The sequence below is a fragment of the Melitaea cinxia genome, chromosome Z (genome assembly GCF_905220565.1).
Source record: "Melitaea cinxia chromosome Z, ilMelCinx1.1, whole genome shotgun sequence".
In the NCBI taxonomy this organism is placed as follows: domain Eukaryota; kingdom Metazoa; phylum Arthropoda; class Insecta; order Lepidoptera; family Nymphalidae; genus Melitaea; species Melitaea cinxia.
This window is the reverse complement of record NC_059424.1, coordinates 11,449,236-11,561,632: the sequence shown is the minus strand read 5'-3', so window position 1 is coordinate 11,561,632 and position 112,397 is coordinate 11,449,236. Positions and strand designations below refer to the sequence as shown.

Below are 112,397 nucleotides of genomic sequence, written 5' to 3'. Positions count from 1 at the left end.
AATTATTTATTTTAAGATACTCGTATTTTTAAATGATGCTTGTAGGATGTGATTCTACCGATATAGCCGTAACCTTTTGTATAATCATATTAAATTGACTTGTTAACTAGTATTTAGGTGTATCAGCTTTTATACAAATAAATCTTTAATATTCTTTTTCATTCCACATTCATCCTACAAATATATTCCTAAAAATAAACATCAATGAGATTTATTTAGTACCGCGACGTCTTAGAAATGTATGATTTTTATTTATAGATAAAGATTTTATTCAATAAATATTTTTATAGAAATTCAATGTCGTCAGCTTATGATTTTTACGAAATTTTGCTATATAGGGATTTACGGGGACGAAAAATCGATGTAGTTAGGTCTCAATGACTATAAAAATTTATTTTCCCTATTTTCATCCGAGCAGAGCTCTGGTCGTACAGATAATTAAAAAAATATGATCAAAATTGTTATACAAGATAAAAAAACTATGCTAAAAAAATTCAATCTACTTACTTCATACAGTTGACCGTCTTCTTTTTAAGTAGTAAATTTATCAGCAAAACAAGGTTTTATAAGTATTATACTCCTGTTTGTTAAAATTTACTCTACTTCGTATTTCAATTTAAGTGAATTCCAGAAAGCTTAAATCTCATCAAAATTGTGCACAACTGCACTCAGCGAGAGTTACAGAAAGATAGGGGCTGTTTCCTCGAGCCTCTAACGGGCCCGCGCATGCGTGGTTCTCACTACCCAACTCCAGTTTGTAAAGCTCTTTGATGAATATTTATTATATTTTAGTTAAAATATAGATTTAATAGAGAAAATTCATCATTGGTTAATTAATATACTAAGAAATCGCAAAATAGGAATTCGTTTGAAAATAAATTTTTGAAATAAAGTAGCGTTTTTTTCTTTACGCAATAAAGCGTCGCCGGGTCTTAGTCAGTGTTGTCAATTTTATTATTGACTAGCTGTGGAATTTAACAAAATAAGTTATTGTTCAGGTCGCAGAGTTATAAAATAAAAATAAAAATTAAAAATAAAAGTAGTCAGTGAAAGTCCTGTCAAAATCGGTACAGCCCTTTCAGCGATTACCCGGAATAAATAGACAGACAGACAGACAGACAAAAATTATAAAAAATGTTATTTTAGTATATGTACCGTGTATACCATATGAATTTAATCACTTCACCATCACTTCAGCCTATCGTAGTCCACTGCTGAACATAGGCCTCCACAAGATCGCACCAAAAATAGCATGAACTCATGTGTTACCCATAGTCACCACGCTGGGGAGGTGAGTTGGTGACCGCAGGGCTGGTTTTATCGCACCGAAGACGCTGATTCTTGTCTTTGGCCTGTGTATTTCAAAGTCAGCGGTTGGATGGTTATCCCGCCATCGGTCGGTTTTTTAAGTTCCAAGGAATTAATGTAGTAAAAAGCGGTTATTTTAATATTACAAACAGACACTTGTTTGACAATTTGTTGAAGTACTGGAAGAGCATAAAGATGGTGACACCATCTTCCGAATAATTAATACTAATTTTCTGAATGGTCAGCCGCCATTTTGTAATCTATTGGCGGGATTGTTGGCCTATAAATATAATAATTTGTCAGTATAGAGTATACTCGATAAGTGTATATAAGTGATTAGTGTGATATTGTGATCATTCACATGAATAATCTATAGATTTGAAGTGAGAAATAAGTGTTGCATGAGTGTTGTCAGTTTTGTTCTACAATACTGACAATCAAAACACAATTTAAACCTCGCTAGCACACAGAAGCGTAAAATTTAAGTTTCTATTTATAGCTACAAATATTCTAGTCTTTAAAAACGGAAATAGAAATTTAGAAAAGGTCTAATTGACAGTCATTGGAGTTAGTGTACTAAGCCTTTTTGGTTTGGTTTTTTCCTAAATCTATTCGTCTAAATGTTTATAAAAGAAATCTTCTTACAAATATTAGAACAAAACTACTTTGGTAAAGATATACAATGATTACATTTGTAAACTTGTAACCATAACAATTACTTTGAGTCTGAAGCCTTTATTATTTATTTATTTATTTACTTTAGTTTTAATGGCAGTAAAGCTATTTAGAAAATATTAAATCATAAAAAATTGATTTTTACATTTTTATATAAACTACAGCAGAAGAAAATCTCATCAGTGACTTATACATTTTTTATGATATTGTGCTCTTTATGTGACAATACCTTCATGTAACTACGCTGGACATGCATTTTTTACATGTTTCCCGAGGTCGCTACGAAGTTACGAACGTGCTACGAGTATGGCCGCTATTACTATACGAAGCTAACAGCATGGTCCTTGATTTCTTTGATTTTAGTAACCACGGTATAGCATATTTGATTCAATCAATAGATTTTTAAATATGTTTCACCTTAATAAAATTTTAATTTCAAAGTATATTAATCTGTCTATCTATAATATACATAAAAATCTCCGAAACTATAACACCTACAAACTTGAAATTTGGCAGGTAGGGTCCTTATAAGACGTAGACATCCGCTAAGAATGGATTTTACGAAACTCGACCCCTAAGGGGGTAAAACGGGGGTTGCAAGTTTGTATGAAAGTCCTATGTTTTTGAAGTAAGAGACTTGAAATTTCAAATGTATGCTCTATAGATGATAAAAAGGTGTTAAAATAATGTATCTTTAGAAATCAACTCCCTTTTGGGGTTAAAACGGGGGATGGTAGGTTGACTCACTCATCACGAAATCTCCGAAACTATAACACCTAGAAACTTGAAATTTGGCAGGTAGGTTTCTTATAGAGCGTAGACATCCGCTAAGAACGGATTTTACGAAACTCGACCCCTAAGGGGGTAAAACGGGGGTTGAAAGTTTGTATGAAAGTTCTATGTTTTTGAAGTAAGATGCTTGATATTTAAAATGTATGCTCTATAAATGATGAGAAGGTGTTCAAATAATGTATCGTAATCTATATATATAAAAGAGAAAGGTCACTTACTCAGTGTGATAAGCATTTCAAGTGACTGAAATAAAAAAAGTTTACGTTAAACATCTTAATAGTAATGCATATCTTCATAACCACGCGAACGTAGTCGTGGGCAACAGTTAGTCTTAATATATATAAATCTCGTGTCACAATGTTTGTCCTCAATGGACTCCTAAACTACTTAACCGATTTTAGTCAAATTTGCACACCGTGTGCAGTTTGATCCAACTTAAAAGATAGGCTATATTTTATTTTGATATATTATGTTATTATTATATTTCAGAAAAAAATAAGGTGATACGAAGTTCGCCAGGTCAGCTAGTGTATTATAAAACAAAGTCCCCAAAAGTGTATGTGATCGAGTCCCTCAAAATCTACTAAACGGATTTTCATGCGGGTTCACCAATGGAGAGAGGGCTTCAAGAGGAAGGTTTACGGAACGACTAAGCCGATTTTGATGAGAGTTTCACTGGAAGTTGTCGGGAAAATTTTGTGACACACTGATTTCAACGCGGGCGAAGTCGCGGGCACAGCTAGTTTAACTATAAATTTATAAAACACTTTTAGTCAAAATCAGAAACAACTTTATTCAAATAGGCCCCAAGAACACTTTCGAATCGTTATTTTACAAATTAAAACTTTTAAAATGATTATTATTTTTGTAAAATTAAGCTACAACCGATTCGGAATGTAGATTCTGCGGAGAAGAATCGGCAAGAAACTCCGCAGTTACATTCTTGAAAAATAATAATTTAATTTAATAATACGATATTAATTTAATAAATTAACTCTAAACCAGAGCAAAAGTTTCTCACTCACGCACATGAGAAATTTTAATATATCAAGTTGAACACAATTGATATCTCTTAGATTAAAAAAAAATCTGCTAACAGTTTTAGGAATATATTTTTTAGTTGATTGAAATACGTTTTAAAGTTTCTAGTTGAAAGTAAATTATCTTTTATTTATGTGGTAGTAAAATAAAAGCTTGTTTACTTAAAAAAAGAACACATATAGGTCAAGGAAGTTTGTGAAAGAGGTAACGTTTAATCTTTCATAAGCACTTTAACCAGTTTCAAAGTATGGAGAGGAAAGTACAATCTTTTTTTATAAAATCTAAAGACAACTATATGAAGGTATCTAAGAATAGCCTGGTATTCAATACGTAACGAGAAATTATTGCCTCCCAGAAATCGATACCCTGTCATTGCGTTAGGTGTAGCGCACTTGCGTCATTGTGTTTACTACTCATTTTTATTTGATATTTATAGCGTAACCTTAGTGAGATAAATGTTATCTCATTAAACTTCTCGAATAATTTAATAAATAATAAACGCTTCACACTCAACGGTTTTTCTCCTGTGCTGGAGGTCCGGAAACACATACAATACACAAACAGAACCCCCACGACTAACATCTATATATATGGTCGATATAAATGACTCTCGTGAGCGGGAATCGAACCCGCGACCGCTGGCGCAACAGCCAGTGCGTTAACCGTTGCGCCAACGGGTCGTTAATCTACTTTCGTCACTGAAAGATACTAATTTCTTTGATTTAAATACAAATACAAACAAGTGTCGTAAAAAGCACGTTAAGGAAGAGAATGCGTCATTGTATTCGTAATGAAGGAATCCCACATTGAAAATGAATTGAAATAACATCATGTAAGTCTTCTTCTTCGTCGTTTCCTCACTGCTGAGGATCGTGACCACATATGATCTTCCACTGAACACGGTCATGTAAATAAAGATAGTTAAAAAATTATAATCTTGATTTTTTATTTATTATTCTTATCTTGAAATTTATTTCATTTTGAGATTTTAGTTTTCAGTTTGATTATGGTTATTGTAGCTCGTGTCATAGCTTCGGAAGTGTAGATATTTTTAAAGTAATACGCAGATACACGTTCATAGATTTTTTTTCAGTACGTCATAAGTTTATAAAACACATTAATTATTTTCCTCTTTTTATCTTTGGTGAGTCAAGGGTTAAAAATTCAATAAGTTATCGTTATGTTTGTTGTTATTTATTATTATTTAGAATATTGTTTATCACTCTATGACAATTTTACGATTATTCGTCAATCAATTTCTTTTTAATGCCCTTTAAAGTGATAGATTCGGGGATTTTTTACCAATAATAAAATTAAAAAAAAAATCTAAAATCGGTGAACATGGATTTTTCAACATATTTTTCTGTGATTGCCCATACCCCTCCTGACATCTCCATAAAGGGATCGTGATATATTACAAGTAACCCTGTATTTATATATATACATGTATGTTCGGGCATAACTCCGTCATTTGTGAACTGATTTTGATAATTTTTTTTTTTGTTGGAAAGGAGATATCCCTAGTTTGGTACCATGATAAGAAAACCAGGATCTGATGATGGGGTCCCAAAGAAATCTAGGGAAACTCTCGAAAATCCGCATAGCTTTTTACTGGGTGTACCGATTTTGATGATTTTTAATTTAATCGAAAGCCAATGTTTATCATGTGGTTACGTTTTAATTTCATCGAGATCTGATTACAACTTCTGGAGTAATCTTTGATAATGCGTATTTACTTGACTATTTTTTCGTCTACCTACGTTGTATTACTTGTCGATAATAATTAAGTTTGCCTGCAAACACAATTATTCATATTTATAATCAATCTACAAAACTTGTTCCAGAAACAATTTTTATTATAGTTTTTAAATATATTATCATAATTAAATTATTAAATGATTTTATTTTATTTTTTAAAATAAATGTTATTATAATTTTTATTATTTTTAAACATATTATTTTCATTTTTTTAAATATATACCTTTACTCATCAAGCTATCATTCTTTTGAAATATACAATCTCAACAAAAAACTATTTGTTTTTTTTTTTTTTTTATAGAAACATAAATGAAATTAAAAATAAGTAATCAACTTTCAAAACCTTTTGGTCTACAATTCTAAATTATAGTATCGAAATTAAATTATATATTACAGTTATTATCACGATCAAGATGGATTCATTGTTAATTATTAATGTAATCAGTCTCATAAACTTTGCTTCAGGAACATTATTTAATACTACTAAAAATACAGTAATGGTGTTGTACTGCGTTTGGCTTTAGTTAGTAGTTGTTACAAAAAAGTGATATGTTAAATGGATAAACAGTAAACGTAGCAAAGTACTGCATATTCTTAGTTAAAAATATGTAGTCAACTTCCAAAATCTATTGGTCTACAATTCTAAATTATAGTATCGATTACTGCAAATAAAATTAGTAAGGCAGAATTGTATATACAATATTAATTATTAACCATGTACATTATATTATGTGTTTATAAACTAATACCTACTTACGTACATATTTAATTTTGCGCTAATTAATTTTCGACTATTATCACTGGCCTACTGGCTAAATCACTTGTTAGTTCCCTTGCCATTATTACTATATTTAATATCGTGTTGAAGATTTAAAAACTATACGAAAACAAACGTATTTATTTGTTTAGTAATTAATATTTTTAAAATTTTTAATATGTCATATATGTCATTTCAACATATTTTTTTATAAAGCTATATTTTATAAATAGGGATGTGGTGATTATATTTTTAGAGGTGAATGAAATAAGTGAATGAACAAAATGAACGATAAAATAGGCCGTGTCCTTTACCTATATTTTAAATTTTCACGAACTACAATTTGTTAAGTTATAAAACAATGTTACCGTAAAGCGATTTGTTATTAAATTTATTTATTTTTTATTTTACAGGAAAACTTGCAGCTAACTAATATGGATTTAATTATACAAATAGGTACATAAAGGCCAGTTAAAAGTTTCTACATATGGGTATACAATTGAACTTAAATATAGGACAGACACGTGCATTAATGCGCTAACACAAGACTAGAGAACTATAGTTAATACACAAGAAAAAAAAATTATTCCCTAAACCAACAGCCTACCTATGGTTGAAAAACTGATCGGCCATAAGATTAAGTTGTTAAATTTTGTTTGTTTTTTTATGTTAAGCGAAAAAAAATGCTTACAAAATATTATAAATAACAATTTTTTATTGTAAAGGTTTATATTTTATATTATGAATATTTCTGAATATCAATTTCACCCTGAACATTTTTAACGCTATCCCTTTTAATATAAAATAACTTTGCTTTTTATAAAGATGCTCGATTATTTATATAATTTTTCCATAATTCTGTATCTCTGCTAATTATTAACAAAAACATTAAATATATTTTCATGTATTGAAATAATTTTAACAATATTTGAATATAAAATGAATTTTACTCTCATGCTATGGCTTATTAGTAACAATACTAATTTTCATTCATTTGCTCTTTGTGTCACCTTACCTATCCACCTACACTATCTAATTATTTGTGGTTGGACTTCCGTACTTACGCCATAATTGTTTACCATTTAGAAGACTTCCAAAAAAAATGGACGTAACAAATAGACACCACACACCAACGATAGCTATGTTAAATCATTAGTTTAACAAAAAAAGTCAAACATTTATAAACTTCGGTCCAAAAAATAGTTATCTGTAAAGTTAGTTTACGGACGATAATTTAACGTGACGTCATAACAAAACATGTCCTCGGCCGTATATGCCAATTGAGTGATAGTATATGGAATATACATAGATTGACTGCGCGTAACGCGACAATGAGCATCGCAATGAATCATCCTTTCGCAAAGAAGACCAAATGCGTTGTGTTTGCGTTGCCTAATGTTAAACATCCAAATTATACCCAATTTAAAAGTAAGTAAAGACAGTGTTATTGTTAGTGACTTTACAGTTTCATTCATTTAGTTTAATGGCTTTAAATTCTGCAAAATCCATGCATGATTTCACCAATGCCACTTTGAATGGAAAAGACACGAAATAGACACTAAAGTTTTCTTGGGTATAAATTTGGATTCGAAACTTCAGTGGAATTTCCATTTGCCATCCTTGACTGGAATACTCAGCTTCGCACAATTCGCTACTGCGCGATTAATATATTTTAGCTATAACCATAATTAATCTACATTGTCTATACTTAATATTATAAGGAGGATAGATTTGATCGTTTGTTTGTTTGCATTTAATAGGCTCCGAAACTTCTGAACCGATTTGAAAAATTCTTCCACTGTTGGGAAGTTATACTATCCGCGGGTGACATACGTTATATTATATTTTAAAAAAAATTAGGGGAAAAAATAATTTTGAATTTTTGTTTAGTATCCGTGAGAATCCGGGGCAGGTCGCTAGTAATACATATATTGAAACTATTTATTTGTAAAAGAGGGCTATTCACGGCATTTATGATTTTGGAGCTCGAGTCTCCTTGTGGAATGTTTTTAATAACATAGAAATACTCATATATGCCTCACAGTACATTTATAATATCATGTATCATTACATGTGTAAAACAAAGTCGATTCCCGCTGTCTGTATTTGATGGATTTTGATGCGGTTTACTTAAATAAATAGAGTGATTCCAGAGAAAGGTTTATATGTGTAATACATGCACAATATAGTAGTGCAACACTTGCAGTTTTGCAACCGGAAGTCGGAGCAAGTCGCTAGTATTAAAATATAACATTATCATTTATAATTTTAAAGTATCGATTATTTTGAAATAAATATCGCATTCGCGATACAAACACGCGAAGGAATAACAAAATTGTAACTCCCAAGTATCCGCTGTGCAAAGTAAAGGTTTCTTTTTCTATGGCTTTCGAATGTATATAAATACCACAAACAATTTTACAATTAAAGTTTATATAATAATAATAATAATTATAATAATAACATTTATTTCAGGACTAGCCCATATAGTGTTAGTAACAATGTTTCTTATAGCCTAGTGTTAGTACAGATAATTTAAAATAATAACATTTTTATATTTACATTCTATTATATTATTATACAATTCATATTACATGGAGCTTTATCCAATGTCACAGCATAGGACTCTCCCATCGATCTACAAACACTTTCAGAATACTATTGTGGCTGCCGCGGAAACGCTTAAGTAATGACGCGCACCTCTTGCGCATGATGGCTTTAAAGTTATCGACGCACCTTTCCGCGAACATCAGTGAGGCGCTACAGCGCCACGGCAGCCCCAACAGTATCCTGAACGCATTATTGTATTGTACGCGGAGGTCACTGTAAGCACGCAAGCTATAGCTGGTCCACAGACTGCACGTATAAAATGATTGGCAGACGGCTTTAAAAAGAGTTATTTTGACATCTTCTGTACAACGTGTAAATCTGCGAGCCAGCATGTTGCAGCGAACTGACAGTAACCTTCGCTCCCTGTTTATATCCTTATTATCGCCTAAGTTTTCGGTTACCCAATGACCCAAGTACTTAAAGCTGGTCACCCTAAGTAGCGGTGATCCGCAGAGCGTTACCTCAGGTATGGTTTTATAGCCTTTTGCACTCGCCTTAAAAACCATGATTTCGCTTTTCTTGGCATTGTACTTGAGTCCCTGAGCCTCAGCATATACTTCACATATAGACAGTAATCGTCTTAATGCACTGACCGGTGGGCTCAGCAAAACCATATCATCTGCATAACTAATGTTATTGATTTTCTCTCCGTCTACATGACACCCTATGCTACTGTTACTGAGCTCATCGATCAGATGATTCATGTATAGGTTGAAAAGACGAGGCGAGCTCAGGCCCCCCTGCCTCACTCCGCATTCCAACCGGCAAACATTTGAAAACGATTCCCCCCACTTTACACTGTTAAGTTGGTTATTGTACCAATAACCAAAGATATTGATTATTTCACGTGGTAGTGTGCTTTCACGATGAAAGCTTCTGCCACAAAACTCCGTAATCAACTAAGTCGAACGCCCTAGACAGGTCTAAAAAACAGGCAATCACGGGTGTGCATCTGCTAGTGTAATACTGGACAGTCTGCTTAAGACATAAAATTGCACTTTCTGTGGATAGACCCGGTCTAAAGCCGAACTGATTATCCTTAAGTAATTGTTTGTCAAGCAAACTGTCCAGTATCTTGGCCATGATTGTCGCCAGAGTTATTGGCCGATAGTTATTAATATCAGATGCATCCCCAATTTTATTTTTAACAATTGGTACTACCACAGTATACATAAGGTCTTCAGGTAAATAGCTTATAATATTAAAAATAATTTAATAAGTAAAACCTACTATTCAGTACAAAACAATATCTGTTTGTAATTGGAAGTAAGTGTTGGAGTTGTCTGTTTGTAATATTAAAATAACCATTTTTTACTAAATGCATATGGATGTATACACGATACATATACCAAAATAACATTTTTTTACAATTTTTGTCTGTCTGTCTTTCTGACTGTTTGTTCCGGCTAGTTATAAATAAAATTAATTCTAGTAAAAACAAAATTAAAATGACTTGGAATATTATAAATGCTGAAACTGGAAGAGCTAAGGAACGTAATGGTGTGAACTGGTCATTGACAATCACTCTATTAAAGCGGTTAATCAAGTGGCAACAGCTTTGGAAAAACACTTGCCGATATTCCACTTTCGACAACTAAGGCGCTTATATCATCGCCGAAGTCGCTGAATCGTTGCTTAAATAAAATGTAAATACGTGTAAAGGTGATTTCATTTCAGACCCAAAGATGTATAGTAAATTATACCTTTGTTTAAGTCCGGTTGTCGTACAGATCCAACAAATTACACGCCTATTTCTACTTTATCTGCCTGTAGTAAACTATTTAAAAAATTGATCCTCGGTCAGCTTTTAAATCATTTCACAAGATATAAAGTTTTACATACTAAGCAATTCGGTTTCACTAGAGGACGCTCCAAAACTGATGCTGGTGTTGAGCTTTTTTATTTTAATAGTCAATGCTTGGGATCACGTAATGATCTAGGTGTATTCTGTGATTTATCCAAGGCCTTTGACTGTGTTCATCAAGACACATTAATCAGGAAACTCAGTTCTATGGCATTAAAACTGCCGCACTAAAGCTTCCGACTTCTTATCTATATATTATACTAGCGACCCGCCCCGGCTTCGCACGGGTGCAATGCTGATACTAAATATACTACAGAATGTCTTTATTTATAGTGTGAAGCTAGCTAGTCAAACTTTGCCCTTGGTTATAAGTGTTTGTATATATAAAACTATTTAAACTTAAAATTAAGAACGAAATAATAAAACATGTTGCCGATTTGGAGGCTGTTATATTTCTGATTCTCACACAGTATATTATTACATTCATGTTTCTTAAAAACAAGTCTAGGAATTAATTAATATCTATGTTTAGTCTTCGTTCTTAATACTATGAACTGCCCGGTGGCAATGCTAAGTCAGCGGAACAGTTTCGTAGTAATCTAAGACGGCCGGCGTGCATGCATAACTCCTCCTTCCCCAAGAGTGAAATTATCGGATTGTTCCTTTTTAATAACTTTCCGATTAATTCGCTTGCATGTAAAAATTCTATCTCTTACTACATATAATAGGAATAAAGTAATACAAGTTAAAACTAGAAATAATGCAATACAAACTAAAACTACACTGATGTTAGAGTCCTTTTCATTAATACTTTCACTCATTAATTAACTTTGCCTTGAAACACTAGCCATATATTTCACTTCGTCTAAGTTAATTCCTTGGATATTAAGTACACGTGCACCGGATAATGTACGTATGGGCAACTGCAGTAGGTTTATGATAGGAATTGATTCCATAGATTAATTCTCCATTAAGATAGAGTGATGATAAATTTTAATACCTTGAACCTCGACATTACAAGGCAGTGATGATGAATTTTAATCCCTTGAATCTCGACATTACAATGCTCATTGATGCTCATGACGTAAGTTCCGAAGACAGGATGCTTACTTATTTCATCGTTGCAGGTCGTTATAAGGGTAGTTTTCAGCCTTGAGAATAATATCCAGCTTGTGGGTGCTATTCGTTGTACTCTCGCATCTTCTATGTTAATTTGGTGCTGTTTGCAATATGTGACAGTGTTTTGGAATGTTATCCGTTGTTCAAGACATGTCGGTTCGGGGTATGGTGCCAGATTATGGTCAGCGCACAGGAATTGGCCTGCTTCAGCAAGCGGTTGACACGGTTTCACGATCGGTAAGTGTTTCGTTCCCTTTGCCAATAGGTGGGGATATTTGGGGAAAAATCGAAATAGTTATATTTTGTGGTGCTTGGAAAATTGGTAATGAGAAGATCCTATAGTAGGTGTAAGTAATGTTATCGGTAAGCGCTATCTCCGGTATGAACGTGATCTGGTTGTGCTTAAGGTAAGACATATAATAAATTCTCAGTTATAGATATCATTTTTAAATGGTGAAACAATTCGGTAGAGTTGACAATACTTTGGTGTAATTTTACTAAATGCAAGAGCGGTCTCGATTTCACCTACTTTAATAAAAATAGTACGGAAGTTGCTGGCAAATATACTAAACATAGTTATAATATAGGTATTTATTATACATCCAATCATTGTCTTGGGAAGCTAGTTGTTTTAATGCGGACTCAACAATTTCCCATCGGTTTTCTAAAATAGCGGAGTTTACATTCAAAACTTCAGTGGTATTAATAAAACTTTTGATTACTTGAGAAACCAGAGTCAATTGATTTTTAATGATAATCTGATTGTGAGCAAGTTCTGATGTGATTTTATCGTACCTTAATGCATCAATATAGTCAAGATTTCCGGTAAATTATAGAGTAATACATTTAACACAGTATGATTAATAAATGATATAAATTAATAATTGATAGTAAATATGGATCCACATCACATTCCCCTGAACATTGTTTTGGAATTCAAAGTCATTAAGATCTGTAATGATAATCTGATTGTGAGCAAGTTCTGATGTGATTTTATCGTACCTTAATGCATCAATATAGTCAAGATTTCCGGTAAATTATAGAGTAATACATTTAACACAGTATGATTAATAAATGATATAAATTAATAATTGATAGTAAATATGGATCCACATCACATTCCCCTGAACATTGTTTTGGAATTCAAAGTCATTAAGATCTAACAATAAATTACGGCATAATTTTTATAAGGCTAATTATGTTGAAATTGAATTAGAACTAAGTAAAATTGATTGGAGGAGTAAATTTTCACAATGCAAAAACGTAGATAATATGGTATCGACATTTTATTTTATTTATATACTTTATTGTACTAAATATAATGTACAGAAAAATTATACACAAAGTTGATGGCAAAGGTAGACTTATCTCTAGCAGAGACTCTTCCAGTCAACCAATGGTCATGAGAGAGAGAGTGTCATATAGCGGGGAACACAGTGCAAGAATTAAGAGCCATTTCACAATTTTACGCTCTGCAAGTTTAGGTAAATTTGGTCGCATCGCGCGAGTCGTACGAGCCGCGCGATCTTTGTGCTAGTACGTATAGTGTGACAACCAAAAGACCATCGTGATCATTTTCTGATGCATAATAAAAATTATAACTATGGTATAAAATGTTTTTTACATAATTAATTTGTTAAAAATTTCAAGTATGTTATATAACAACAGTCAATAAATTTAAAATAAAATTAAAAAAATCAATTTTATGAAACAATTTTTTTAAATTGATTTAGTTTTTTCAGTTTACGAATGAATCTAATATTTACGATATGAATAAAAAAGCATTTAATGACATCGACACCGACAAACATATTAATTAACAAATAACAAGACAAACAGATTGAAATGCCTATTTGTATTGATAGTGTGAGAAAAGAAAATTAAATTATACATTTGTTTACAGAAATTATCATTATATTATTTTACAGTCATTTTCGTAATATGTTTATTTTATTTATATTTTATTATGAAAGTATCAAATGCGTTTTATCCGCTATAACAACAGGCGCTTGGCGCGTGTGAGCGAAAGAGACGGCTGCGCAGAATTTGGCGTGGACCTTACCTCTAAGAGCGCTGGCGCTCGACTGATTTACCGGGCTTGATGCGTGGCAATATATACTATCTTTTTATTATTTAATATAAAATGTATTAAAAATAATTACATCTTTTAATTATTTTTTTTGTATTCCTTAATGATGTAAGTTTACTTTGATGAAGATAGTTCGTTAAAATTTCTTAGTTTTCTAAGAGAAATATCGCTTTTAAAATTGTACTTATTTGGAAAATATTCGTAACTTTAAATTTTTTTTATCGTTTAATAGAGATACAAATGGAATAAAAATCTATGATAGTGGACAACAAAATTATATTCCACATATTATGATATTTTTTTAAAATGGTTTCAACGTAGAGGTTATTGAAAAGTAGGACTTCAAAGTATACATTGCGACCGTTTACCCAGGGAGGAGGCTGATGAAAAGGTTAATAATTTTATACACATAATATAAATCAAAATTCTGATCTGACTATGGACTACAACAAAGGTTGCTCTATTATTTTTCAAGAATATAAATTACATTATTGCATCCAACACTGAGATTAACGACGTCAAAATATTACAATTTCGCGGATTGTTACCGATTTTTGTGAAATGGCTCTTAATAACGTAATAGCTAAAGAACTGTAATATATGACATACTTACAGGTATAAATACATACACTTACATAGATTCATATAGATATCATACATATACATATACACACACACTACTTACATACATACATATATACACATACATACGTTCACACATAAATACAAATATATGATATAATATTATAGGTAATTATATACTTACATATTCATTAAGTAGATGATTGTAAATTGAGTTGAGAAATAAAATTTTACGTAGTTTTAAGGGATATAATAGATAAATATGTACCTCAAGGTAAGACTAGTATAAGCAAAAATCCACCCTGGTTCGATAAAAAATTAATTAAAAAATAGTAAAGGAAAAGAACAAGTAGCTCCACAAATACAGGGTTTTTAAAAATCTTTTAAATGAAATATCGTTACGAATTTTAAACAACAGATGTAAAAAGATGGCTACACCTTGCTATAATAATTACGTTAGTAGAGTTGAGGATAGAGTTGAGGATTGTTGCGACCAACAAATCAGTTGAGTCCGATATTTACTTCGTGAATTTATATGATTTAAGTGACTTACGGTAATTTAAGTGGTGAAACTAAGACGTAGTTGAGTGTTGTATGAGACTTATCATGGTAATATGTTATATAATCGGCTGTAAAAGCCGTATTGACCAGAAATTACGAGACATAACCTTTCATACGTAAGTACTATTTTTTTGATAAAAATATACCTTCTTAGGCAAAAATATTGATAGAATGAGAGTCATAGCATATTAAAAAGTTATTATAAATAGAAATAATGTATGAAAACGGCATTTATCGTCATAATAATAAATATATTAACCAACCAAATTAAGTGGTAAGGTTAATTTATCATCCTCGATGTAATCTCAGGCTAGTCTCCCATTTTTAACTACCTTATAATTTGATCAGGTTATAGATTATTTAGGGATACTAGCTATGTTACTGATAAATTACCCTAAAATTGGGGTATTTTTGTATTTAATTTTAAATTTCATATACTAATGAAACTGTTTAAATGAACTGGTTAAATTATGAATTCGTGCCACTGGGCGACAAAACTGGTAACAAACCAAACATACTCGGATATGCTGTAGGGATTTTAAACAAAGTTGTTAAATCAATAAGTTAAAAATATTTTAATGTTCGTATTCATTATGCAACAAAATCTTTTACAAACAAAATTGACAACATAAGAAATATGTACCCAAATTAATTATATTCAAACGACAATAAAAACTTAAATTTGGAGTTACTTGTTTTATTTATTTTTTTCATGTAATCATACTAAAGAGGTTTCGTTCAACTCCCAAGTTCGACTAAGAGTTGAACAGAAGTTTTCAGGCCACATCGTACAAAATATTACTGTCGTATTTCATGCGAACATCAAAACTCAAAAGCAGAATAAAATAAAATAATTAAAAAATTGAAAAACCCACCTGCGTTAAAACTGAAGAGAAAAACAAGGGCGATTTTAATAGTCGGGACCGATTATTGCTATTAGAAAGAATATAGATTGATTTTAAATATGGGTCCTGACCTGTCCGGAGTGTTAAAATCAAACTTTTTTTTTCAGTATTTACGCAGGCGGGTTTTTATATTTTTTCAATTAATTTATTTTATTTAAAACTTTTGAGGGTGCGCTAAGAGCGTTTGCACAATGTAAGTGAATAATCGCATTGTCGTATCTGTTATTATTACTTACTTATTATAATAATATTATTGTTATTATTACTACCGTATCGAAATTTCATAAAAACTGCAGGGTAATTTTGGTAAAGGCTGGCAACCCTTCTATCTTATGTACTTTATGTCTGTCCCTTACGGGTGTACGCGCATAGCAAATCCAGAGTATACTTGATCGATGCATAAAATGGTTGGAGAGAAAGAGATGAAAACGTTTGACGCATGAGTCGTTCTGACTCATGTTATGTATCTAGGGTTCAAAACAAGTCCAGGAATTAATTAATCTCTATGTTTAGTCTTCGTTCTTAATACTGTGAACTGACCGGTGTCAATGATAAGTCAGCGGAACGGTTTCGTAGTAATCTAAGACGGCCGGCGTGCATGCATAACTAGCTTATAGCATGTTTATTAATATAATAACAACAACATTCAAATATGCGTCGTTAGATTACATGTTGTTACAGAATGCGTTGAAGAAATAAACATTCACTGCTCGTTCCTTGTAGGTTCCTCGTAATAATATGTAGCCTATATGTTGACCCGACTTCTTTATAATATTCGTACCAAATTTGAAGTAAATCCATGCGGTACTTTTTGAGTTTATCCCGGACATACATACAGACAAACAGAGAAAAATTCTAAAAACTAAATTTTTGGCTTCGGTATCGATTGTAGATCACACCCGAAGTATTCTTTTAAAAAAATATTCAATGTACAGACTTTCCTACCATTTTATTATACAGGGTGTGGCGTAAATAGTGGTCCACCGTTAAGGATTCGATAAACCAGGTAATTTCCTATAATATATTACAATTTTATCCATTTTTACCCAAAGGTTCCGGAAATATTTTTATTTTTTATTTTTTTACGATATTTGTACCCCTTGTTACAAATTTGGTTGTAGTTTTAACAAATACCATAATTTTTTCATTTTGATTACTGACAATTACTGCTGAACACTAGAGCTATCGTTTAATAACATGTTTTTAATGTAAATTTAAGGCTTTTGAAGAAAAAAATTGGTTTTACTCTACTTTAAACCCAAATTTTTAATATATCATGCTAATTCAAGAGCGATTTTTGTAAAAAAAATGTACTAAGCTGTCAGTGCCCATTCATTTAAAAATATGCCTACTAAATAACAATTTCAAAATGGTATCACAATAGCAGATCCTATTGTTTAACAGAAAGATATACAATTTTAGTTGAAGAAAGGAAGATTTTCATTAAAATACATTTTAAAATTTAGTTGCGTTAATACTTATGATTTTTGTAAAAAAAAGTAACTACACTGTCAGTGTCTGTTCATTTTAAAATATTCCTACTAAGCACAGATTTTAAAACGATTTGCCATCCCATTAATAAAAAAAATTATTGCAACTTTAATTGAAAAAGACTTAAAATTAAAATAAAAAATTACTACTGTTACAGAGTGATCTTGGCCTAACTAGTAAATTAGAACAAGGCATTAAAAAATAATTGTGTTTGCTCACAAACGAAAAAAAAACCGACTTCAATTACATCGACGAGTAATACAACGTAGATCGACGAAAAAATAGTCAAGTAACTATGCGTTATCAAAGATTACTCAAAAAGTAGTTATTAGATCTCAATAAAATTTATATGTGACCACATGATAAACATTAGCTTTCGATTAAATTAAAAATTATCAAAATCGGTACATCCAGTAAAAAGTTATTGCAGATTTTCGAGAGTTTCTCTGGGATCCCATCATCAGATCTTAGTTTTCTTATCATGGTACCAAACTAGGGATATCCCCTTTCCAACAAAAAAATAATTATCAAAATCGGTACATCCAGTAGAAAGTTATGCGGTATAATACACCGTAGGTCGACGAAAAAAGCGTCAAGTAAAAACGCATTATTAGATATAGCTCAAAAAGTAGTTGTTAGGTCTCAAATAAATTTAAATGGGCCCAATTGACACACACCACCTTTCGATTAAAAAAAAAATTCTCGAAATCGGTCCACACGGTCAAAAGTTCGTCGAATTGAGAACCTTCTCCTTTTTGGAAGTCGGTTAAAAACAAGTCATACTGTCATCGTTTATTATTATTCTTTGACATGATTACAAACACTGTATATTCGACGTTGCAGAGCATGTATAGCTGCGAATGGGGGCCATTTCGAGCATTTGGTGTAATTTTTAGAGTGTTTGTAATCATGTCAAAGAATAATAATAAACGATGACAGTATGACTTGTTTTTTTTTTAATACCTTGTTCTAATTTACAAGTTAGGCCAAGATCACTCTGTAACAGTAGTAATTTTTTATTTTAATTTTAAGTCTTTTTCAATTAAAGTTGCAATAATTTTTTTTATTAATGGGATGGCAAATCGTTTTAAAATCTGTGCTTAGTAGGAATATTTTAAAATGAACAGACACTGACAGTGTAGTTACTTTTTTTACAAAAATCATAAGTATTAACGCAACTAAATTTTAAAATGTATTTTAATGAAAATCTTCCTTTCTTCAACTAAAATTGTATATCTTTCTGTTAAACAATAGGATCTGCTATTGTGATACCATTTTGAAATTGTTATTTAGTAGGCATATTTTTAAATGAATGGGCACTGACAGCTTAGTACATTTTTTTTACAAAAATCGCTCTTGAATTAGCATGATATATTAAAAATTTGGGTTTAAAGTAGAGTAAAACCAATTTTTTTCTTCAAAAGCCTTAAATTTACATTAAAAACATGTTATTAAACGATAGCTCTAGTGTTCAGCAGTAATTGTCAGTAATCAAAATGAAAAAATTATGGTATTTGTTAAAACTACAACCAAATTTGTAACAAGGGGTACAAATATCGTAAAAAAATAAAAAATAAAAATATTTCCGGAACCTTTGGGTAAAAATGGATAAAATTGTAATATGTTATAGGAAATTACCTGGTTTATCGAATCCTTAACGGTGGACCACTATTTACGCCACACCCTGTATGTATATATATATATATAATTGTAGGATAATATACATATACATTGTAGGATCCACTTTATCTTTAATTTTTGTTTGGCCTTTATGATGACCCTACTCTGTTTTGTTTTAAAATCTCCTCTACCCCAAGGTTGTCTGGAAGTAATCGCTTACTTAGCGATAAAACCGCATTTGTGCATAATATTATTTTGTAACTTTTATTTTTAAAGATACCTATATATGTTCGGTAGTGTGAGGAATGGGGTGTTGGTTTCCTCGTCCGCCATTGCAAAGGGAGGATCCTCCGACCAGATGGGTGTTGGGTTTTGTGGGCTACCGCGGGTACCTACGATTACTGTCGGGTTCTTGTATATATACTCAATCACTCTGATAACTTTGATAGCGCGATGTAGGATACGTCAGTTTTCTCTAGTTTAATTTTATTTTATATGTCCTTGTACCTAAATATTTTGACTAAGTTAAGGTTGCTTATAATATTGGGTAAATTATCTAAGTTTGTAAAGTACCTCTGGGTAAATTATCTAAGTTTGTAAATACCACACGGTAAGATGTAAATTTTTATTTTAATCCTTGATATTTTTACTACCTTAACTTTCTTTTATTATTGTTTAGTTTTTTTTTTTTTTTTTTTGTAAGTGATATGATTGTTACTTTCGTTAAGTGTGTGTATCGCCTTATAGCGAAATAGTTGCTTTCATTTCATTTCATTTCATTTTAAAAGGGAACATATCCGGCAACCCGCAGTGAAGCAGCGTGGTGGATTAAGCTCCAATCTTTCTTCTACATGGGGAAAGAGGCCTACGCCCAGTGGTGGGATGTTACAGGCTGAATGAGATTTACATCGTGATGAAACCAAAATTGGTTCTTTATTAATTAAAATAAAACGAAATAGTTTATTAAACATGCCGATTAGTATTCCTAGAAACCGCCCAAATTTATTTTCTGACTCAAATAAAATTATTGAAAATAAAGCAATGGATGAAGATCTAAAGTTATCTAGTGATACCCTCGCACTGTTTGATAATAAAACGCTAGAAGCCTTAAGCGAAAAGCATTCCTTACCTTACCTTACTAAATATTTTTTACATGTTAAAGATGAAGACACCTATGCAGTAATTATGTCGTTCACAAGCGATTTTGCTAGCAGCATAGACGGCATCACACGAAAATATGATCTCTTGAGTATATCAGCTGGGGACGCTGGTGGGGCCTCTTGAATGACTTAACCAAACTTTGAAATTTCATGTTATCTGGAACTTCATCATTTTTATTCATCATTTTCATATTTAACAAAATAAACAGTAACATCTGTCTAATTGCTATTGGGACTACATTTCGCCACCTGGGATCAAGTTTGACAAGTAGACACATAATTTTCTAAAAACGAAATTCCAATAAATACAAGATACTGCGATAGGCTGATGTGATGATGATGTGATGATCGTGGTGAAAAATAATGGGTACCCAGCATATTACGGAGCTACGAGCGGTATCCCAACAGATGGATCGGCCGCTTGGGACCTATTTTATGGCCACCGCGATCGCCTGATCTAAACCCAATAAACTTCTTTTATTGGGGCTTTTTTAAAGAAAAATATACAAAAAACCAATTGCAACAATACAGGAACTTCGTCGACGTGTTTTGGATGTGGCTCGAGAAATTGGAGAGCGCAGGTATTCGCGCCTATTAAAAAGTCGTTCATAAGAAGATGTAGAGCCTGTATTAGAGTAGGTGGCAAACAATTTGATCGTTTATTATAAAATTACATATTTGAAATTGTTGTTTAAATTATTAACAACACCCCAACCACCCTAAAATACACATTTACTGATTTTCGAAATAAAATTCTTATTTTATTATTTGTTTTGTTATAAGAAAAATAACGCTAGAGAAACACAGGTAGCAATAACTAGGTAATTTGACAATAAAAAAAATTAAGTAAAATACTATTTAACATACTACATTAAGTAGGCATGGTTTTTAAATTATGTGCCACCTAAGTCCCCCTACGTTTTTTTTATACCACAGGTGCTCAAACTTTTTCATAAAAAATCGAATACACTATTTTTCATTTTTAAGTATTTAAGAAAAAGAAACAATTGTAGCTAGAAATATTTTGTAATGCGCGTTAGCAAGGCCGATTATCTACGGCAATTCCAGAGAAAATCAATTCGTTATTATTGAATTTGCAGCCGTAGTGCCTAAAAGTTTGAACAATGGTATCGAATTTCGTAGTTATTTTTTTAAATCAATCCTAGACCGTTGCAGATAGATTTATTTTTTATTTTTTTCTGGGTTGTCCCTGTGCTCCTCCACAAGCACCTGCGGGGTTATCCATTAATTATCGGTCACCCTGTATATATACGGTCAAATTGAGTAACCTCCTTCTTTCAGTTAAAAAAGCTGTCATATACGTTTTGTATATTAGTAAATTTTCGTCAAAGGTTGGATTATTTTATTGAAATGCAATTTAACTGTAAGTGGGACACGTAAGGTAAACGATATTTGAGTAAATAAATTATCTAATTGTACCTGAGTGAGGGAGCTTAGCTCGGTATTTTTGGTAAATCGTATTTAAATACGAATTACATACTAATAAAATATGAATAATATTTTTCGATTTTACCGACATAATAATAAAAAATATTAACTGGTTATATATATAAAAAATCATGAGTGCAATTGGAAAAAAAATGAAAAAACAATCGATCTGGAGACATGGGGATTTGAACCGCAGTCTTCTCGATCGATCCCGATCGGTCGATTTCCCACCTGAGATTATCGTACCTTCGTATTCTAACGATATTTTTTCACTCCATAAAAACAGGGATAAAACGACATTTTCTAAAAATGAAACCTCCTATATACTAAATTTTGTTAAGATCGTTGGAGCCGTTTCCGAGATTCAGATTATATATATATATCTATACATATAATAAAATGGTAGGAAAGTCAAAACTGTACATTAAATATTTTTTTAAAAGAATATTTGGGGTGTGATTTACAATCGATACCGAAGCCAAAAATATAGTTTTTAGAATTTTTGTCTGTTTGTCTGTATGTATGTCCGGGATAAACTCAAAAAGTACTGCAGGGATTTACTTCAAATTTGGCACGAATATTATTATGAAGTCGGGTCAACATATAGGCTACAAATTATCACGTTATCACCTACGGGGAACTAGCAGTGAACCTTTATTTCTTCAACGCATTCTGTAACAACGTGTAATCTAACGACGCATATTTGAATGTTGTTATTATTATGTTAATAAACATGCTATAAGCTAGCTTCACACTAAATAAAGACATTCTGTAGTATATTTAGTATCAGCATTGCACCCGTGCGAAGCCGGGGCGGGTCGCTAGTATACATATATACACACAAGAATTGCTCATTTAATAGTATAAGATTAGATATATCTGACTTAACTGTAGCTTCACTATTTCTACAACTATGTTGACAAAGTTGCGGAACTTTCTATTATATTATTTTTATAATTTTAAATAATTTTAAGACTAAAATCTAGGTTTATTAGTATAAACGACGAAATAATTTATTATTGCTTTATTTTTTAAATTTCAAATATTTATGAATGAGTTACGTATGATGGTATAAACAATATTTTAGCCTTCGGTCATTTTCTTCTAAGTTTAAATAAAATGTATTGTAGACAGCCATAATAATAAATAATACACTATACAGATATGACTCTTACTGTTTTTATTTTGGAACTGAATTCTGTCACCATTAATTTTTTATTAAATACTACCCGTACCCGCGACTTTGTCCACGTGGAATTTGTTGTTATTGCTCAGTTCGCAGTGTTATGAAATAAATAAATTTCTAAAACAAAAGCAGCCTAAGTTACTTGTTACTACATCAGCTATCTGTCAGTAAAAGTCTCATCAAAATCTGTCCAGCGGTTTCATAGATTAGCCGTAACAAACAAACACATAGACAAATATTGTTAAAAATATTATTTTTGTTGATGTAGTTTGTAGACATCCATATGCATTTAGTAAAAAGCGGTTATTTTAATATTACAAACAGCCACTCCAATTTTATTTATTTGTATAAATTATAGATATGGACTTTTGATTTGAAGTGAACTTCACACTTGTCTTTTATTTAAAAAAAAAAAAAAATTAAATTGCTTAGTAGGTGGATATTAGGCAAAAAATGCGATACCGGTTATTGAAAAAGAAATAAAATATTAATCAATGATAACAGTTCATAGTAATTTAATTTTTGTTAGTACTAGTAGTTGACTCTGTAAACGTCTGAAATAGAAAAAGCATTCGCAAAGCCTTTTAAAATTGAATTTACTTTAATAGGTGAAGGTCGTCTTTATTGATTTTCCTTTTCTATTTTTTTCTTCTAAGGAATAGTAAAAATATTAAAGAATAATAGTACATTCGCTTGTAATTTTAAGGTATTCGCAAGTATGTAACGGTAAAAAAGGCAAAAGCACACGCAAAGCATGTTTTGTCGATACTTTGAAATATTGAAAATATATTAAGATGCTAAATTTTTAATCCGCCATAAATATTTAAATTAACATCATGTACAAGTATCACTATCCTGGGTATAATAATTTGAATAATTGAGAATATATTTCTTCTTCATTGCTTTTGTCATCTTTCCTTAACAAATCTTCAAAATGCATGTGATCGCAAATACAATTTATTAACAACTTTTTTTTATATTGATGGACATCTTCCATCTCTTTCTGTTGATCTTCTTCTCTCTTTCTACTGGCACTGACTTTTGCGATATCGACGGCCGCACTTACATAAACGAATCTATGTCACAGAAGCGGGCGAAATACTGCAATACCTAACACATGTCTGGGATTGACCATTGTAAATGAGTAATATTTTCGTACTAATGGAATGAAATAACTGCTCTGAACTTTCGAAACAACTCGATACCATCATATACCTACCTGGCAGTGGTGACTATGATGATTGATCGTACAGCAGCGAACGAGAGCAAGCAGATCGCAAAGTCGCCCCTCCTCATCCACCTGGATCTCAAGATTAGCTGGAGCTCATCGCAAGCCCGTGGCCACCGTCACCGATCGATTTTTTTAACGCGATCTGGTCACACATCGAGGAACGACCCAGACCCGGCAGCGGCGGCGGAGGGGCGTATACGTAGGTCTGTCGAGGCCGCCGAGCGCGACCGCGGCACTCGCGCGTTTAATCCTACTCTAATTTCGGTCGATGCGATGGCAGAGGAGACTCGCGCATGACTACAGTAGCAGTGTGGACGCCCTGGCAGGCTGCGAGCGTAGCGTCGTGCGCACTGAGACGCGCACGATCGATATCCCCAGGCGTGCGCTGCGGCTCGCCTGAAAGCAAACTCACACAAATGCAAAAGCCGCCCTTTTTTCCTACGATGACGTTGGGTATCGACGTCATAATGAAAGAGTAATCTCTTGAAGGCGTACGCGACTCGGTGCGAGCGCAGCGATTTCCGTTCGTAACATATTAAAGCCCCGCAATTTAATGTATAAAAACATATTCGTCAAAAATTTCGACTTGTTTAAAATATTTCACGTTAAAAGAACAACATAATTAAAAGCAAAATATAATTTGTTTAGTTCATTGTTGGCTGTTATGAATAAACAATTAAGTTACACATACCTATGAAGTTACATCCGGTTAGCAATGTAGATTCAGACGATACCTGCCGTCAAGAAACTGTAATCATTTAAGTTCTATTAAATTAAAAATGGTACATTATTTTGGAGATAAACTCATATTAGAAACTTATATTAATTTGGAACTTTTTGCCTCATGATATTGAACAGAATAACATAGTACTTCAGAAGACTCTTTACAGATTTTTTAAAAAAGATTAAATATAAATAAATTACAACTTAACTCAAATTAAAATAAATAAGACGCTACGTACGTACAATACGTACAATACTATTTGATTGATCGCCCTTGGCGAGTCTTGCCGAGGAAAAGCAAAAATGAGGGATATGTTAGATTTAGATTATTTCAGATTAGAAGGGGTTGTCTAATGTTAGGTTAAAAAAAACAATTTTTTTGTTTCATAAATCACATCTAAAACATTCGTAGAAAGCATGGGTAAAAGGATTTTTCGAAATTAAGCTGAAGGGGGTCGTCTAGTTTGTCATTTAAAAAAATCGATTTATTTTTCATAAATCACGGGTAAAAAGATTTTTTGAAATTCAAAGCCGTACAGGTACAGCCGTAACTCAAAGCAAGAGTACCTACGGAGTGCACGAAGCCGACTCGACGCAGTTTTTCGCGCTCGATACACTTTCGAAAAATAATTAAATATGGATAATAAGGAAGTCACCCTGAACCAGTTCATATAGATCGGAAAACAAAACGGAAATTCGTTGAAACCGCCACATTTCTGTCTCTGTTTTAATCTTTAACGAAGGACTCGAATTTATTCTAAAGCTCATGGAAATCATAGGAGGTAAACATTGGCCTAAATGCCTAAACGTTCGTCCATAAGTGTAACGATTCTCGCATCGAACGCTCAGAGAGACGCTTGAGCAATTTCGCCAGACAAGGCCGGATTTCAAACAGAGAAGAAAAAACGGCAATTTTTTTAAATTAATTTATTATGAATTATATACAATAACTTTCAAACGTGTTTTTCTCGAAACACTATTTTTTTAAAGTCAAAAATCAGTTTATTATCAAGTACCTAATCAATAATAATCAAGTTAGCAAAATCACTCAACTAGTTGACTGATTTTCTAAAATTTATATAGCATATTTAGTACATATATAACTATAAGTTGACATAAAATAATTAAGATTGCTTCATTAGGTTTCTTTTTACCAGCTAAATAAAAAAGTGCGAGAATTAATTTGTTTTCTTCAAAAGAGTACAAAAATTATTTTTGAAAATCATTAAAGTCTCACAATTAAAATGGCGCTTTGTTTTTTAATTTCAGTTAAGCAGAACGGCCGAAATCATGGCAGCAGTGGAACACCTTTTTTTCATATACGTGTTCCTGTTGCACGTTGTGTTTCCGATTGTGTAAAATATAATAAGTTCCAAAATTACACAAAGTTTCTTCAAATGTTAATAAAAATTACATACAATTTAGATTTTTTTATTTTAATGGTTTTATCCAAAAAAAAAACAAAAAAAAAAAACATTAAAATAATAGTCTTCACACTAGAGGCTCCCCTTAAGAAATCACCGTTCTCCTGGTTTAGAGTATTTCTATGACTTCATGCAAATCGCATGTCCATGAATTTTTTGGCCAATCTGAACATCCTAGGAGCCCACAAATATTTTTTATATATAAACGGGCTGTTTAACTATTTCTGCCACGTGGAATTAAAATAATCATGACGGGTTACTGACTGAAAATAATATTTTAGTTGCTTAAATTTCATTACCTTCAGTGTCTTTTTTGCGACGAGTTAGAAAACAAATTATTTTTAAATATACGTAGAGATTTATGCTGCGTATTGTTAGTTGAGGAACTTCAAGTACAGAATAAGGAATTTAATTATGGTCTTACTAGTTATAATATTGTTATTATTTAAATACACTGTGATAAAAACAATTTGTCCGAAAACATATTTCATTGCCTTCAGCCTGGCTTGAAATATCAAAAATCAGACTGTATATGCATCGTAAACGGATCGCGCGCCCGTTCCCGCCTACTCACTTACCAGTCAGTTTGCCAGCAACAACAAACGGGAATGACGCTCGTCAGTTTTTTCGAGACGGTTAAAAAAGATCGTCACCTATGTGCTTCAACCAATTTCGATTTCATTACCTGCAGCGGATTGTTCATGTTAAGTAGTTATAGTTTTGTTCTCGAGGTATTTGTAATTCGTATATTCATATTTATAATTATTATTATTTACGTTAATCGATTGATTGCCGAGTAAAATCAAAAACAGCTTTGAAAATTCACTACCCTCACTTTCATTACCGACGATGACCTTTCATGTTCAGGACCAGAGAACAGGACCTATTTCCCTCCGGCGTAGAGTAAGACAGGGAGATGTTAATATCACCGAAACTGTTTACCACTGCGCTGGAGGATGTCTTTAAGACCTAAGATTGGGAAGAACGAGGCATTAACGTCAACGGTGAATTCATCTCTCACCTTCGTTTTAGCCGACGATATTGTCATCTTTGCGGATACGTTGATGAGTTAGGCTACATGCTGGCCGCTCTAAACGAGTCCTCCAGCGTGTCGGTCTCTGTATGAACTTGGACAAAACGAAAACTATGTTTAACAACCAAGTCATACCGAGACCGGTATCGGTCGATGGTACCCTTCTCGAAGTTGTTCAGGATTATATTTACCTAGGCCGACAGGAGGATTCGGTTGGGAAGATTCTGCCATGCTTGAAGACAAAAGTGTTCGAGCAATACGGAGCCGAGACGTGGACACTGACGAAGGGTCTGGTCAACAAATTTGAAGTCGCTCAACGTGCAATGGAACGGGCTATGCTTGGGGTTTCTCTCAAAGATTGAGTGAGTGACTTTCATTACCATCGATTACCTTCGGCTATGAAGGTGACTGTAATGCAATAAAAATGAAGGTAATGAGTTTTTAATTTATTTCTATCTGATATTATATTTACCCTTCATATGTTTTAAGGTTCTATACGATAAAAAGAGGTACTTAAAACCTTGCGCGATCTAGACGTGAATAAAACCTAATTCGCCACTCCCCCTTCCATCATCCACATCCACAGTTTTCATTACCATCAGCAGTATAGATTTTCATTAGTCGATATCTATTTATCTAATGCGTATAATTTTGTATAAATCACATAAATAGTTTATATTCTTGGTTAAGATTCTTGTGAGTGTTGAAAAAAAGCTTTTGAAAATTTTCTCACAAATCTGTCCGAATTGCACCAAATCGTAGAAATACCCTTTAACGAAAGTATTTGACATATAATATCTAATTAATTTCCAGATATCTCATTGTCTTCATAAAGAAAATATTTATGCGTTAAGAAAGCATTATTTAGTCAACGGTGAAAAAAAATGTAAAAAGTGTCGAGGTAATAGTCTTATTGCAACAACAACACACACACACTTTTTAGGGTATTGTTGCTACGAGGAAATATTACTTGCAGACAGGTACATATCCCACCAAAAACATTTTCATGTAAAATGTTGCCAAGACGAGATCATATGGCTCGCACTGTCAAAAAGTTATCAGATCTCATGTAGAGCCAAGCTTCTAACTCTACACGCCCTAACTCTACAATAGTGTTGCCCAAATGCAAGAACAAGACGAGACTTAGCCAGTCTTGGTCTTGGTCTTGCGCCAATACACCTGGTCTTGGTCTTGGTCTTGGTCTTGCGCTCCCAGTCTTGGTCTTGGTCTTGGTCTTGCAGCAAGAGTCTTGCAAGTCTTGCAATTACCTATTAGTCTATTACTATTTATTAAAGTTTACTTTAAATCTTAGAAAAACGTATTAGAATTGGAACATTGTGAGCTTGAATTAACATAGCCATAGTAAAGATCAAGCAGATTAATAAATAACTGAAGATTTGATAAGAAATTCGAAAAATCAACTGACCTATATGTCGTTTTCCATGGAAGTAACTGTTTCTTAATAAACATTTATGATTTATAAGCTTACATTTGCTAAAACATGTAAAAAAACAAATTAATTACAATAACTTGACTGTATTTTAAAGAACAATACTTATCTGTCTAGAAAGAGATTGAACCCTCAACTTATAAGAAATTTAATAAAAGAGTTTTACGATTTATCATTTATTTGAATAAAAAATAAAATACAACACAAATCAACAGCTTTATCATTAGGTTATGATACTTTATATCAATTTTTTTGATCAAGAATTAATACAAAGTAACCATCTGGCTGACTCATCACTTAACCTATTTCTATGTTTTCTAATTACTAATGATGCTTTAGAAAATAACCTCTCAGCAGGTACTGAAGTTGCAGGTATTGAGAGAAAATCACGGGCCATTTTCGATAAAATCGGATACTCTGTCTCATGCGTCCTCCACCAATCTAAAATGTCTTCCGAGCTGGCAGTTCTTGGTTTTCTCAGGTACTCCTCCAACTCGTCTATCACTAAGCCTTGAAGACAAGATCCAGATGACGTCGAGGGACATTCATAGAGTTTATCAAAGTCTATTACGTCTTCATCTTCATCACATACTTTATTTTCTTTTTCTGGTAATTCCAGAGATTTGTTCAGTGAGTGTAGACTTTTATATTCTTCATAAAGTTCATTGAACTTGCGCAGACTTTCTGTTTTAAGTTGCTTCCCCCACATTGTCAGGTCAAAAGTCTGAGCCTTATGCCTTGGGTCTAAAATTAAAGAAGTACAATAAATCCAGTTGCTCTTCTTGTAATGTTTAAGCATTTTGTCTCGGGCTGCTTGGAAAGCTAGAATGAGCCTTTCATCCACTTCAGATCGATTAGGTTTCTCATCTAACTGTTTTACCATGGATTCAATTTTATCTAGCAAGAGATTGAATGATACAATGACAATGTAACATATGATAATGTAACATATTTGTCTCCACCAAGTTTTGTACTTAAAAGTTTAAAGTTTATTAGAAATTTATGTAATTTTTCCAGTACCTGCCATTCATTAGCTGTGATTTGAAAATCATTTAATTCGGTGACAGAACTGCACAATATGTCAATGCCCGCTCTCACTTTTAAACCAAATCCAATCATATCATGTGTGGAATTCCATCTCGTTGGACAGTCAAGAATGGCATTTAGATTTGATGGCACGCCAGCTGCTTCACAAGCAGACTGAAACTTCTTCTTCACTATCTCACTTCTTTTTATTTTACTGGAAATACTGCGTAACTTTGTTACAGATGTACGCGAGTCAGCAATATTTGGTGCAGATTCTTCATCTTCCTCATCCTCAGTTTCGTCTGCATAGTCTTCGTACTGCTGATCTTGCGCGTTAGTGTCAGACTCACAGTGTAATGCTAAGGTCTTTAATAAATCTTGTACACCAAGGTTTAAAATGTGAGCAAAGCACCGGAAATGTTGATTGTCTGAATCAAAGTGTGGCGGAAGCTGTTTGCCCAGTTCATACAGAAATTTGGTATTTGCAGTTGCGTTGTCGACCGTGATACCTTGTATTTTATCAATTATGCCATATTCCAATAAACATTCATGGAAAATCGTTGCAATATCTTCCCCAGTATGTCGACCGAGTGATGGTATAAAATCAAGAATTTTAATTCATTTTCATTCTAAGCACTCTGAAACTTATTTATTCTTTGGAACACCTGTAGGTACTCTTAAAATTCGAAATTATTTTGCATGAGTATACCTACGCCCTATGGCGGCAATCAAATAGTGTCAAATGTTATGATTTCGGCGTGGAGGCAACGATTGTTTTAGATTTCAAAAGAAGCCGCCGGCGCGTGTATCATAACCATGTACTTCCGAAAAGCGGCAAATTTCTTTGAGAAGTAAGTACAAAACCTTTGATGCCGCATTATCAAAGTGCCGATGGTTAAAACATAACTATGCATGCACTCAGTTTGATTTTAATAGATATTTTTTTATTCGCTATGTTTATGGTATTAGTCGTAATGCGCATAGGTCCAGTTTTTCATATTCTTTGATACAGTTTTTTGCGTCTCATAGAATTCCTAAGCGTACCTACCTACCTATACACCGAAATGTTACACCTAACTACTCAGTGAAATAGCGCTAAGTCCTAGCTGCAAGACGCAAGAGTCTTGCAGGCTATGTCTTGTTCTTGCTCAAGTCTTGCACGGTCAGTCTTAGTCTTGGTCTTGCTAAAAATACGCGGTCTTGTTCTTGGTCTTGGTCTTGCAAAAACGCAAGAACAAGACCAAGACTGCAAGACCAAGACTGAATTTGGGCAACACTACTCTACAAGCCCTAACTTCACAAACTCTACACCTTAGTCAAAATATGTGGCTTGGCCGTTTCGTTACTACCGGCTGCCGATGTTGTAGATGACGACTTTCTTGTCTCATTTATATAAATATATTTTCTCTTTTTATTTTTATTTGTATTATATGTATATCAATTATTCTTCTTCTTTTTATTTTTTCTTTAATAGAACTATTGTATGACAGAAAAGTAAAAAACAGTGAAAAAATTTTTCACCTTACGCCCACGTGACGGTAGCGAAACGGCCAAGCCACATATTTTGACTAAGTTGTAGAGTTTGTGAAGTTAGGGCTTGTAGAGTTAGGGCGTGTAGAGTTAGAAGCTTGGCTCTACATGAGATCTGATAACTTTTTGACAGTGCGAGCCATATGATCTCGTCTTGGCAACATTTTACATGAAAATGTTTTTGGTGGGATTTCACTTCTTTTTGTAAGCTGCTTATGACAATATTATCGTTGCATTTTACCTCCGAGACATTTTATACCATAAATATTATCCAATCTTCACCATATTCGGTTTAAGCACGCTGTTTTTGATTTTATGTTGAACTGATATGCAAACGGTGATCTCCGCCAAAACTTAAATACCAAAATTACAAAATGTAAATTTTCGACATAAACTAATAACCGATTTTAATTTTTTATGTATTTTATTATTATTAATAATAACAAGGAGTCCCTATATCAATTTTCAGACCTCTAGCATCAAAATTTGCGGAAGTCTCATACAAACTTCCATCCCCTAGTTTAAGGGGTTGGGGGGTAAAAGTTCCAAGTCTTAGAATTTTTTTGTTGTTTGTGTACTAATACTAGCTTACATACCAAATTTCAGCTTTCGGGGACTTCAGGAAGACTCTAGGAATTTTGATGATCATCAGTGAGTGACGAAATCGGGGTTTTTTAGATATCAATAAAATCTAAAGTATAAGAGCTATGCAATTGAAACTTTATATGTTTAATAAGTCCACTATCGACACCATATCCCCAGAATTTTGTTTATCTGGTATAATCCAAACCCAAGTTATGAGGGTTCAAAAAAACGACGAAGCACTTCGAGAAAAGATAGGTAGTGCTTTTCGTTTTTTTTTTTTTTTTGGTTCGTCTTGGCGGGGGCACTACCGTGCCCCCAGATTAATATGAATTTTGTATTACGATTACCAGCAGTAGGAATATTGAGAACTTTTTAGTATCTCGCAACATTTAGAAGTTTTCTTTTTTTTTATGTCACTAGGTCGGCAAACAAGCGTACGGATCACCTGATGGTAAGCGATTGCCGTAGCTTATAGACGCCTGCAACACCAGAAGCATCGCAAGCGTGTTACCGACCCAATCCCCAATCCCCCCAGGAGCTCTGGTCACCTTACTCACCAACAGGAACACAATACTGCTTGAAAACAGTATTATTTTGCTGTGATCTTCTGTAAGATCGAGGTACTACCCCAGTCGGGCTGCTCCATATTTTGAGCTGGAAATTCCTGCTGTGCCCTACCTCAGTTAGTTTTATCATATAGTTCAGTTCACTATCAAATCATTACTTCTTTTTTATTTAGACGTTATTTATGAGGAATTTCGAGATTACGAAAAAAACCCATTGGCGCAGTTTGCTTTCATCCTATTTTCTGCTCCGAGTTTCAAGAGTTCGATTCCTGCCCCTAGTCTAAGTGTAATATAAGGTCATATCTAAGTAGGTATTATTTGTAAGTATAGTTATAATAAAGTAAAGTACCTATATCAGCAGGCTGAAAAGTGATAGACAATTTTTTTATTTTTTTATCAAATAAACAATAGTGTAACTCATCATTACATAGTATAAAAAATTGGCTTCCTGCTGTCTGTATGCTTAGATCTTTAAAACCATGCAACGGATTTAGATGCGATTTTTTAGTAAATAGAGTGATTCCAGAGGAAGGTTTAGTTATTATATATATATATATATATATATATATATATATATGGAAATTAAGCGGACTTTAGTACATAATATATAGAAAAAAATTAAAAGCATTATATTTTAAGTATCGTTGTCAACACAAATCACATTAAATGCGAATCAGACTTGACTTTAGTGCGTTGCTTTTTCATTTTTTATTATTTTTTTACTGGATCATAAAAATATCACTAATTCCTCCGCGTGGAATGGTAAATATTAAGCTAAGCTTGCCACAATATAATAGTAAAAACCACAACTAAATCGGATAAGCTGTTTCTGATATAGCGTGCCCAAACGCACAGACAAACAGACAAAAATTCTAACAATCATTGTTTTGAGTGCAATTTAGGTTATAAAGGTTCCAATAATATTTTTTCTCATATATTTTAAATGAAGAGACAGCGACCCGTTACATTTTTATTATTTGTATTGATTGCTTATTTATAAACTTATTTATTAAGCAATTGTTTTACTTTGCAATTAAGTTACATTAAAATTCTTTGTGTTACTTGACGTGCATTTTGTGACAACCTGTAATAACAAGACCATTGACATCCTATTGTAAGCTCATGTGTAAGAAACTATTTTTAATGTACTTTTTATTGGCTATCCTTTAATAAATAAATAAATAAGAGTTAGAAAATATTTTTACCTCAAACGTATTACAGCCTAAAATATACGATATATCCTATCTATCGCTAAATTTAAATTTGTTTAGAAAAGTCGTTTAACAGGTTGAAACATAAAATTCCATTAAGGCCTTTAGATCCAGATCCCTTGCCGCTTATATGAAATTTAATACCGGTAAATGGCTCTTCCTTAGATGTTTCTTCAGTTTGGATTTGGGAAGGTGGCTCTTCGTAAGGACATTCGCAGTTTGTGATATTTTTCGATTTTGATTCTAAATTACTTGAACAGTCGCAAACGTCTTTATTATATTTGTTGTTCTCCTCCTCAAGGTTATTTGCAATATATTTCAATATATCTTCGAAATTCATATCTAGGTCACTTTTTTCTAAATCATACTTTCTTCGAGGTTTATTAATTTTAAACCCTGATCTTGTCTGTGTTAACTCAGATTTAAGTTTTCGCATTTGTTTTTCATCAATCCATTCACTTAAATCTATTTCAGGCTCAGGTTCTTCGGGACATTCACATATTATGTTCTTTTTCAAAAGTTTCTTTTCTTTACATTTACATTTTTTGTTTTTATTTTGTTGGTGTTCAGTATGATTATCTTCAGAAAATATTTGATGATGTTCGCAAGGGCATAGTAAATTTACCTTTTTTTGTAATGATTTATTAGCAGCCCCGCAATTATTACACAGTGCTCTTGAGGAATTGGGTGTTTCACTGCGAATTTGATTTTGTGTCCCTGTTTAAAAAATCGTTATCTACATAAAAGATACTTGTAATTTTAGTAGAAGGGTCTAAACTGACACGATGTATTTTTACACCTTTAACACTTTCACGCGAACAAGTCAATATTGTAGCTCTATGCGATATTGCACATCATTTTTTCATATAAATTCGAGCGGCGTCTAATGACGTTGTGCAAATAGCTGATGATATTAGTATTTAATGGCGATAAACTTCTTAGGCGAAACGACGTATAGTGACGTTGTGCGCTAAAAAAGCAGGTACTGAGTATCAGGACGGAATGCCATCAAAGAAGGCAAAATTAAATCGGTGCGGCGTAGCACTACAATTTTTAGAATTCGATATGTTGTGGCACAGCAACCAAACTTTTAAACATTACTATGGCCAGGCACCGAACCATTACGTTGTGCTCAATAAATCGGGGTTTTGCTGAACGTTATAGTACGTTGTGCCATATCATATCTACCAATATGTGACGTACATATACGTTGTTCGCATGAAAGTGTTAATATAAAAAAAAAAAATTACATAATCTAGACATTTACCATTTTTTTCCAACAATTTGTCGTAAGAAATGTTACAAGCTTTCGAGAAAATTTCTTTTGTTTTTTTATCAAAAATTTCTACCAGTTTTTGCGGATCGCATTCACAAGTTTTTAAAGTATTATTAGTGGTATTTTCATTTAATACTATATCTCCAGAATCGCACATCTGTGTCGAATGACGGTGAGAAGGGGGGACCTTGCAACAATAATCTGTTGAAATCCCTAGATTTGAGTGACTCGCTGATACCCTTTTCTGGCATATTATTTTTTTTCTTGACGAATTTATATATGTTTCATGACACAAACCTTAAAATAAAAAATATATTAGGGATAAAAATTAAATAAAAAAAAAATATGATAAAAAGACTATTTATACCTAGGGCATCAGCTTCTTTCAGTATGATTGGTGTCAATATTTCTGTTACAATATTATCCATTCTATCTTGACATACATCAGATGGCACGTCTAATTTACCGCTTACTTCACAGCAACATGGTCTATCTTGTGTAGTATCCGTACTAATAATACGACAGTTTTCTTTTATTTTTAACGTTCTATGTTTTCGTGTCTTGTAGTCTTTATTTTTATATTGAATATTTGTATTTTCGCCAATTTTATCATTTATTGTAGGTCTAGAATTATTATGTAATATTCTTCCTGCTGTAGTGATTTTAAAACCACGTTGATTTTGGTGTAAATCTACAAGATACAAAAATTTTAGAAAATGAAAAAATTCAAATACCTGTTTATTTAAATGTAAACAAGACCACACGTGCTACAAACTTACGTAGTAAACTATGAGCTTTATAATTCCAACTACAGTTTTTTTCTAAAACATCAAGACCAATGGTTGAACTTGAAATACTCCGAACGTATTGTGGATTGTACTCATCAGATGAAGAAGGCATAACAATAATTAAAGAAGATGTGTCGTTTAATTGTTCCCTTGGTAGTATTTGACGAAGTAATTCTTGAATATCTAAATAAGTTCTTACTTTATTAACAGTAATATTTGATTTTTTATAACTGGAATGTGTTACGTCAAATGAATTTTGAACATTTGCTTTATTAATTTCAAACATACAAATGTAACCACTTCCAAAAATTAGGGATTTTCTATTAGCAGAGCATACCAAAGATTCTACAGCATTATTCCTAAAACAAAAGAATTGGAAACGGCACATGAAAAACTAACAAAAAAATTAAACATCTTTTGAGAAAGAAAAAAACCTACCACACACACTCAGCGTTACAAATACTAATTTTATTGTTCTCTTGTGTAAACAAACTATGATTTTTTAAGATTCCATAGTCACCATAGTAACGTAAATTTTGTTTTAGTTCATAGAAACTTGAAGATGACGATGAGTCGGTTGCAGAAAAGGAAATTACACTGATACTGTCAGGTAAAGTTACTAAGCTTACCGATGAATTTTTATTTAATAAACAAATCGATTCAAAACTTGTGTCCTGCGAAGTATCTGTGACAGAAAATTCTTGAAACGATATCTTTTTACAACGATTTTCTTTAAATGTTTGCAAATTAATGTGCTTATCATTGCTTTCAATATCCATACGGTCGAAGGAATAGTTGTTATAGTATTTTTGATAAATCTCGTTCATATAACAACTTTCTTTGTTGATTTTTATTTCGGATTTAGTTTCATTCCTAGGAGATCGATTAGCAACGTTATAATGATAGCCGAACAAACTAAAAGCACTTTCACTAGTTAAAAGTTCTGTTGTTGATAACACGGCATAAGATGGTTTGAAAAAAGTTTTGTATAATTTTAAATTCACATCACTTAAAAAAGACTTTCTTGATGAAAACGAAGGTATCCCTATAGCTCTTCCAACCGTTACTTTGATGCCTTCATTGTCAGTAAAAACTCCACCTTTAACACCTGGAAGACATTCTTCGGGGCAAGGACATAAAGAAGATATATCAGGTGAAGTAACTCTAATTTTAACGTAACTATGCTTAAATCTTATTTTCTTTTTGTCACATCCACAACCTTTGTCACAAGTAGTAGTTTTAATAATGTCTTCAAATTCTTCTGTAATAGCGCCTTTTGTTTTGGTTAACCTTTTACCACTTAGCCGTTCAGCAGCAACTTCAATTTTTTTAGATTTTGTTTTTATTTTACCTTTCTTTTCTGACAGAGCCCCAATTCGAGTCTTTGAAGGTTTTTCATAATCAGTTTTGACTTTTTGAATTAAGGACTTCTCTGAAGGCGTTCTTCCTTCTGGTAGAGGCAGGCCCATCTGAGCTTGCCCTTTTAAAATTTTTTCTTTCTGCCCAATAGACTTACCTTGTAAGGGAGTAATTAAACCAGCAGCGATGGCTTTATTATACTTTTGTTTTAAAGAAGATGTTTTCGGTTCTGGTGGTAAGCCTACGTCAGCACGAATCTTATTTATAAGTTTCTTCTCGGATGTAGTTTTTGCTTCCGGCAGAGGGATTCCTTGCATTGCTAGTCCCTTAAGTATTTTTTCTTTCTCTGCTATGGATTTTCCTTGAAGAGGTGTTAATAACCCTGTTTCTTTCGCTTTACGAAATCTTTCCGACGGAACTCTTAAGGCTTCTGCGGATTTTTCTTTCCTAACTTCGGGTGATAAGATATGACAAATACATTCATCACTTGGGCCTTTTCCTTCTTTCATAGTTTTTGCTGTTTTTTTGTCCAATTTTTGTACTTTTTCCGGCGGCATAATGAGCCCCATTTCAGCTTTAATTTTATTTATTAACGCTAACTCGGAACGTGTTTTCCCTTCCGGTAAAGGTTGACCAGATTTAATTAATTCTCTAATAACTTTTTCCTTTTGAGTAGGGGTTTTACCTTCAAGTGGCGTTAATAAGTCTTTGGATTTAGGTTTTTCTATCTTAGATGGTTCTTTGCGTGCTTTCAATTTAACATCAGCCTTAATTTTTTCAATTAGAGATTTTTCTGACGGCGTTCTCCCCTTTGGTAGTGGTATACCATTTACATGCATCTTTTTTAATATTTTTTCTTTTTCCGTCGACGTTTTCCCTTCTAAAGGTGTTATAATACCAGCTAAATGAGCTTGCTTCATTTTGTTATGCATCGACGATGTTTTGGGTTTCGGTGGTAAACCCACTTCTTCTCGGACTTTTTCTATTAGTTTTTTTTCTGAAGGCGATTTACCATCAGGTAAGGGTAATCCAGCTTTAACCAACCCCTTTAAAACTTTTTCTTTCTGTTCTGGTGATTTACCTTCTAACGGAGTCAACAAACCTGCAGCTTTCGCTAACCTTATTTTTTCAGAAAGTGGTTTAATCTCTTTTGAAACTTTTTCTTTCGCTCTTATTTTGTCGATAAGAGCTTTTTCTGATGTGGTTTTTGGTTCTGATAGAGCTAAGCCTTGTTTTGCGAAGCTTCTCAATTTTTTTTCCTTTTGTGAAGCAGTTTTACCTTGTGATGTCTTTGCTTGAATTTTTTTAATTAGTTCCTTTTCTGATTGCGTTTTTCCTTCTAGTAGTGGTAAACCAGCAGTAATTTGTTGTTTGAGTATTTTTTCTTTTTGAGAAGGAGTTTTTCCTTCTAAGCTTTTTAGCAAATCAGTCGTTCTAGTTTTCTTAACCTTTGCTTCATCAGATATTTTTGGAGATCTATAGCCAGGGGACGTTTTAATTTTTTTTATCAACTGTTTGTCAGAAGGTGTAATACCATCTGGAAGAGGCAAGCCCATAGCGACTCTATCTCTCAAAATTTTTTCTTTTTGTTCTTGTGTTTTATCTCCCAATGGCGTAATAAGACCAGCTGCCTTAGCTTTACGAAACAGTTCAGAAGGTATTCCTTTCGATGGCAAACCCATATCATCTTTTACTTTTTGAATTATTTGTTTTTCGGAAGAAGTTTTCCCTTCCGGTAAAGGTAACCCTGCCTTGGCTATATTTCTCAAAATTCTTATTTGTTCATCTGGAGATTTACCCGTAAGAGGCGTTAAAATACCGGCTTCTTTCGCTTTCCATAATTTTTTGGAAGCTATACTTTCTGGTTTTACTGCAGTGCGAATTTTGTTCACCAAAGCTGTTTCTGAAGGCGTTCGTCCTTCCGGTAATGTTATACCCATTTTAGCTTGTTTTTTCAAAATAATTTCCTTCTGTGATGGCGTTTTACCTTCTAGTGGAACTATAATACCTTCTTTTTGGGCTTTAACATATTTTTCTTTTAATGATGGTGTTGATGGTACAGGAGGTAATCCTAAATCAGCCTGTATTTTATCAAGAATTTTTTTTTCTGAATGTGTCTTAGGTACTGGTAACGGTGCTCCCTGCTTTGCAAGTTCTCGTATTATTTTCTCTTTTTGAGATGGAGTTTTAATGTCTTTAGTCTTCGTTGCCTTAGATTTTGATTCTATTACTTTATCTGATTCTGGTGAAATTAGTCTACAAATACATTCATCACTTGGTCCTTTACCTTCTTTTAAAACTTTTCGAGTTTTATCATCTAGTTTTTGTCTTTTATCAGGAGGTAATATACCTTCAACTACCTTACCACGGTGTTTCTTTTTTTTAGCTTTGACTTTTTTTATAAGAGCTTTTTCAGAAGGACTTCTACCCTCCGGTAGTTGAAGGCCTAGGTCAGCTTGACCCTGCAGAATTTTTTCCTTCTCAGCTTGTGTTTTGCCTTCTAATGGAGTAATGAGTCCAGCTGCAACAGCTTGATTGTATTTACTTACTTCCTTTTTTGATTTTGGTTCTGGTGGTAAACCAAGATCATTACGAACTTTATCAGCAGCTAACTTTTCTGACGGTGTTTTAGGTTCCGGTAATGGAATGTTATGCATTGCTAAATCTTTTAATATATTTTCTTTTTGTTCCAGTGTTTTCCCATGTAATGGTGTTAATAAACCTACACCTTTTTTAGTACTTTTAATTTTATCTGATGCAATTGTGACTACTGCGGGCGTTTGTGCTTTTACTTTAGCTATCAAAGCTTTCTCTGACGGGGTTCGGCCTTCAGGGAGTGATAAACCTAACTTAGCTTGTTCTTTTAAAAGTTTTTCCTTTTGAGATTCAGTTTTGCCTTCAAGTGGCACTATTAGACCAGCCCCCTGTGCTTTTGCATAATTTTCTTTAGACGAAGAAGTTTTAGGTTGAGGTGGAAGACCGATCTCAGCGCGGACCTTATCAATTAGTTTCTTGTCTGATGCGCTTTTACCATCGGGCAGTGGAATACCTTTCATTGCTAAATCTTTTATTATTTTTTCCTTTTCTTCTGGTGTCTTACCTTGTAATGTTGTTCGAATGCCTTCAGCTTTAGACTTGCGCAATTTGGATGACGGTACTTTTAATTCCGATGGTTCTATCTTGGCCGCTTTAATTTTAGCAATTAATTTTTGTTCTGATTCGGTATGACCTTCAGGTAGTTTTAAGCCTAAGTCTGCCTGGCCTTGTAGAACTTTTTCTTTTTCAGATGCAGACTTCCCTAACAATGGAGTAATTAAGCCCATTTCCAATGCTTTATCATATTTCTTTTTGTCTGAAGCAGTTTTAGGTTCAGGTGGTAGTCCAACATCTTTTCGAACTTTATCAATTATTTTTTGATCAGATTCTGATTTACCTTTTGGCAATGGAATTCCATTCATTGCTAAGCCTGTTAGAATTTTTTCTTTTTGTTCAAGATTTTTACCTTCTAATGGTGTCAAAATACCAGCTTCCTTAAGTTTTTTCAGTTTTTCTGACGGAATTTTTCTATTATCTAACGGTTTAACCACTTCAGATACTTCATATGGACGCCTAAGTTCAGTTTGAACTCTTTTAATTATTTCTTTATCTGATTTGGTTTTTGGTTGAGGCAATGGTGCCCCTGATTTAATAAGATCTCTTAAAATCTTTTCTTTTTCTGCAACATTTTTACCTTTCAGCGAAGAAATTTTTTGTTTAATTATTTCTTTGGATTTTTTCCTTTTTTCACCTTCTACTTTTGTTACACTCACACTAGATTTCCTCAGTTCTCCTAAACGTCTTTCTTCCCTAGGCAAATGTCCACACAGTATACAATTACAATTATCACAATTTTTCTTTTTATAACAATCATACAGACTTTTCATTACTTCAAACATAGCATCCGAATTGCATGAGCAGCAACAGCTTTCCTCATTGGTATTAAGTTGACAGCGATATATTTTCAATACAGGATTGTTCAGAAAATGGTATTCTTTATTTTGGTATATGAGCTTAGGTATAATGTAAACTAAGAAATCAGACTTAAAGTGAGTTGTATTCCTAAAAAAAAGATCGTCTAAGCTTTTTGAATTGTAAGTTGTTTTATATTGCTTTTTTGAAGCAATTAACTCTGGTACACTAAATATTTTGTTTTGACTTAGACACGATCCTTGGTTCTTATCATCAAAATATTTTATTCGGTCGTTTTTGTATTTAAATATTTGTAAATTGCTGCGCTTAAGTAATTTAACTTTTCTCTTGTCGTATATGATATGCGTGTAACTTAATTTTTTCATAATTTTTGGCACTTTTTTTCTTACATATATTATTGACAGCTCCGCCTTTGCTGTTGGATATTTCTGTTTATCTGTTTTATCGTCGGTCATTTTAATTTTTGTTTGTTTTTACAAAGATATCAGTTGAGTTAATAATATTAACCACCTGTTTTCATAGTATTTAGTATTCATTCATTTTCAGATAAAACCACGGGAAATGAGACGTCGATGAAATGTATCATATACATTATAGTTATATCTTATATATTTTTAACCTTGTCTAAACATCTATACAATAAGCAGGAAGGAAAGGTAGGAAAGTACTATATATTCATATTTATCACAACAACAAAATTTTGAAGATTAGACTTTTTGATGTAATCTAATTTGACATAATACACAATTCCGGTACATTAATGATTTAAAATTTAAAAAATACGTATTATTTAAGACCAGTTATATTATACCAAAAAAAAAAATAATAATAATAATATAGCTACGTAACCATTGTTATTATAGATTATGAATCCAAAAAAATCCCAAACTAACTATTGCATGAAGACAAGTAATAATCATCCGCTGGTTTTAAAATACACAGGCCGAAGACGGGCAGCAGCGTCTTCGGTGCGACAAAGCCAGCCCTACGGTCACCAACCCGGCTGCCCAGCGCGATGACTATGGGCAATACACATGAGTTTACGTCATTTTTGGCGCAAACTTGTGGAGGCCTATGTCCAACAGTGGACTGTAGTTATAATATATACGCAAAAAATATATATTTTACGGTATTGTATTATATTTATATACATCTATTTATTACAATACGTGAAGCAAAATCTTTGTACCCCTTTTTACCACGCTTTTATTAGATGGCGTTGTATGTATGTAATGGAATCTTTGAGCATAATTTTCACAAATTTCCAGAAGTTTGATTAATTTGAAACTTTGCACACGTAATAAAGATCGATGACAATGCAGTAATTGAATAACAGTTTCCCAATATCCTTATTAGGACCGCCAGGATTAATAAATTCCTTCGTGGATCCTTTGTAAGGAAGTAAGATTGATAAAGCTAGCGCGCGGTCTGTGCATTCCTGCAGTTTCGGACTTACTCTTTCGCTCGGGCACTTGGCACAGCACAACGGAGGCAGATACTTTTTCAGGCTAGTTGTATTTTTACCTTGTTTATTCCTTACTAGCTGTTTCCCGCCCGCTTCGCGTGGCGTAAGTTCGTGGCTTTACTCCACGCGGAATAGTTATTCTTTTAGTTACTCCTTATTACATCAGCTATCTGCCATTGAAAAATTAAACTAAAAAATAAAAAATAAATTATAGTTTAAAAAAAAACTAAAAAACCACGCTTTTATAGCGATTCGAACTAAAAAGTAGAAAATAATTTTTAATTACAAAGAGTTTATATTACAGTATTAATTAGTAATTAATTGCTTCAAAATAAAATTATAATAAAATTTAAGGTTTTAAGAGAATAATTCAATTTAGAGTAAAAAGCGTGAGGTGCAAAGAGGATGTTACAATTAATTATTCTACTTGCAACTATCTATGTGCGAAGAGTTTTATATATATATATATATATATATATATACTAGCGACCCGCCCCGGCTTCACACGGGTGCAATGCTGATACTAAATATACTACAGAATGTCTTTATTTATAGTATGAAGCTAGCTTATAGCATGGTTATTAACATAATAATAACATTCAAATATGCGTCGTTAGATTACACGTTGTTACAGAATACGTTGAAGAAATAAAGGTTCACTGCTAGTTCCCCGTAGTGATAGCGTGATAATTTGTAGCCTATATGTTGACCCGACTTCATAATAATATTCGTGCCAAATTTGAAGTAAATCCATGCAGTACTTTTTGAGTTTATCCCGGAGATACATACAGACAAACAGACAAACAAACAAAAATTTTAAAAACTATATTTTTGGCTTCGGTTTCTACTGTAGATCACACCCCAAGTATTCTTTAAAAAAAATTCAATGTACAGTTTTGAATTTCCTACCATTTTATTATATGTCAAAATATCAACATCAAACCTCTTTAGCTTAAATCAAGAATTCTTCTGCAGCGTAGTTTTGGTGGAATGGATGTGGAACAACTGTGGAGAGATGCAGCTGAAATTGATTGAACTGCGGTTTACGGTGCAGATACAATTGACAGCCAGGTGACTATTTTTAACTTTCTGCTAACCCAATTTTATAAGTTTTACGCACCTAGTTAACCGGTTAGAATAATCCGCCATCTGTCTACCCCATGCATTACACCCGAAATTCAACGATTGCAGGAAGAAGAAGATTCTAGCAGTTTGGAATTTTTTTTAATCTTTTGGAGTTGGCAAAGCGCGTCAGAATAATAGTTCTCAAAATTTTATTCTTCGATCTAGTTGAATCGTCACTTGTCTTCATCTGTTGCGATGGATAGTGCAACTAATGCAAGACAATAGATCAAGAAAACAAGTTTCAGCTTTGTCAATTCCCGCTAGTCCTATTTCCTTTCTTAATCAGCTTCCTGAATGTGATGTTATGAAGAATATATTAGCAATAACTTCAAATTCCGTTAGTTCGCATTAGTCGGAAAATGATAATTCCTCTTCATGATATACTAACACCTGAATATATATATATATATATATATATATATATATATATATATATATATATATATATATCTGTCATTTTTTTGTTAAATAAAAGCATGAAATTAATGTTTGCACTATTGATTAAAAATAAATAAATATGCAGTGAACTGCATATTTATTTATTGTATAGTGAGTGCAGTGTATTAGTTGATAATCTACCCTTTGGAGGAGTGAAATTCATCATACTTATTTAAAGATTAAAACGTGAAATTTTTGTTGTGGAATACAAATTGAAAATGTGTGAACACGTGTTTCAGTTTTTATAAATATGCTAACCTCAAATAAGTGAGATATGCAGGGGATAAAATTTGTATAGAAATCAGTCGTTTCTTGAGTTAGAAACCTGAGGCTTTTCCATAGACGTTTTACCAGCATTTTTTACATTGGGGGAAAATCACAAAATAAAATCATTGACGTTTCGCATAAATATATTGCAATGGCCTTTTTAGGACCCAGTGACGTATTCGTTAAAAATAAATCACATCAGCCTATCGCAGTCCACTGTTGGACACGGCCTTCCAACAGTGAACTACGATATGCTGGCTTTGTCGCACCGAAGACGCTGATAAAAAGACGAAAAATAAATAATCAAATGAAAGTTAAGTTAGTTGTTTTAGTCTTGAAGTGATTTTTACGCCTCAATATATCTTAAACATTTTCCTATCATAACAGCAGTATAAATGTTGGAAGCTTGAAATTTTATTTTTATGGTCTTGATTGCATATATACAGTATCCCAGCATAGTATGTAGTATCCCTCTTACTGGACTGACTGACTGAGATCTTACAAGTAGCTACCTACTTTTGAGTTATTTCCAATAATGCATTTACTTGACTGTTTTGCAGACTACTTACGTCGTATTTCTTGTATTGTTAAGAGCCATTTCACAAAAATCGGTAACAATCCGCGAAATTGTAATATTTTGACGTCGCTAATCTCAGTGTTGGATGCAATAATGTAATTTATATTCTTGAAATATAATAGAGCAACCTTTGTTGTAGTCCATAGTCAGATCAGAATTTTGATTTATATTATGTGTATAAAATTATTAACCTTTTCATCAGCCTCCTCCCTGGGTAAACGGTCGCAATGTATACTTTGAAGTCCTACTTTTCAATAACCTCTACGTTGAAACCATTTTAAAAAAATATCATAATATGTGGAATATAATTTTGTTGTCCACTATCATAGATTTTTATTCCATTTGTATCTCTATTAAACGATAAAAAAAATTTAAAGTTACGAATATTTTCCAAATAAGTACAATTTTAAAAGCGATATTTCTCTTAGAAAACTAAGAAATTTTAACGAACTATCTCCATCAAAGTAAACTTACATCATTAAGGAATACAAAAAAAATAATTAAAAGATGTAATTATTTTTAATACATTTTATATTAAATAATAAAAAGATAGTATATATTGCCACGCATCAAGCCCGGTAAATCAGTCGAGCGCTAGCGCTCTTAGAGGTAAGGTCCACGCCAAATTCTGCGCAGCCGTCTCTTTCGCTCACACGCGCCAAGCGCCTGTTGTTATAGCGGATAAAACGCATTTGATACTTTCATAATAAAATATAAATAAAATAAACATATTACGAAAATGACTGTAAAATAATATAATGATAATTTCTGTAAACAAATGTATAATTTAATTTTCTTTTCTCACACTATCAATACAAATAGGCATTTCAATCTGTTTGTCTTGTTATTTGTTAATTAATATGTTTGGCGGTGTCGATGTCATTAAATGCTTTTTTATTCATATCGTAAATATTAGATTCATTCGTAAACTGAAAAAACTAAATCAATTTAAAAAAATTGTTTCATAAAATTGATTTTTTTTAATTTTATTTTAAATTTATTGACTGTTGTTATATAACATACTTGAAATTTTTAACAAATTAATTATGTAAAAAACATTTTATACCATAGTTATAATTTTTATTATACATCAGAAAATGATCACGATGGTCTTTTGGTTGTCACACTATACGTACTAGCACAAAGATCGCGCGGCTCGTACGACTCGCGCGATGCGACCAAATTTACCTAAACTTGCAGAGCGTAAAATTGTGAAATGGCTCTTAACAATATTGAAATCAGAATCTTGATGGATAAGATGTCATATAGTTTAGAGTAGATCATATTTTCACAGAAAAAAGAATTGTAAAACAATAATACTCGGTTAATATTCTATGCAACTTTATTTATTTTCATATGAAGTCATAGAGTATAAGCAGAATAAATACCTTACATAAATAAATCATAGAACAAAAAAAAAACTATATAACTTATTTTATGAACAATGTAATTCTTAATCTAACTAAATATAAAACAAATCATGTTACAATTATAATTACTAAAAACTAATTTACTACTACTACTTAATAAAAATAAATAATTTATCAACAAAATATACTATGACTAGGAATGTTCGTTTTTATTTGGTGAAACCAGAAGATTACCATAAAACGAGGGTGAAGAATTCTGCACTATTATATGATTCCCATATCATACGTCGGGAAATAGAACTACAGTAGAGATACTAGTTTGATTATTACGATTGATTGCAAACATACTGAATATAATAATGAAAGCATGTGCAAATCGATTATTAATTTATTTATTCATCTTGTGCCACATATGGCCAGAGAGTAGCCTCAACTTCTAGATCTGCAGTATCAGCAGGGCTCTCTTCAGGGCTCTCGGTCAGGCTCTCTGGTTCTACATCGTTGTTTCTTGGTGGAGATTCCGTAGTGGTTGTAGTAGTGGTCGGTATCTCCTCAACTTCGTCAACATCATGGGACTCCTCCGATTCTTCTGGATCTTCATTTCCTGTGACGATAAAAACTAAAACATTCATTAGCATAACTCGAAAACAAGGTTGAGAACAAATAGATTTAAAATTATTAAATTTTTAAGATTATATGAGTAACTTGCGGTGTGATTTTTGAGTTGATTTCAAGTAAGTAAATAAGATATGTACCATCATCATCTATTACAACTTCTTCCATCGGCTCTGCACTCGGCTTCTCAATAGGAGTATGCTTCATGTATTTTTTGGCCACGGAATTCAGCTGTAAATTATGAAATATAATTAACAATTTTAAAATATAATTGATATTAAAGTACAATGTGTTTTTTTACTGTTTCCCACATTATATTGACATTAATCTATAGAAATAAAAATTAATTGCTTAATATGTTGCACAGCAATAAACTCCAGTACAACTGGACCTCTCTAGCAATTTTTTTAAAATGTATTTTCTAATATTTTCAAAAGGTTTTTAAAAAGAAAAAGTATGACAATTGCACAGATAATCAAATATTTCCAAAAAAAGTAAAATATTTCAACTTTCAAGCTATTGATAGTTTGCAGGTCATGTCTGTTTAGCTAGTAAAAAATAAATAAACACTTCACACTAAATGGACCCAGGATTTTGATCCTATATGGAGGTATTCCAAATTCTCGATATTGAATTTACAAGACCCACAGACACTTTGCGTTTTGAGTTTGTGTTTACAAGCACATAACACCTAGACCATGAAAAACATATACATAAATAGCCTATACAAATACTTGAGATGTGTGGTGATGGAACCCACAACCACTTGGACAGCAATCACCTGCTGTGTCTTAAAAATTTTATGTGACACATATATTTAGAAAAAGGCTTTTTCAACTATCACTTTTATTCTACTATCGATGGATAGATGGAACACATTTGGAAAGCATTGTGTTGAACATATACCATTTAATTTTACTGAATATGATTGTTAAAAATATATCAATTCAAAAACAAATCTCAAAAAGCAAAGGCACAATTTTCTATTAAAATAAACTACATTTAAGTAGGTATAACAAAATTATTAACGTTAGAAACATTAATGTCACCCATTAAACAGTTGAGGAGTTTTATATTTACCTACTCAAAAAGCTTGTTCGCAAATAAAAAAGAGCAAAGCATGTTTTGTAAATTAATGAATTCTTGGGTTTAATAGCTTTCAGAAAATGTTTTGTCAGGTTTCATTTTAATTTTAATAAGACATTAATAAGCAAATCAATAAACCATTCACTTGGCTTATTCAGATATAAGAAACAGACAGATGATTAAAATTTAGTTTTTTAATGTAGGTAAATTAGCTCGTATTCATACGCATTCAATAAAACTCAAAATAAAAAACAAGAAAAAAAAATCAAAACCTACCCAACGTTTATTCGCTTCTTCCATTCTTGTTAACTCGGCATCTTCATCATAAGGCCTATCAGCATTAAACCAGTCTGAGTATATCATATGCGGATATATTATTGGAAAAGGAATATTCATTTTGATAATGTACCAATTAAAGCAACTGTTAAACTTATAACAAAGACCTCTAATGCGATTTTGCAGGGACGAACTATACTCGTTCTGAGCCCAGACAAAAGTATTGATTACTTTGAATTTTGAGGTTTGGTTTATTTGTTTTATAATTTACCTATATTGTGACAAAGGTACGAAGTAAACACTAAACAGAGTACAGAGTGAACGTAAGTACCTACTTCGATTAATTTATGGGACCAAGACTTTTATTTTAAGCTATTTAATTTAAACATTAAATTATACGATTTTTAATAAAGGCGTTTTAATAAATATTTTTATAGTAAATCGAACGAATTTTAATATTGAATAAAAAAATGTATCATTACCTTAAAGTCCCTTTATACAACCCAGTATAAAAAAAAAAACTAAATATGTTATTTTCCTTATTGTTCTTATTTTAAATACATTTTTATTATAAAATGAAAATAAAATTATGCGAAATGTCTCAAAAATATGCAGACATTTCGATTTATAGCATTATTTACTGTTATTATTGTCGAACGTCATGTCTCACTTATGTAAAGGGACCTCATTCTTTTCCCATATACTGGCAATGTTTGCAATATATCTAAACTTATTTTATGAAAGAAAACACGAATGATATGGGATAATAATAATTTTTTCGCGGTATCCCCATCATTATACTAACTTACACTTTAATAGCTAGCGCTAGTTTGGTCAAACCATAGAAAAATTAATTTATTGTATTTTGTTCTTTATATAAAAGCTTTGGTAAGTAAGGTTTTAGACTAAATTTAAGTTAAGTATATTTGTTTTGTTCATTAATATGAAAAAATATTGCTTAAACATTGAAAAAATCGTTACACGGCACGTGTAATATAAGCCACTGGTAACGAAAATTTTACACGTTTGCACTAATATTTGTAGCTGGATTATGTTTAAAATAAATCAAATTCTACTTTTTGTATGTTATAAAAACATTAAAAAGCTGTAACTTGTAAAAATAACAATAGTATCTGTTACTTTACGGCATTTTGTAGGTAATATCGGCGACATTATAGGTAATGGAGATCGTCTAATTTTTTTAATGTGTATTTTAATTAATATTGAAGTTTGAAGAAACTATCAACTTCTTTGCAGATTAATGAACGCGTTTGTGATTGTTATAAAAACTAGTATACATGTAATTCTTCAGGTCTTTCGAAGTTAGTTATAAATATTTAAAGCTACTTTAGTATTTTATAGTAATAGTCCGTTAGTATTTTATAGAATAGTCGTTTTTTTTAACAATACTAGCGACACATAGATGATGATAGTAAACATATAGCATGGAAAAAATATTTAGATACTCGATTTCATTTTTTATTTATTTTGATTAGATACATTATTGATAGGTTAAATATTGTTCCTCAGAAATTGCGTTTGTAAAACGTGAATTATTGTGCTAACCATTTAATACTGTTTTAGAATGGAATAGTTTATACTTTATTGTAAACGACAACATATTTTTATTAAATATTAATTTAAACATACAGGTTGTAATGTACAAAAGCAGTCTTATTGCTAATTAGCAATTCCATATTAAAATAACCATTTTTTACTAAATGCATATGGATGTATACATGGTATAATTATACTATCCACAAAAAAATATTTAAGTACACAGAATACAATGTCATCAGTATGCATGTCCATCTTCTAAAATAGTCAAAATTGAATTTTTATTCTAAAAGCAACCAACCAATTAAAGCATAGCATATCTTCATGAAGTAATGCACTGTTTTCAAGTAGGAACTAAAGTAAAATAAATTATCTTTGCCGATCAATTTATATAAATTAATAGTTTTTTTTTTTTAACAAATAAATCACAAAACACTTATATTAAAATAAATAGGTCAATTTTATATCAATTATATGGATTCAACAGAATTTCTTTGTATTACATAAGTAAAACTTGTAAGTATTATTTAAAATTTACAATGAATCTAATAATTTTAAACATTTAAATAATGGTTTAATAATGTTAAGAAAATATTGTAAAAAAAATAATAGGAAAACCATTATATAGTACAAAATATGCACATATCTATAAAAACAAGTAATTATATATGTCAGTGCGTGGGAGCTCGGGCTTCGGGCGGTTGAGGCGTAGCAATGAACTTGACTTAATGTAGTAGTAGTTCAGCTTAGACCACCAGACCAATATATGCAATATTATTAAATATCATTAATTGTTACAGATCATGTCGAACAATGGAAATCGTAAGAGAGCAGCACCAACCTCTGGACGCTCATATAAAGTTAGGAAACCTCGTAAACATCACTCTGATGATGAAGATAGTAATGACTCCTCAGTGTCTGATCAAGGACAGGAGCCACAAAGAGAACCTTCACCCCTGCCAGATGAACCAACAGAAAAATTGCCAGAAGTATGAGAAAATTGAAAAAGGTGGAAATATTATTATATTTAAAACTTTATAAATTTATTTTTAATCCTTAATTTTAGGAGCTATTAAAGACTTTCTATAAAAGCCCTGGGATGCTAATGATTGCTGGCTTGGTTTCCTGGGATTTAGTTGCAAAGAGGGACAATAATCCTTCCAAAAAGACACACCCTAATTTATACACATTCCATAAATTTACAGACCGGAAGGTAATAGATTTTATTAATTTTATATTTTTAAAGTAAATTTAAACATTTTACTTTTGTTCCATATATAAGTATATGTATATTTGAAATATATTACAGTACCGATTAATAGTCAGTGGCTGCAGCGCTGGTCATTCAATTCTTGTGTCTGATGAAGGAGAAGTATACACATTTGGTAAGTATCATTTACTAAATGTAATGCATTATTTAATGTATCATCAGAGAAATTTATAAAATAATTAATGTTTAAAAAAATTCAGGTCGTAATACATGTGGTCAACTTGGCTTTGGTGATACCACTACAAGAAATGTGCCAGAAGCAGTGCCAACCCTCAAAGGTTTCAATATAATTCAAGCAGCTGCTGGAAGGAATCATAGCTTATTTGTAACAGGTGATCAATATTTACATATAATAAAATGGTAGGAAAGTCAAAACTGTACATTAAATATTTTTTTAAAAGAATACTTGGGGTATGAACTACAATCGATACCGAAGCCAAAAATATAGTTTTTAGAATTTTTGTCTGTATGTATGTCCAGAATAAACTCAAAAAATACCACATGGATTTACTTCAAATTTGCCACGAATATTATTAAAATGTTGGATCAACATATAGGCTACATATTATCATGCTATATCACCTACCGGGAACGAGCAGTGAACCTTTATTTCCTCAACGCTTTCTGTAAAAATGTGTAATCTAACGACGCATATTTGAATGTCGTTGTTATTATGTTAATAACCATGCTATATAAGCTAGTTTCACACTATTAAAATCACGCAATATAAGTAACTAAGCCGATAAACATAATTAAATGAATATAAGTAGACAAGACAATTTTAAAGCAGCGCCGTCTATGAGATTTTTCTGTAGATATGAAATGTAAAGAAGAAACGGGTAAATGAATGTTATTTTAAAAGGTATAATCGTAGGTATTATTTGTGCTGTATAGCGTTCATGCAGACGCCGTCGCGGGCAGCAGCTAGTAAGATATAATAGTTGATAGGTGCAAAACTGAGTCAACTGAGTGTACTATTATTGTTTAATATAATTATTAAATATTTTCACATTAACTAAAAGTTTTTTTAATAATTATATTAATATTCATTTTTACTTTTTTATTTTTTTATTAAACCTTTATTGCGGATATAGTTAACAATGTTTCTTACAATTCATGTTGATCGACAATATTACAAAAAGGGTACATGCTAACGTATATCTGCGTGTCTTTGGGACACAAAGGCCTCCTCCAACTCCTTCCACTTCTCTCGGGACAATGCAGCCCTCTGTCATAATGGGCCTGCAACCCTTCTGATCTCATCTGACCATCGCTTCCTTTGTCTTCCTCTCTTTCTTCTGGTGTAAAATCGAGGGGTCCACAGGGACTCATCCCTCGTCCATTTATCTCCAGTGTCTCTGAGCATGTGGCCTACCCACCTCCATTTCAGGTTTTTTTTTTTAATATAACATCTTCCACCTTTGTTATTTTTCTTATATTCTTCGCTCTTTTGCGATCTCGTTTAGTGTAACTCATTATGCTTCGTTCCATAGCCCTCTGACAAGTTACGAGTTTTTGGCCTTGTTTTTTGTTGTTGCCCATATTTGGCACCCGTAAGTGAGTATTGGTAGTATACAGATGTTGTATATTTTTCTTTTTATGGCCATGTTATACTGTTTGCCTTTCAACACTTCTTTCAAGGTCCAGAATCTCTTCCATGAGTTGGCAATCCGTCTTTCTATCTCAGAGTCCATTTGGTCGTTAAATGCAATAATTTGGCCCAAGTAAATATAGGAATTTACATATTCTATTTCTTCCTCCTCTATTTTGATGTTTATTCGGGATCTATTTGATATTATTTTACTCTTTGTTTTATTCATTGTTAGTCCCACCTTTTTACTCTCTTGGGCCAGATCTCGGAGCATGGTCTGCAGATTTTCTGGGTTATCACATATGAGTACTATGTCGTCAGCGAATCTTAGGTGGTTCAAGTACGTTCCACTGATGTTAATTCCAAAATGGTCCCATTCTAGCTTCCTGAAGACCTCCTCTAATACAGACGAGAAAAGCTTTGGTGAGAGTGGGTCTCCCTGTCTCACACCTCTGCATATAGAGAACATCTTCCCTTCTGTTTCTAGCTTTATTCTTCCTAAACTGTTTGAGTATACATTTTTTATAAGCCTTATATATTTATTATCAACTCCTTGAGTTTTTAGAGCTTCCCATATGCAATGGTGTTCTACGGAGTCAAATGCCTTGTTATAATCCACAAATGCCATATACAGTGGTCCATTATACTCTTGATATTTTTTTATGAGCTGTTTTATTACATGTATATGATCAATTGTGAATAACTCGATCTAAAGCCAGCCTGTTCTCGTGGTTGTGATTCGTCCAAGGTTTTGGTAATGCGTTTAAGTATTATTTTTGAAAACACCTTATATATGTTCGACATTAAGCTTATCGGACGATAGTTGTTTATTTCTGCTCTATCTCCTTTCTTGTGAATAAGAATTATAGAGCTTGTTGTCCATTGCATTGGTATATTTTCAGTGTCTAGGATAAGGTTGAGTAAGTTGGTCAGTCTAGTTATTGTTTTTGGCAGATTCGCTTTCATCATCTCGTTGGTTATGTTGTCAGTTCCTGGGGCCTTCTCGTTTTTCTGTGACATTGCGTACTGAACTTCTCTTTCTAGAATTTGGGGTATTTCTTCAGGGTCACCTTCGATGTCTACGTTCATTTCCGGGGTATTTTTAGATGAATACAGTTTTTGATAATATTCTGTTGCAAGTTCTACAATAGACTGTCTCCTAGTTTCATGTTTGTTTTTATTATCTTTTATTTTTGGCATCCAAAGTGTTTCTTCTCTTAATTCTTTCGACGCCTTGTTTATACCTCCTGTTTTGTTAATGTGGTGTATCATATTGAGAATTTCATACAATTCTTGCGATTAAATTAGTTTAATCACTACTTAAATTTTAATATCTTTTCGTGCAACTCGGCGAAAGATAGATACAAAAAAATAAAAGTGAATTATTAGAAGCCAAAGATTTTGTGCAAACAGTGAAACATTGTTACGGTTATAGTATGTATATGTTAACGGACTCCCTTACTGGTTATGGCATTGGACCAATGTACTAAATCAATGGAAATATGAATAAAATAATTTGCTCCCTCTGTTGAAAATATGCCATATCCTGTGAATGGAGAAGTATTCCTACATGATAACAACCAATAAGCACACATGGAAAATACTACTATATTGCCTTAATAAGCAAGAATGTCAAATGCTGCTATTTCCATCTCCGAGATTGGAATCAACAACATTATAAGCATACCTGAAAATTATAATCTACACAATACACACACGGTCGTCTGTTCCTAAAGTTAGCAACTTAATGCTTGTGTTATAGGTAACAGCGGTATAGCTACATATATTTTTTTTCGATAAACATACTTATAAATAATACATTTATAAATATATAGTATATGATACACCCAGACACGGGGTGGCGAATCGAACCCACAACCCCCGGAGCAGAAAGCAGGGTAAAAGCACTACAAACTGCGCTAACGGGCTAGTCTAGTCTAGTATGCTTCACTTCAGTCTATTACAATCCACTGCTGGACATAGGCCTCCACAAATTCGCGCCAAAAATGGCGTGAACTCGTGTGTACTTGTGTGCTCGTCGCTAGTATGCTTATAATGTTGCTATTTATATATAAAAATCAATTGCTGTTAATTTGTCTTGCTAAAACTCGATAATAGCGGGGAAGGTTTAAACGGCGAGAAACATAAATAATAAGTAATGGAAAATACTAAAAACGACAATTTAATTTTCCAATACAAAATGTTCTTAGCTGTGAAACATCTGATGTCTTTTGTCAAAATAGTTATCACTTGGTTGTCAAATATTTATAGGTGGCTTCAGACAGTCTTTCGTCCATATTTTTCACTAAAATACGTAGGTGTTGAAGTTCACCGGGTCATCTAGTCAATGAATATAAAACATTATTTCATAGAATCCAAATATTTTGTGGGAACCTGTTCAACAAAAGAGGTACCAAATTTCACCAGGCTACTGAAAAAAAGCTTGTGAAAAGTATTAAAAACTGATTTTATGCTGTTAATGAAATCTTTTGCAGAACAAAAAGTCCTTGGACTAAATATTAACATACACATATCAGCCTATCGCAGTCCAGTGCTGGACGTAAGCCTCCACAAGTTTGCGCCAAAAATGGCATGAACTCATGTGTTTTGCCCACAGTCACCACGCTGGGCTGGCGGGTTGGTGACCGCAGGGCTGGCTTTGTCGCACCGAAGATGCTACTGCCCGTCTTCGATCTGTGTATTTCAAAGCCAGCAGTTGGATGCATATCCCGCCATCGGTCGGCTTTTTAAGATCCAAGGTGGTAGTGGAACTGTGTTATCATTTAGTCGCCTCTTACGACACCTACGGGAAGACAGGGGTGGCTATATTCTTAATGCCGTAACCACATATATATATATATATATATATATATATATATATATATATATATATATATATTAACATTACGATTTAAAAATGTTTACTAACTGGTGCAAAAGTGAAGTATTTTGATATAATTGCTTATTATCGTAAGAATACACGTAGTTCTTGAATATAGTAACATTTTTTTAGGAATTAATTCTGTATTTTACAACCAATTAAAAAAAAATTAGATCTCTCTCAAGACTCGGTTTTGCACCTAACTGTAGTTGTCGAAACTGAGATTTTCTAAAAGTTATACCTTTAAATATACTAATATTCTCTAATTGTCATGAAAAAATCCGTTAAACAAAAATACTATAATTTTAAAGAATGCTGTTGTATTCTTGTATTATTATGTATGAAGTAAATAAATTAATGATTATGTGCAAGATATATGTATATACTATAGTTAGTTAAGCTTTAAATGTAAATGTATTTATTAATTGTCTTAATTATAACAGAAAAAAATAACATTTCGTAACCGCTTTTTGCTATTTACAATTTTGTGTTTTTTAGTTGCTTAATAATTTAATAACATGTAACTTAAAGTTTGTAAGGAAACAAAATTTGAAATAAATAATATGTACTACTTTTTGTAATAGAGGTAACATGTAATGTGTAGTGCCTTCCCTCAGACACGGGCACAGTCTACGCTTGTGGTGATAATAAAAGTGGCCAGTGCGGCCTCGGTAACACCACACCCCAGGTCCTGAAGCCCACACGCATCAGATACACGTAAGCATTTTTTTTAATTTTTTTATTTTTATTTTAGAGTAAAACTTACCAAAATCTCGCAATACGCTTCATTTTTGGTCTACGAAAGCGTGTTCTTATATCATACTTCCGTGCTCAGATCAAGTGGCTCTTTAACATCCCTTTGTGATCAAAACTTTCTTTCTTATCTTCAATTCCAATTTTACTTCTTACCCTCTACTACTCGTTCCAGGCGCCGTGGTATTACAACGAAGCTAGATGTACGAATATGCAATATTATTTACTGTGGAACAAATTCTTAGATAGTGTCCAAAAAGTCCTTCCCTTTGTTTTTCAAACGTAAACTAAAGGAGCACTTTATTCCACAAGTCAATTTACAAACATCATTTCAGAGAATACGTATATATCTATTATACTATGTACTTGTAAATATATGTATGTATGTATGTGTATTTGTATGCAAGTGTATTAATATTTGTATGTATGTAATATCTTACACTTATTTAGCTATTTTCTTTACACTGTTATTTTTTGCACTGTCTACCCTGCTATATGACTCTCATGACCATTGGTTGACTGGAATAGATTTCTTCTAGGGATAAGTCCACCTTACCATCAACTGTACTTGTAATTTTCTGTATATTCTTTTTTTTTAACCGACTTCCAAAAAAGGAGGAGGTTCTCAATTCGACTGTATTTTTTTAATGTTTGTTACATCAGAACTTTTGACCGTGTGAACCGATTTCGACAAAAATTTTTTAAATCGAAAGGTGGTGTGTGTCGATTGGTCATATTTTAATTTATTTGAGATCTAACAACTACTTTTCGGGTTATATCTAATAATGCGTTTTTACTTGACGCTTTTTACGTCGACCTACGTTGTATTATACCGCATAACTTTCTACTGGATATACCGATTTTGATAATTCTTTTTTTGTTGGAAAGGAGATATCCCTAGTTTAGTACCATGATAAGGAAACCAGGATCTGATGATGGGATCCTAGAGAAATCGAGGGAAACTCTTGAAAATCCGCAATAACTTTTTACTGGGTGTACCGATTTTGATAATTCTTTTTTAGTTGGAAAGAAGATATCCCTAGTTTAGTACTATGATAAGGAAACCAGGATCTGATGATGGGATCCCAGAGAAATCGAGGGAAACTCTTGAAAATCCGCAATGACTTTTTACTGGGTGTACCGATTTTAATAATTTTTTATTTAATCGAAAGCTGATGTTTGTCATGTGGTCACATATAAATTTTATTGAGATCTGATAACTACTTTTTGAGTAATCTTTGATAACGCGTAGTTACTTGACTATTTTTTCGTCGATCAACGTTGTATTACTCGTCGACGTAATTGAAGTCGGTTTTTTTTTCGTTTGCGAGCAAACACAATTATTGCAATAAAGTATATATATTAAAATTTTAAATAAAAAACTAATAACTAATATGGCTTAGAACTTATTTATTTGTGCTGCTTCACAGCAGTTTGATTGACATATAAGTACTAGTATATCTTATAAAACATGCAGTTGTATATATCTTTCATGTTTTAATTCCTGCCAAGTTGAGTATTAGATCTGTTCTCTTAATAAGCTATATTATTAATTTATTTTTAGAGGTGCTCCCATAGTGAAGGTGGGATGTGGGGCAGAATTCTCCATGATATTGGACTGCAATGGGGCTTTACATTCCTTTGGGCTTCCAGAATATGGACAACTAGGTAAGAGATTTATAGTCAAGTTACAGTTTATACAATTTATGTACATTATGGTATTTAGTCGGATTTTTTACATTATAATACTAACGCTAATTATTAATAAGACCACACGAGTTGCGATTTCAGCGACGTAAATTTTAAGATGGGTTAATAATTTAATATTAGTAGTTATTGTTTTATTCAAATTAAAAGTATCACCTGTACATTGAATAATTTTCATAGCAACGAAAACCTAATTTGTTATTTTTTGTATTGTAATTTTGATTACTATAAAATAATAACAACTTATTCGTATTACATATTATTATGCATACTAGTCAACTATAAAAGAAAGAGAAGTAAAAAGAAAAACATTCACGCGTTTTATGCAGCAAAATATACATAGGAATAAATGTTTTATTTTTCTCACTATTTTGATAAAAATAAATATATGTTAGTAACCCTACTTTTATCTGTTTTTTTTTTTTCAATAACAATTTTTGTGTTCTAATTAGATCTGCGTTAATTGTTTTTTTTACCCCCAAAAAGCATTTTTTTTGGAATGTACTTTGATAATTTATTCAGCACTAAAGGTTAAATAAAGTACTATTAGTTATGAATGTTATTTTATATAAAAAAATTTTTTGCAACTACTCAGGTCATAACACAGATGGAAAGTACTTTTTGACGTCTACAAAGCTCTCATATCACTTTGAGACTGTTCCGAAACATATTGCATTCTTCTTTGAGAAGTCTAAAGATGGTCATGTGACTCCAATAAAAGATGTCGTCATTGTTGACTTCTCCTGTGGAAACAATCATACAGTAAGTTTTGTTATTTTAAAGTACTGAATACCGATATTACTCGGTAGAATAGTTTTATAGTACAACTCCAATTCTTTGTTTTTGAGTCTTTTTAGTGATCTTGATTACGTTGCTTAAACCTTATATCACTCTTTGTTCATAAGTTTCGGATGATTTATTCGACTGTAGATAATATATTCAAATAATAAATAGGTAACCATGATTAATTTTTTTCTGGTTCGCCATCACTTTACAATTATTGCCAGATTCCAATCCTGGGTAGAAATTTTTTCATGTTCCTTAGAAAGACCGGACCGGGCATGCCCGATCTGAATCGAATAAGGTATGTAACGCATAATATTTGTCTGGACCTGATTAGGATGAGATGAGATTTCCTGACCGGGTCCAGATCAATCATCTGCGTTACATACCTTGCCTGGTGCGGGACGAGGATGCCCGGTCCGGTCCTGTTAAAAAAACACGAATGTATATTGTATAATATACTTGAAAAAATTGTTTAGTTAAAAAGTGAATTGGTGTTATAAAATATGTTACTCAACACAATTATTATTATATTTATTTCCGTTTATTTTTTTCAAAGTATTATTTATTTTTGTTCTTACTTTTTAATTAATTACATTTTATTTAGTAACTTCTATTAACTACTTCCTACTACTTACGATTGCTCCACGGTGTAGAATGGATTCCCTGCTGGACTGTCCTGATAACTATATATACTAAGTGCGCTTAAAAACATCGATAGTGTGATTCAGGCAGAGTTCGCGTAATTTATTTCAGGCTATCCTTGTCTGGACCAGACCTGGTCCTGATAGAGCTTGCCGGATCTGGCATGCAATGAGTCTATCCTGATCCGGTCCAGATACATGATCTGGTTTAACCTGACTTTTTTCTAGTCGGGAATCATAACGTGATAAGACAAAAGTTGTACTTTATTAGTTTTAGCGAAACAGCCTTAAAAGCCTAAATACCACCCGGTGAGCGAGTCTGTGATAGTCTATCAATAACATACGATCGAGGTGAACTTTATCAGCGACCAGCAAAACAGACCGATGTTGTTTGAAAGTAACAAATAATCGCATCCGATTTTGGGTTGTAAGGATGCGAGTATTAAAACAACCGAGCGATGATATAATACTAATCCTTTATTAACATTTATCAAATATAAGTATATATAGAATGGTACACACACACAGATACATATGCTTATTATACACTTCATGTCCCCCATAAAATTAGAAAAAAATTAATCTGTTAAATTAAAACGACGAAAACTTATCAAAAATGGCAACCTTGACCCCAAAATGCGCTTAACCTAGTGCCCATTATGATTGGTATTTTTGTTATGATGATGCAGTGAATTTCTGTAAACAACTAAATCATCTTGATAAACTGGGCATTTTTCATAATTAAGACCCGCCATTGTGCTATAGTTATCATTCTGGAAAATGGACTAGGACTGGTTTTGAGCCCCATGAGCATCCTTGTCATTTGATATTGTCCCGAACAGAAAGCGGTATACTTCCTACTTTATCTAAATTAACATTATAAAACGCTTGATGAACATCTAAATGACTAAAGTAAATACATCCTGACAATGAGTCCAATATCTCTGTTATATTAAGAAGCGGAATTTATCATTTTCGATAACGTTGTTCAATTGTCTATAATCTATAACTAACCTCCATTTTTTCTCACCACTCGCATCTAATTTCTTAGGGACTAATAAAATTGGGCTAGACCAATCGCTCGTACGCGGTTCTATTATACCATCTGCTAACATACTATCAAGTTGTCTTTTTATTTCTGTATTTTGCGAATAAAGCAACCTGTATGGTTTAACGAATACTGGTTCTGCATTAGACTGTAAGCGAATAGCATGTTGGTAAATATGCGTTGTTGGCACATCTATTTTCTATTGAAATTTTTTCTTCTTCAATTAAATGCTTTAAATCTAACATTGAAAATATTCTTTTGACTCTACTAAAACTTTTGTCACATCTACTAAAACTACAAATATTGCATCTGACGCGTCATGAATGATGATAGGTTCTATCTTATTGATAACTAAATCCTTCTTGGTTGTATTTAAAATTCGTAGAGGAACCTAGCCATTAAATGATTTAATTAAGCTACTAGCTATAAATATCATCCACATCACAGCAGCCTTTCGCAGTCCACTACTAGATATAGGCCTCCACAAGTTCACGCCAAAAATGGCGTGAACTCATGTGTTTTGCCCATAGTCACCACGCTGAGCAGGCGGATTGGTGACCGCAGTGCTGGCTTTGTCGCACCGAAGACGCTGCTGCCCGTCTTCAGCCTGTGTATTTCAAAGCCAGCAGTTGGATGCTTATCCCGCTATCGGTCGGCTTTTTAAGTTCCAAGGTAGTAGTGGAACTGTGTTATCCCTTAGTTGCCTCTTACGACACCCACGGGAAGAGAGGGGGTGGCTATATTCTTTGATACCGTAACCACACAGCATAGCTATAAATATACCCTCGCTTATTTCGTAAGAACATAGAACGCTTTCATGTAATATATTTGTTCGTATAAAATGAATCGATTCCGATCTGGCTGGTATAATAATATTATTCATATAATGATTACTAATATTAATTGGTAAAGTTATAAAGTTTCCATCGAATATATGGAGCGTGAGTGTATTATTACTGTAATCTAGTAATGATTTATGTTTTCGTAAGAAATCATCTCCAATAATTAAATTCACTGAACATGGTAATGTTTTAAAAACATAGAACTTATCTGTAAAGTTTGATGTGTTGAAAAGTGTTGTGTCAGCATTCTTTTTAAGCTGGAATATGCATTTGCGCACTGACCCCGCCGCCCATAGGGCGACGCGACTGTGGGGCTTCCGGCGCTGTCAGAAAGAACGCGCCAGACTACTCATTAAAAACCAGCGGTGCCCTCGTCGTCCCAGTAGGACGTCACGGAATCGCGTTAGCATACGCCGCGACGCCCCAATGAATAGCTGCCAGTGCTGTGCGGCCGTCATCGCTTTTACAGCGCTCACGGGCACAAAGAGCGCTCTATAACATCAGGGAGTTGGGGTGGAGTCTACAATGACATCACCGTAGTCTTCTCCGCAGCTTTACCACTGCTGGGGACGCACCCAATCGTCCGCCGGACCTTTGGCGGAAGGTAATCCCGACCCCCCCCCCCCCCCCCATTGTTTGTGACGCCGGTTTTCCGGCGCTAGTGCACACAGTTGCGGGCAATGTGCCCCTCCTTATCGCACCAGTAACACAGTCCGCTCCTGTCTACCACGAAGGGGCAGGTCGGACGAGTGTGCCCGATTCCCATGCATTTCTAGCAGCGCAGTGGGCGCTGCTCCGGCAGTTTAAACTGGTAGAGCTCCAGCCGACAAGGACTCTGCCGGCCTACGCCAGAGTTTTCGCAGCAGGGATCGGGCACCGAAGTGCCCACCGCCAGTCGAGGGAAAAACATTTCAATTATTATACACTATACCTATATAATATATTGTTTTATATATTTAATATTAAAAATATGATTATATGATAGTTTAAATAAAATACTTAGAAAAATATTTGTGAATTTACATGGTTTTTTTAACTCTTTTTAACCGACTTCAAAAAAAGGAGGAGGTCACTCAATTCGACCGTATACATATATATATATTTAATGTATGTTCGGGGACAACTCCGTCGTTTATGAACCGATTTTAATAATTTTGTTGTATAATATATAATATTTTTGTTGGAAAGGGGATATCCCTCGTTTGGTACCATGATAAGGAAACCAGGATCTGATGATGAAATCCCAGAGAAATCGAGGGAAACTCTCGAAAATTCGCATAACTTTTTACTGGATGTACCGATTTTGATGATTTTTAATTTAATCGAAAGCCGATGTTTATCAATATGGTCACATTTAAATTTCATCGAGATCTGATTACAACTTTTGGAGTAATCTTTGATAATGCGTATTTACTTGACAATTTTTTGTCTACCTACGTTGTATTACTTGTCGATATAATTGAAGTCGGGTTTTTTTTCGTTTGCCTGCAAACACAATTATTCGTAGTAGATTATTTTATAATAATTATTTTACTACATAATTAACTTTTTTTAACCTTTCTTACGAATATATTGTATTAATTTTAATATCTCTATTAATTTTGATATCTGATTATTTTAAATAATGAAATAGTCAGATACCGTGGGTAACATGGCATAGCAATTTATTGATTGATTGGGCGTACCATTGATGGATGAAGGCCTCTTTATCTGTTTAGGAGTAAAGTCGAAGCTTAATCTACAACGCTGATTTTTAGCGGGTAAGCGGATAATTTCACTACCACGAATAATGATCGCCATTTGGGTATTGTGTGATAGCAATCGGGACCGACAGTTTTAGACACTCTCCAAGTCACGGTGCAGGGACCCATAAGGACAGACACTCAGACCGGAATCAAATATTTGTACATATAATAATAATAATTACGAGCGGGAATCAAACCTGTGAGCTCCGGCGCTTAGGAGACTAGAGGCGAGAGCCACGATCTCGCCAACCCTCACGACGCCGGCGTCACACTGGCTGGCCTTAACTACCGCCTCGGCCACAATTTCCTTCATGACGGAGTCGTCCAGTCCAGAAACTCGGAAGACTCGCGAGCTTTATGGACTGGACGACCCTCGCCACGCCCTCGAGGAACGGTCCAGCTCCTCCGCCAGACTGCCCCTTCGCCAGCTCAAAAAGCCTGGCCCCTGTAGCGGCACGTCGTATAGTTAGGCCATTCTTTATTCCCAGGTCCTGCAGATTAATAGTATCCACAGCAGGCTGGAGGAGGTGTCACCCCCTCTTCCTCTGCGAACGCCTCCAGCTGCAGTAGCACTGCAGGACGTCGGGGGGTCGCCAATCTGGGCTTTTTGGGACTCTGCTTCTTCTTTTGCCGCTTATGCTGTACTACTGGCGCAGCCCCGGCGACATCCGACGGAGAAGCTTACGCGCTCTTCTTCGCCTTGCTCTTCTTTTTAGTCACGATGGCCCAGTCACCGTGCGATGGAGCGGGTGCCACCTTGGTCTCAACGACGGTCACCGATTCCGCGGCTATACTCGGAGCCGGTGCCCTTCGTAGGGCCTTTTGCGCTTGCGGACAGGCGCAGCTGCTTCCGGCGCAGCCTCTCTTCGGTTCTCAGTCGACAGCTGTGGACACACTGTCTTTGCTGGCGGGAGCCTCGCTTCGGTGCCAGCGAGGCGGACATCGAGCATGTGCCTGACTGATGTCAGTTTTGAGGCCCGGTGTTCCTCCTTTTTTCCCCCTGGTCCTGTGCAGGGACGATTACCGCCCGCGCAGAGCGCTCCTTGACGAGCTCCGCCATTTTGATTTTGAGCTCGTCAAGATCTCTCAGACGGGTGTTCTCCTGCTGGAGCTTTTTCACCTCGTCCGAGGAGGTGCGTCCCTTAAAAGCTTCAACAGCCGCGGTTATTGAAGCCGCCGCAAATTTCAGGACCTTAACAAAGGTCCCTTAAAGATTTGAGGACTTCATCGCCACGCTTAGGATAACGTTGACGTCCTTCGCAACCTGTGCGCCCAGTACGTTGACGGTGCGGGCGTCACTTATATCCAGGCCTATCGCCCGGTGACCCTCAGAAACCTCCATCGCTTGTGCCTCCAGCGCTCTGTGGCGTGGCGCCTCCTCTCTTTTATCCTTACGCCTACGCGCAAGCGCCACTATCGTAAGACCCTCGTCGTCGGAAGACGACGGAGCTATGAGCAGGCAAGGCTTTTTGGAAGCCCTCCTTCCAACCGGCAGGCTGTCATCAGAATCGAGAGCAGCCAAACCCCCCGATACGTCACTAAAACTATTCTTAGATATACATCTTTCCATTTTGTTCTTACGAGTATGGGGGAAGGGGTGGTCCAGCCGAGGCAGTGCCCCCTGTGTCTGGGCAAGCCTGTCATGACCCGACTCGGGCGTCGGCCGGTGTTACCGAGCCGGGGATCGCAGTAAAGACTGAACCTCCCGTCAGCCATGCATTCCCTCGCGCTGTGTCACCGCTTGGGATTCGGGGTAATTTTTTTATAGAGGTTTTCTTCCTCGCAGTCCGGCCAGTTAAGGCAAGACCCCTCGGTCCCGTACTTGGCCGCGAGACATGACCACGACACCACGAAACGGGATTATGAGAAAAGGACCGTGAGCGACCAGGACTCCTGTCCGCTCTGTCCGCGATGTGATGCGGCGCGCGAGCGCAGCACCACCGGAGAATTCCTCCCTGTATGCGCTCAAGGGACAACTCTGGTATAAATAGAGCGCCGGAGCCCTTTCCCTACGAGTCGGTTATTAGCCGCGACGAGCAGTAGTGTCGCGACTGTGATACAGCTGCCCGTCCCATTGCCCAGGGTGCACCGCGAGGAGGTCACCGACAATTGGCACCCCAGTGTTATGTGTCACCAAACCCAAGTATACGTAAGCTATTGATTGAACTTTGCTACCGAGTCCATTGATCTCAATATTCTTATTTTTTTACATTTTCCGATATTACGTGCATAGATTTCGAATTCTCTGTCCATCTGTTCCGATTATTGTAATGAAAAGATGACTTACCTCTATTTCTCTGGGACAGGGACGCATTCTGCCACAACCCTTGCGATGAATGACCTTGGGTAGCACTGGGGATTCACTTCCTGATTAGCATGCATTTGACTTTTGCTTGATTGTTCCCTAAAAATTCGACTATACTGAGCTCTAAAATAGTTCTTTGAGGGTCGCCTGTAGTTAAAATTATTTTTATTAAATGCCCTAATTTCACCTTGAAGTGAGGAAGATGCCTCAGTCTCCTCGTCAACAGCGGGTTGGATTGCATTCTTTAAAGAGTTGAAATTTGGGGCTGCAATAATGGTACTTAACCGACGGTTCCGCCATCCTTCGGCAAATCGTTTTATAGCCTGCTTCTCGTTAATAGGTTTTAAAACTTTATAATTTTCAGGCTTTCTGTCGGATTGTAAAACGGTCATATCTACTAACAACTCGGTAAAAAGTTTCCCGTATTCATCAATAGAAAGGTTATTTTGAGTACAAGAATGCAATTTACTTTGTATCGCAGTAGAAGATTTTTTCGGCAACAGTTGCACTTGCATATCTTATAATAATTCATTAACAGAAACATATGATAATTCATTAACAGAAACATATAATAATTCATTAACAGAAGCATAGTCTGTAGACAGCTTTAATTTTTCCACTTGAGACAATCGACACTATAACAAAATAAATTAATTGTTTTTGAGAGTCTACATCTAAAATAGAACTGTAATAGTCTACACTATCAATTATTTGCTTAATACTAGATTCATCGTTACCAATCATAATGGGCACTAGGTTTAGCGGAGTGTTGAGGTCAAACGTTGCCATTTTTGAAAAGTTTTCGTCGTACTAATTTAACAATTTTTTTTTTTCTTTCTAAATACAGGTAGAAACCTTAATACGAAATTCATTGCTTATTTTTAAATCTTCCCTTTTATATTCTTTAATTTTATTTTCTATATCATTTATCAAATTATATCAAACGAGCAATTATTGTATATATATATATATATATATATATATATATATATATATATATATATATATATATATATATATATATATATAATCTGAATCTCGGAAACGGCTCCAACGATTTTCATGAAATTCAATATGCAGGGGATTTTGGGGGCGATAAATCAATACAGCTAGGATTCATTTTCAGAAAATGTCGCTTTATTCCTGTTTTTAGGCAATGAAAAAATGGCTACAATATCGTTAGAATACATAGCTCAGGTAAAAAATCGGCCGTTCGAGATCGACCGAGAAGACTACGGTTCAAATCATATGTCTCCAGTTCGAATATTTTTTTTTTCTAATTGCACTCATATTTTTTTATTTAAATAACAAGTTCTTATTTTTTATCATTATGTCGGTAAAATCGGAAAATATTATTCATATTTTATCAATATGTAATCGTATTTAAATATAATTTCCAAAAATACCGAGTTAAGCTCGGTCAACCAGGTACTTAAACATTTATAGGACAAATATTTCAAGTTACATTCACTTAATTTTATATTACATCTTACATATTAGTTTCACATCTACGTCTAGGACCAATTTCTATTAAATATTGACGTATTTTACGTATATCATTATGTATTATTTAGTTCTTTAGCCATATGGTCTTAACTTTTAATGTCACATAAAACCGCGAGAAAAAAAATACTGACCTTAATTACGACACACAATTTCATTTTACGGGCACTATTACACACTTTGGCAAGCACACTCAGCAGGTTTTGGGCGCACCTCGCTTCGACGACCTTGAGAAAATCTCAGACCTCTGAAGGCCTGCTGGTTTATCTCTTTGCGCATCCACCTCGTATGACATCTTCTGCAGCTCATATGTTCCTCTAATTTTTGAAAATTGGCATTGTTACCAGCTCCTTCACGACCGACACATGATTTAAGGTTTTTTTTTTCTATACTTCATAATTGAATAGTGGGTGACCGAGCTCAGCTCGGTATTTTTGGTAAATCGTGAAGGATTAGTAGTAGAAGAGAGAGTTAAAATGATTCGCTGCCGGTTTGGATGAAGTCTTTTTTAACCGACTTCAAAAAAGGAGGAGGTTACTCAATTCGACCGATATTTAATGTATGTTCGGGGATGACTTTGTCGTTTATGAAAAGATTTTGATAATTCTTTTTTTGTTGGAAAGGAGATATCCCTGGTGTGGTGGTACCATGATAAGGAAACCAGGATCTGATGATGGGATCCCAGAGAAATCGAGGGAAACTCTTGAAAATCTACATAACTTTTTTCTGGGTGTACCGATTTTGATGATTTTTAACTTGATCGAAAGCCGATGTTTATCATGTGGTCATATTTCACCGAGATCTGATTACAACTTTTGGAGTAATCTTTGATAATGCGTATTTCTTGACTATTTTGTCGTGTACCTTACATTGTATTACTTGTCGATGTAATTGATGTCGATTTTTTTTTTTCGTTTGCCTGCAAACACAATTATTAATAATAAATTAACACAAAATAAAAATAAAAAATAACGATAAATTTAAAATTGATACAAAATACACAATTACAAGATTGAGAGTAATTGCTTCTCAAAACTGATAGGCGCTCCAACAAAACGTGTTTTTTTTGAAAATCATATTTAAATACGAGTTACATATTTATAAAATATGAATAATATTTTTTTTTACCGACAATAATAAAAAATATAAAAAAATCAAAAATAAAAAATAATTAAAAAATAATAATGATAAAATATGAATAATATTTTTCGATTTTACCGAAATAATAATAAATAATAAGAACTGCCTATTTAAATAAAAAAATAACGAGTGCAATTAGAAAAAAAAAAAGAAAAAATAATTGATTAGGGACATGGAGATTTGAACTATGATCTTCTCGGTTGATCCCGACCGGCCGATTTCCCACCGAGCTATTGCAACTAAATTGACAGATGCGAAATTTACCTTCGTATTCTAACGATACTTTTTTGACTCCCTAAAAACAGGGATAAAACGATATTTTCCAAAAATGGATCCTAGCTAGGTGGATTTATCTCCCCCGAAACCTCTCTGGCCACGCAGGCGCGGCTGGCAGGGTCGCCATGTAGGGATGCGAGTGTTAAAATAACCGAGCGATGATATAATACTAATCCTCTATTAACATTTATCAAATGTATATATAGAATAGTACACACACACACACGCACACACACACACGCGCACACACACACACGCGCACACACACGCGCGCACACACACACACGCGCACACAGACACACACACACACAGATACATATGCTTTTATTACACACTACAAGGTCAATACAATGGAACTGCACTACAGATCCAAGTTTAACCTGTTAGTCGATACGACTAGTCCGTTGAGGCAGCTAGCAGTAACCAAGGGTCACTAGAAGCTGCGCCAACGGGCTAGCCTTACGTGAAACGATCACGCAGGTGGCGATAGATTCATCAAAGCGCGCATTCAGCTGGGGCTTCGGCGGATTCGGTCGGCTCGGGCACGCGGAACAGAAGGACGAGAGCGTGCCGCGTCTCATCAAGTACTTCGACTCGCACGCGCGCGGTGTGCGCTCCGTGCACTGCGGCGCTACCTACAGCCTCGCCATCAACGAACTGGGCTAGTACACCGCTTACAACTACACCCTAGAAAGTCTAAATCTCTATAATTTACTACATAAATATGTATATATAGAATAGAGAGCCGACATTGCTCTATAAGTTGCTTTATTTCAAAGATCTTTTAGAGTTATTATTTAATTAAAATTCTTATTAAATTTTATATTTGATTCGACCGTCTGTAAAACGCATAAGGTTGCCCGGTAAAATTGTTGTGTGTACACTAAAGCCACGTCTTCTAAACTGCTGCTTATTAAATCATTTGATGATGAATTCATTGATGACGCCTTTTCCGTTCCACCCGTTGTTTCCAAGTATAGACGATGTTGTCATATACTTCTATATTATTATTTTGTTAGGTATAGTTATTTTTTCTATAAATTCTATGTCTTAGTCTAGGGATAAGCTCACGTTTTATATGTGAGTTTCAATGACAAATAATTGTATATAATTCTGAATGTGTAATAAATTGTTAATTATCTCCTGGCTGATAATATACATATACAAAAAATACTATATCCCATTTGGTGTTGCAGTTCGAAAGCTACCCGTACATACAAGTCGCCGATTCATATATATATATATATTAGGTCCTTTCATATGAAATTGGCGTTTTGTATGGTCGGAACATTAAATCGATTTTTTTTGTATAATATATTTAATTAAGCAAAGTATGTACCATTGCTATCTATGCACTTTTGCTATTTTATAGGTAGTTCATTGATACCTTTACTAAAAAAAAACATTCGGATGAGAATCAATAAAATGTTTGCAAGGCAGTTTGGACTGCCCCATCGGAGTTGAATTTTTCCCTTGCAAGAAGTTATCCAAATTTCGAAAAAAAAGGTAATCTGTTGGATCAAGGTCCGGGGGAACGGTGGATGTCTTAGACATTCCAACTGAACTCCTCTAATTTGGTAGCCGTCTGTTGTGCAGTATGTGGTCTAGCTTTGTCCTGAATTAGCAGTGGCCTAGAGCAATTGACTAGCCTCGGTGGTTTCGCAGCTAGCTTTTCCATCATGGTTTGCAGTTGCTGACAATAGACATCTGCCGTAATCGTCTGGCCAGATTTAAGAAAGCTGTAGTGAACGACACCGGCACTAGTCCACCAAACGCTCACAAGTAACTTTTTTCAAGTCAAATTTCGCTTGAGGCAGGATTTGACTGGCTCGCCAGAGTTCAGCCATTGCGATAAGCGCTTCCGATTATCGTACATGACCCACTTTTCATCACGTGTAATGATTCAATTTAAAATTCCTTCATTATTTTGCCAGTTGAGTAATGTAACACAGCAGTCTAAGCGCGTTTGTCGGTTTGCTTCACTCAATTCACGAGGCACCCACATTTCAAGCTTTTTATACCTTCCAATTTGCTTCATTAAAACAGTGTTATCACTAACGTCGCATCCTACAGCTAACTCGGGCGTGGTTTGTGATTGATCCGTTTCCACAATAGCCTTTGATTCTTCATTATCTACTTTTGTCCCCGGCCGTCCACGGGCTTCTTCTGCGTGTCGAAATTTCCAGAAAGAAAACGTTGGAACCTAAAACGCATTGTGTTTTCTTTTGCGACACCGCAGCCATTACACATCATTAACCTTTCGAGCCGTTTCTGCAACACTGGTGCCACGGTGTAACTCGTACTCGTAAATAACACGATATTTCAAGTTTTCCATATGTAAACTGAGTGACGCAAAGATAAAAACAAATGAATTACGTTTTTCGAAGCGCAAATGCATGACTAAATTGCTGTATAAATTTGAATTTGTAATTCTTAACCAAAGAGGAAATATTTGCCATCAAAGTTGCCAGTACGACAAAACTCCAATTTCATATGTAAGGATTTAACCGGTCAAGCCGGCTAAAAAAGTTACTTAAGTTAATTAGGTAGCTCACCGATATACCGGTTAACTTAATTAGCTCAGCTAATTAGCCAACGGCTAACCGGCTAAACGACTAATTGTTTTTTTTAGCTAGACACTAATTCCTTATCCACAGACAGGTTCAAAAAATAATAATGACGATTTTTTATGACAAAAATAATGACAATAGAGCAATTAACTATATTAATTACAGTCCGCTCTAAGAATGCGTTTCTGACACCTGTCAATTCATCATGACTAGTGATGTAAAATAAATAACATTAATAATATTTAGTAACATTATTTATTGCATTTGTTATGCATATTTATTTTATTGTTGTTATTTTTATAGGAGGTTATATTTCAATATATTCAATAAATATTCACAATGTAAAAATTTTTTTAATGAATCGCTTAATTGAATTGAATCGTAATTTCTCAATGAAACGAAGGGAAAAAAATTAGAAATGCTTTATTTATTGGAAAATGTATATGAATGAAATACATAGCTTTAAGCCTTAAACAATAAAGACTATGTCAAACAATTTAATCTTCCAATTTGCTTGAAGAGTCGCTGTCATCTTTACTAACGTGTATAATCAAATTATTGTCAATCATAGTATCTATACGGATATCGCGGTCAAAGTCATCAAATATAATCTTTTTACTTTTTTCAAGCACCTTCATCCAGTCATCTCTTGTGACCTTTTCGCATGCTTCTTTTAAAAGCATCTTCATCTTTTTCATCAAAGTGATAAGTTATTTTATTTACCATGTTTTTTTAATGAACCGACTTCAAAAAAGGAGGAGGTTACTCAATTCGACCGTAAATATACATAATATATGTATATATCGACTCCCTATGTATAATATCGAAATTGAAAAAAGGCACTTTACAGGAGAGCACTATGAAGTTAATTTTGTTGTACACAAATTGTAATTTATAATGCTATCTGCAAATAATTTCGGATATATGCTAAACTTTTATCGATAATTCAATCTATATGTCATTTTATCCAAAATTCTTCATAGTTTTTGAGAAATGTTAGTTCCAATACTTTACTTACTACTACGTTCATCAATTAGAGTGAACAATTGGGAATTGGAATAATTTTATCAAAGTTTATTCAATGTGACTCTATCGACATTTTACGTTGTACATATATATTACTTAGTAAATTTGAAGTGTCACTTTCGATACAGTACGTCAAAGTATTTTACAATTTTCGATACATCAAAATCAAAAAAAAAAAAAAAAAATAGTTTATTTAACTGTAAAGATACACATTACATAAAAGGAACAGCGAATCCCACATTCAACAACTCTAATAAATAATTACGAGGCGTAGTGCGACTTAAGAAGATAATAACTATATTTATAACTAACTAATGATAACTGAATTACAATACTTGACCTGTAAATTCTGAACTGTTAGGTAAGAAAAATAATGATATTCTTAAGCGATTTTAAATAAAACAAAGTAAGTGAAGTAAGAAAGCGGTAGTTTCGTCCTGCTCGCACGCTCCTTGTAACCGCGTATAGTACCGAAATCAAACATTCGATTTTTTACGCTGAATAATTTCTTAAGTATCGATATTCAGTATAAACTTTTTACTGGGTGTACCGATTTCGATTATTTTTAATTTAATTGAAAGCCGATGTGTATCATGTGGTCACATTTAAATTTCATCGAGATCAGAGTGCCTAGTGCGAGTTTTGTTTAAACAGTCTCGCAATAACGGGCGCAGAACCGTCCGGGCAAAACTAGATGCAACCGTCATAAAGTTATTGAAGTTATTGCTCGGAATTGCACATTCAGCTGACCCCTCAACTCTATTTAGGGATAAAAACAGTTTTGAGATGAAGTTAAAAAAACCATCGGAACTCTATAAACACCTCAGAGTTACCAAAATGTATGTCTTGAGACAGTCTCATCTTTACCAAAAGACAAATGTGTTACAGAGCTCGATTCAAGACTTCAATTCCATAAACAATTTATGGCGGGTGCACAGTTTGATAGAGTCGAACTGGGTTCTGCAAAGAAAAAGGAAGACCGAGAAATAAAATCATTTCTGAAACAAGATGGAAATGATAACTATAAAGTGCACGCAATAAATTTAAATGCAAAGTGTGTGGTTAACCATAGGTGAGTTCTGCACTCCGTTATCCCTGAAATGGCGCACCTTACTATATTAGATTGGTCTCCTGCCCTATTAAAACTCTATCTTAATTTCTTCCAAACACCAACCAAAGTAACCTAGTAAGATGGGGGAAAGCCTCTAAAAATCTTGCTATGCTTGTGTGAGTGTATTGGTAGGTTTCAAGGTACTGCTTGATAGGGGTTATTACTCACGTCGACATGATAGAGTATTCGAAGTCATACGTGAAGCAGTAAGTCTTTCAGTAGCTAGAGTCTAAAAAGGATGGACCACAAATAAACAACAAGTTAACTTTATAAAGGATGGCTTAGCTGTCAACTCTAAAAGCAAGCCTTCCTCAATAATAGGTATTGCACCTGATTGGACTATTTTATTGTATACATAATTATGACAAGCACTATAAAATCCCAGAAGATGTTGGTTTACGTCATCCAGACCTGACATATTCCTCTTTTCTAGACACTTTTTTTATTTAAAAATTTTAATCCACGGACTCAAAACGCTCGTGCCTTTTGTTAATCATGCATGCATTATAATAATACCACAGGCGATTTTTCATTAAAACTACAGATCGACAGTCCTGTAACTGCCTAGTAAAACTAGGACGTGGTCCGATGCTGACGGTTTTTTTTTTCCTTACTAAACACTGTTTATGGAGAAGTATACACATAATTCCTTTCTAATTTCTAAACATTATTATTTTTCTTCTCTATGTCTATATTTACACTTATTTGCTAGTTATCATATATGTACACTTATTTCCTAGTTACCATATATGTACACTTATGTTCTACTTACAACACCTACTGACACCTGACTGACAACTCCATCCGGTGTTTATCCGCTCTAAAATTCAATAATCGTAATAAAGTGCGTAATTAAATTTATTAACGTAAATAATTTCACATGGTAACAGTATCAATGAAATTCAAATTTTAATTATTTCCTTTAGAATTTAGCACGCGCCGTTACGGCCGTCCTGCATATTCACACGTCCTCGTGTGTGTCCTCGAAATGTTTTGAAACAAAGCCAGACATTTTGTTTATAGTTGTATGCTCGGTCATACTGACCAACTTAATAAAGTCACTTTATGCTGCCCAGGCACATAACACACTTAGGCTGCTATGCCATACAGCATATTTTGTCACACAGGCTACTATACAACACAGGCCACTATGCCACACAGACCACTATGCCACACAGACCACTATGCCACACAGACCACTATGCCACACAGACCACTATGCCACACAGACCACTATGCCACACAGACCACTATGCCACACAGACCACTATGCCACACAGACCACTATGCCACACAGACCACTATGCCACACAGACCACTATGCCACACAGACCACTATGCCACACAGACCACTATGCCACACAGACCACTATGCCACACAGGCTATTATGCCATACAGGCTATTTTGCGGTACAGGCTACTATGCCACACAGACTACTAAGCCACACAGGCTATTATGTCATACAGGCTACCATGCCACACAGGCTACCATGCCACACAGGCTACCATGCCATACAGGCTACTTTCACATAAACTATGGTTTATCAGAATCACGAGAACAAGAAATCAGATACCTACCATCGCCGTTATCGGCACGTCCTGACTCTGCATCAATAGGTGTTTTGTAGGCGTTAACTACCGCGAGAGTTTCCAACTCATAGGAATCATACCTAGACTCAGCGGAGTTTGTACGGCGGCTCTGATATTCGATCACATGAGTCTTGCCTTCGAATTTCTGTATCAGAATCGCTCCATATCCATCAATGCTGGCATCAGTGTGGATTCCAATAAGTTTTTCGGGGCAAATATGGTAAGAACTGCTCTGTCAGTTAGTACGCTTATAATATATTTTCTAATTTTCTCAAAAAGTGGCGTCCAGGGTTTTTACTCTTACCTGAAGTAAGCCTGTGCAAAGGGACCATTCCTTGAGAGAAACCAGGCACAAACTGTCGAAAATACGAAGCCAAACCTATAAATTGTCGGAATTGAGTAACGGTTTGGGGAGGCGGTAATTCAATCAAAGCCTTTATTTTACGTGAATTTGGTTGAACTTCACCGCTAGACACTTCAAACTCCAAAAATTCAACCGTAGTTTTTAAGAAAAAGCATTTTTTTCTTTAATAATATCTCTTTAATTTATGAATAGTCACACTTTGTTAAAGCCTTAAGAACTTTGTGTAGTCTATCAATACTTTCATCTACTGTGCGGGATGGAATGACGTCATCGATGTATTTTACAGCAAAGGTCTCACTCAAAGGTTTAACTCCCGATAGTCCACACACAAGCGTTCAGTTCCATCCTTTTTCTTTACCAATAAGATTGGACTAGAGAAAGGCGAACAGCTCTCGCGAATAATACCAGCGTACAGAAATTCTTTAATTTTATTTCTAGCTTTCTGATGCTTCTCGATACTTAGTCTATACGGTCGTCGTTGAACCGTACGATTAGGATCGATTAGCCTTATATCTAACTGTCTATTATTAATACGGCCATTGGTATACCGACAACAAAATAATCACAATATTTCTTAAGCAAAGAAATTAATGATTTTTTGTGTTCTATCGACATGTCAGTAAAAATTTCATTAAAATTACCTACAATACCTACCAATCATTGTGTCAATCGAAATACAGTAGTCAGGCACAACATGTAATAATAACCAAATCGGGTAACCCTTACATTAGTTGAAATTTGGAGGTTGTTAAACGCGAATGGGGTCTCCTCTCGCCCCATTCGAACAGTACAGTAATGTTTGTCTGTATATCCTTTATAGAATCGTAAACTATGCATTTGATCATGTCATGATCTTCAGCAAAGTGCTGTGCATTTGCCCACAAAGGTTTCTGAGTTATTACGAGCAAAAAGAAATAAAAAAGCGTAGCAAAGCGCGCAGGGTACAGCTAGTTTAAAATAATTAGAAGTGAGAAGAGTACTTATAGAATGATAAACTTTAAATGTCGTTTCTTTAGTTTCAGAGCAACGAAAGTTTATTTATTTGTACTTTAACAACAACAGACAAATAACCTTATATAAGTATATATAATAAAAAACTATCATCTAGACTCTGCCACACTAAAGTAAATCTATCACGCCGGAATCGAGCAAAAAGGACTGATAAAAACATGTATATGATGTAAAAGCATATCTTAGTACTTTAGTTTCAAAATAACGTTTTTCTTATATATGTAAGCTAAGATACAATCTGTTAATGATAATTAAAACATAAGTAAAAAGACAGAGTCATTATAAAGAGAACAATTTATTCAATTTCAATGCTTAAACAACTTAAATATCAGTAAAATTTATTGAATTTTCATAATTTATAGGTGCATTGTTTATGTTTGGACAAACAAAACGTACTGGAGAAGCCAATATGTATCCTAAACCTGTCCAAGATCTAACTGGTAAGTATAATAGTACACTTTAATAATTACATACAATTATTTGTTTTGAGAGTAATCTTAATATATATAAATCTCGTGTCACAATGTTTGTCCTCAATGGACTCCTAAACCACTTAACCGATTATAATAAAATTCGCACACCATATGCAGTTCGATCCAACTTGAAAGATAGGCTATATTTTATTTTGATATATGAATTATTATATTTAAGAAAAAAATAAAGAAGGCGGTACAAGTTCGCCAGGTCAGCTAGTCTTATTGTTACGTCCGACCTGGAGTATATTGAAACGAGTGGAAGCGTGATCTCAGGTACGAACGGGACGAACAATTGTCTGCAGTACGCAGAGCTAACACTCAATGTCTTAAATAAAAATCCTACCTTAGTTTCACTGAATACTGTTCGGTGAAGCCTCGCCAGGTATAACTTAATTAACATCAAACTATAATTGGCCAATCATTACGTCTAATGCTAATCAATTATACTTAACTGAAGTGGCGGGCTGAAGCAGGAACCAGCAATCAAAATGGCCGTTGTTCGGCGTAGTTCCCTCACGTTTTTCACAATAATTCAACAAGGAATACAAGGAATACACTTTGCTATTAACAATTAAATTACTTCAAACAACAAAGGATGGTTCGATCAACAAAGGCGATAATTTTTCGCGAGAACGAACAAGTACAAACAAAAGCGTAACTTTTATACGGAGACCGGAAAAACGATGCAAATTTTTAAATTCAAATGGTGACGAATGACAGCTCATAGATAAAACCATTTCGTAAACTATACTAACTGTCATAGATAATATAATAGTTTAGTGTTGCTACATTTGGTTCATAACATCTACCCGCCTCGGCCAGGACTACCTGGCCGCTAATCAATTGGCAGTCGTGACAAGGTTGATACCGCTCTCTTCAGAACAGAACCGTCCACCCGAACCTCAGCAAAACGGGGCACTCCATCTGCTCCAAAGACGAGGTTAAGAATGCGCCCTCTGCGCCAACACAGTGGCGGTGAGTTAGCGTCCTTAACCAGAACGAGGTCACCAACATGCGGTGGATCAGTCTTGTCAGTCCACTTAACGCGCTGCTGGAGAATATGCAAATATTCCAAATTCCAACGTTTCCAAAAGCTCTGAGTGAGTTGTTGGATCAATTCAAACCGCGAGAGACGATTGAGTTTCACATCAACATAGGGGTATTCCGGCAGGGCGTTCAGCGGCCGTCCAATCAAAAAATGGCCCGGTGTGAGGGCTTCCAAATCGTTAGGGTCTGAAGAGATCGGGCACAACGGGCGTGAATTCAACATGGCTTCAATTTTGCAAAACACAGTTGCGAGCTCCTCAAATGTTAATACGGACTCGCCAATTACTCGTCGCAAATGTGTTTTGGCAACCTTTACAACACTTTCAAAAATTCCTCCCCAGTGGGGGCATGACGCGGGACTGAACTTCCAAGTTATTCTGCGACTAGCTAGTCTAGACGCAATCTCAGTCTCATTAGACGCCAAAAATTCATATATCTCTTTTAAATAGTTATTTGTGCCTTTGAAGTTGGTGCCGCAATCCGACCGAATCAAGGACGGTAGTCCTCGTCGTGACACGAATCTATCTAACGTCGCAACAAAGGCCTCTGTCGAGAGGGCTGAGACTAGTTCTAAGTGTACCGCCTTGGTGGACAGGCAAACAAAGACGCACAGGTAGGACTTGACCGTTTTACTGTTCCTGAGGGTCGAGGTCTTAACCGAAAAGGGACCTGCAAAGTCCGTCCCAACTCCAGCAAAGGGCCTTGTCTCTGTGACCCGATCCGACGGCAGGTCACCCATGATAGGCTGCATGGTAGAGGCCTTGAGTCTATAACAAGACATGCAGCGAAAGACCACACTACGGATCGTCCTTCGGGCCGATAAAATCCAAAATTCTCGTTGTAAAATGGCCAATAAGGCATTACAGCCGGCGTGGGAGTTCTTGATGTGACGATCAGTCACCAACAAACTCACTAAGTGGCCACTTTTGGGCAACAGGAGGGGATGACGAGCTCCATACGGGAGGTTTGCGTTCCTTAGACGTCCTCCGACTCGCAAAAGACCCGCACTGTCCAAAAAGGGGTTCAGTTTGCAAATGGCTCCAGACAGCTTACATTTGCCTTTTCTCAAAATATCAATCTCATTTTCAAAGTTCTCTTCTTGCACAGAACGAACCCAATGAAGAAGAGCATCCTGGAGCTCTTGTGGCGATAAGAACGCCTCCAAGCATTTGTTCTGTGGGTGTCTACAATTTCTGGTGAAGCGCTTGATCCAAGCGGTGACCCCCAGTAATTTGTCTAATGAGCTGTAGCGATTCATTAGGAAATCTGGGTCGAACGGATGGTCCCGCCGTTCAATCGCAAGGGTTCGCAACCCCGGCAATGTGACAGTATCCAAGGCCGGTGTTCGCGGCCAATTAGATTCTGACCTGGTCAACCACTCAGGTCCCCACCACAGGGAGTGCTCAACCAAAAAGGGGGCCATACATCCCCGTGATGCGCAATCAGCAGGGTTGACTTCGCCAGGCACATGCCTCCAGATTAACGGGGTTTCCGTTTTTTGGATCTGAGAGACCCGATTTGCAACAAACACCTCTAAGGTGTGGACTGACGTCTTCAGCCAACATAGGACAATTTGACTGTCAGTCCATGCATAGACTGTCTCAATGTTAACTGACGGGCACAAGGTGGACATGACGTGATTCAAGAGGCGAGCAAGAAGGGCCGCCCCTGACAACTCTAGCTTGGGAATTGTCAAGGTAGTTCGAAGAGGCGCGACCTTGCTCTTCGCCATGACCAATGACACCTTCACTTGACCATCCATGGTCACGGTGCGCAAATATACGGCTGCTGCGTACCCACGTTCCGAAGCGTCCGAAAACCCATGAAGGGACGCTGTATGCTTCCCTGGTGGAAGCATAGCACGGGGCAACGATATCATATTGATAGCAGGCAATGAGGAAGCAAACAGGAGCCAGTCCTTCAAAATAGCTTCGCGGAGTGGCTCGTCCCATCCAAGACCTGCAGTCCAAAGTCTCTGCAGGAAGCATTTGGCCCAGAATATGACTGGGCATATCCAACCATTGGGATCAAACGTTCTCGCGACAGTCGACAGAACCAGCCGTTTCGTCCAAGTGCGAGGCGAATCCAAATCGACGTTGAACGTGAAGATGTCCTGGACTGGTCTGTACTGTATTCCAAGGACTGTCATCATGGTAGGATTGTCACGGTTCTCAAATAGGTGAGGATCCTGCTGGTGGTCATCAGGTAGCCCATCCAAGAGCGCAGGTAAGTTGGAGATCCATTTACGCAATTCATATCCTGCGGAGGCTAGGATGCCAATCAATTCGTCACGCAAAAGGAGAGCCTCTCTCTCCGTGGACGCACCAGTGCATATGTCATCAACATATAGGTCCTCCTTCAAAATGGCGGCTGCGCGAGGAAACGACATACGCTCTCGATCAGCGAGCTCCCAAAGCGACCGTATGGCCAAAAAGGGGCTAGACCGCAGCCCGTATGTGTTCGTGTTGAGTTCGTAGACAAGTATGGGATCTTGCGGGTTTTCCCGCCACAATATCAGCTGGTATCGACGATCATCAGGGTGGATTACCGTTTGCCTGAACATCATCTTGATGTCAGCTACGAAAACGAATTGGTGACGCCGAAACCGCGTGATGACGTCACAAAGGTCGTTAAGCAATTTGGGACCAGAATGAAGACACTGGTTCAAGGACACTCCCGATGTGGTCTGCGCAGAACCATCAAATACTGTGCGCAGCTTGCCACTTGACGGCTTTATCACAGCATGATGTGGGAGGAAAAAATGCTCCATCGAGCGCCAATCAAATTTTGACACAGACATGTGTCCCAAATCTTCATACTCCCGCATGAAGTCAATATACTTCTCTTTGAGTAGCGGGTCCCTGCTCATGCGGCGTTCCATTGCCAACAAACGCTTCTCTGCAGTAGGCCGCGAGTCGCCAAGGGGCGGTCGTACGGCAAGAAATGGCAATCTTGTCATGATCCGGCCAGAACGAAGATAACTAGTGTTGCTCTTGTAGAACCGTTCACACTCCTCGTGTTCCGGATCAGAGCGGGGTGCTTGTGGTGGCTCTTCCACTTCCCAAAATCTCTGCACGGCGTCAGAGAGGGCGGAGCCCACCATCAAAGCCGTTCCAGGTTCAGCAGGAGGGGGAGCCCTCAATACAGGCCCCATCAATGCGAACCCAAATATGGTCCGGAGGGCTACTAAGCCACCTGGCTGCAAAACACGATCCTTACCGAGTAATATTTTGCCCAGTACATCGGCGCCAAGCAACAAATCGACCGTGCCAGGTAGGTCGAATTTAGGGTCAGCCAAGTCCAAATCGGCGGTCAATTTTACCGCATCCGCAGACAACCGAACTTGCGGGTGACTGCCCAAGATGTTCTCCATCACAATGGCCGACGATCTCAGCGTCGGGCGTGGAGAATTTGAGGGCGAGAACTCAAACGAAACGTGGCCCTCAACCGTGGTTACAGGGGCGTTCCCGACACCTCTTATTACATCTGAATACCTTTTAATATTCAGGCCAGTCTGCCCCACCAACCAAGACGAGGCTATGCACCCTTGTGAGCCTGTGTCCAATATTGCTCGGACTACAACCGAGGCGCCCGTCCGTCCCCAGACCCGGACATAGGCCGTGGGCAAGAGGACGGTCTCAAAAGGGGGTGGTGCATAGCGGGGGCAGACGCCAACATCCTAATGTTGGCGTGGCGGCGATCTATCGCCGCTGTCCCGGGACGGCACGTCAAAACGAGGGAGTGGTTTAAACTCGCCCTCCTCTCGATGGCGACTGCCACGAGCCATAGTCGGCGGTTCGTAGCGCCGGGAGCGTCCGTACTGAGGGTTGCGCGGCTCCAAACGGGGACGCTCCGCCAGAGGGGGGGACGGCAATCGTACCGGACGTGCGTCACGGTAATCGTGGTAAATGACTGGAGGTGACCGTGATTGGTCACGAGGGTGCGGTGAGGGCGAACGGGGCACAAAGGTGCGGGATTGAACCCGAGGCCCCCTTCCATACCCGCCCGTGGGGCTGCGCGCCGAATCATGTCGGCGATCCACAGCAGCGCAATCTGCGTGGCGGGGGGGAGGTGAGCCGGACTCCAAATTGCGGGACTGAGCCCGGTGTCCGCTCTCATACCCGCCCGAAGGCGACCCCGGGTGGTCGCGGCGGCCATTTGCGTTGGCGCACAGCACCTTTAAATGTTGCCCTCCACAAACAGGACACGGGTGCATGTCGGGGCAAGCGCGCTGAAAGTGGTCCCCCAGGCAGGAGAAACACCAGCCTCGGGCCTTAGCAATCCGCCTACGAGAGGCCACATGCAACGCTACAAAGTCCGGGCACTGCATCGTTCGGTGCCCCCGGGACTTACAGAACCGGCAGACCGGTCGCGCAGCCTGCGCGACTGCAAAGCGGGGGGACGCCCTTCCCTTTGGCGCCATTTGAGCAGTGCGCCGTTTGTTGATGGGTCCGGAGCTTGATAGTCCCACCGGCGCATCCATAACGTCGCCCATGCGACACTCATTCTCCAGGAACGCCAACAATTGCTCATAACTAGGGAGAGGAGATGCCTCATCCCTAGTGTGCGCCTGTTCAAAACGTGCTCTCAGGGACACCGGCAACCGCTTGAGCATAATACGCACCAACCAGTATGACGACTGGTCAACCGGCAGGCCCAAGCGGCTAAGAGCATTGGTAGCTGCAACGAGGGGGTTAAGCATCTTGGTCCTCAACTGGGCGGTATTACTCACGACAGGAATGTCCATTATCTGGTCGATGTGAGCATCGGCCAGACAGCGCTGGTTTTGGTAGCGCTTGGTGAGTAATGACCGCGCGACCGCATAGCTCCCTTCACAAATCGGGAGGTGCTGCACCAATTCTCTTGGCTCTCCATCCAGCACTGAGAGCAGGTAGGCCAGCTTTTGGGACAGGCTCAAATCCTCCCTAGAGTCCACAAGGCTTTCGAACAGGCCGATGAAACCCATCCACGCGTCGAGTCGACCATCGAAATGGGGGAGATCCAGGTTAGGCAGTCGGGTCAAAAGGCCCACGGGAGTCTTCAAAGAGGCCCTTGTAGGCGATACTCCGGCGCGCGAGGCTAAGATCTCCCGGGCGCGTTGGGAGATTTCATCGGCGAGGCCCAAAATTTGGACGTAGTCCTCGTGGACTTGCTCCCGTCGCTCCTTCGGAAGCGACTCCATTGGCACATCGTCAGGTGCAGAAGGAGGCGCTGGTACAGAGTCTCGACCTGTTCAAGTCGAGCCGGGCATTTCTCGTACCTGTCTATTAAGGCCTCCGTGCGGTCTTCCCTATTCACCAAGGCGACCGCTGAACAGAACCATCTCAGTTGAGCTGTGATTCCTGAACAAGATTCACGGACCATGGTGACCGCGGTCGAAGTCATCTTCAAAGGCACAGATATAACAACAGTAACAACAAACAATAATCAAATTAATTCCAATGAAACAACTGCTATCACTGAATTGAAATCAAGTATCAAATCTTAAATAACTTCAGTAATAATACAAGAAAAAATTAAAACTAAGTTTTTTAATCTAATATTTCAACAAACTAGATTCAAAGCAATAACACAATTTACTCAACAAATTAATGAATTTACTGATAAATACCCATTTAAACAGCTATTTCTAATCTTATACTAACAAACAAGAGTATTTATAAGAAATTAACCTTCAATAAAGCATAAGACAACAGCTGTTATTAACTCAAATCCAAATATTAGACCTTAAGTATCTAAATATAATATTTTAATAAAGAAAGAATTAAACAAATTGTGACCTAACTTATTCATACAATATAATAAACTGAGCAACAATAAGTTAACCACGCTCTGCTACCAAAACTTGTTACGTCCGACCTGGAGTATATTGAAACGAGTGGAAGCGTGATCTCAGGTACGAACGGGACGAACAATTGTCTGCAGTACGCAGAGCTAACACTCAATGTCTTAAATAAAAATCCTACCTTAGTTTCACTGAATACTGTTCGGTGAAGCCTCGCCAGGTATAACTTAATTAACATCAAACTATAATTGGCCAATCATTACGTCTAATGCTAATCAATTATACTTAACTGAAGTGGCGGGCTGAAGCAGGAACCAGCAATCAAAATGGCCGTTGTTCGGCGTAGTTCCCTCACGTTTTTCACAATAATTCAACAAGGAATACAAGGAATACACTTTGCTATTAACAATTAAATTACTTCAAACAACAAAGGATGGTTCGATCAACAAAGGCGATAATTTTTCGCGAGAACGAACAAGTACAAACAAAAGCGTAACTTTTATACGGAGACCGGAAAAACGATGCAAATTTTTAAATTCAAATGGTGACGAATGACAGCTCATAGATAAAACCATTTCGTAAACTATACTAACTGTCATAGATAATATAATAGTTTAGTGTTGCTACATTTGGTTCATAACACTTATATATAAAATTCTCGTGTCACAATGTTAGTTACTATACTCCTCCAAAACAGCTGGACCGATATTTATGAAATTTTGTATGCATATCGGGTAGCTCTGAGATTCGGCCAACGTCTATTTTTCAAACCCCTAACTTATAAGCAAGATCAAGCTCAGCGACAGCAATGACTCACTATTTTTACTAATAGACTTATTTTTTTATTATTATTATTATTATTATTTTTTTTTTTTTTTTTTTGGAGGAACAACAGCTGAGAAATACAATGTACAAAATTTTATAGAAATAAAAAGCTATCAATAGTTCCCCACTGGTAGTCACAGAATATTAAAAAGAAAACTTACGCTACATATAAGCCGTATTAAGAGCCATTTCACAAAAATCGATAACAATCCGCGAAATTGTAATATTTTGACGTCGTTAATCTCAGTGTTGGATGCAATAATGTAATTTATATTCTTGAAATATAATAGAGCTACCTTTGTTGTAGTCGATAGTCAGATCAGAATTTTGATTTATATTATGTGTATAAAATTATTAACCTTTTCATCAGCCTCCTCCCTGGGTAAACGGTCGCAATGTATACTTTGAAGTCCTACTTTTCAATAACCTCTACGTTGAAACCATTTAAAAAAAATACGTAATATGTGGAATATAATTTTGTTGAATAATAGAACAGAGTTTTATTCCATTTGTATCTCTATTAATCGATAAAAAAAAAATTAAAGTTATGAATATTTTCCAAATAAGTATAATTTTAAAAGCGATATTTTTCTTAGAAAACTAAGAAATTTTAACGAACTATCTTCATCAAAGTAAACTTACATCATTAAGGAATACAAAAAAATAATTAAAGGATGTAATCATTTTTAATACATTTTATATTAAATAATAAAAAAATAGTATATATTACCACGCATCAAGCCCAGTAAATCAGTCGAGCGCTAGCGCTCTTAGAGGTAAGGTTCACGCCAAATTCTGCGCAGCCGTCTCTTTCGCTCACACGCGCCAAGCGCCTGTTGTAATAGTGGATAAACTGCATTTGATACTTTTATAATAAAATATAAATAAAATAAACATATTACGAAAATGACTGTAAAATAATATAATGATAATTTCTGTAAACAAATGTATAATTTAATTTTCTTTTCTCCCATTATCAATACAAATAGGCATTTCAATCTGTTTGTCTTGTTATTTGTTAATTAATATGTTTGTCGGTGTCGATGTCATAAAATGCTATTTTATTCATATCGTAAATATTGTAAATTGCTTCATAAAATTGATTTTTTATTTTTATTTTAAATTTATTGACTGTTGTTATATAACATACTTGAAATTTTTAACAAATTAATTATGTAAAAAACATTTTATACCATAGTTATTAATTTTTATTATACATTAGAAAATGATCAAGTTGGTCTTTTGGTTGTCACACTATACGTACTAGCACAAAGATCGCGCGGCTCGTACGGCTCGCGCGATGCGAACCAAATTTACCTAAACTTGCAGAGCGTAAAATTGTGAAATGGCTCTTAACAAAAACACGTACAGATTACAAAATGTGGTTAGTTAAATGATGTAAGCAAACAGAGTTAGGTGCAGTCAAAATTTTATATACATTTATAAAACTATACATATAAAAAAATATAAAAGTATACAATTGCTAATTAAAGAAAGAATTACTGATTAGGTTTCTTGCACCCGCACAGCTATAGTACGGACGCGGAGCACGAAGAATTTCGTACAATGACCTTTTTGCCTACTGCCAGTGGTTTTCAAAATTTTTGTATAAAGTACGAAGCTTTAAAAAATCGGTAGAGTTTAGAATTTGGGATGTCTTAGAAGTCGTTTTTTGCACTAAATCTACGCTGTCTGTCTGTGGATCGGTCAAGTCACAGAATAATTTTTTTTTTTGTTTAATTGTAAAAAGAACTCCTATATATAAAGGAATATATTCCTTTGAGTTTGTATATTTGTATAGTACCTTTTTTATAGCGGTAGTAATATGTATTATTTTATAAAGAGATTTTTGACACTTCATAATAGTCACATAAAAGAAATATTTAATTTTAATTTTATGTATAGGAATTGGTAAATAGCTTTAAATATCGTTTTAAAAGACATTAGTTGATTACTTAAAATCGGAATTGGAAAATTATACAATGTGTTGCTCTGAAAAAATAAAGAAACGAAATTTAAAGCTATTCACCAATTCCTATACATAAAATTAAAATTAAATATTTCTTTTATATGTGACTATTATGAAATGTCAAAAATCTCTTTATAAAATAATACATATTACTACTGCTATAAAAAAGGTACTATACAAATATACAAACTCAAAGGAATATATTCCTTTATATATATATATAAGTTAGTGTATGTATATATTACTATGTGTACAATTTGGTGGCTGTACTTTGTATATGCAAAAAATCTTAGATCTGTTGCTGTGTGAAAAAAGACACAAATAAACACACAATCGCATTTAATATAAGTAATGTTAACTTTTGACTTAAATTAAAAATGAAAAACGATGAATCTTGTGACTTAAATTTGGTAAAAAAAATAAAAGTAAAAAGGTTGACAATCTGTGAATACGGCTGTCACTACACCTGTGTGAGCGCAACACAAAAGATGAGGGGTCAATGTACGAAATTCTTCGTGCTCCGCGTCCGTACTGTAGTGTTAAATAGATCTAAGTCAATTTTTTTAGAATTATTAATATTATATGTCATTATACTATGATTCTGCTTCAAATATACTGAATTTGTTAATGTTTGAACTTTTTTGCTTAGTTTCAATTATATAGTGTAGAAATTTTTCAGTAATCAACCATTGAACTACATCTAAAAAGGCAAAGTTGTATCCTTTTCAGTCAAGAAAGTTATAAACTATAGCACAAACTGCAACTCACAGAGAAGAGAATAGTGATTGACATTTTATTTATAAACTTAAGTTTGTCTAGTATCTACATAGCTATAATTATTTCATAGGCTGGAACATACGCAGTGTGGGAACAAGCAACACATCCATCGTGATAGCTGCTGACGATTCTTTGATTGCTTGGGGTGTTTCTCCAACATATGGCGAGTTGGTATGTTCAATTGATACTTACTCTGTTACATAAAGGTAGAATTTCACCGATAAAATTTATTGCTGATTGTGCCTCTCATTTCAGTTGAATTGACACAATAACAAACAAGCATCAACTAAAGTAGAATTTAATTGATTCATTTGGAACAGAAAAATCCTATTTTTTTTTTTCAAGTAATCCATGACTATACATATTACAAGTTCACTTTTTTTATTAAATATTATATATGTCTCAAATAAATGTGTGCAGGGTACTGGCGACATAAATAAATCGACAGCCAGGCCTAAGGAAGTGAGCCGAATGGATGGACTTAACATTACTCAAGTGGCGATGGGTTACTCTCACACTCTACTGCTCTGTGATGATTCATCCGATGAAGTGAAGACAAAGTTGGCCTCTATGCCCACTTTCGATCCTTAAGTAACAAAACCCCTTTTTAATCACTAGGGCTCTACTTGTACTGGCAGAAGCAAACTAATTAAGCAGTTTTAGACCACCACAAACAGAGTACCTGTTGTATTAATTTTATTAAGCGCAATACTTTTACAAAAAATTACTTAATTCTGCATTATCTATTGCATCAAAACTTCTACGTAAGCATGATGTACGTTTCTAAATTATGTAAATTATGGTCTAAACATAATTTAGATATAAAATTTTATAAACAAATAAATTTTGATATTTGTTTATAAACAAATAAAATTTGATCGAAGGAATCTCTTTTCAACCATTCAAGACTGGTATATTTAGGTATTACGTTTCAAACTAATTTTGCTTATCAGGCGGAGAACTAGTGATGGTCAGTAACAGTTTTAATATCTATGGACGCTAATAATAAGGCAAAACTGAATGTGTATAACTTTCGAACTATCAAGATACTACTTAACCTAGTATTACTATTGTATTAGAGAAAATATTTAAATTCCATTTTAAAGATTCTTTTCACAGTAAATGCTCGGTGTAATTTTACTTAAAAATTATGTAAAATTAAGCTATCATAACCTAACTATACCTTTTCTATTAACCGCTTTCGTAATCTTTGTAATAAGCATATTTTATAAAACTACGTTTAAACAAGTTGTATAAAGTAACTCTTACCTCATCACGAGCAGGCCTTGTTATTTATTTTTAAACTGTTACTATAGTTGTCCCGATGCGTTATCAATTCGAAATACCTCTACAGATTCATTCACTGCCTCACTATATTCTAAATCGCACAAGTGACCTCTTTACATCACATGTGCGTGTTATGATTAAGTTAACTTTAGGTAATTTTTTTATAACGATTGCTTTAATTGTTCTATGCGAATTATACTAGTTCTAGGTGATTCTTTAAATTTTTAGGTTATTAATTTGTAAGGTCGGGGACAATATTATAATGAATATCAGGAGACCATATTGGCCTCATTTGTACTTTTAAACTTGGAGACACACTACAAAGTATCTATTTATATGTTTAACTACAGTTATCATAAGATAATTAAATTTATTGTTTTGAAGTTAAGCAATGGAACTAAAATATATATTTCTTTTGGAAAACTATCAATGATTACTTGATTTAATGTACGTTAGTAAAACGTTGCTGTGTTAGTAAACTTATGTATATGAATACTATGTTTAAAATATCTAAATAAAAAGAAACATGATAGGAAAAAATGATATATGATCCTGTGGATGATATTTTAGATTCAAAGAATATTTTTTGTTTATACCTATACGTTTTTCGATCGATATAAAAATTGCACACTTTGTTTCTTGATAGATATTATGTGTAAGCAGCATTACGACATCGTTTAAAGTATTAAGAAAAATGTACTTAAAGTTTTGAACAACAATGTAATAATTTCTGTTGAAACGTCTCCGGCTAGCAAGGTCCACCTCTATTTGATATCTTAGTATACGACATTAGTTATAATACTGTACACAATACAATTATGTGTATCAACTTACTATAGACATTTTCTACAAGTTTTTGGTGAGATTTCTTAATTAAATATAAGATTTTTTATCCATGTATTTAGTCACAATTTTATTTAAGAATATGTTTAGTAGAATTACTGTATGTTATGTAAACTGCACTGAAGTGTAGCTATTCAACATTCCGAAAGAGAATATTAGTATTTTATATACATCTTTATGTAGAAAAAAAAAAACTAAAAAGATAATACTAAAAGTTTCTTACCATCATGTTTTGAAAAATATTATTTTGAGCACACAATTTTTTTTTTGTACGCGTGATTCTCTAGAAACATATTTGATCAATTAAGACAATTTGAATTAGACTGTTGTTAAATTAAATTGTATGATAAGGATAATACATAAATGCGTCTGCAAGAGACCAATGGAAACATTCTTATTAATGAATTTTAAATAAAAGGCATATTCTTAAAAAAAAATATCGTATATAAAATCTATAAAATTAAAATGTTTATACAGAAAACATTTGGTCATTGCAAACACATTAATATCACATAATCAATATAAAGTATAGCCTACATAAATACTGCAACATCACGAAAGTTATGTAATTTCTATATATTTTCTTTTAAGCAAACGATGATTCCAATCTTTTTCTACAATTTACAATTAATATGACTAAGTCTTGCCAATAACAATATCAGTTACATACTTTAAAATAAATGTTTCAATTAATATTGTCTTTCAATAAAACTACCCTGTCATCAGTCGTTTCAATTTTGTCGCAAAATAGCTGGTTCGTTTACAGCGTTTTTGATAACATTTTTTAAAGATTTTTCAACCGACTTTAAAAAGGATGTTCTCAATTCAACAATTCTTTACGTAGATCGTCGGTCCAACGGGCCGGAGGACGTCCCACACTGCGTTTGCCAAGACGCGGTCTCCACTCTAGGACCCGACTACTCCAACGGCCATCGGTCCTGCGACACAGATGACCAGCCCACTGCCACTTCAACTTGCTAATTCTGTGGGCTATGTCGGTTAGTTTCGTTCCTTCACGGATAGTCTAATTTCTAATCCTGTCTTTGAGAGAGACCCCAAGCATAGCCCGTTCCATTGCACGTTGAGCAACTTTAAACTTGTGGACCAGTCCCTTGGTCAGTGTCCACGTCTCGGCTCCGTATGTTAACACAGGCAGGACGCATTGCCCGAAAACTTTGGTCTTTAAACATTGCGGAATCTTCGAAGTGAAGACTCGACGGAGCCTGCCATCGTATATATCAAGTAATCTTTGATAATGCATATTTACTTGACAATTTTTTGTCTACCTACGTTGTGTTACTTGTCGATATAATTGAAGTCGGTTTTTCTTCGTTTGCCTGCAAACACAATTATGAAGTGAAAACTTCTTTAGCGGCGTTGTACATTTTTTTTGTGATAGGTAAAAAATGATAAACTCGCGTCAGGACACGTGACCTGATCGAAAGTTCGTAAGACGGGGGGAGATAAAATTCGTGTATATAAAGTTTTTAAAATATAGAAATTGAACAAAGTGTATCTATTCATGAAAAAAGTGACGAAGAAATAGCGAAAGAAAATAAGTAAGTACTTTATAAATATACTAGATGAAAACCGGCTTCACTCGGGTGAAATGTATGAATGTGTGTCGGGTGATTTATATATTATCGTTCATTGTGTTTAATAAATATAGGAAATTTAATGTTAAATAATTGTGATGGTTCTGAAGTGTTATATTTTTAATGTAACATAAATTCTCATGTTTGTGTACGATAGCGTAATATATGAATATTGTATTTTACCATATAAATGATAGTACTTTTATACTGATAATTAAAGCAATTCGTGCAAAATAATTCCCTAACCATTCCAAAAGTTTAAAAATGCACACCGTTAATATTGAAGTTTTCACTTCTGCTAGCACTCCCAGAGTTCAAGAGTGTAACCCGATTTTTTTTTTTTTTCATATAGGTACAGGTAACTTTTTTTTAAAATTTCTTTTGTACAGCCTTGACCAAACAAGAAAACAGACAATAATTTACTTTGTTGCAGCCGTTCGGGATTTCGTCTTATTTTATTTTTATTTACATAAATGTATTTAGAGTAATAATGTACGATGCATACAAAATATGTAAAGAAAGATGTCGCATTTTTTTTTTAATTTGAGCAGTGTGACTTAAACATTAAACTTATTTTTAGAAGACTTGATCTTTCCATTAGAGGACACTCAGAAAACCTTTAGTATGTTTTACCTTCCCCGCAATATCGTCGGATAGTTAGGTTAGGCAATTAGGGAAAAACTGCTATAAACATTTGAAGAATTACATACTTATAATAAAAAAAAAAATGTTTAAAAAATTCGCTAAGAACTCGAATATCAAATTATTTTTATTGTAAAAATATAGATTTTTTTTTTATAATTAGTCATCTGTTTAATAGTTAGCGTTCTGTTTACATCACATTTGCATGTCATCATGGATAGGTATAGTATTCTGTTACATCACATTTCGTCATCATGGATAGGTATATTAAAAATTCGAGTGATTATGGAGTATGAATTCCGTCGTGGTAGCAATGCCCCAGAAGCGGCACGCAACATCAACGATGTTTACGGTGCGAACACTAGATATTAACGATCGTACCACCCGTTATTGGTTTGCTAGCTTCCGTTCCGGAAATTTTGACCTAAGAAATGAACCACGTGGTCGGCCGAAATGTTGGTCGACAATAACGAATTAAAGGCGATTGTTCTTGGCTTAGCTTGAAAGGAGGCTGATGATTCTCAAACTACAGCTGAATTAGCAGTAGCTTTCGAACTGAGCACTAAAACAATATTGGTCCATTTGCGTCAAATTGGCAAGGTAAAGAAGCTCGAAAAATGGGTGCCTCAATTGAATGAACGCCAGCGCGAAATACGCGTCGAGACGTGCCTTGCACTGCTTAACAGACACACAAACGAAGGCATATATCATAGAATCGCATTGTTACTTGTGACGAAAAATGGATTCTATTCGATAATCGCAAGCGCTCAGCTAGTTGGTTAGATCCTGGTTCAGTACCTAAACAATGTCCTAAACGAAAAATGACCCTTAAGAAAGTGATGGTAACTGTTTGGGGGTCTAGCGCCGGTGTAAATTATCACAGCTTCTTACCAAACGGCATGAGCATATCTTCTTAGGATATAAAGTAGTAAGGTTTGTCCGAACAATTGTAACTTGAGAACGGTTCGATCGCTTTTCATGGTTTTTGATTTGAATAAATTGATTTAAATAAAACCCTAGATGGACAGTCTCATACAAAAGTAACACTTACAACTGTCTCCAAATAAACATAAGACCTTATGGTCACGATATTGAGTTATAGACATACTTTTTTGAAAATTTAACCTTACGCTCATATTTTTTTTATATATATAATAGTAGCTGACCCCGCAAACGTTGTTTTGCCATATATGTTATTGCCGTACTCAACCCCCCCCCCCCCCCTCTATAACTTAGGGGTATGGAAAATAGATGTTAGCCGATTCTCAGACCCACCCGATATGCACACAAAATTTCATAAAAATCGGTCCAGCCGTTTCGAAGGAGTATTTAAACTAACATTGTGACACAAGAATTTTATATATAAGATTATTAATCGTTTATTCACACTCACAAACATACATTGATATACAGACCACTTAAAGACTAGGCAAAAAATCAAAATTACAACATAGGTAACAACTCCATTAAAATATAACTATGTAGATGTTACAAATAATTGAATTGGAAGTGTGGCTACCTACCACACCGAACTATTATTACTTAAGTGGTAATAATAATTCAACGAGGCTACTACAATATATACACGTAGAAAAATATGACATTATTTTTACAAATATAAGAAAATGGAAAACAAATATTTTTTTTTATGAAACAACTTTTTCGGATTTTATTGCAATTCTTTAAGCTTTTTAGATGCCCGACGTTTCCTTTACCTGGTTGCAAAACAAATTTGTTTCTAGCAAACGAAAAAAAAACCGACTTCAATAAGTAGTTATCAGATCTCAATCAAATTTTAATGGGACCACAAGACAATCAGCTTTAGATTAAATCGAGAATTATAAAAAATATTTATAAACAATAAACTGCCACTGCCCTCCAGTGGATAATATAGCTCAGTACGTTACACGATAGTTCAAACCGAAGTAGTTACTAATAGGGTTAACGAAAAAATAAGTTACGACAACGAAGCGTATGCGCCGTTACATCCCAAGTAGAAATTTTTTCGTCTTCGTTAGAAGGACCGGACCAGGCATGCCTGATCAGGACTAGATAAGGCATGTAACGCAGATGATTGGTCTGGACCTGATCAGGATGAGACGAGATTTCCTGATCGGGTCCAGATCAGAAAATCTCATCTCATCCTGATCAGCTGGTTCGGTCCGATCCTTTTAAAAAACACGAATGTATATTCTTGAAAAAATTGTTTAACAAAAAAAAGCGAATTTATAATTAAATATGTTACTTAACATAATTATTATGATATTTATTTCCGTTTATTTTTTCAATGTAGTATTTTTTTATGTTTTAACTTTAAATATTAATTATTTTTATTTATTTTTATGTTATTAATTAATTATTATTATTAGTCAATTTTTATTTAATAATAATAAACAATAATAATAATAATAATAATAAACATTTATTCATACTCACACACATACATCGATATACAGTAAAGACAAAAAAATAGAAATCACAATATAACAATTCTATTACAATATAACTATATAGATATTATGACAAATAGCTAAATTCGAAACAATGAACACAATATACAACCGAAATAAAAGACAATGAAATTAAAAAACAATAATAATAGGTACTACCCACACAGAATCAACAATAACAATTAAAAAAGCAAAAAAAAAACAAAATAATGAAAAATAAGCAAAATGTATATAAAAAAAAAAAGAAAGCGGCAATCTGTATAGCGATGTACTGATGGGAGCATTGAAATGGATGACGCTCGGCATTTGTTGGAGAATCAAGACTCCAACGCCGATTTTCAGCGTCACCCGTAAAGAGATAGGCGGAAAGCAGTTCTTATATAAAATATATTAATAAATCTATAATAATAATAAATTTTGAACATTGGTACACATATAATAAGATACTAAAATTATATACATATGATAAGGCAAAACAATTAATACGTCTCACTTTAATGAATAAAAAAAAAATGGATAAATTAATATAGAAAAATGGATTGGTGTATTAATTTTGTTATATAATAACACATAAAGTAACTCCTTAAACAATGACAATTCCGGTTGCGCATATTTCTGTTAACTTGTGTATATATATTTTAATACTACCTTACATAGTGTCAATTTCTCGTCTCCACTATGAATTGCTTATATGTTGTATTGCGATGTACCCTACCTATTCATTTTTGTTTAATTTAGTTCTTGTTATTTCTCATGTAAGTGCTCTTGTGAGAAATAAGTGATCTTTAACCTTATACAGAAAAAAAACCATAAGATTTAATATGAATATTTGTACATATTATAAGACTCGAAACACAAAATTGATTTCAATTCAATTAAAATAAATTGATTTGTAGTGAGCACTTGCTCGTTGCTTATACATATACACACATACACACACACATACACATATATATCATACATACATACATACACACATATACACATACACATACATATATATACATACATACACACATATACACATATACATATACACACACACATACATACACATACATATATACATACATTCATACATACACACCGATTTTTACACCATAATTATTAATTAATAATTATGGTGTAAAAACATATGGCATGTAAATACTGTTTAAATTAGTAAGTATTCATGTAACCAATATTTTAAAAGCAATAAAAATTAGCAGTGTATTTGCACATCCAACAAGTGTTTTTTAAATTTAATTTTGAAATTATTAACCGTTTCAAGAGATCGTAATGGCGGAGGTAAATTATTCCAGCACTTAGTCGCCATGTACCTGAAACTACCTCGAAATGCTGCTGTTCTGTGTGCGCATGTGATGAGCATGAACGCTGATCCTCTAGTGTTATGATTATGCCTATCACTCGCCCATTGCAATTTATCATAAAGGTAAGGCGGTGTTCTGTAACGAATTATGCCAAATAATAGAGTAGCAAAGTGTAGTTCCATTCTTTTGTCCATACGAAGGATCTTAGCCTCGTTGAGGAAGGGCGACACATGCGCACGGAAAGGTACGTCAAAACAAAATCGGGCACATGCGTTCTGTACTTTTTGTCTTAGTTTTTTTGATCGAGAGAGTAGACACGACCCTATCGCGGCATCAGCGTAATTAAACTTCGACAAGACCAATGACTCACATAGCTTTACACGTAGGTCAACAGATAATGAATTTCTTATTTTATATAAAACTTTCAGTCGGTAGTAACAATTGCTTGCGGTTCGTATGACGTGTTTCTCAAATTTTAAACCTTCATCCATCAAGATGCCCAAATTGCGCGCCTCAGCAACTCGTTCAATTTGCTCGTTTAATATTTGGATGACGGGAGGTGAGTACGTCATTCTTTGTACTTGAGATCGGGTGCCTAATAAAATATATTTGGTTTTATTTGGATTTAACGTCAGTGCATTAGCTTGAGACCACTTAGCAATACGGGCAAGATCTTCATTTAATTTTTCAACAGTTGTGCGTATATCAGCAGGCTTACAAGATATATAGAGCTGTATATCGTCTGCATAAATGTGGTACTTACAGTGTTCGATGTTCTTGATAATATCAGCACAATACAGTGCAAATATTAAAGGACCAATATTGGAACCCTGCGGGACACCTCTATATGTATGGCTGAGGTCAGAGCATACTGTAGTACCATCATGATTCTTTACCTCAACCACCTGAGCACGTTCACTGAGGTAACTGTCGAACCAGGATATCGTGTCAGGACAAAAGCCATAAAACCCGAGCTTTGACAGTAAGAGTGTTCTGTTGATCGTATCAAACGCACGTGAGTAATCCAAGAGAACGAGAATAGTACCCTGACCTTCATCCTGAGCAGACAGCACATTGTCAAACACATCCGCAAGCGCCGTTGTAGTACTGTGCCGCCTACGGAAGCCGGACTGAGTAATGGGCAATATCTTATTTGTATCAAGATATTCAGTCATCTGATCGCATACTACTTTTTCCAGTATTTTTGAAAGACACGGCAGTATACTAATCGGGCGTAGATCCCTAATGTCAGTGACGTTATGTTTCTTAGGCACAGGCCTTACAATAGCCGTTTTCCACATTTTAGGAAACGTATACGTAGTTAAAGATCTGTTTACTATTCCCGTCACGACATCAAGACTGTTAGGCAGCGTTGACAACAACATATCAAGCGAGATACCGTCCACCCCTATTGCATTCGATTTTAGGGATTTTAAAATTCTCAAGACTGTACGTTCGTCTGTTGGTTTGAGTGAGAAATTAGATGTGCAATACTTATTATTTTCGAAGAAGTGAAGGGTTCCCGCCGAGACATAATCATTGCCAGGAATATCTAGAAAACATTTATTAATTTTCATTGGATCTTTAAGGTGTTCAGGCAATTGGTATTCCTTATTTTTCGTGATTGTAATATTTTGTTTTAAATGTTTCCAAAGAATGCGTGGATTATTTGTATTAGAATTAATATAATTATTAAAATAAGCATTTTTTTCACGGGCAATTGCACGCGCTACCTGGCGCTTTATATCCTTGTAATATTCGACCGAGGAACTTGTTTTAATAGTACGTGCTCTTTTACCCGCTTCATCCCGCGCCCGCATCATGAGTTTGACATTATACGTTATCCACGGATATTGGTGACTCTTAACTGTTATTATTTTAATAGGAGCAAAAACATTAAATAGCCATAGCACACTGTCAGTGAATTCCATTACCATATTGTTAACATTTTCGACTTGAGCCATTCTACCCCAATCAACACTATCGAGTGCCTCCCTTAGTGCTGTTTGATCAATGTTCTTAATTCCTCTGTACATAATTTTTTTATGAAGTATTTTGACTATTGGGACATTGAGGTCAAAGTGAATAAATGAATGATTACTCAGATCCGGAATAAAGTCAACCCAAACCCGGTCCAGGCGCGCAGTTGAGCAAACAAGATCGATCAAGGTTTCGCTATCGTTAGTGAAGTGTGTCGGTTCTGTTGTAAATTGCGTAAGCTGGTGTAAGCTAAGAAATTCCTGTAGCATCTTATAGTGATGATGATTAGTATTTAAGTAATTAATGTTAAAGTCACCCAATAATAGTATGTGATCAAAACCCGGCAGTGCGCTGATTGTGCTTGACAAACCATCCAAAAACACTCCGACTGACAACCACGGCGGTCGATAAGCTGTACCAATAAACCACAATTTCGCACCAATATTAAGTGTTAACCACATCTGTTCGACCATTGGAGTAATTGGGTGGGTATATGTGCGCACGGATAGTCCGTTCCGTATGTAAAAGCCAACTCCCCCTCCGCGCGCCCGCACGGCGCTCGAGCGCGGTATGTGACGCAACCGGTAGCCGGGTACACGCGGCGCACGGCCGTCTTCACCGTCTCTTAGCCAGGTCTCATTCAATGCTAGAATGTCAATATTGTGTTTATCAATGGCGACCAGTAACTCGTCATGCCTGGTTCCTAGAGAGCCGGGGTTTAGGAAGCTAATTTTAAGTTTTTGATGTCTAGGCATCGTCACTATAGATTAAATCACCTAGAACCAATCTGAGCACAGTATTACAAATGCTAGAGAGTATCTTCACCATTATCATTAATAATGAGGCAATTGGGTGTTCCCGATTAAAAACTTTAACCACGCGACCACGGCACAACAGATAAATTAATGGACAGTAACATAGAATGTCAATAATACGGCAAATAATTAAGCAATCCTGTGTAAAACACTGTGGTAGTATTAATATAGGCATTTTAATAAAATAAACGTCACATAAGATAAACAAGATAACAAAACATATATTATAATAGTTATAAATACAATAATAATAATATAAATGGTAATCTAATAAATCGTAATAAGTATATGCTCCATCACTTTCGCTCAATGTTTTTGGCTCCCCCCATACCTCAGTACTACACAAATGCCGCGGTATTGACCAACCAATCACAATCTTTATAACAAAGTAAACAACACATAAAAACATATTTTTAATAACAAGCACTTTTAAAATATACTTTACTAAGTTACATTTGTATTTAAAGTATAGTATAAAGAACAGTATTGTAAGGCAGTAAAGAACATGTTTAATAAGTATAATATTTATATGCAAACGGGGCTTCCACCAAAAATTCGATTTATGTCGGCATCGGTACGAATACGATTGACACTGCTTCCCGAGTCCTGCCGCGCATAGATACGTCCGCCACGAGTCCATACATAACGCCAATTACGTCGACGTCCCTCTTCACGAGTTTTGTAAAAGAGTAGCCGGTTGGTACGTGTGAGATACTCATTAATGAATATACGTCGTGCATCCCCGTCTAATATACCAGAGGTATCAGCACCACGGCGCGTCCGAGCGGCGCGGAGCATGTCGTCGCGCAAGGATCTTCGCGCCAGCCGCACTCTGATTAGCCGCGGCCGTTGCTGGTCCTCGCCCTTCGCTTCCGAGCGCCGGGGACCCCTACGTTCAGCACTCACAATGTCACTCACACCGATGTCAATTCCTATTTTTTTGGCGACTAGCGATGTTAAGTGAACGGGATTCTCTCCTATCTTCTCTGGCAGCCCTGAGATCTCAATGTCGTTTAAAAGGTCATCCTGTTCCCGTTCATTCAATTCCGCCTTTAGTTGTGTAATTGTGTCCATTAGACAAGTTTCGCCCGGAGAAGTTTGACGCTGATTCACCAGCTGTTCAACAGCCGACATTCTTTCCTCTACGGCGTCAACTCGTTTGTTAAACTTTGTCATGCTGGAGTTTAAGTTCGACAACTCTAGTCTAAAGGATGACATTTCTTCGCGCACCGAGGCCATCTCCTTCCGCAGCAACCTGATTTCCTGAGCCAGACTGGTTGTCACACTCTCCTCCACACTCACATCCTGGAGTACGCCATCCGATACGGTATCAAAGGTATGAGTAGGAGACTTTCTCGATCCTTTATCCTTACACGGTTGGCATCGCCAACTACCAGCTTTGCAGGGATCAAATCCGGTCGCACATGATCTATGCATGACCCCAGTGCATTTCGTACACTTGGCGCCATCAGTACCCGAAACGAATTTGCCACACACACTGCACTTATTTGCCATAATAAGATAGTGAGAGTTAAAGAAGTTAGATGGCACTACTTGAACTATAACGAATTTATTTTATTTCTTTATATTTTAATTAATGAATATATATATTATCTAGTTATATATGAGTCTTTGTTTCATTAGTTTACTAAGTTTATCCAGCAAATATTAGTTTATAACACTTATCTAAGCTTACTTGCACCGTTGTACGATGTTTATAATAGCGGGTATATTTCACTACGAACGTAAAAACAGCTGATTTTTAGATAACGGAATATCACCAATTATCACATTTATTTTACTATTTAAGTTCAGTTTTTAAGTCAACTTATGTGTACACTTCACTATACGATGAATAAGTACTATTTAATGTTTTACTTTTGTGTTTAACTATTTTTAATTGAATAAAATACTCCGACACTATAAAATTTGAACTGCTTCCGCCGGCGGGTGGGGGGAATGTTGATTATTGATTTATTAACTTTAATAATTAACTACTAATTAACTATTTCCTATCACTTACGACTGCTCCACTGTGTAGAAATGGACTCCCTGCTAGACTGTCCTGATAACTGTATATATACTAAGTGCGCTTAAAAACATTAATAGCGCGATTCAGGCTCAGTTCGCGTGATTTTTTTTAAAGGCTATCCTGATCTGGACCGGATCGGGTCCTGATCCAGTATGCCTTACCATACTTGATTATACTTTACACCAGGCTATCCTGATCTGGACCGGATCGGGTTCTGATCCAGTATGCCTTACCATACTTGATTATATTTTACATCAGGCTATCCTTGTCTGGACCAGACCTGTCCTGATAGAGCTTGCCGGATCTGGCATGCCTCATTCTATCCTGATCCGGTCCAGATACATGATCTGGTTGAGCCTAGACCTTTTTTCTAGTCGGGATAAATCATCAAAGATTACTCATTATATCTCGTTCAAATTTAAATGAAATTACATTAAAACAAGAATAATTAAAATCGGTGAACCCAATAAAAAGTTATGCCTTATAATACAAACGTAAATCGACGACAAAAAATTCAAGTAAATACGTATTATTAGATATAACTTGAAAAGTACTTGTTAGATCTCAATTAAATTTTAATGTCGCCCTATTAACACGCACACCTTTCGATTAAAAAAAGAATCATCGAAATCGATCCATTCAGTAAAAAGTTCTGAGGTAGCATATCTACATAAAAAAATACAGACGAATTGAGAACCTCCTCTTTTTTTGGATATCGGTTAACGAAAAAAATATGCGCGCAATGCAAGTTGAAACCTGTCCTACGGGTAATGACCCGTCATTCGAGATTCCCAATATTAGCCCGCCGTAATGACGGCGGGCGTGACGTCAACTATCGATTTCAGCAGGGCTATTCTGTAAATAACAATTTCGATATCGAGCTTCACCTGAGTGACAGCGCTCACTTCGAAAGCGAACCCACTTCACCTTGGTTTGGAATTCTGTAAACATTCCGTACGCACAAGCGATGTGAAGTGAGTGTCGAATCGAAGAGCGGCAATTTAGAGCTGTGTTTATTCTATCGATATTCTTTTCTTATGACTGTATTTTAGAATATGTGCATGAAGTCAAGTGTCGAATCAAGTCTCGAATTGTGATGTGTGAAGCGGTAAATCGCCTTACAGAATACCGAATTCATACTATTAAATGTCAACGTTCTCACGCAACAGGGTTCGACTCGTCGCCGCACTCACAAGTGTGGCGCTACGGGACTGTCGAGTTTTAATGAATACGAATTTGATATCTCACCGCGGATTCCGCTGTCGAGACACGAAAATGTTCTTACAGAATAGCACTACAGGTCACGCGCCGACACCAATCGAGTGAGTAAAAAAGATCCGTATCCGTATCCGCGGGTCTTGACACTAAATATCCGTATCCGGATCCGTATCCGCGGATATACGTTTTTGACGATCCGACACATCACTAATGGTAACATAACACAAGACTGCTTACTTTAGATTTTATTTTTTGAATACCAATGACAATAATATTTGAAAGCAAACATAACTTGGGGCGCAACGATAGGTAGATATAATTATGTATGTAGTCATAAAGCGCGCGTCGGCATCGGCGCGACTCAGGGCCCGGTCCCAACGGCACGTTGCCGTCGCGGTAACAAGGCGACGCCGACGGCGCAGTAGGCTGAAATTCACGTTTCGTAGACATTCAAATTTATTTTTTCAAGTGACGCTTTTTTGCTTGAATGCGATTGAGAATAACTGCTATATGCCTTATATAATGAACTTTCAGGTTTATAATCGTAAATAAATTAAATGATATCTCTACAATCGCACAATTGCGCGTAATATCCTCTTAGGTTATTAAAATATAAATTATTTTTTGACATACTTCATGCTGGGATCAAACGTGCGTTTTTTTAAAATCTTATAAAAATTTACTAATTTTGTTTCCTTTATTTTTTGGTTTTTAACTAATATCAAGATTTACATGGGTGTATACCTATATACTTTACATTTACTCAAATTAATTGTATGCTACATTAGAAAGTGAAATTCATTAAAAACAATAAAAATATAATATGATAAAATTAAATAAGGCTATGAATATGTAATTTTTATTATTGCCTTTTTTGTATCACTATCTTCAGAGCCGAACTCAAAGTCAGAGGTTATTTCAGCAATATCCCTAAACGCGAATTCAGGTGTTTGAAGATTCAGCAGATTCAATGTTTCAGCAAAGACATTTTTCTTTTTCTTTACATTCATGACCCAAACCCAACCCCGACCAATTCAGCAGTAAGACCCAACGAGGGTCTTACTGCTGAATTTTAAGTGAATCGGACGAATTATCATCATTTCAGCCTAATACAGTCCACTGCTGGCCTCACAAGTGTGTTTTGCCCATAGTCACCACGCTAGGTAGGCGGGTTGGTGACCAGGGCAGGGCTTTGTCGCACCGAAGACGCTGCTGCCCGTCTTCGGCCTGTGTATTTCAAAGCCAGCACTTAGATGAATCTTCGGATCAGAACATCGGATTCGGATCAGATGAATCTTCGGAAAGAAAATCTTCGGATCAGATCTTCATCTAGTTCAGTGATAGCCGCAATCTTTACAGGAAATTCAAAAAATCGTCGTGCAGTGTTCCCGTCGTTGGTTGTGCCATAACCTTATCTTAAGACATCGATTAATGGCTCGTTCACTGCGCAAGCAGCCTTTAGGTACAATTGCACAGTGTTGTAAAGTATAGTTACCAATAATCAGTAATGAAATAAATAAATCTCAAAAACGTTGTGTATGCGCTTACCGCGCGCTATATGTATAACGGTCAGTCAGCTGTCAATAAATCAGTGTGCAACTAACTAGCTTGTTTGATTGACGTGTACCCGCTCTGTTTAAGTATCTAACACGTGGCGACGAACGAACTTACGTAGGCGTTGAAAATGGCCACTGGAGGAGTATTTGGTGTTCTTTCCACTTTCGATCACCTAACACAAGAGTGGAGAAGCTACAAATGCCGCATAAACCAATGGTTTATAGCGAACGAGATAAATAACGAAAATGACAAATTAACTATCAAGAGACGGGCCATTTTGTTAAGTGCGTTAAGTGAAGCGAGTTTTAACCTAGTTAGTGACCTGGCGCTACCTCGTAAGGTGGAAGAATTGCGTTACGATGAAATAATTACACTTCTCGACGAGCATTTTACACCGAAAAGGTTCGGGTTTGCGGAGGCGGCGCCGAGTGCGTGTGGCAGCGCCGTGATGGTTCCGGATGGCGTGTTCAACATCTCCAAGAAGGAAAAGTGTAGTGTGTGCGGGTTTACTAATCATAAATCTAACCAGTGTCGCTATAAAAGTTACAAGTGTAAAAAGTGTAACAACAAAGGTCATTTGTATAAAATGTGTCCTAACGACGCGAAGGTGAAGTACGTCGGGGAAGGTACTGTGGATGACGGAGACGACGGTGAGTGCTTATACAATATTCGATGTGTGACGGGCAGGCCGATGACAGAAAGCGTTCGGATCGGTGGGCTGGTTTTAGAGTTTGAAATAGATAGTGGATCAGCTGTAAGCGTTATTTCCCACAAAACATATGTGTTGTATTTCAAACGATTACCGTTGTCAGTCACCAATAAAAAATTGTTTAACTATAACGGCGGAAACATTGAAACTGTGGGCGTGGTTTTATTGCCAATATCGTATAAAGAGCGCACGCGAGTCTTGTCTGTGTTTGTCGTACGATATGACGGTCCATCGCTGCTTGGGCGCGATTTCATACGGGAATTCGACCTCGAGTTAGTGATGACGCACTCGAGCGCACCTGTGCACGCTGTTTACACGCATGCGCTTAAGGGAAGTGATTTTAATGTCGCGGAAGATTTATTTAAAATGTTTCCTAAGGTTTTTTCTGATAGTCTCGGGTCGTTTAATAAATATACAACTAAATTGCATTTAAAGCCAGATGTAAAGCCAATATTTCTTAAAGCTAGACCGGTGCCTTATGCATTAAAAGAAAAAATAGATAAGGAACTAGATCGACTATTAGGGTTAGGTATTTTAAAACCGGTGGAACACTCGGAGTACGCATCGCCTGTGGTACCGGTGTTGAAAAAAGATGGTAGTATCCGTTTATGCGCCGATTACTCGGTTACAATTAACAAACAGTTAATAATAGATCAGTACCCCTTGCCTACTGTAAATGACTTATTATCTAAGCTGTATGGAGGCATTAAGTTTAGTAAAATTGACTTGTCTATGGCATACAATCAGCTTAGGCTATGCGAGGAGTCGCAAAACCTCACATGCATTAATACACATCGCGGTCTTTTTAATTTCACTCGTTTGGTTTTTGGGCTGGCAAGCGCACCAGCCATTTTTCAAAGAGCAATGGAGTGCTTGCTCGCCGGAATAGACGGTATCATTTTTCTATTAGATGACATATTAATAACTGCCAATGATGACGACCAGCACAGACAGCGTTTAATCACCGTGCTTCAGCGATTGGATGACGCTGGGCTGACAGTACAAAAAAGTAAATGTGATTTTTTTAAAGATGAAATATCATATCTTGGCCACATAGTAGACAAAAACGGGATTAGGACATCACCTGAAAAAGTAAATGCTATATTACAAGCTACTAAGCCGGAGAGCGTGTCACAATTACAGTCGTTTTTGGGACTTACGAATTATTATAGGAATTTCATACCCGACGCATCGTCTGTGTTGAGTCCATTGTATAATTTATTAAATAAAAACGCCTGCTGGCCATATTCGGACTTCACAAAGGGATCCCCGAAATATCCGCTAACCGTCTCCAACGATACGCTATGTTTTTGGCCGCTTATAATTATAGTATCGAGTATATAAGTAGCAAGCAGAACATAGCGGATTATTTATCTAGGGCTTGTGAGGTTACCAATACAAGTATGCCACCACGGGAAGGTATGTCAGACGAGCTCGTCAATTGTGACGAGAGGGCGGCCTATGTTAATTTTGTTATCGACGGTGATCTACCGGTGACGCTGAGCGACCTGAGGCGTGAAACCGCTACAGACGATTGCTTGTCGCGAGTCAAGAGTTATGTATTAAACGGGTGGCCACGGAAAATTAACGATGTTAATTTAAAACCTTACTTTAATTGCCGAAATCAACTATCATACGAAAACGGATGTCTGATGCGGGGACATAAAGTAGTTATTCCGATTACGTTGCGAGAGACAGTGTGTAAAGAAATGCACAGCTCACATTTCGGGGTCGTGAAAATGAAAGCGGAAGCTCGCAAGCGGCTGTGGTTCCCGGGTGTGGACAGAGCGCTGGAGCAGCTGGCGGCGGCGTGCAGCGTGTGCGCACAGCTACGCCCCGCACCGAAACATGCGCCGCTTGCACCCTGGCCACTGCCGCCGCTTCCATTTTATAGAATTCATTTAGATTTTCTGGGACCGGTTAACAACTTTATGTTTTTAGTTATTGTAGACGCTTACAGTAAAATGGGTCGAGTGTTACGATATGACTTCTTCTTACAATTCAAAAGCTTTGATTACTAAATTATACGATTTTATGTCGCGGTTCGGAATTCCACACACATTGGTGAGTGATAATGGTACGTCTTTTACCTCTCATGAATTTAAGCACTTTTGTCTGGTTAATGGTATAAAACATATGTTATCACCTGCATATCATCCCTCTAGCAATGGACAAGCTGAGAGCTTTGTGAAAATTATTAAACGGGGGCTCAAAAGTATAATTTTACAGGGTTGTAATAAAAAAAATATTGCAGAAAAGCTGGCTAAATTTCTATTCGACTATCGAAACTCTAAAAACAGTACCACCGAAAAGTCGCCCGCGGAATTAGTGTATGGACGTACGTTGCGTTCACGGCTGGACCTCTTAAACTCGACAGCATTAGCTTCGTCATCGTCTCCCTCACCCACAGCACTCACTCGAACCGTCGAACACAACCAGTCCTTACAGGCTAAACATTATAAAGGTACAAAGAGACAGAGCTTTAAAGAGAACGAAACGGTTTGGGTTACTAAGAATATAAGTAATAATAAAAAAATTTGGATTGAAGGAATAGTTAAGAGAAAAGTCGGACAAGTATTATACAAAATATATGTACCACATCTGGACTGTGTGATAACAAGACACATCGACCAAATCAGATTACGATTGTGCGACTCGCAGTTAGATAACAGACGTTGGGACCCAGACGTGGTGCCAGACTTAATGCCAGCGGGCGGTTCATACTCCGAAGCTATCGCTCATCCAGAATGTGGAGGAGAGCCTCCGGTGGAACCATGTCAAGAGTCGTCTGCATCGGAGGAAGCGACCAACGAGCCGGTAACACCTCTCTGTACCGCCCGTTCCAGGCGTCAGGCAATAAGTCCGGTCTTTTCAACACCGACTTAATAGTTATAGTTAGATTTAAGTAAACAATATTTTTCTTTATATTATCCTAGCTATAAGAGGGAGAGATGTTGTGTATGCGCTTACCGCGCGCTATATGTATAACGGTCAGTCAGCTGTCAATAAATCAGTGTGCAACTAACTAGCTTGTTTGATTGACGTGTACCCGCTCTGTTTAAGTATCTAACAGTAATCAAAGGTTAATTTCTTTATGAGGTACTACTACCTCACATAAATTAATCTTCAAACATACGTTAATCAGTCTTAAAACATACTTAATCAGTCTTGATTATCATTTATTCATAAAAAAATTAATACTCTGGAGATGGACACGGGCTGCAAGTCTCTTCATTTTCTGTTAAGTCGACATATTATCATTGTTTGATTACTGAAATATGTATATTTATTAGTTCTTTGTCGTCGTATAACATCATCGACATACGGCCGAAGCTAGGGGAGGGCATTGTGGGGCAATGCCCTATCTTGAAATTACAATACCCACCTTAAAAATAACAAAAACTAAGATAAATTATTATAATTAAACTGAATGTTCATAGTTTTAGATTTAAAAAAAATTGTAGCGATAAGTATCTAAACTTTTCCGAATATACTACAGCTTGTGACATTCATTTCATATTATAATAATTCTTTGTTCTGTGATGGTTCTGTGTATAGATGGCATTTGAAGCGCCATCACATGAAGCGATTTTCAACTTTAAGTACTTTAACTACAATGAATAGGCCTCAAAACGGTCAATGGGTCACGAGAGAATGGCTGGTATGGTATTTTGGCCTTTAAAAAAATAGAACATAATTAGTTGATCTGAACGTAGTTCTTCACATTTTTATAACATATCGAATCGTAGAATTCAGCTGTTTTAAATATTTTTATTATTATGTTAATTATTTTAATAACTTTGCAGAAACAATATGATCTAAATTTTAATTTGGTCCTATTTATTTACTCTTATCACTCCACGCAACAATTAATTATTACCTCACTCTCACTCAGACGTCACGGATCTCTACATCCAAATCTGGAAGTTAAACCATTTTTTTCCTTATTTTTCATCATTGACGATTTAATAGTTCTAATATCCATGCTCATGTTCACAGAAATTATTTGTCTACGAATAGCTATTAAATGTATATCACTGACCTATGGTGATTGATTTAGGAGCCCGTGTTTCTGAGCTGATCTATTGTGATAATTTTTACTCCTCAAATTCGACTCTAGCAGCCCTGCATCGACAACTACTCGACACTAGCAAAGAACTAATTATAAAGTAAGAACGTGTTATCACGGTGACGGCGCTAGCGCAACAGACGTTTATTCAAAATAAGACTAGTTGATCTTGAGCCGAACGTAAAATTGCGGTGACGGCGTTCTCAGATCGCCTGCACTAGTAAGATTTTGCGTTAAGTCGGTAATTTATATTTCTTTGTCCATCATCATCATTTCAGCCTATCACAATCCACTGTTGGACATAGGCCTCCACAAGTTCGCGCCAAAAATGGTATAAACTCACGTTTTTTGCCTATAGTCACCACGCTGGGTAGGCGGGTTGGTGACCGCTGGGCTGGCTTTGTCGCACCGAAGACGCTGCTGCCCGTCTTCGGCCTGTGTATTTCAAAGCCAGCGGTTGGATGGTTATCCCGCCATCGGTCGGTTTTTAAGTTCCAAGGTGGTAGTGGAACTGTGTTATCCCTTAGTCGCCTCTTACGACACCCACGGGAAGAGAGGGGGTGGCTATATTATTTAATGCCGTAGCCACACAGCATTTCTTTGTTGATTTCTGTATATTATTTCACTTTAGCTTATTGGATTTTGAATAAAAAATTTGGTCGTTTAAAAAGCTATAAAATTTTAATGAATATTTAGTTGATGGTTTAATAAAAAACAGGATATTTTTTACAAATTTAGTATCAAGAGTTTCCTATGTGGTACAACACTAGTCTGCGTGAAATCACAGGTTCGGCGAAGTAGGTAGATATTTAGACGTATTGCACATTAAGAAACATTAAATATTTCATTTCATTAGCTAAAATATTTATGTATCTAATTCTGTTAAAATTAAAGCATTAATATGAAATATAATATTTAAGTAAGCAAACAACATAATTATTGCACATTTTTTAAATGACAGGACCTTTACGCAATATTCCGACGTGGAAGTTCCATTGTTGTAAGAGTAGTACCCATAGAGCAACACGGAGTGTAATAGGCATGTTTAAAACCTTTTGACCGCCACGCCTCAAAACCATTCCCGTGCCCTGTACGCCAAGGCATAAAATAAACAAAAATACCTACGAAAAAAATAGTGCTGCCAAGAGTCGTTATCGAGTACCACACAGTGACTTGTTTCTGTTGGTTTTTATGCAATAAATGACTACTTATATAATCTAGGAAGGTTTATTTTTTAATATTTTTCTTGTGTTATCTTGCACTCGTTATATATACTTACAACAACATAAATAAAAAACAAACATTACAAAAATAATCGTAGTAAAGCACAACACTCTTTTCTATCGCCATGACGTCATTGTCACGACTGGACGACTACGGCGCAGCTGACCTACGGTTATGAAACTCTCTTTAGAGACGTGCTGTGTCGCACGCAAGAAAGCCGCAGGCTATATATCGATTTCGAATCGAATCGATATATACATGAAAAGTAATTTAGAAAAAAATTAACCGCATTCAAATTTGTAATTTTTTAATCGACTTCAAAAAAGGAGGAGGTTACTCAATTCGACCGATTCGATATATATTTTAAATTTTATGTATTTATGTTCGGGGATAACTTTGTCGTTTATGAAACGATTTTGATAATTCTTTTTTTGTTGGAAAGGAGATAACCCCGGTATAGTACCATGCTAAAGAAACCAGGATTTTATAATGAGATCTCGAAAATCTGCATAACTTTTACTGGGTGCACCGATTTTGATGATTTTTAATTTAATCGAAAGCCGATGTTTATCATGTAGTCACATTTAAATTTCATCCAAACCCGATTACAACTTTTTGATTGATCTTTGATAATGCGTATTTACTTGACTATTTTTTCGTCTACCTACGTTGTATTACTTGTCGATATAATTGAAGTTAGTTTTTTTCGTTTGCCTGCAAACACAATTATTATCATAATAGATAATAGTTTATTATTTAAGGTTCATTAGAACAGTATTCCACTGTGCCCCGTTCCATAGTGCCCCATAAGGCCAACGTTTTAAACGAGTTTTATAAAAACTTAGGTTATTGTTTGAACTTTCCACACAATTGTCTCAAATGATTAAAATTTATGAAAAAAAAATATCAGTTACCTATTCTATAAGCTTTTTTTACTAAAAAGAAAGTACTTTTAAAGAAATCTCAAGTTTTGAACAAGAATAATTGTGTTTGCTCGAATACAACGTAGATCGACGAAAAAATAGTCAAGTAACTACGCGTTATCAAAGATTACTCAAAAAGTAGATATCAGATCTCAATGAAATTTATATGTGACCACATGATAAACATCAGCTTTGGATAAAATTAAAAATTATCAAAATCGGTACACCCAGTAAAAAGTTATTACGGATTTTCAAGAGTCCCTACGCGCTGTAATTGGTCGAAGCGTTACCACACGAATTAGTTTAGAATTCGCTGGCGCACAGGACTCGCGAGCCCTTGTCAAGTATAGGTGACTACGGCGGTCAAAAGGTTAAATTAATGGGCACTGACAGCTTAGTACATTTTTTTTACAAAAATCGCTCTTGAATTAGCATGATATGTTAAAAATTTGGGTTAAAAGTAGAGTAAAACCAATTTTTTTCATCAAATGCTTTAAATTTACATTAAAACCATGTTATTTAACGATAGCTCTAGTATTCAGCAGTAATTACCAGTAATCAAAATGAAAAAATAATGGTATTTGTTAAAACTATAACCAAATTTGTAACAAGGGGTACAAATATCGTAAAAAAATAAAAAATAAAAATATTTCCGGAACCTTTGGGTAAAAATGGATAAAATTGTAATATGTTATAGTAAATTATCTGGTTTATCGAATCCTTAACGGTGGACCACTATTTACGCCACACCCTGTATATTCAATTTCTAAACGTATTATGATGTTTTAGCCTAAAATACATTTTTTTTTCGAAAGTTTATCTATTCAACCTTTTAATTAGTGTTACAATTCAGATTTACTATATCCAAAAACAAAATAAAATACTATTTCAATTAAGGTAAATTTACTAATATTATCTCAGAGAAAGTGTATTGAATTCCAACGCCTATGTCGTATTTACCCGACAGTAGTGATGAGACTTAATGTTAGAATTTATAAGATATGGAATATTCATAAATAAAAATATTATATTAAATACCAAGTTATTGAATAAAAAAAGTACATTAAGTATTTAATTGTTATTTAATAACGTTAACTGTTGTTTTTGCTCTGTGTAAATCTATATTTTGTAAGAAATTAGCGATTTAGTTATTTTTCTACGGACAACTATAAATGCTAATTCACATCCCCAGACTGAGTCCTTTACGCCAGTATAGCCAGTACATAGCCAGCGCCTGTGTCGGATAAACACGACCACTCATGACGTCACAATCGTATGGAATTTTCCATTAGTGTTGCGCGTCTTTTTGTGATATAGTAGTGAGTTAGTTTTATGTTCGTGTTTTTAAAATTGAAATTTACCATGACGACTGCTGAAGAATTAATACGAATTCTAGAAGGTGATGACGATGACGAATTTGTGTCACATGAAGAATTAGATATTGACGAAGAGATTATTATATCTTTTATTAAATTGTTATATTTAAATTTATTGTGCAGTGAGAAACGGTGATTATACGACGACGAAGAACTAATAAATATAGAATTAAAGAACTTTATTTCTCATAATAATTTAACATTCAATTAAAATGAGATATATTTCAGAAATCAAACAATGCTATTTGTAGTAGTGACAATTCAACGGAGAGTGATATTGAATCGGGGGGCTATTTTTTTTTCCGTGTCTGCCATAGGTGTATGAACATCATTTTTAACCGACTTCAAAAAAAGGAGGAGGTTACTCAATCCGACCGATATATTATGTATGTTCGGGGGATCCGTCGTTTATGAACCGATTTTGATAATTCTTTTTTTGTTGGAAAGGAGATTTTCCTGGTTTGGTACCATGATAAGAAAACCAGGATCTGATGGGATCCTAGAGAAATCGAGAGAAACTCATAAATCCGCATAACTTTTTACTGGGTGTACCGATTTTGATGATTTTTAATTTAATCGAAAGCCGATGCTTATCATGTGGTCACATTTAAATTTCATCGAGATCTGATTACAACTTTTGGAGTAATCTTTGATAATGCGTATTTACTCGAGTATTTTTTCGTCTACTTACGTTGTACTACTTATCGATATAATTGAAGTTGGTTTTTCTCCGTTTGCCTGCAAACACAATTATAATACGTAATGCTCGTGCAAAAGACTTAACACAAATTAACACAAAATCAAGAGACTTTCAGCCGTGTCCATCTCCAGAGTATTATTTATTTATTTGGAGAACGGTACAGAAACAATTACAGAATAACAGCGTAGCATGAAACAGAAAAAAATAGATACAAATTGTCCCCTCTATGTCTCACTAAGAACATGGGGATAAGATTTACAGCAAGGACAGTAATGATGATTAGTTATTACTATTAATAGTCTAGAGCTAATGAAAACACCAAGGCAACTAATTGATCTAAGTAAATAACTTCCTAACTTTAGTTTTAAAAAGATGCCGGGAGCACGAGAACATATCTATTTCATTAAATAAACTATTGTGTAGGACACACATTCTGTAGTGGCGCGCGTTGACCTATATTTGTTCTACTTAATTCTGTACGGAAAAGGTTTTTAGACCGTGTTGGTTTAGCTGGAGCTCGAAAATACAGTTCTGCAAGAAGTTGTGGTGCGGTGGTATTAATTTTTTTATGAAGAAATAACAATCAAGACTGATTAAGCATGTATAAATACTGATTTACGTATGTTTGAAGATTAAGTGCAGTACTATACTTGATAAAGAAATTTGATTAAAATTGTGTAATTTTTATTTATTTCATTACTTTGTTTATCGATAACTATACTTTACAACGCCATGCAAAATTGTACCTAAAGGTTGCTGGCGCTACAGGCACTT

The 112,397-nt window shown here is 35.1% G+C and overlaps 4 protein-coding genes and 1 long non-coding RNA gene across 5 annotated transcripts; 2 read left to right on the top strand and 3 right to left on the bottom strand.

Moving 5' to 3' along the window:
- Nucleotides 1-8,943: 8,943 nt before the first annotated feature.
- LOC123668798 lies at nucleotides 8,944-9,645 on the bottom strand. Its single transcript, XM_045602490.1, has one exon. It carries the CDS (start codon nucleotides 9,643-9,645, stop codon nucleotides 8,944-8,946), a length of 702 nt encoding a protein of 233 aa, XP_045458446.1.
- Nucleotides 9,646-14,980: 5,335 nt separating this feature from the next.
- LOC123668586 lies at nucleotides 14,981-26,281 on the top strand. Its single transcript, XR_006745593.1, has 2 exons — nucleotides 14,981-15,212; nucleotides 26,131-26,281. It is a non-coding gene; the product is annotated as an uncharacterized LOC123668586 (long non-coding RNA).
- Nucleotides 26,282-33,732: 7,451 nt separating this feature from the next.
- LOC123668796 lies at nucleotides 33,733-41,533 on the bottom strand. The gene is made up of 6 exons (XM_045602489.1): nucleotides 41,468-41,533; nucleotides 40,717-41,323; nucleotides 38,593-40,497; nucleotides 36,418-38,256; nucleotides 35,330-35,530; nucleotides 33,733-34,403 (listed from the first exon to the last, which is right to left on the bottom strand). The coding sequence occupies exons 1-6, from the start codon at nucleotides 41,531-41,533 to the stop codon at nucleotides 33,733-33,735; spliced, it is 5,289 nt and encodes a 1,762-aa protein (XP_045458445.1).
- A 4,741-nt stretch (nucleotides 41,534-46,274) lies between these two features.
- Nucleotides 46,275-48,610, bottom strand: LOC123668499 (anaphase-promoting complex subunit 15-like). The gene is made up of 3 exons (XM_045602233.1): nucleotides 48,298-48,610; nucleotides 47,076-47,166; nucleotides 46,275-46,939 (listed from the first exon to the last, which is right to left on the bottom strand). Exons 1-3 carry the CDS (start codon nucleotides 48,415-48,417, stop codon nucleotides 46,713-46,715), a joined length of 438 nt encoding a protein of 145 aa, XP_045458189.1. The 5' UTR covers nucleotides 48,418-48,610; the 3' UTR covers nucleotides 46,275-46,712.
- Nucleotides 48,611-50,086: 1,476 nt separating this feature from the next.
- LOC123668795 (protein RCC2 homolog) lies at nucleotides 50,087-87,484 on the top strand. The gene is made up of 12 exons (XM_045602488.1): nucleotides 50,087-50,095; nucleotides 50,655-50,843; nucleotides 50,921-51,067; nucleotides 51,164-51,239; nucleotides 51,325-51,456; nucleotides 56,214-56,313; nucleotides 57,914-58,017; nucleotides 58,652-58,818; nucleotides 68,823-69,003; nucleotides 76,377-76,454; nucleotides 86,964-87,064; nucleotides 87,314-87,484. Exons 1-12 carry the CDS (start codon nucleotides 50,087-50,089, stop codon nucleotides 87,482-87,484), a joined length of 1,455 nt encoding a protein of 484 aa, XP_045458444.1.
- The last annotated feature ends 24,913 nt before the right edge of the window (nucleotides 87,485-112,397 follow it).

What these genes read in the sequence shown, in the direction of transcription:
- LOC123668798 (XM_045602490.1), bottom strand. Translation starts at nt 9,645, where the DNA reads ATGAATCATCTGATCGATGAGCTCAGTAACAGTAGCATAGGGTGTCAT.
- LOC123668796 (XM_045602489.1), bottom strand. Translation starts at nt 41,533, where the DNA reads ATGACCGACGATAAAACAGATAAACAGAAATATCCAACAGCAAAGGCG. An exon ending in AGTTCAAACTGAACTTAGGC is followed by an intron (nt 40,498 to 40,716) that starts GTCCATATGAAG and finishes AAGTTCGAAAAG; the next exon opens with ATGTTGGACTACCACCTGAA. An exon ending in AGATACTTCGCAGGACACAA is followed by an intron (nt 35,531 to 36,417) that starts GTTTTGAATCGA and finishes ATAAAAATAAAG; the next exon opens with ACTACAAGACACGAAAACAT.
- LOC123668499 (XM_045602233.1), bottom strand. Translation starts at nt 48,417, where the DNA reads ATGAATATTCCTTTTCCAATAATATATCCGCATATGATATACTCAGAC. An exon ending in AAGAAGCGAATAAACGTTGG is followed by an intron (nt 47,167 to 48,297) that starts GTAGGTTTTGAT and finishes CATAATTTACAG; the next exon opens with CTGAATTCCGTGGCCAAAAA. An exon ending in AGTTGTAATAGATGATGATG is followed by an intron (nt 46,940 to 47,075) that starts GTACATATCTTA and finishes TGAATGTTTTAG; the next exon opens with TTTTTATCGTCACAGGAAAT.
- LOC123668795 (XM_045602488.1), top strand. An exon ending in ATAAATTTACAGACCGGAAG is followed by an intron (nt 51,068 to 51,163) that starts GTAATAGATTTT and finishes AATATATTACAG; the next exon opens with TACCGATTAATAGTCAGTGG. An exon ending in ACCTGTCCAAGATCTAACTG is followed by an intron (nt 76,455 to 86,963) that starts GTAAGTATAATA and finishes ATTATTTCATAG; the next exon opens with GCTGGAACATACGCAGTGTG.